This window comes from Bombina bombina, chromosome 2 (genome assembly GCF_027579735.1).
Source record: "Bombina bombina isolate aBomBom1 chromosome 2, aBomBom1.pri, whole genome shotgun sequence".
Taxonomy (NCBI): domain Eukaryota; kingdom Metazoa; phylum Chordata; class Amphibia; order Anura; family Bombinatoridae; genus Bombina; species Bombina bombina.
The window spans coordinates 869,439,354-869,583,532 of NC_069500.1; the positions used below are offsets into that span (position 1 = coordinate 869,439,354).

General features: G+C 36.4%; 1 protein-coding gene across 1 annotated transcript; it reads left to right on the forward strand.

Annotated features, from left to right (window-relative positions):
- The first annotated feature begins 11,513 nt into the window (after window positions 1-11,513).
- Window positions 11,514-108,010, forward strand: FGF5 (fibroblast growth factor 5). The gene is made up of 3 exons (XM_053700131.1): window positions 11,514-11,826; window positions 35,432-35,535; window positions 106,673-108,010. Exons 1-3 carry the CDS (start codon window positions 11,514-11,516, stop codon window positions 107,021-107,023), a joined length of 768 nt encoding a protein of 255 aa, XP_053556106.1. The 3' UTR covers window positions 107,024-108,010.
- The last annotated feature ends 36,169 nt before the right edge of the window (window positions 108,011-144,179 follow it).

Genomic DNA, 144,179 nt, shown 5'->3' on the forward strand with positions numbered 1-144,179 from the left:
TATCATCCTACTTTCTGCACCATGCTCGTCCATGTTTTGGGCAGTCTAGTACTCAATGAATATTTCACTTTGTTGAATACTTTGTTTCGAGGGAAAACTGTGCATGCGCAGTTCAAATTCTCATCGTGAACGCGCTTTCAACCAACGTAGAGAGCGGGTGGGACCGCCCAAGAAGAGAAACAAGGAAGTAGATATATCACCATAAATGTTGCCTGATCATTAAAATAAAGTTAGGGACTGCATTTACATACTATTGATAAGTTCTTTGGGGTATTCGCAACCGCTTAACTTTACCTTTACTTTAAGTCTGTTGTTGTCTTTAGCACGCTCGATTTATCAGATACCCCCCTGTTAGATATTTTTTTCACATGTTTATCTGTTTTAAACAGACACTCTGTCTTACATTCTTGAATTAACTTTGGAAATTGATTTGTTCTAGCCATGTGCAATTCGTTTCGGCCAAATTTAGTTTTCGACCAATTCGGAATGAATCTGAATTTCCAAATCAGCACCATTACTAAAATTCCAAAAATTAATAAATCTGTTTCCGAATTTTTGGATCCACTCTTTATTCATATTCAGAATTTTTCATTGTTCTAATCTAAACCGCAGTTCCCCGACATCGCCAACATTAACTAAAACACTAAATAAAGCTATTAACCCCTAAACCAATGTTCCCCCGACATCGCCGACACTAACTAAACCTATTAACCTCTTAACCGCAGTTCCTAAACATCGGCCAAACACTAACTAAACCTATTAACCTCTAAACTTCAGTTCCCAAACATCGCCGACATGAACTAAACCTATTAACCTCTAAACCGCCAATCCCCGACACTAACTAAAGCTATTAACCCCTAAACCGCCATTCCCCCACATCGCCGACACTAACTAAACATATTAACCTCTAAACCGCCATACACCCACATCGCCAACACTAACTAAAACACTAACTAAACCTATTAACCCCTAAACCGTCGCCCCCACATCGCAACTACCTAATTTAAACTATATTAACCCCTAAACCTAACACCCCCTAACTTTAACAATTAAAATAGACCTAAATTAAAGTTACAATTATTTATTAACTACCTATTTAAAAATAAATACAAACTTACCTGTGAAATAAAAATAAAACTTAAGCTAGCTACAATATAACTATTTACTAACTTCCTAGTTAAAATAAATACTAACTTGCCTGTGAAAAAAAAATAAGACCTAAGCTTAAACGAATAAAACCTTATCATTACAAAAAATAAAAAACCCTAAGATTACTAATAATAAAAAACCTAACATTACAAAAAAATTAAAACTACAATTACAAAAAATAATAAACACTAAAATTACAAAAAATAAAAAAACTAACATTACAAAAAATAACAAACGAAATTATCGAAAATAATAAAAATTATTCCTGCACTCCCCTCGAGGAACTTCACCTCTGCACACATCACTCTTATTCCCAAACCGGGCAAAGACCACTCGCTACCCGAATCATATAGACCAATATTGCTGTTAAACACCGATTACAAGCTCTTCATGAAAGTCCTGGCAAACAGACTGAAAACCATCTTATCAACCTTGTTACACTTAGATCAAACAGGGTTTGTCTTTAAGCGTACTTCGGTGGTAAACCTACGTAGGGTTTTACAGGTCATTGAATATTACTGGTCGCGAGAGGGGAAGGAGGGATTGGGTACTGCATCAGAGGCCTTCCTGTTATCACTAGATGCAGAGAAGGCCTTCGACCGGGTGGAGTGGCCTCACTTGGTACATACCATGCAGAGGTTTAATTTTAAGGGCGCCTTTCTCAATGTTATTTGTAAGGTATATAATTCTCCAGAGGCGCGAGTCCTGATCGACGGCCTCTTCTCCCCCGACTTTCAATTACAAAGAGGCACCAGACAGGGTTGTCCCCTGTCGCCCTTACTATTCAACCTGGCATTGGAGCCTCTGGCATTGAAATTGCAACAGATCTTTCCGGGTATTACATTAGGGGGTGTCCCAATGCATTTAGCATTATACGCGGACAACATGCTGCTGTTTATAGCATATACTACATTTGGGGGGTTCTCGGGCTACAGGATAAATACGGCCAAGTTGGAGGTCCTGTGGTTGAGGAGAGGCCCAAATGCTAGTTATAATTGCCCTTTTGTAGAGGTGACAGGCTCACTCACGTATCTGGGCATAAAATTACATAGAGACCCACACCAAATATATAATATAAATGTCTCTGAGAGGTGCAAGAGCTTGTCCTCACAGTTGAACATTTGGCTCAACCTCCCTTTAGGCCTATCGGGCCGGATAAACTTAGTTAAAATGGCGATACTACCCAAAATACTGTACCCGTTGCTAATGTTGCCTTTTTTTGATGACCAAGACAGATTTAACTTTATTGAACAGGGCCATGATATCCTTCATCTGGCGCGGGAGAAAACCTTGCATAGCTGCTGAGAGATTGCAACTTCCCTTTCTTAATGGAGGCCTTGGCCTCCCAAACCTAAAATTTTATAATTGGGCCGCACTGGCGAGATTGGTCACGGATTGGCAGCTCAACACCTGACACTTTTGTGACGCAAGGTTGGAAGAGACAGTGGTAGCACCTTTGGCATTGGCTTACCTGCCTTATGCAAAAATGAAGGACATACCTCCTCTAGTCACAAATAGTATCCTTTACAGAGATCCCTTACAGGCATGGTCTAAGATCAACAAATATATGAATATTATCCTGCCTAACCCTAGATTTATTCCTATCATGGGAAACCTAAATACACACAGAGAGAAATGCACTCACAGGAACGAACAACCAGCTCAATACCATTGTTAGCCTGTTCTATGGCGATTTACCACCTGGGTGCAACTTCTTTTAGCCCAGCAATGCTTTTCACAGAGTAGAACTTTCCTGTAGTATATCAGTCTGATCCCGCCTATTACAGTCAGTCCAGCACCAAAATACCAGGCAACTCCTCTCTGAACAAGGAACAAAGCAACCCCAGACGATCGTTTCGGCCTTCATTGGGCCTCGTCAGTGAGGTGTAGCAATATTCCTCTAAGCACACTGAGCAAGGAGTCCACGTCTGGTTTCCCCTTTTTCCCATAGGGAGACTAAATACACACAGAGAGAAATGCACTCACAGGAACGAACAACCAGCTCAATACCATTGTTAGCCTGTTCTATGGCGATTTACCACCTGGGTGCAACTTCTTTTAGCCCAGCAATGCTTTTCACAGAGTAGAACTTTCCTGTAGTATATCAGTCTGATCCCGCCTATTACAGTCAGTCCAGCACCGAAATACCAGGCAACTCCTCTCTGAACAAGGAACAAAGCAACCCCAGATGATCGTTTCGGCCTTCATTGGGCCTCGTCAGTGAGGTGTAGCAATATTCCTCTAAGCACACTGAGCAAGGAGTCCACGTCTGGTTTCCCCTTTTTCCCATAGGGAGACTAAATACACACAGAGAGAAATGCACTCACAGGAACGAACAACCAGCTCAATACCATTGTTAGCCTGTTCTATGGCGATTTACCACCTGGGTGCAACTTCTTTTAGCCCAGCAATGCTTTTCACAGAGTAGAACTTTCCTGTAGTATATCAGTCTGATCCCGCCTATTACAGTCAGTCCAGCACCGAAATACCAGGCAACTCCTCTCTGAACAAGGAACAAAGCAACCCCAGACGATCGTTTCGGCCTTCATTGGGCCTCGTCAGTGAGGTGTAGCAATATTCCTCTAAGCACACTGAGCAAGGAGTCCACGTCTGGTTTCCCCTTTTTCCCATAGGGAGACTAAATACACACAGAGAGAAATGCACTCACAGGAACGAACAACCAGCTCAATACCATTGTTAGCCTGTTCTATGGCGATTTACCACCTGGGTGCAACTTCTTTTAGCCCAGCAATGCTTTTCACAGAGTAGAACTTTCCTGTAGTATATCAGTCTGATCCCGCCTATTACAGTCAGTCCAGCACCGAAATACCAGGCAACTCCTCTCTGAACAAGGAACAAAGCAACCCCAGACGATCGTTTCGGCCTTCATTGGGCCTCGTCAGTGAGGTGTAGCAATATTCCTCTAAGCACACTGAGCAAGGAGTCCACGTCTGGTTTCCCCTTTTTCCCATAGGGAGACTAAATACACACAGAGAGAAATGCACTCACAGGAACGAACAACCAGCTCAATACCATTGTTAGCCTGTTCTATGGCGATTTACCACCTGGGTGCAACTTCTTTTAGCCCAGCAATGCTTTTCACAGAGTAGAACTTTCCTGTAGTATATCAGTCTGATCCCGCCTATTACAGTCAGTCCAGCACCGAAATACCAGGCAACTCCTCTCTGAACAAGGAACAAAGCAACCCCAGACGATCGTTTCGGCCTTCATTGGGCCTCGTCAGTGAGGTGTAGCAATATTCCTCTAAGCACACTGAGCAAGGAGTCCACGTCATGGGAAACCTGGCGTTCCCCACGGGAAATGAATACGAACCATTTTGTGTCTGAAAAGAGTGCGGAATCAGAACAGTAGGAGATGTTCTGGACACACTACAACACACAATAAAATCTTTTCAAGAATTGAAACTCAAATTTAACCTTTCCAACCAGCACTTCTATGCTTACCTGCAGTTAAGACACTATGTATCGACTTTACAAACATCATCCCCAGACTTCTGGAACAAATCACCCTTTGTCATATCACTTCACAAACACAGTTTCAACTGGGGGTTTTTTCCTTGTCAAACCTGTATATTCAATTAATAAAACACAGGGAAAACATGATACACTCTAAAATACTAATAAATCTACAAACAGATATTCCTGCAGAAATAGGCATTCAGGATATAAAGGATAGTTTAGAAAACACCAAAAAAGCGACTCTATCGATCTCCTTCAGGGAGGCACAGGTCAGAATGCTTCACAAAGATTATATTACACCACATAGACTCTCAAAATGGAACTCACACATTCCCAACTTATGTGTTAAGTGTAGTGGCGAATCCCCTTCATTCCTGCATTATTTTTACACATGTCGAATCATTAAACACTTCTGGGGACACTTTCAGTACTGGATAAAATCCACTCTCACCATAGACGTGATACTGGATACAAACAAAATATATTTACTCCAATGGGAGGACACACATAAAAAATACCACAGACTTCTCACAATATGTACGTTAATAGCGAGACATTGTATTCTTTCTAGATGGATATCTAGGTGACCACCAACCATAGCTCAATTTAAACACCAACTGATGAAACAACTATTTGTGGAACAGCATGATGTTAAACTAAATACAGGTCAGAGGCTTCAGCCCTTCTTAAAGAAATGGCAACCTCTAATAACTACATTTAGTCCAGACTTGCAAAGACAAATCCTTAAACCCTTCACCCACCTTGAAGTCATGATTCTGGCAACTCTTAGCGGGGAATGGCAGGTCTTAAGAGAGCCTATGGAGAATCAGCGACACACTGCGCGCATCTCTGAAGAGATGCTGTTCTAAAAACACCACATTTGGTAATATCCTTAACATTCAGGACCTTGAGACCTGGGGAGATGTGGGTTTTTTTTTTTTCTTTTTTCTTTTCTTCTTCCAGGCTCCTCCTCCCCCTTGTCCTGTCCCCTCCCTGTCCTACCCCTGTATGTTCCTAGAATATTAGTCTTAAGAGTGAGTTATGTTGTTATTGTTGTTGTTTAAAAAATTTAAATGTTTAGGGGATGAGCTCGTCACATAGGTTACCACCATGATAAATAAATGCTTGCACATTGCTTGGACAATGGGAAAAGCACCAGTATTTTATGTTGACTTAAGCTCTTCAAACAAATCCCACAGTCATTTAACGGAACATTGTAAATGCATGATGGATGATGTTTTCTTTTCTCTTTGTACTCGATATCTCATTCTCTGTATCATGCTTGTCATTTTCTGTAATTGAAAGTTCTGTGTGATAGCTCTGTCCTCAACAATAAAAAGTATTTAAAAAAAATAAAAATATTCCTGCAAAAGCTTTAACATAGAAATACATGTGTGTGTGTGTGTGTATATATATATCAATGATGTGCGGTGAGGTCAGAGGCTGATGAGGCACTTGCTATGATTTGCCCAAGAAACACGTATATGAATCCAACAGAGGTAGCTTAAATTTACGAAACAATTGGCAGGTTGCAGGTCCAATTTACTGCTAATATTAAATTTGCTTCATTCTCTTGGTATCCTTTGTTGGAAAATATGCAGTAATGCACTACTGGTGCTAACTGGACACATTAAATGAGCCAATGACAAGGTATGCTTTTTAAAGGATACCAAAAGAAATAATCAAATTTAATAAAAGAAGTAAAATGTAAAGATGTTTACTATTGTATGTTCTATCTGAAACATGAAAGAAAAATGTTGTGTTTAATTCTCCTTTAATGTTTTATAACAAATAAACATCCTTTTTACGCAGCTATTCTCCAGTAGTCAAACTCCACCCATCACTGCCTTATTTACCAATCTGGGCTTTATCCTTCAGACAACAAGGCTAGTCACTGTCATAAAATAAGTACAGTGTAGTTTTTCAGCCGTTATCCACTAGAACCAATTAGGACATATATGTAGCAGATTTAGCCTAGAGAAGTCAGCAAGGTGCATTCCCTGTTCTGATAATTAGAAATTGCTCAACTTTTAGTGCTAAATCACATGATACATAAATATTAAAAGTATATTTTAAAGTTATTTTATTATTCATAAAAAGAAGGAAGGAATGTTTTTGTGTAGCTCTATCTGAATAATGTCACACATGAAGTAAAGGGCATCTGACTATGTGCTTATATACAGTCTGCTTGCAGATAAAACAGCACATCTGAGTATGACAATAACACTAGGTCTGTATCACTTTAATGATGTCTGCTATACAATAGGCTATAATGAACATATTTCACCAGGCCAGTAGTTTAACCCCACTGCTGATATGAGGACCTAGCAATGAAATATCAAGAAATTAAAAAGATCAATTTAATAGTTGTTTTCCAACCTTAAAAAATCTTATGACAAGTATCTATACAGCTATATGTCAGTTCCTAGCTACACCCCATGCACTATATACTAAGTCATAAAGTTCACACATACTTAGCTCTATGGGGCCGATTTATCAAGGGCCATATGGCCCCTGTTTCCACGCGAGCCTTCAGGCTCAGCAGAAACAGCAGTTATGAATCAGCGGTCTTAAGACCGCTGCTCCTTACCTGGTCCGCTGTCTCTGAGGCTGCATTCTGCAATCCAGCCGATCCTATACGATCGGGTTGATTGACACCCCCCTACTAGCGGCCACGAATCTGCAGGAGGCAGCATTGCACAAGCAGTTCACCAGAACTGCTTGTGCAATGTTAAATAATATGCTGTCGGCATTCAGCGATACCTGTTGATATACTGATTGATATACTGTTAGGGGGTCTTTTGTATTTTTTTTCCAGGTAAAAAAGCTGATTTTTTTAGTGCAAAAGGCCCTATTAAAGGGACAGTATACACTCATTTTCATATAACTGCATGTAATAGACACTACTATAAAGAATAAGATGCACAGATACTGATATAAAAATCCAGTATAAAACCGTTTAAAAACTTACTTAGAAGCTGTCAGTTTGGCTCTGTTGAAAAGGTAGCTGGAAAGCCGACTGCAAGTGGCAAATAAGACACTCCCCCCCCTCCCCCTTCTTTTGCATATGAAAAGACCCTTTACACAAACAGGAGCAAGCTGGAGAAGGTAGCTGACGATATTCACATAAAACTTTGGGGCTTGGTTAGGAGTCTGAAAATCAGAGCAATATTATTTAAAAATAAGCAAAACTATACATTTATTTAAAAATAAAAAACTTTATGGGCTATATAAATAGATCATCTACAAAACATTTATGCAAAGAAAAAATATGTGTATAATGTCCCTTTAAGGGCTATTGGTAGTTTATTGTAGGCTATGGGTTTTTTTTTTATTTTTTGGGGGGGGGCTTTTTTATTTTTATAGGGCTATTAGATTAGGTGTAATTGTTTTTATTTTTGATAATTTTATTTGTTATTTTTTTGTAATTTAGTGTTTGTTATTCTTCGTAATTTAGTATTTTTTATTTTTTTGTAATTTTAGACTTACATTTTTCTAGTAGTGTTAGGTTTATTTTTAATGTGTAATTTAGTTTTTTTAATTAGTAGTTATTTTAATTGGTAGTTATTTTAATTTTAGTATAATAGTTTAGTATAATAGTTATGTTAGGTTAATTGTTAGTTTAAACTTAGTTTTTTTTAATTTCACAGGTAAGCTTTTAGTTTATTTTAAGATAGGGATATTGTAATTTTAATTTACAGTTAGGGGGTGATAGGTTTAGGGGTTAATAGCTCAATTTATTAGTGGCGATGTGGGGGGGCTGGCGGTTTGGGGGTTAATAGGTTTATTTAGTAGTGGCAATGTGGGGGGCTGGCGGTTTAGGTGTTAATAGGTTTAGTTAGTGGAGGCGGTGTTGGGGATGCTGCGGAATAAGGGTTAATAACTTTATTATAATGGCGGGAATGTAGGCAGGCAGCAGATTAGGGGTTAAAGGGACAGTCTACACCAGAATTTTTATTGTTTTAAAAGATAGATAATCTCTTTATTACCCAGTCCCCAGTTTTGCATAACCAACACAGTTATAATAATATACTTTTAACCTCTGTGATTATCTTGTATCTAAGCCTCTGCAAACTGCCCCTTTTTTCAGTTCTTTTGACAGACTTGCAGTCTAGCCAATCAGTGATGGCTCCCAGATTACTTCATGTGCACGAGCACAGTGTTATCTATATGAAATACGTGAACTAACACCCTCTAGTGGTGAAAAACTGTTAAAATGCAATTTGAAAGAGGTGGGCTTCAAGGTCTAAGAAATTAGCATAAGAACCTCCTAGGTTAAGCTTTCAACTAAGAATACCAAGAGAACAAAGCAAAATTGGTGATAAAAGTAAATTGGAAAATTGTTTAAAATTACATGCTCTATCTGAATCATGAAAGTTTATTTTGGCCTAGACTGTCCCTTTAATAAGTTTTGTATGAATGGGGAGAGATTTGGGTATTATATGCATTTGTATTCATTTTATTAGTATCGTATTATGCAATTAAAATGTTATTGAATGCATTATTTTGGTGTGCTGAGAACTATTTTTAATAATATATAAAACAACTTAACAGTTTTGTTTTAAAATAAATACATTTATGTACATTTCTTAAAACACATGGAATAAAGTGAAAATATACTATAAAAAAAACACTGAATAACCATCACTGGTAATGCACTAAATGTGCTGCAGTGAATTAAAGACAACGAGGGGTTTCTTGCGCTGTCTTCCCAGGAGACAAATGTGGATGTTACTGCTCATTTCTGTAGTGTGGGCTACTATAGCAGCTGAGCATTATTTTTGTTCTCTTCCGGCTTCTCTGCTACCTTTTCACTCTGTTTTGACTCGTGACTCTGATTCCTTGTGAGGATTCTTGAAACCTTTAACCCTTCAATTCCCTTCCCCTATAGAAGCATGAGGGTACCAAGATTATTGTTAGCTGTTGCTCTGTGCAGTCTTTAGCAATGCTATAGATTAAGGAAACAAAACAAAGCACATGAATTTAAAAAAAAAACACCTCCTCCTTCTGCCCTTAAAGGGACAGTCTCCAATAGAATTTTTATTGTTTTAAAAGATAGATAATCCCTTTATTACCCATTCCCCAGTTTTCACAACTAATGCAGTTATATTAATATACTTTTTTACCTCTGTGATTGCCTTGTATCTAAGCATCTTCTGAAGCCCCCTGATCACATAACTGTGACTATTATCTATTGACTTGCAAATAGTAATGTGTTGTGCTAAATCTAAAATTACTCCTCGGCGTGAACACAATGTTATCTATATGGCCCACATGAACATTGCTGAGGCTAGTTAAAGGGACATTAAACCCAAAATGTTTCTTTTATGATTTAGAAAGAGCATACAATTTTTAACAACTGTCTAATTTACTTCTATTACCTAATTTGCTTCATTCTCTTGATATACTTGGCTTAAAAGCATATCTAGATAGGCTCAGTAGCTGCTGATTGGTTGCTGCACCCATGTGCATTGTTATGTCTTCAACAAAGGATATCTAAAGAATGAAACAAATTAGATAGAAGTAAATCGGGATGTTGTTTAAAATTGTATTCTCTACTTGGATTATGAAAGAATTTGTTTGGGTTTAGTGTCCCTTTAATAAGACAACCACAAGAAACCTGAAGAAAGTAATTAAAGGGACAGTTCACCCCAAAAAAGTATACACTTTAAATTATTCCCAGTGATCCTTTTAACCTGCTAGAGTGTATTAAACTGGTTACAAGTAGCTCCTTTACTCTGATTTCAGCATTTGAAATAGCTGATTTAGCCTGTAGTATCGCCACCTTCACTGAACAAATTAATACTGGAGTATAGGCTATTGAATAGCCTAATTATACACAGCCAGCAGAAGAGATTACAATCTCAGTGGGATGCAGGATAGTTAAGTAATAAAATGATTATTTTCCATTGTTCTCTCTATGTATTGAGCTTTGGTGTTCCAGCCAAATAAAAACGAAGGAAGCAAGTCTGTTTACACAAACATAGAACATAATGGGATCTGATATCACATTTAAGTTCAACCCATTGTAATAGGCTGTGGTTTGAAAACACAAAATCAGCTATTTCATATACACAAATAAGCATGAAAATGGAATTAGTCAAATATTTTATACTCTGCAGTTGGTATAATAAGTAATTTAAAATACATTAATGGAAAAACAATTTTACAGTGTACTGTCCCTTTAATAACAACTGGATAAAAGTGTTGCTCCTGTAATGTTACACGTTATCTTTTTTAAACTGTGATGCCAGGGGGCATAATGACAGGCAGAAGGTTTTGATTGGCTGGCTGTGTGTGTACAGGAAGCTCCGGTAACAGCTTGTCTCATTTATCTCCAGAGGTAAATTGTATGTGTACAGCCTTTCACAGCAGCAGTGCTCTCCAGGGGGATCATGCAAGAAACCACTCAGGGTTCTATGCTGGGAATCGCTCTTGACATTCTCTATATGGAGAGATGCATTTAATCTATGTCCAGCTGGGGACACACTATCTGTCATCTATGGAGATAGTAGCCTTTGCAGCATTTATGCAGCTTGTGTATGAATGTCCCAGGGGTGGCACTGTACCCACAACAAACCTCACCCCTTTGCAAAGAAATCTAACTAGAGTGAACACTTCTGACCTGTTTGAAGATCTCAGGGAGCAACCACATCAGCACCGGGTGAAGAAGCCCCCTTGATCTGGCTTCAGGCAGTCAGACATCTGTGAGATCACTGGTGTTATAAATATCTCATGCAGTGCCAGTGCTGAAGTTGGGTCTCACTAACACAGAGCTATGCCTGCTAGACACATGACAACATACAGCAATCACTGACCCTGCTGCTGCTGCTGCTGCAAGACCCTCAGCAGCAAAATGAACTGGATATACCCATCATTGAAAGAATGAGATTATCTTTCCACTGCTTCCTTATAATCCATTTATTCTCCTTATTCAAAAACTGGACCACAGCAGCACCCAAAGAGAAGAAATCCAACAGACAGGTTGGATTTATATCCAGTGGCAGAAGCAGAAGTCACCATAAAGCTATTGTGTCCTCTTCCTTACCTACCTCTCAGGGATCAGAGAGCACTAGTTTTCAGTGGAGTGCATCAGGGCGCAGGACCGGCAGCTTGTACTGCAGGGTGGGCATTGGATTCCATCTACAGATTCACCCAGATGGCAAAGTTAATGGCTCCCACGAAGCTAACCATTTAAGTAAGTTTACCTGTTATTGATTATACCTTAGTTTACCCATAGATGGGGACCATAGTAATAGATTATTAATCAACTGATTTCTTTGCAGAAATACAAACACATTAAGAAATACTAAATAGCTAGGAAATGTATACAGCGTGGGGATGTTTCTTGTCAATGTACCTGTCTAGAATGGACTTAATCAAGATGTATTTACTCCGGGGTATTTATTCTACAGCACATATTTTTCATTTGCTTACTGAATAAATTGCAAATGTAGTGTTAAATAAGTATTTAATAAAACAGCTGTGTATAATAAAGATTTATATATAGAAAAATGTATAAGGGAGTTATATAAGAACTACTCTGTATTATTTCTTTATTTTGTTTTGCCTTTCTTCTATCTATCTGTCTCCTATCTATCTATCTATCTATCTATCTATCTATCTATCTATCTATCTATCTCTCTATCTATATCTTTCTATCTGTCTATCTTACTATGAATCTATCTATATATTATCTATCTCTTTCTATCATTCTGTCTATCTATCTATCTATCTATCTATCTATCTATCTATCTATCTATCTATATATCTATCTTTCTCTATATCTATCTAACTTTCTATATATCTATCTATCTATCTCTATCATTCTAACTGTCTGTCTATCTATCTATCTATCTATCTATCTATCTATCTCTCTCTCTCTCTCTCTCTCTCTCTCTCTCTCTCTCTCTCTCTCTCTCTCTCTCTATATATATATATATATATATATATATATATATATATATATATATATATATATATATACAGTATATATATATATATATATATATATATATACTGTATATACATTTATATCTATCTATCTATCTATCTATCTATCTATCTATATATATATATATATATATATATATATATCATTTAGCTATCTATCTCTTGCTATCTATCTATCATCTATCTATATTTTTCTATCTTTCTATTTTTCTTTCTATCTGTCTAACTATTTTTCTATGAATCTATCTATCTATCTATCTATCTATATATCTATCTATCCCTTTCTATCATTCTAACTATCTTTCAATCTATCTTTCTATCTATCTGTCTCTCTATCTATTTATCTTTTTCTATCATTCTATCTATCTTTCTGTCTGTCTTTCTGTATAAACACATATACACATGTATACATATATGTAGGATGAAATATATACTGAATATGGAAAAACATACACTTTTCATAATTATTAGATCTAATACACATTGAATCATATTGTGAATACTTCACACTAATTAGACATTAGCTTGCCAATGTATGTAGGACTCCTTAGTTATGTGGAATTATCAATTCTAATTTCAGAACTGTATAGAACATATAGCAGTATTCCTTTGCCATGTCTGCCAATGCATAAGGTTTAAAAACTTTTTAATTATTAAAGTTGTAATTTGTAATATTCTGATAAAATACTCTAGACATTTCATATTATTTACTTGATTACACTTGGGAAATCTTAGAATATCTTTACAAGGTCTACATTAATAGATAGTGATTTTAAAATAGTATCACATTTTTCATATTTCATACTGCAGGCTGAGGCAAGTACATTTCTTTTATAGCGTGACAAAATATGTTTCTGCTTTGATATTAAATTAAAACAATTAGTATATATTTAATTTTAAATTGATACTTAATAATGTGCTACTGCATTGGATTATTTAGAATAAAAATAATTTGCACAATATTATGCTTCATTGTGAAATGTTTCTGTTAAAATATAAGAAACTCAATATCTCATTGAAATATACATTTTTAATTTCTTCACCCCTAAGTGTTTTATTTTTTACCCTGTGCACACATTTCTTACCCATAACATTTGTTTATGCAAATTAATGTTTTATAGCATTACACTTATTTTTTTAAAATAAAAATACTTTCTATCTAAATTTGGCATGCTATATTAAGTATAAGGTAAAAATAGAAAAAATACAGGAATGCTTAATATTTTTTGGGGGATCACTACTTGTGTAAATACATAACATTCTATATATGTAAATGTGTGTGTATATATATATATATATATATATATATATATATACACTGTAAAAATATGCATAAACACATCTGTATATATGTCTATTTCTACTATTTATCTATAAAAATGTCCCACTCACTGGATTTGTGAAAAATAAATAACCAATTTATGTGTAGTGACGTTTCCCTTTTGCACAAATCCAGTGAGTGCTGTAATTTTGTACTTAAATATTGCTGTACCTGCACCCTGGCTGATGTTGTTTTGTCAGGGCAAGTGCAGATACTTGCAAAACTTTGATACATAAATACATACAGACAGAGAGACAAAAATACTTAAAAAGTGTGTTAAAATCAGTGATCTAGAAGATATAAGTCATATTTATTATAGTATCCATAATGAATATGCTGTACAATTAGAAGAACCAATCTTATGGTAGTAACGTAAAATTGAAAAGCTTTAATTGATTTGAAATGTTCCAGTCAGTCTGCAGACTTAAACATATAAAGTAGTTACCATAAAATACAAGCATCTGATTAAAAATGTATATATTGATAATATATTATATGGGCAAATATAATATAAATATATATATATATATATATATATATATATATATATATATATATATATATATATATATATATATATATATATATATATATATATATAAATAAGTGTATGAATGTAAATATACTAAACAAAAGTACCTCTTATACCGAATTGGGGGGAAATAAATGTCCCAATTAATGTGAGAAAATAATCCAATAACAAGATAATAGCAGTGCCAACAACAGAATTGTTTTACTCATAACTTTATATTCTTACTCATGGTGTGTGTGTGTATGTATGTATATATATATATATATATATATATATATATATATATATATATATATATATATATATATATATACAGTACACATATACACACACAGAGCATGAGTAAGTGTCCCAAAACTGTATCAATAAAGATTTTTTTATTTTTTTTTAACTTGAGGTATAAGTCCAAAAATGGACAGTTTTTTTAGCTTTGTGATTTTTATACTGGGCACCCTGGTATTTATAATAAAGGATATGCGAGTAAACATAAACTAAATATTGAACTTTTAAATGTTTATATATATACATATATATATATATATATATATATATATATATATATATATATATACAAGTATATATATATATATATACTTGTATATATATATACAAGTATATATATATATATAACGTAAAATTGAAAAGCTTTAATTGATTTGAAATGTTCCAGTCAGTCTGCAGACTTAAACATATAAAGTAGTTACCATAAAATACAAGCATCTGATTAAAAATGTATATATTGATAATATATTATATGGGCAAATATAATATAAATATATATATATATATATATATATATATATATAAATAAGTGTATGAATGTAAATATACTAAACAAAAGTACCTCTTATACCGAATTGGGGGAAAATAAATGTCCCAATTAATGTGAGAAAATAATCCAATAACAAGATAATAGCAGTGCCAACAACAGAATTGTTTTACTCATAACTTTATATTCTTACTCATGGTGTGTGTGTGTATGTATATACAGTACACATATACACACACAGAGCATGAGTAAGTGTCCCAAAACTGTATCAATAAAGATTTTTTTATTTTTTTTTAACTTGAGGTATAAGTCCAAAAATGGACAGTTTTTTTAGCTTTGTGATTTTTATACTGGGCACCCTGGTATTTATAATAAAGGATATGCGAGTAAACATAAACTAAATATTGAACTTTTAAATGTTTATATATATACATATATATATATATATATATATATATATATATATATATATATACAAGTATATATATATATATATATATATATATATATATATATATATATATATATATAACTATGAAACAAGCTGTTTGACAGATGTATGATAATATTAGACCAATAGTGTCTTACACAAATCCTTTCAAACCACATGCTGTACCTAGGGTCCTGGGATCCTGAAAAATGGTAATAACTCATCACAACAAATTTAAGGTTTATTGAACTTATCACGTTTAACACATTTATCACATTTTTATTACATATATGAAGCAACTGTATTATTTATTCCTTTCACATTGCTTAATTTGTTTGCTTTCCAACATCAAAGACACTTTGTTTTTGTCTTATTTTCTGAAACACAATACTTCAGTATAAGAAAATGCCAATCAGATGTCTTACAAAGGGATTGTGCTCTTTGGGGGATACCCTTTTTTCCCTGTTATTACCACAACATTAAAGTGAAAACGGGCTTTGTCCAAATATGTTATGTGTTATAGTACATTTCTTACTTTTAAAAGTATGAAAAAAAAAAACCCTAAATACAATAAAGTTTATTTTGTAATTTAAATTTTGCTAATAATGGATCTGATCAGAATTTTTTAGAAAAGTTTATCTAACCATTTTTTTTTTATTTTACAAAATTCATTATTAAAGTCTTTGTGGATTTTAGTAGATAAATAATTTGATAAACTTTTCTAAATTATTATGATCGATCTAAATATATGATATTGATATTATGATTATAGTTATAATTATTAAGTTATAATTAGTTTTGAGGTTAAAGTCGTTAATCTAAAGGCAAGAAAGGGTTTTCTGCAGGCATAAAATGCTGTTAAAAGTTCAAAACTATATTATTAAGAAAGGACCATTCAAATGACAATATTCAATAGTGATTTTGTAATGTCCTTGTTCAAACTTGTGTCAGCCAATAAGCATAGCAGCTTCACTCCTAGGGCCCGATAGTCTAAACTTCGCCAGATCAGACATGGATTTTCTCGCTGACTCTCTGTGGCTACACTGGTGGAATTATTGTAAAAAAAGGGTCAATCCTTGTGAGTCGTGATGTTTCCTTTTAAAATTATTGGAGTTTGCTGGAAATGGACACTTCGCAAAGGGCGAAGTAAGCACTGCAATGAGCAGGAGTCACACTTTAAAAAGTAAATACAGCAGCCAATATAAATCACATTACGCTGCATTCTGTGTATAGCATCTTACAATCGCCTATATATTCCTATGCGTTTTTTTTTTTTTTTCTATTAGGGTTATAAGTGTTTTGAGCAAAGCTTTCCGCGATCTGTAGTGCAAAAATACTTACAGAATTAAGATGGGATTAGAGAGACAATTTCATATACACACTTGGAATGCCCAGTTTCAGCACATTTTATAAAAAAACAACAATTGCGCTTTGTATTTTGTACTTATAAGTACAACTTTCTGTGTGTTATTTGCGCATTCAGTGTACTTAAATTGTGATTTACGCTTTGCATATTAAATTCCAATTTATTCCTGTGTAATTTACATACAAATTTTACATATTTTATAAAATAAGATTTTGATAAACAATTTTGTTACAATTTTTGATGCACCAACAATACATTTTTTTCCTAATTTTTTTTTCATTGGTTCAATTATTCCTTTTTTAAGATTTTAAAAATACAAATTTTATTGTGCACTTTTGTATGCATCTCCTCCCCATACGAAAATGCAGTATAAATTAGCGAGAGATCCTAATTTTTAGGGTAAAAAGTGGCTATAGATAATTCCACCAGGGAAAAGGAATTACTGGTGAACATTCTTTAATAATCTCGCCAGCCCAGAGACCTTTAGATAAGCGGCCCTTAATCTCATTTAAAAAAATTATTTACTTTAACTATAAACTGTTTTGCCATTCCTCCTCTGATACGCTTGAACAGTTGAACGGTTGAACAGTTTTTTTTTTTAACAATTTCTAAAAGCCCTATAAATGGCTATTGGATGAAACTAAAAATTTTTTTTTCCATGATGAATAATTTGTCTGAAACAAATTTTTGTTAATGCACATGTTTTTTGTTACATATTAATTATAGATACGTCGTTTATTAAAATAGTTGATGCAAGGAATAAACTGCCAATACAAGTGGAGGAAACAAATACAGTGAAGGAATTGTAAAATGTTGGTGGTCTGAGGATTAACTAAATGTATTTATTAGACAAAAATATGGCCAGACTATAAAGGTGTCTGGATTAGATCTGTCTTCTCTACTTCTGTTTCTGTTTTATTTTTACAAGTACCAGTTCTCTTAAATGCCTAAAATGTATAATTTAGTTATGCTATGCTAAAAAATAATTAAAAATACACGTGTTACACTATTAGGTATCTGATAGCCATAAATGTTATCGGTTTTATTGTACCTACAAAGTTGTTTTTTTACCGATGTGAAAAAATTTTTTTAGCAGAGTTTTTATATATTTGAAAATATTTCAAATCAGTAATATATAATATTATATAAATTAATATTATATTTCAAATCATTAACGGCTAGATTTAGAGTTTTGTCGGTAAGGACCCGCGTAGCTAACGCCGGCTTTTTTCTGGCCGCACCATAAAAATAACTCTGGTATTGAGAGTCCACATAAAGGCTGCGTTAGGCTCCAAAAAAAGAGCGTAGAGCATATTTAACGCAGCTTCAACTCTCGATACCAGAGTTGCTTACGGACGCGGCCAGCCTCAAAAACGTGCTCGTGCACGATTCCCCCATAGGAAACAATGGGGCTGTTTGAGCTGAAATAAAACCTAACACCTGCAAAAAAGCCGCGTTCAGCTCCTAACGCAGCCCCATTGTTTGCTATGGGGAAACACTTCCTACGCATTCTATTGGCTGATTGGAACAGCCAATAGAATGCAAGCTCAATCTGATTGGCTGATTGGATCAGCCAATCGGATTGAACTTGATTCTGATTGGCTGATTCCATCAGCCAATCAGAATATTCCTACCTTAATTCCGATTGGCTGATAGAATCCTATCAGCCAATCGGAATTTGAGGGACGCCATCTTGGATGACGTCCCTTAAAGGAACCGTCATTCTTCAGTTGGACGTCGCCGGATGAAGATGGGTCCGCGGTGGAGGTCTTCAGGATGGAGCCGGTCCTCATCGGATGAAGATAGAAGATGCCGCTTGGAAGATGATGGTTGCCGGTCCGGATCTACTCTTCTTCCCGGATAGGATGAAGACATTGGAGCCTCTTCTGGACCTCTTCAGCCACCGGATGATGGATCGCCAGCCCCTGCTTGGGTTGGATGAAGATTTTGGAGCCAGGACCGATCGGTGATACCCGGTGAGGTGAAGACAAGGTAGGATGATCTTCAGGGGCTTAGTGTTAGGTTTATTTAAGGGGGGTTTGGGTTAGATTAGGGGTATGTGGGTGGTGGGTTGTAATGTTGGGGGGGGGTATTGTATTTTTTTTTACAGGCAAAAGAGCTGAACTTCTTGGGGCATGCCCCGCAAAGGGCCCTGTTCAGGGCTGGTAAGGTAAAAGAGCTTTGAACTTTAGTAATTTAGAATAGGGTAGGGCATTTTTTATTTTGGGGGTCTTTGTTATTTTAATAGGGGGCTTAGAGTAGGTGTAATTAGTTTAAAATTGTTGTAATATTTTTCTTATGTTTGTAATTATTTTTTTATTTTTTGTAACTTAGTTCTTTTTTATTTTTTGTACTTTAGTTAGTTTATTTCATTGTAGTTATTTGTAGGTATTGTATTTAATTAATGTATTGATAGTGTAGTGTTAGGTTTAATTGTAGGTAATTGTAGGTATTTTATTTAATTAATTTAATGATAGTATAGTGTTAGGTTTAATTGTAATTTAGGTTAGGATTTATTTTACAGGCAATTTTGTAATTATTTTAACTATTTTAGCTATTAAATTGTTCTTAACTATTTAATAGCTATTGTACCTGGTTAAAATAAATACAAAGTTATCTGTAAAATAAATATTAATCCTAAAATAGCTATAATATAATTATAATTTATATTGTAGCTATATTAGGATTTATTTTACAGGTAAGTATTTAGCTTTAAATAGGAATAATTTATTTAATAAGAGTTAATTAATTTCGTTAGATTTAAATTTAATTTTTAATTAGGGGGGTGTTAGTGTTAGGGTTAGACTTAGCTTTAGGGGTTAATACATTTATTAGAATAGCGGTGAGCTCCGGTCGGCAGATTAGGGGTTAATAATTGAAGTTAGGTGTCGGCGATGTTAGGGAGGGCAGATTAGGGGTTAATACTATTTATTATAGGGTTAGTGAGGCGGATTAGGGGTTAATAACTTTATTATGATAGCGGTGCGATCCGCTCGGCAGATTAAGGGTTAATAAGTGTAGGCAGGTGGAGGCGACGTTGAGGGGGGCAGATTAGGGGTTAATAAATATAATATAGGGGTCGGCGGTGTTAGGGGCAGCAGATTAGGGGTACATAAGGATAACGTAGGTGGCGGTCGGCAGATTAGGGGTTAAAAAAATTTAATCGAGTGGCGGCGATGTGGGGGGGCCTCGGTTTAGGGGTACATAGGTAGTTTATGGGTGTTAGTGTACTTTAGAGTACAGTAGTTAAGAGCTTTATGAACCGGCGTTAGCCCAGAAAGCTCTTAACTACTGACTTTTTTCTGCGGCTGGAGTTTTGTCGTTAGAATTCTAACGCTCACTTCAGACACGACTCTAAATACCGGAGTTAGAAAAATCCCATTGAAAAGATAGGATACGCAATTGACGTAAGGGGATATGCGGTATGGAAAAGTCGCGGCTGAAAAGTGAGCGTTAGACCCTTTTTTGAGTGACTCCAAATACCGGAGGTAGCCTAAAACCAGCGTTAGGAGCCTCTAATGCTGGTTTTCACGGCTACCGCCAAACTCTAAATCTAGGCCTTACATATTTAATTGAGCACAAATTTTCTTGACTATTAATTGGAAAGAAAATGTTTGTAATTACATTTAAATTATGTAAAAATCTTACTTTATAACTATATATTTTTTTTAATCATACTAAAATACCCAAGTCATTTTTTTTAAAGGACAGGAAACACCTTATAATTACAAGGCATATCTGATGTCTTGTTATATAATAACATATCAGCCAAGTTTAAACATTTCTAAAACAAATTAACATCTTATTTGCTACAATTGTTTTTCAATTGTTTTTCAATAGCCAAACTCCACCAACCACTTGCCTTATTTGGACGAACCAATCTGTGCTTGAGTCAGCAGACAACAAGACTAGCCCAGGTCATTAGATTTGTATAAAGTGAATTGTTTTGCTGTTGTTATCTTTTAATGACAATTAGGGAAAGATATGTCACAGGGATAGCCTAGAGAAGTCAGTGGTTTGCATTTCCAGTTCTCAGAATTTGAAAATACCCATAATAAAATTACATGATAAATTGGGCAAAATAAATAATGAAATGATATTGCAATGTGGCAAATTTGTACTATATACAGATGACCCTCGTTTTACAACGGTTCAATTTTCACCGTTTCAGAATAACAACCTTTTTTTCCAGTCATGTGACTGCTATTGAAAAGCATTGAGAAGCAGTGCATTTATTAAAATAGCCAGTAGGTGAACCCCAGTAGGTGAAGCTGTCCGCTTGTGTTGCAGCAAAGCCAAGCAAGCTGAAATTAATCAGTTTAACCAGACCTGAGCTATCAAGCCGATTTCAAAGGAACAAGATCTTCCTGTCTATAAATCAGTCCAGAATGGAGTGCATAGAAAGAACTGTTTGCAGAAAAATGCAAGTGAAGTCTGTGTTGTGTGGTTATTTTATTAGGTTTATAATGCTGTTTAGCATTTAAAGTCTTCATTTCAAAGCTTTAAAAATAATGTGTTAGGTGTTACTTATGACAATTTTGAGAGGGGCCTGGAACCTATCTCCCTCACTTCCCATTGACTTACATTGTAAACTGAGTTTCAATTTACAACGGTTTTGATTTACAACCATTCCTTCTGGAACCTAACCCCGGCGTAAACTGAGGGCTACCTGTATATATATATATATATATATATATATATATATATATATATATATATATATATATATATATATATATGTATATATATATATATATATATATATATATATACAGTATACAACAGAAGTGAATACACCCCAGTGCAATATCACTTTAATATCAAATGAATCAAAATTATATAACCTAACAGTAACTGCATTACGTCTAAGTTTTACAGTAGGGTATTTGCCCTTATGTATAATTAAAAAGTAACAGTTTAGATTTACAATATTAACCCCTTAATGACAACTGACGTACCAGGTACGTCATGCATTAACAAGCAGTTAATGACAATGGACGTACCTGGTACGTCAGTTGTCTAACAGAGTGCTGGAAGTGATCACAATCACTTCCAGCAGCTCTGAGGGTATTGCAGTGATGCCTCGATATGGAGGCATCCTGCAATACCCCTTTACAAGCCTCCGATGCAGAGAGAGCCACTCTGTGGCCCTCTCTGCACCGGTAGTGATGGTGCCGATGGTGCCTTTGTCCGGTGGGAGGAGGGAGCGTGTGCGCGCGCGTGCACGATGCGCGTGCACGTGCACGATGCGCTCGCACATGCACAATGCGCATGTGCACGTGCGCGTATTAGCCACACTGACACCAATGAAGGAAGGGGGGAAAAAAAGTTAAAAAAAAAGTTAATTTTTTTTTTTTTTACATATAAAAGGATCTGGGAGGGGGAGGGGTGGGGGTATTGTGGGGGGGCTGCTACACTACAGAAATAATTAAATATACAAATAAAAGTTATAAATAAAATTTAAATAGTTTGGTTTGTGGGGCCAAACTGGGTACTGGCAGACAGCCTGATCTCTAAAATTAACCCTGCAAGCTCCCTACAAGCTACCTAATTTAACCCCTTAACTGCTGGGCATAATTCACGTGTGGTGCGCAGCAGCATTTAGCGGCCTTCTAATTACCAAAAAGCAACGCCAAAGCCATATAAGTCTGCTATTTCTGAACAAAGGGGATCCCAGAGAAGCTTTTAAAACAATTTCTGCCATAATAGCACAAGCTGTCTGTAAATAATTTCAGTGAGAAACCTAAAATTGTGAAAAATGTAAAGTTTTTTTTTTTATTTGCTCGCATTTGGTGGTGAAATGGTGGCATAACATATACCAAAATGGGCCTAGATCAATACTTGGGGTTGTCTACTACACTACACTAAAGCTAAAATTAACCCTACAAGCTCCCTAATTAACCCCTTCACTCCTGGGCATAAAACATGTGTGGTGCACAGCGGCATTTAGCGGCCTTCTAATTACCAAAAAGCAACCACAAAGCCATATGAGTCTGTTATTTCTGAAAAAGGGGATCCCAGAGAAGCATTTACAACCATTTGTGCCATAATTGCAGAAGCTGTTTGTAAATAATTTCAGTGGGAAACCTAAAGTTTTTGACAAAATTTGTGAAAAAGTGAACTTTTTTTTTTTTTTTATTTATCGCATTTGGCGGTGAAATGGTGGCATGAAATATACCAAAATGGGCCTAGATCAATACTTTGGGATGTCTTCTAAAACAAAATATATACATGTCAAGGGATATTCAGGTATTCCTGACAGATATCAGGGTTCCAAAGTAACTAGCGCCCATTTTGAAAAAAAGTGGTTTGGAAATAGCAAAGTGCTACTTGTATTTATTGCCCCATAAATTGCAAAAAAAGCAAAGAACATGTAAACATTGGGTATTTCTAAACTCAGGACAAAATGTATAAACTATTTAGCATGGGTGTTTTTTGGTGATTGTAGATGTGTAACAGATTTTGGGGGTCAAAGTTAGAAAAAGTGTGTTTTTTTCCATTTTTTCATCATATTTTATCATTTTTTTTTTTAGTAAATTATAAGATATGATGAAAATAATGGTATCTTTAGAAAGTCCATTTAATGGCGAGAAAAATGGTATATAATATGTGTGGGTACAGTAAACGAGTAAGAGGAAAATTACAGCTAAACGCAAACACTGCAGAAATGTAAAAATAGCCATTGTCATTAAGGGTAAGAAAATTGAAAAATGGTCCGGTCATTAAGGGTGTAAAAATACCGGCCCCAAAGCAGGAAATCAATGCAGCAAAACTCAGTGCACCTTTCATTACTGAGATTCAAATCATTTATTTTTTTCAATACTTTGCATGTCCACTTTTATTTTCTCTTGTAAGGTGTATCCAGTCCACGGATCATCCATTACTTGTGGGATATTCTCATTCCCAACAGGAAGTTGCAAGAGAACACTCACAGCAGAGCTGTAATATAGCTCCTCCCCTAACTGTCATAGCCAGTCATCCTCTTGCAACTCTCAACAAGCTAGGATGTTGTAGGAGAGAGTGGTTAAATATAGTTTATTTTCTTCAATCAAAAGTTTGTTATTTTTAAATAGTACCGGAGTTGTGCTATTTTATCTCAGGCAGTAAATGGAAGAAGAATCTGCCTGAGGTTTCTATGATCTTAGCAGGTTGTAACTAAGATCCATTGCTATTCTCACATATGTCTGATGGGATTACACAGATGAGGTAACTTCAGCGAGAGAATGGCGTGCAGTTTATTCTGCTATCAGGTATGTGCAGTTATAATTTTTTCTAGAGATGGAAAACACTAGAAAATGCTGCTGATACCGGATTAATGTAAGTTAAGCCTGAATACAGTGATTTAATAACGACTGGTATCATGCTTACTCCCAGGGGTAATACCCTTATGATATTGCAATATAAACGTTTGCTGGCATGTTTAATCGTTTTTATATATGCATTGGTGATAAAACTTTATTGGGGCCTAGTTTTTTCCACATGGCTGGCTTACATTTTGACTAGAAACAGTTTTACTGAGGCTTTCCACTGTTATAGTATAAAAGTTACAGTTGGTGCAGTTAAAATTACAAACTGTGACATCCAGCTTCCCTCAGGAGTCCCCTGTATGCTATAGGACATCTCTAAAGGGCTCAAAGGCTTTCCAAATTCGTTTATTGGGGAAGGTAGGACCACAGCTTGCTGTGGCAGTTGGTTGTGACTGTTAAAAAAAAACAAAAAAAAAACCGTCTATTTCGTTTTTTTGATCCGTTTTTTGAACTAAGGGGTTAATCATCCATTTGCAAGTGGATGCAATGCTCTGCTAGCCTATTACATACACTGTAAAAATTTCATTTGATTTACTGCATTTTTTCACTGTTTTTCAAATTCTGACAAAATTTGTTTCTCTTAAAGGCACAGTACCGTTTTTTATATTTGCTTGTTAACTTGATTTAAAGTGTTTTCCAAGCTTGCTAGTCTCATTGCTAGTCTGTATAAACATGTCTGACATAGAAGAAACTCCTTGTTCATTATGTTTAAAAGCCATAATGGAACCCCCTCTTAGAATGTGTACCAAATGTACTGATTTCATTTTATGCAATAAAGATCATATTCTGTTTTTAAAAAAATTATCACCAGAGGAATCTGACGAGGGGAAAGTTATGCCGACTAACTCTCCCCACGTGTCAGACCCTTTGACTCCCGCCCAAGGGACTCACGCTCAAATGGCGCCAAGTACATCTAGGGCGCCCATAGAGTTTACTTTACAAGACATGGCGGCAGTCATGGATAATACACTGTCCGCGGTATTAGCCAGACTACCTGAACTTAGAGGTTAGCGAGATAGCTCTGGGGTGAGACAAAATGCAGAGCATACTGACGCTTTAAGAACCATGTCTGATACTGCCTCACAATATGCAGAAGCTGAGGAAGGAGAGCTTCAGTCAGTGGGTGATGTTAATGACTCAGGAAAGATACCTGATTCTAATATTTCTACATTTAAATTTAAGCTTGAACACCTCCGCATGTTACTTAGGGAGGTTTTAGCTGCTCTGAATGACTGTGATACCATTGCAGTGCCAGAGAAATTTTGTAGACTGGATAAATGCTTTGCAGTGCCGGTGTGTACTGATGTTTTTCCAATACCTAAAAGGTTTACAGAAATTATTAATAAGGAATGGGATAGACCAGGTGAGCCGTTCTCTTCCCCTCCTATTTTTAGAAAAATGTTTTCCAATAGACGCCACCACACGGGACTTATGGCAGACAGTCCCTAAGGTGGAGGGAGCAGTTTCTACTCTAGCAAAGCGTACTACTATCCCTGTCGAGGACAGTTGTGCTTTTTTAGAGCCAATGGATACAAAATTAGAAGGTTACCTTAAGAAAATATTTATTCAACAAGGTTTTATCCTACAGCCCATTGCATGCATTGCCCCTGTCACTGCTGCTGCGGCGTACTGGTTTGAGTCTCTGGAAGAGGCTTTACAGGTAGAGACTCCATTGGATGACATACTTGGCAAACTTAGAGCACTTAAGCTAGCCAATTATTTTATTTCTGATGCCATTGTTCATTTGAATAAACTAACGGCTAAGAATTCTGGTTTTGCTATACAGGCGCGCAGAGCGCTATGGCTTAAATCATGGTCAGCTGACGTGACTTTAAAATCTAAGCTACTTAACATTCCCTTCAAGGGGCAGACCCTATTCGGGCCTGGTTTGAAGGAGATTATTGCTGATATCACGGGAGGAAAAGGTTGTGCCCTTCCTCAGGACAGGTCCAAATCTAGGGCCAAACAGTCTAATTTTCGTGCCTTTCGAAACTTCATGGCAGGTGCGGCATCAACTTCCTCTAATAATAAACAAGAGGGAACTTTTGCTCAATCCAAGACGGTCTGGAGACCAAACCAGACCTGGAAAAAAGGTAAGCAGGTAAAAAAGCCTGCTGCTGCCTCTAAGACAGCATGAAGGAACGACCCCCTATCCGGTAACGGATCTAGTAGGGGGCAGACTTTCACTCTTCGCCCAGGCGTGGGCAAGAGATGTTCAGGATCCCTGGGCGTTGGAAATTATATCCCAGGGATATCTTCTGGACTTCAAAGCTTCCCCCCCAAAAGGGAGATTTCACCTTTCACAATTATCTGCAAACCAGATAAAGAGTGAGGCATTCTTACACTGTGTACGAGACCTCCTAGTTATGGGAGTGATCCATCCAGTTCCAAAGGAGGAACAGGAACAGGGTTTTTACTCAAATCTGTTTGTGGTTCCCAAAAAAGAGGGAACCTTCAGACCGATTTTGGATCTAAAGATCTTAAACAAATTCCTCAAAGTTCCGTCGTTCAAGATGGAAACTATTCGTACCATCCTACCACTGATCCAGGAGGGTCAATATATGACTACAGTGGATCTAAAGGATGGTTATCTTCACATTCCGATACACAAAGATCATCATCGGTTTCTCAGGTTTGCCTTTCAAGACAGGCATTACCAGTTGTAGCTCTTCCCTTTGGATTAGCTACAGCCCCAAGAATCTTTACAAAGGTTCTAGGGTCGCTTTTGGCGGTCCTAAGGCCGCGGGGCATAGCAGCAGCCCCTTATTTAGATGACATCCTGATACAGGCGTCAAACTTCCAAATTGCCAAGTCTCATACGGACGTAGTACTGGCATTTCTGAGGTCGCATGGGTGGAAAGTGAACGAGGAAAAGTGTTCTCTATCCCCACTCATAAGAGTTTCCTTTCTAGGGACTCTGATAGATTCTGTAGAAATTAAAATTTGCCTTGACGGAGTCCAGGTTATCAAAAGCTTCTAAATTCCTGTTGGGTTCTTCATTCCATTCCGCACCCTTTGGTGGCTCAGTGTATGGAAGTAATCGGCTTAATGGTAGCGGCAATGGACATAGTGCCGTTTGCACGCTTACATCTCAGACTGCTGCAACTATGCAGGCTCAGTCAGTGGAGCGGGGATTACACAGATTTGGCCCCTCAACTGAATCTGGACCAAGAGACCAGGGATCCTCTTCCCTGGTGGCTATCTCGGGTCCATCTGTCCAAAGGTATGACCTTCGCAGGCCAGATTGGACTATTGTAACAACAAATGCCAGCCTTCTAGGTTGGGGTGCAGTCTGGAACTCCCTGAAGGCTCAGGGATCGTGGACTCAGGAGGAGTCTCTCCTTCCAATAAATATTCTGGAACTAAGAGCGATATTCAAGGCTCTTCAGGTTTGGCCTCAGTTAGCAACTCTGAGGTACATCAGATTTCAGTCGGTTAACATCACGACTGTAGCTTACATCAACCATCGAGGGGGAACAAGAAGTTCCCTAGAGATGTTAGAAGTTTCAAAAATAATTCACTGGGCAGAGATTCACTCTTGCCACCTATCAGCTATCCATATCCCAGGTGTAGAGCACTGGGAGGCGGATTTTCTAAGTCGTCAGACTTTTCATCCGGGAGAGTGGGAACTGCATCCGGAGGTATTTGCACAACTGATTCTCTGTTGGGGCAAACCAGAACTGGATCTCATGGCATCTCGCCAGAACGCCAAGCTTCTGTGTTACGGATCCAGGTCCAGGGATCCCAAGGCGACACTGATAGATACTCTAGCAGCGCCCTGGTCTTTCAACCTGGCTTATGTGTTTCCACCGTTTCCTCTGCTCCCTCGACTGATTGCCAAGATCAAGCAGGAGAGAGCATCAGGGATTCTGATAGCACCTGCGTGGCCACGCAGGACCTGGTATGCAGATCTAGTGTACATGTCATCCTTTCCACCATGGTCTCTGCCTCTGAGACAGGACCTTCTACTTCAGGGTCCTTTCAACCATCCAAATCTAATTTCTCTGAGGCTGACTGCCTGGAGATTGAATGCTTGATTTTATCAAAGCGTGGCTTCTCTGAGTCAGTTATTGATACCTTAATACAGGCACGAAAGCCTGTCACCAGGAAAATTTACCATAAGGTATGGTGTAGATATCTTTATTGGTGTGAATCCAAGGGTTACTCATGGAGTAAGGTCAGGATTCCTAGGATTTTATCTTTTCTCCAAGAAGGTTTGGAAAAAGGATTGTCAGCTAGTTTCTTAAAGGGACAGATTTTTGCTCTGTCTATTCTTTTGCACTAGCGTCTGGCAGATGTTCAGATGTTCCAGACGTTCAGGCATTTTGTCAGGCTTTAGTTTGAATCAAGCCTGTGTTTAAACCTGTTGCTCCACCATGGAGCTTAAACTTGGTTCTTAAGGTTCTTCAAGGAGTTCCGTTTGAACCTCTTCATTCCATAGATCTCAAACTTTTATCTTGGAAAGTTCTTTCTTTTTTTTTTTTTGGTAGCTATTTCCTCGGCTCGTAGAGTCTCTGAGCTATCTGCCTTACAATGTGATTCTCCTTATCTGATTTTTCATACGGATAAGGTAGTCCTGCGTACCAAACCTGGATTCTTACCTAAGGTGGTATCTAACAAGAATATCAATCAAGAGATTGTGGTTCCATTCTTGTGTTACACAATCTGGACGTGGTCTGTGCTTTAAAGTTTTACTTACAAGCTACTAAAGATTTTCGTCAAACATCTGCTTTGTTTGTTGTCTACTCTGGACAGAGGAGAGGTCAAAAGGCTTTGGCAACCTCTTTTTCTTTTTGGCTAAGAAGCTTAATCTGCTTAGCCTATGAGACTGCTGGACAGCAGCCTCCTGAAAGGATTACAGCTCATTCCACTAGAGCTGTGGCTTCCACTTGGGCCTTTAAAAATGAGGCTTCTGTTGAACAGATTTGCAAGGCGGCGACTTGGTCTTCGCTTCATACTTTTTCAAAATTTTACAAATTTGATACTTTTGCTTCTTCGGAGGCTATATTTGGGAGAAAGGTTTTAAAGGCAGTGGTTCCTTCCATTTAAGTTCCTGCCTTGTCCCTCCCTTCATCCGTGTACTTTAGCTTTGGTATTGGTATCCCACAAGTAATGGATGATCCGTGGACTGGATACATCTTACAAGAGAAAACACAATTTATGCTTACCTGATAAATTTATTTCTCTTGTGGTGTATCCAGTCCACGGCCCGCCCTGTCATTTTAAGGCAGGTAATTTTTAAATTTAAACTAGAGTAACCACTACACCCTATGGTTCCTCCTTTCTCGGCTTGTTTTCGGTCGAATGACTGGCTATGACAGTTAGGGGAGGAGCTATATTACAGCTCTGCTGTGGGTGTCCTCTTGCAACTTCCTGTTGGGAATGAGAATATCCCACAAGTAATGGATGATCCGTGGACTGGATACACCACAAGAGAAATAAATTTATCAGGTAAGCATAAATTGTGTTTTTGATGACAGACTCAATTCTCCTTGGCATGGAGGAAACCAGTGTCCAGGGTGTTCTGCCCTTCTTCAGAGATAATTTTTTTCAGCTGCTCTTTGCTGGATGGGTTGTGTTGCTCTACCATTCTCTTTATACCCCAAAGGTGTTCTACTGGATTCAAGTGAGGTAACTTACTTGGCCAGATCATAGTTTTCACTTGCTTCTCCTTTAGAAACTCCTTTGTTATTTTGGCAGTGTGCTTTGGATAATTATCATGCTGGAATATTCGTCCTCTGCCAAACTTCTGAAGACTGGGAGTCATCTTGTCAACCAGTATTTTGGTATATTGCAGGCATTCATGGTGTAACCTATAAATGTCATCTCCCCAACATCTTTTGCAGTCATGCAGCCCCATATTGTCACACTCCCACCTCCATGATTCACTGTTGGGATTATGCATTTACTGTAATAATCCTGACCAGATTCACACCAAACATGATGCACTCCATCTGAGCCAAAACATTGTATCTTGGTCTTGGCCATCTTACCAAATAATGTGCTCCCAGTATTCATCAGGCTTTTCATGTTGTTTAGCAAAGTTTAATCTTGCATTTTTGTGCCGAAGAGCAAGCAAGGGTTTTTTCCTTGGATGCTGTCTAAAGAAGTTGACATTATGCAATGTCCCTAGCACTGTCTGAGCTGTCACAGAAACTCCAATTTCTATTGATAATCCCTGAGTCAAATCTGAAGCGAATGCCTGTTGCCTGTTTTTCCGAGCTAAATTGTGCAAAGAGTGCACTGTCCGTGGCGTCATTTTAGGACGACAGCCACTGCGGCTCTGATTTTTGGCACTGTGTATCAATCTATACCTCCTGATTACTGCTGCAGCTGTGTTTTGACTGATTTTTAGTTGGTCACCAATCTTCCTGTATCCTTTTCCATCTTTGTGAAGTTCACAATCAGATTTTTCAATTCCTCTGGCAATTCTTTTCCATGTGGAGACATGATGCAAACTTGCAGATAGACACAGCCTATTGGTCAAAAAATAGACTGTTCTGGTAGCTATGCTCATACAATTAGGTTAATTGGAAATCATAGGTGTACTCAGTTTTGTTTCAGTGATCTAATTTGCGTGTCAGTGACTACAGGTGTATTCACTTTTGTTGCATTAAGTTTCTACTTTGTTGTCTGTATTTTCAATATAATCTTTCTAAAGTATTTGTTCTTGATTGTTTATAATCAGAAAGACTCTACTTGTCAACTTAGAAATAAAACAATTATTGAGAGGGGATACAATTTTAAATAATTTGATATTGCCCAGGGTATACTCACTTCTGTTGCATACTGTATATATATATATAGAACAATCTTATTCCACACATTCCACACATACCCCAGGGTAAAAATAAATGGAAGCGCAAAAAAACATAGCAATAAATACAGTGCTACCATATTAGGGTAAGAATCCCCTATTTAAGTGATTCTTTGTAAAAGGATCAGTTAACTACACTTATAATCAAGAGCAAAGTCTTAATACTTATCAACTGAGAAGTGAAAAATAATCTGATCAACCTAACTTTATTCTAAAAAAGAAACTAAAGAAACTAACTTGGATATTTTAAGAATTCTGTCCAACAGGTGCATTTTCTATCTATCTATCTATCTATCTATCTATCTATCTACAGGGAGTGCAGAATTATTAGGCAAATGAGTATTTTGACCACATCATCCTCTTTATGCATGTTGTCTTACTCCAAGCTGTATAGGCTCGAAAGCCTACTACCAATTAAGCATATTAGGTGATGTGCATCTCTGTATTGAGAAGGGGTGTGGTCTAATGACATCAACACCCTATATCAGGTGTGCATAATTATTAGGCAACTTCCTTTCCTTTGGCAAAATGGGTCAAAAGAAGGACTTGACAGGCTCAGAAAAGTCAAAAATAGTGAGATATCTTGCAGAGGGATGCAGCACTCTTAAAATTGCAAAGCTTCTGAAGCGTGATCATCGAACAATCAAGCGTTTCATTCAAAATAGTCAACAGGGTCGCAAGAAGCGTGTGGAAAAACCAAGGCGCAAAATAACTGCCCATGAACTGAGAAAAGTCAAGCGTGCAGCTGCCAAGATGCCACTTGCCACCAGTTTGGCCATATTTCAGAGCTGCAACATCACTGGAGTGCCCAAAAGCACAAGGTGTGCAATACTCAGAGACATGGCCAAGGTAAGAAAGGCTGAAAGACGACCACCACTGAACAAGACACACAAGCTGAAACGTCAAGACTGGGCCAAGAAATATCTCAAGACTGATTTTTCTAAGGTTTTATGGACTGATGAAATGAGAGTGAGTCTTGATAAGCCAGATGGATGGGCCCGTGGCTGAATTGGTAAAGGGCAGAGAGCTCCAGTCCGACTCAGACGCCAGCAAGGTGGAGGTGGAGTACTGGTTTGGGCTGGTATCATCAAAGATGAGCTTGTGGGGCCTTTTCGGGTTGAGGATGGAGTCAAGCTCAACTCCCAGTCCTACTGCCAGTTTCTGGAAGACACCATCTTCAAACAGTGGTACAGGAAGAAGTCTGCATCCTTCAAGAAAAACATGATTTTCATGCAGGACAATGCTCCATCACACGCGTCCAAGTACTCCACAGCGTGGCTGGCAAGAAAGGGTATAAAAGAAGAAAATCTAATGACATGGCCTCCTTGTTCACCTGATCTGAACCCCATTGAGAACCTGTGGTCCATCATCAAATGTGAGATTTACAAGGAGGGAAAACAGTACACCTCTCTGAACAGTGTCTGGGAGGCTGTGGTTGCTGCTGCACGCAATGTTGATGGTGAACAGATCAAAACACTGACAGAATCCATGGATGGTAGGCTTTTGAGTGTCCTTGCAAAGAAAGGTGGCTATATTGGTCACTGATTTGTTTTTGTTTTGTTTTTGAATGTCAGAAATGTATATTTGTGAATGTTGAGGTGTTATATTGGTTTCACTGGTAAAAATAAATAATTGAAATGGGTATATATTTGTTTTTTGTTAAGTTGCCTAATAATTATGCACAGTAATAGTCACCTGCACACACAGATATCCCCCTAAAATAGCTAAAACTAAAAACAAACTAAAAACTACTTCCAATAATATTCAGCTTTGATATTAATGAGTTTTTTGGGTTCACTGAGAACAGGGTTGTTGTTCAATAATAAAATTAATCCTCAAAAATACAACTTGCCTAATAATTCTGCACTCCCTGTATCTATCTATCTATCATCTATCTATCTATCTATCTATCTATCTATCTATCTGTCTATTTGATTTTCCCAGAATAATTATAGCCATCATACAGTTACTAATCAAATGATTAATGAGTAACAGATATTTTGTTGTTTATAGTGCCTGAGATTATATACCATAGTCTGTCAAGAATATTTATTTATTTAAAAAAAAATATTTGAGAGCTGCTAGCAGAAAGCTGGAGCAAGCAATATGTGAACCTTCTTTTTACATTTCTTTTACCATTTTTATATTGAGAAATTATTTTTTTAAAACTGTACATTCATACTCCTATGTCCTCAATTATTATTAAATGGATAGGAAAGTCAAAATGAAACTTGCATGATTCAGACAGAGCGTGTCATTTTAAGACACTTTTAAATTCACTTCTATTTTCAAATGTGCTTCGTTCTCTTAGTATCCCTTGTTAAAAAATGAATACGCACATATCAGACACTAGTGGGAGCTGCTGCTAATTGGTGCCTGCACACATTTGTCTCTTGTGATTGGCTAAATAGATATTTTCAGCTTCCTGTCAGTAGTGAAACGCTGTCCCTTCAGCAATGCATAACAAGAGAATGAAGAAAATTTGATAATAGAATTAAATTGGAAAGTTGTTTAAAATTGTATGTTCTATCTGAATCATAAAAGAAAATTTGGGGGTTTACTATCCCTTTATTATTATTAGTTTTATTATTATCATTATTATTTTTATTATTAGTTTTATTATTATTAGTTTTACTATTATTATAGTTATTATTATTAGTTTTATTATTATTATTATATTTATTATTATTATTAGTAGTTTTATTATTATTATTATTATTATATTATTATTAGTATTATTAGTATTATTATATTTATTATTAGTAGTAGTTTTATTATTATCATGTGTATGTACCTTTTGAATAAATTATGTGAAACTGTTAATTGAATTTTAAACTACCCCTTCAGTCTGTCTTTAAACTCATGCTATTTTTTATTTTTTTATTTATGCCTCAGATTCCTTGATATATTACTTGCAGAAATTTCTGCACAATAATTATTATACGTACCACAATGTTAGTAAAACCGGTTACTTTCCATTCCATGATACCCATTCACTCACTAAATTTATAACATAATATCTTATTCAGTTCCTTCTTTTTCTTTGAAGTGTGCATTTACTCCATTTTTAAAGTGTCTCCAACCATGTAAATGTGGTAATAATTTGCTGTCTTCATAGCAAATTCCTGATGTCAGTTCATGATGTCAAGAAAAAAAACAAAAACCATTCTCACAGTATTTCCAACATATAAAGTAAAACCCTCCTGTAAAATATATTATGCACTATTTAGAAAAATATTTATGGGAAACCTCCCTTCTGGCTTTCATGTGTAGTAATATTGTTGGCTTCAAATTACATTAAATTCCACTTTAATGCATTCATAGTATCTATAAGAAATTGTAAAACATATGCAAACAAATTAATGTTACAACGCATTTAAAATTGCAATTTTGTTTGCTAAATTTGTTTTGTTTTCCAATCCCAGGGTGGTATTTACCTTTTTCCTGTTTTTGTGGCTAATTAAACACCAGACAGCAATAAAAAAAATTGTTATAATTAAAGGGACACTAAACCCAATTTTTTTTCTTTCGTGATTCAATTTTAAGCAACTTTCTAATTTACTCTTATTATCAAATGTTCTTCCTTCTCTTGGTATCGTTATTTGAAATGCAAGAATGTAAGTTTAGATGCCGGACCATTTTTGGTGAATAAACTGGGTTATTCTTGCTGATTGGTGGAGAAATTAATCCACCAATAAAAAAGTGCTGTCCAGAGTTTTTAAGCAAAAAAGAAGCTTAGATGCCTTCTTTTTAAAATAAAGATAGCAAGTGAACGAAGAAAAATTGATAATAGGAGTAAATTAGAAACTTGTTTAAAATTGCATACTATCTGAATCACAAAAGAAAAAAATTGGGTTCAGTGTCCCTTTAATTACCGGTAAACTGGCCAAATTAAATAATGAATGTGCAGTACATTTCTTACCTTCATATTATAAATAATTTTATGGTGAATCATGTTTGGCTAAAGTTTGAATTGAATGTACCTTTTAAATATTCCTTCCTTACTTTGTAAAAAAAAACACACATTTAATTCCCCCCCCCATTAATGTTAGTCAATATATTAACTTACATGTTAACAGCACAAATAAAACCACTACAAATGATGACAGTGTAGTACTTGGTGCAATCTTTAAACCCAATCCCCAGACGTCTGAGTAGGTTTTACGTTTCAAGTGAATGCTAATAAAATGGTTGATGAGTTCACACGGACTTCATGAAAGATACATAACCACAGCTACTGAAAATGTGAACTGTTATTAGTTTCCCTTATGTTAGCAGACTTTTATTTTGAGATTTCTGTCATTCTAGGTGTTTTGGAAATATTTGCTGTCTCTCAGGGGATTGTAGGCATAAGAGGAGTTTTCAGCAATACCTTCTTAGCCATGTCAAAGAAAGGAAAACTTCATGCAATTGTAAGTAGCAATATTTCATCTGAACTGCAAGCTAATTTCAATTATGTTTTGGTGTAACTGTGATTTTCTATGTCTACACGGACAGACAGACAGATAGATGATAGATAGATAGATAGATAGATAGAGAGATAGATAGGTAGATGATTGATAGACAGAGAGAGAGGTGGCACCTGCTATAAAAGCTTAACATCTTCATATTATGCATTGCTTTTAAAACAAATGGCATGTGCATACAAACAGATATCATTTCAAACACTAATACCTATGCTTGCTTGTTATTGATCATGTAAGCAGAAAATTACAAACAGTAAAAGCAGATTTATAGCCTGCCTGTCCGAAAACCTTGACATACATACTTTGTTTTTTATAACCTTGTGACATGAAACGAGCTCCAATAATGTTATATTATTTTCTAAAAATAAAAATGCAGCAGTTATATTTATAGACAATTGTTCACCATGTGTGACTCTAAAACATTTTCAAGACGTAATGAACATTCTTGTTCTTAACCCCTTATGCATTATTAAGGAGACAAATTGTTAAAGGGATATAAAATCCCAATTTTTTTTCTTTCATGATTTAGAAAGAGCACACCATGATTAAAACAACTTTCCAATTTAATTCTATTATCCAATTTGATCATTCTCTTGATATCCTTTGTTTAAAAGCATATATAAATAGGCAGAGTAGCTGCTGATTGGTGGCTGCACATAGATGCCTCATGTGATTAGGGCATCTATGTGCATTGCTATTTTTCAACAAAGGATATCTAAAGTATGAAGCAAATTAGATAATAGAATTAAATTGGAATGTTGTTTAAAATTGTATTCTCTATCTGAATCATGAATGAAAAACTTTGGGTTTCATGTCCCTTTAAGTTTACATAAATTACTTAGCTCTGCCAAAACAGCTTCCATTCTTTGCAAGTGGGGAAGTCATCTCTGTGTACATTCACTAATATAATAATTCTTGTATTGGCACCTCAAAGGATACAAGTGTGCCCACAGCTAATACAGGAATAAGTCACAAGAGAACGCATTAAAGAGACACTGAAACCAATTTTTTTCTTTTGTGATTCAGATAGAGCATGCAATTTTAAGCAACTTACTAATTTACTCCTATTATCAATTTTTCTTCGTTCTCTTGCTATCTTTATTTGAAATAAAAGCCATCTAAGCTTTTTTGGGTTAAGAACTCTGGACAGCACTTTTTGATTGGTGGATGGATTTTTTCCACCAATCAGCAAGGACAACCCAGGTTGTTTACCAAAATGGGCCGGCATCTAAACTTCTTGCATTTCAAATAAAGATACCAAGAGAATAAAGAAAATTTGATAATAGGAGTAAATTAGAAAGTTGCTTAAAAATTCATGCTCTATCTGAATCACAAAAGAAAAAATTTGGGTTCAGTGTTCCTTTAAGAAGGCAGTTGAAAGCCACCAGTAACACGGTTACCTTTGGAGCTTTCAAACAAAAAGGAGTAGAGGTAAGCACTTTAAGCAATATAATTAGCCTCATTTTACAATTGCTTAAATTGGTAAGTATTGGTATGTTCCCCTAGCATTTTTCTTCCCAAATACCGATTTTTATAAGCAAATTTGGAAATTTAGTTGTGTGGTTTCTATTCTTTGAGGGGTGCAAATCAATAATGTGTCTATATGGAGGTTCTTGGAAAAGCTATAATCAGCATTCCTTATATTTGGGACTATATTGGCATATCCTTTATGCACTATTCACATTGTGTATATTTTATATAGATTAAGAGTGTGCATTCTGATTCTTTGTGAGGGTCCAAATGCGGAAGTGGAGTGCTGCTCGTAACGTTCGGATCTTCTCATAGCCTGATTGATTCTAGTGAAAGATCCCAACACAAACATCAGATTCTCATGAAGGATCCAAATACTAAGGATCCAACAACTCTAATACATATATATATATGTGTATATATATATATATATATATATATATATATAGAGAGAGAGAGAGAGAGAGAGAGAGAGAGAGAGAGAGAGAGAGAGAGAGAGAGAGAGAGAGAGAGAGAGAGAGAGAGAGAGAGAGAGAGAGAGAGAGAGAGAGAGAGAGACATATATACAACCCATTTTTTATTAATGTTCCCAGTTAGGCAACCTATCTGCCCCCTCTCAATTTTTGCACAAGCCCCTTGCCAATCACTAACGATAAATAAAAAATCAGAGTGACAATGCTAATATATAAACCCTTAAAATAAATGGTATTCATTATATATACAGTTGTATCAACCATCTACATTGAAAATATATATATATATCCTCAAAGTACAATGTAAAGCAAAAATATAGGATATACAGTGAAAGATAGGGGGGGGGGAGAATAGAGAATCTGCGCTCAAATCTTAGTCATAGGACTGCTGCTCCTTAACTTGACCACCACCTTTTAGGTGCCGGACTGCAATCATCCTGATCCCATACGATCGGGAAGATTAACACCCCCTGTTAGCGAATGTGTAGGGGGCCGCATTGCACAAGCATTTCACAAGAAATGCTTGTGCAATATTAAATGCAGACAGCGTATGCTGTCGGTAATTAGCGGGGTCGGGCGGAATCATGTCCACTCGACATTTAATAAATTGACCCCAATGCCTGTTTAGAGAACTGGAGGTGCTGTGTATTGCATCAGTGAGGACATCATTTATGTCATGGAAGCTTTTGTTGACTCTATGAGAACGTGTTGGTTTTTAAATGATTGTGCATGTGTCACTCACAGCTTATGTGCATATGCCACTGAAAAACACAGAAAAATGTAAATGCATTAACCTCCCAACATTTCAAAATTCCAAAGAGGGACCCCCCCCTCCCCCGCGGCAAAAAATTGAAATGTGGTGATTAAAAAATCATAAGATTAAAGTAATATAAATAAAATTCTAAGTAAAGTCATATCTTTTAATGCACTTAGGCAGCAAATCAAACACAAGCTCAAACCACTGGTATGGCTATGTGAGCTATGTATTTAATTAGCCTTTGCAAAGACATTGCTAAATATTTTTATCTTAATTGGACATTTAATAATAAATTCTTTAAAACTGCTCTCTGCATTCCCCATTAATATTCTAGATTCTGGCCTTTAAAGTCAGCAAAAATGCACAATAGCACACTACATAGCATACACTTATATAGGTGGATACACACACACTACATAGCATACACTTATACATGCAGATACACACACACTACATAGCATACACTTATACATGCAGATACACACACACTACATTGCATACACTTATACATGCAGATACAAACAAACACACACACTTATACATACAGATACACACACACAAACACACGCTTATACATACAGATACGCACACACTACACAGCATACACTTAAACATGCAGATACACACACACTACATTGCATACACTTATACATGCAGATACACACACACACACTACATAGCATACACTTAAACATGCAGATACACACACACTACATAGCATACACTTATATATGCAGATACACACACACTACATAGCATACACGTATACATGCAGATACACACACACTACATAGCATACACTTATACAGGCAGATACACAGACACTACATAGAATACACTTATGCATGCAGATACACACACACACACACACACACACACATTACTTAGCATACACTTATACATGCAGCATAAACTTATACATGGAGATACACAGACACTACATAGTATACACTTATACATGCAGACACACACACACTACATAGCATAAACTTATACATACAGATACACACACACAGTTATGGATACAGATAGACACACACACTACATCATATATGGGTATCTGTAATTCATTGTATGGGGTCCTGGGGTTGGCAAGCATATTAGCTGGCAGTCTGCGGCTGCCACTGTTCGTTACCCTGGTATTAGCACAGCTCATTGTATAAAACTGAAGGCATGCTAGTATTATCACCAGGGGTTAGACATCATCACTACCAGAGGTAGGTTAGAGAGGTCACCATTACCCGTGGTCAGAGTGTATACAGCCTTCTTACTCCTGTTTAACCCACACACCATTCCTTTTCCACAGGGAATCTAACAGGTATCTAACTATGTGAGAGCAAAGCCAGCTTCTGAGTATGGGCCCAATAGAATTAAATAAATAAAACATTTTTTTTTTTTTAATGCATGGGGCAAGTCGGGACAGATGGATGGCTGGCAACCCGGGACAGGGGGACAGACCCCTAAAATCGTGACTGTCTCGCGAAAATTGGGACAGTTGGGGGGTTTTTAATGCCCATTTCAATTTTGACCTTTCTATCCCTTTAATAGATTTTGTATGCTACTTTGTTTACATGTAAATCTCCTATAATTGTGCAAGCAGTGTTTGTGCAACTGTTATACCCAGAAGGAAGCAGTTAAAGTTTTAATGTGTTGACCTTAAAATAATCATTGTTAGATATAATGCAGTATATAAAGAATCAGCGCTGTCAGCAGTTAGGCTTGTGTGACCCATACTTTTTATTATCTGCTGTGCTTAAAGGAATAGTCTAGTCAAAATTAAACATTCATGATTCAGATAGAGCATACAATTTTAAGCAACTTTCTAATTTACTCCTATTATCCATTGTTCTTTGTTCTCTTGGTATCTTTATTTGAAAAAGCAGGAATGTAAAGCTTAGGAGCCAGCCCATTTTTGGTTCAGAACCTGGGTAGCACTTTCTGATTGGTGTCTATATGTAGCCACCAATCAGCAAGCGCTACCCAGGTGCTGAACCAAAAATTGTCCGGCTCCTAAGCTTACATTCAAATAAAGATACCAAGAGAACGAAGAACAATTGATAATGGGAGTAAATTAGAAAGTTGTTTAAAATTGCATAATAGGAGTAAATTAGAAAGTTGTTTAAAATTGCATGCTCTATCTGAATCATGAAAGTTTAATTTTGACTAGACTATGCCTTTAAAAAGGACACAGAGATCAAATACACAATTTGATAACGCAACATCAATAATACGTATTGTACTAACTAGACATAAGCATTTGGATTTAGACACATTTACAAAAAACAAGAATCTTTCCATATTTTTGTATTTTTTGAAAAACAATATATGAAGAATCTTTTAACAAAAAAAAAAGGAAAGAATGAAATGTATTCATGAAAAAATTAATTAGATTCATTTAAGTGGTTAAAAAATGTTACTCTAAAGGTGGGGAAGATTTTTCTGCAGGCACAAAAGGCTTCAAATTTACACTGTTAAATAACAAACCAGCAACGTCCTTGTTAGCTGAATGATTACTGTGTCAGCCAATAAGCATGTAAACTTCACTTTTGTTCTTGACAATCTTAAAGGGACATAAAACCCAAAAGTATTCTTTCATTATTCAGAAAGAGCATACAATTGTAAACTTTCACATTTACTTCTATTATTTAATTTGCTTTGCTCTCTTGGTATCCTTTATTGAAAATAATATCTAGGTAGGCTCAGGAGCAGAAATGCACTACTGGGAGCTAGCTGCTGATTGGTGGCTGCACATATATGCCTCTTGTAATTGGTTCGCACAATGTGTCAAAGCTAGCTTCTTGTAGTGCAATGCTGATCCTTCAACAAAGAATACCAAAGAAATTGCTAATTGAAGTAAATTAGAAAGCTGTTTTATGCTCTATCTGAATCATGAAAGAAAAAAAATGGGTCTCATATTCCTTTAATCCCATTAAAAAATAAATAAAAATTATAGTTTTATGCTGCTGCTGGCTTGTAGCATTAGCAATACCACTAGCTACTACTACTACTAACTATTTTAAAGTTAAGACATTCCCCATAGCAAATAGCAGACAAACTGATTTTTGTTAACAAACTTAGAATGACTCAATAAACAAATATTGGATCTAAAGAAAGATCTAAAACAATTTTGCCTTTTTTTTCAATTTATACCTAGGTTCAATCACATTAAAATATGTGACGCTGACTGTTGCATCAATTACTTAAATAAACCATTAAGCATATATGAAAGAAGGAGGAGATGCAGTGGCTTGCAACACACACTATAAAACGACTGTGCTTTTTAAAAGAAGTATTTTTTGCTAAATACTCTGCTAAAGGACGCAAGCAATGAAATGAATTTAAAACTATATTGTTATGTTCCTTTGATCTGTCTTCTCTCCTTGTCTAACATGTTTTTATGCAGAGAACTTAGTAAATATTTGAACCAACACATGTAACCTTTGGTGTATTTCCATTCATTGAAATGATGTCACCATTATGTCTCATGCAAGCAAAGAACATTGCAGCTGAGTGGCTTGTAGTGAAATCTATTGTGATGTTATAGTTTTCAAATAGTGCTCCTGATCAAAAGATAAAATGTGTAACAGTGGTAGATAGGTTTGGTAAAGAAAACACAATATTGTTTTGAAATATTATTAAAGTCATGGTGGGAAGAATGAGGAGAAATAGAGATAGCTCAGCATGCTAAGGCACTGTGGATGAGCTCTGTAGCAACCCATGGGTTGCAGGTTTGATCCCTGGCGAGGTCCACTCAGCCTTTCATCCTTCTGATGTCGATAAAATGAGCAGCGCCTTGAGACCCTTACGGGTGATTAGCTGCACTTTACAAGTACCCAATACATACATACATACATACAGATAGATCGATCAGGGCTTAACAAACCCAGGAGTCAGGGAACCACTTTCTTCAAAGATTGTTACCACTGGCTCCTAACTTTCTGGGTTATTCTCCATATATCTATATACAAATACTGTCTGACTCCTAAATATTCCTACTTGGTCCTGTATTTTAAACACATTTGTCAACCATTGAGATAGGTGATAGATAGTTAGACTACAAATTTTAAAAACCTGCCTGGTAACTATAGTGAAATGATTGTATCTCTCTATCTCTCTTTATAGATACTTTAAAATACCCTTTTACATGTCTCTGTATGTATGTATAAACACATACATACAACACACACAACACATTCCACACAAACACACATACACCCCACACACACACATCTATCTATCTATCTATCTATCTATCTATCTATCTATCTATCTATCATATATTAAAGGCATATAAAAAACAGTCTGTTTCATTGTAAAAAAAAAAAAACTAAACAGTGGGACCTAATTTCTAGAAATCATTGAATCATGTATTATTCATTATTTTAAAAGGAGTTTACCTTTTCTTTCCTATTTTACATTTGTAAATGGGTCCATTACTTCCTGTCACAAGGAGGCTGTGGCCTCTTCAGGAAGAAGAAGTAGCAGCTTTTAATTTGCTCTAGCTGTAGATAGTTTATATCCCATCCTCATTAGGTGCCTTTTGCTGTAAACATTATGTGACAGTAGAACTTAAGATATATACTGTATGTATTATTCATCATTTTAAAAGGAGTTTACCTTTAATTTATTTGTTACTTAAAGGAATAGTCTAGTCAAAATTAAACTTTCATGATTCAGATAGAGCATTCAATTTTAAGCAACTTTCTAGTTTACTCCTATTATCATTTTTTCTTCGTTCTCTTGGTAGCTTTATTTTAAAAAGCTGGAATATAAGCTTAGGAGTCGGCCTATTTTTTGTTCAGCACCTGGGTAATGCTTGCTGATTGGATGGCTACATTTAGCTCACTCTCGGTAATTGACAGTCTCTTCACTCGCGCAAATAAAGGGGCGGCATCACACACTTATAGGAGTGTGTAATGATACATATGGGCCAGCGGTCAGCGGATCAACAGATCAGCTGCCCGCATGCAGCGAAGGCTGCCGGACAGCTTCGCAAGTTGAGAGGCTGTCTGCCTACCTTTTAATAGATGGGGCCCTTTAAATAGTTAAATTTCACTCTTTTCATTGTCATTGAAATAAAAGACCCAGCCAATCATCATCATCACCACTGAGATTGCAATTTGCTTTACTGTAATCTTGTGGGATTTCAATAAAATATTGCAGGTTTCATAGTTAACTTCTTTAAATGAGGAGGGAAATAGTCACTGGGGCCTATTTATCAAAGGTCTTGCGGACCTGATCCGACAGTGCGGATCAGGTCCGCAAGACCTCGCTGAATGCGGAGAGCAATACGCTCTCCGCATTTAACATTGCACCAGCAGCTCACAAGAGCTGCTGTTGCAACGCCGCCCCCTGCTGACTCGCGGCCGTCAGCAGGGAGGTGTCAATCAACCCGATCGTACTCGATTGGGTTGATTTCCAGCGATTCCTGTCCACCTCATCAGTTAGAATTTTTTTTTTTTTACAGAATTGCTAAATCACTTTCAAGTGATGCAATATTTGGGTAACATCCCTTTAATTAATGTTACAACTGCAATAATACATTAAAATCAAGGAATAATTAGTAGGGTCAAATCACATGCTAAGATCTTTTGTTTTGACTTGAGATTAAAATGCTTTTAATTTTCACGTCACGAGGAATCCAGCAAGCATTGCCTAGTCTTGCTATACTGTACAGTATTTGTGAAATTCTCTAGGGCAGGATTAAGTTAGAACAGGTGGCTGTGACAACCATATTTGGAAAAGGATTTGAAGACAGATGCCTTTAAAAAAAAAAAAAAAAAAAATGTGATTTACAATGACAAAGCATAATAAAGCGTCTTTGGAGGACATACAGGGTATAAAATTAGAAATTATGTTTATCCTGCTGTTGACTAGCACACTCTGCAAATTCTTAGGCACATTGTTAAATTGCACCATATTTTTGTGCTGTTTCTGTAAGTCTATAATTAGAGATGCCATCCCTTTGGAGAAAATAATTTAACACCTCCAGAAAAGAACTGTTGTATAATCAGCACTTTTAAAAATCTACATGTAACATATAAATAACAAAATGCAGACATGTCATGCAAGAAATGTTTGCAGTAATAATGTTATTTAATGAGTATTTATTTTAAATACCCAGGACTAGACTGAAAAATGGCAAGCAATATGGAGCGCTAACCCCGCTGGTGCACAATCCATATTGCTTGCGTTTTTTTGTGCTTATAATCTACCTTTGACTTTATAAACTAAATAAAAAACCCTTTTTAAAAGTAAATGTAAATATTTATTATGACTGCATTGGTATTTTGTGTGCTATAGGGATTTATGTCAGATAACACCTATGCATTAACACATTTTAGCATGCTCTGTTTCATATGTCTGTTTTTTAACACAATAAAGATAATTGAGAAAAAAATACATTTTGGCACATTAACGGGACATTAAACTGCTGGGTACATTTGTAGTAGTCTGGCTTCTAACAAACACAGTATCCACAGTACTTGCTTCAAAATCCTTCTTTATTTGGGGATAATTTTAGGGTACAAAAAACAGCAGCAACGTTTTGGGTTGTACACCATTAGTCATGCAATGTAAGCTCCTGTCTGCGTTTGCATTTGCACTGCTCTGGTGATACTACTGGTATCTACATATTGGATCAAGTTTGTACTCTGGCTCCTACTCATTATATTGTTTTAGTTTTGGGTTTTTAAAGCTGTTCTCTTATTTTAACCTATTAAAGAGTTGGTTAAGCTCTGTATCTTTATACTGGGTGCAGCCATCTTGTAATATGTGTAAGATTGCATCATGTGACAGAAGCAGGATGATTTCAAAGATCAGTGGCATTACTAGCTTTTTGACAGTTGTATCTTGCACTTTGGATTAAATCGCACTATAAAAAGCAGAAAAATTATATTTTCGGAAATATTTTTCCACAGTTTAAAAGTTACATAGCAAATCTAAAAAAAAGCACTTTGGAATAATAATAGAGAAATTCACTCTAAACTTAAAGGGACACTGAACCCAATTTTTTTTCTTTCGTGATTCAGATGGAGCATGAAATTTTAAGCAACTTTCTAATTTACTCCTATTATCAAATTTTCGTCATTCTCTTGGCATCTTTATTTGAAATGCAAGAATGTAAGTTTAGATGCAGGCCCATTTTTGTGAACAACCTGGGTTCTCCTTACTGATTGGTGGATAAATTAATCCACCAATAAAAACTGCTGTCCAGAGTTCTGAACCAAAAAAAAAAAAGCTTAGATGCCTTCTTTTTCAAATAAAGATAACAAGAGAACGAAGAAAAATTGATAATAGGAGTAAATTAGAAAGTTGCTTAAAATTGCATGCTCTATCTGAATCACGAAAGAAAAAAATTGGGTTTAGTGTCCCTTTAAGTGCATATTGCAGCTTGACAAGAAGATAACAAGCAGACAACTGCTTCTGTTTCTCTGTACAAAAATACCTAAATTCCAAGATGGCAATGCTTAGGGGCTGATTATCTAACAGTCTCTGTGCTGGCGAGATTATTTTAGAATGCTCATCAGTCCTATTTCCTTGGTGGAATTATATAAAGCCACTTTTTACCCTTAAACAGGGTGTCTCACTAAGGGACGTATGCTGCCATTTTTTAATGGTAAGAAGATGCATACATTACGCAAGTGCACAATTAAATTTGTAATTTAAAAATCATACAAAACAAATACACAGGAAAAAATGTATTGTTAAGGTGCATCAAAAATCGGAACAAAATTGTTCTCCACAAATCGTATTTTATCAAAAATGTAAAATTTGTATGTAAATTACACAGGAATAAATTGTATTAAATATGCAAAGTGTAAATCATAATTTAAGGTACATGGGATGTGCGAAAATCATTTCGAAGTTCGCCCTTATAAAGATGATATAGTGTAATTGTTATTTCGTAAAATGGGCTGAACATGTGCGTTCCATGGACGTTTATGAAATTTTCTCTCTAATCCCAGTGTAATTCTTGAAACTTTTCCGTCCTACAGTTCTCACGTTTTTTTTCTCGCAAATGAAAAGGTGGCAAACTTTTATCAAAATAATCAAAACAATTAATACACAAACACATGCATACGAAAATATAGGCGATTGTAAAATGTCATAAACCTTACCCCTATTGCCCTTCCTCAACACCTTAAACCTTTTTCCCCCTTAACTCTCTGTTCACCACCTATTAAGCCTCAATTTACCCTCTATTAATTCATTTCTATATCATGCAATAAAAATGCACTTTATATTAACATAATAATTGTGACAAGCCCTCTAATTGTAGGGTGACCATATTGCCGCTTTAAGAAGGGACAAATATGAAAAATACATATGTCAGGGCTGTTTTCAAGGCTGTTTAAAGAAATGTTTTGTATAAGAACCCTGACATATGTATTTTTCATATGTGTCCCTTTTTAAAGCGGCAATATGGTCACCCTATCTAATTGGCTCCTCTAAATCAGATAAGTACTGGGTGCAATTATCTATTGAAAAACAATTGCAGCTAATAAAATATAAATTTGCTTTACAAATGTTTAGGCTTGGTTGATCTGCTGTTCTATCTGAAGACAAAATAAATGTCTTGTAATTACAAGGTGTTTACTGTCCCTTTTAATGGGATACTAAAGTCAAAATTAAAATTTCATGATTCAGATTGAGTATGTAATTTTAAACAACATTCCAATCTAATTCCATTAACAAATGGCTAGATTTAGAGTTCTGCGGCCAAAGGGGTGCGTTAGCTACGCGTGCTTTTTTTCCCTGCACCTTTTAAATACTGCTGGTATTTAGAGTTCAGAGAAGGGCTGCGTTAGGCTCCAAAAAAAGGTAGCGTAGAGCATATTTACCGCCACTGCAACTCTCGATACCAGCGGTGCTTACGGACGTGGCCAGCTTCAAAAACGTGCTCGTGCACGATTCCCCCATAAAAAACAATTGGGCTGTTTGAGCTGAAAAAAAAAAAAAAAAGCAGCGTTCGGCTCCTAACGCAGCCCCATTGTTTCCTATGGGGAAACACTTCCTATGTCTGCACCTAACACCCTAACATGAACCCCGAGTCTAAACACCCCTAACCTTACACTTATTAACCCATAATCTGCTGCCCCCGCTATCGCTGACCCCTGCATATTATTATTAACCCCTAATCTGCCGCTCTGTACACCGCCGCAACCTACATTATCCCTATGTACCTCTAATCTGCTGCCCTTAACACCGCCGACCCCTATATTATATTTATTAACCCCTAATCTGCCGCCCCCATCGTTGCCTCCACCTACCTACACTTATTAACCCCTAATCTGCCGACCGGAGCTTGCCGCTACTCTAATAAATGTATTAACCCCTAAAGCTAAGTCTAAACCTAACACTAACACCCCCCTAAATTAAATATAATTTAAATCTACTGAAATAAATTAACTCTTATTAAATAAATTATTCCTATTTAAAGCTAAATACTTACCTGTAAAATAAACCCTAATATAGCTACAATATAAATTATAATTATATGTAGCTATTTTAGGATTAATATTTATTTTACAGGCAACTTTGTATTTATTTTAACCAGGTACAATAGCTATTAAATAGTTAATAACTATTTAATAGCTACCTAGTTAAAATAATTACAAAATTACCTGTAAAATAAATCCTAACCTAAGTTACAATTAAACCTAACACTACACTATCAATAAATTAATTAAATACAATACCTACAAATAACTACAATTAAATAAACTAGCTAAAGTACAAAAAATAAAAAAGAACTAAGTTACAAAAAATAAAAAAATATTTACAAACATTAGAAAAATATTACAACAAGCCCCCTAATAAAATAACAAAGACCCCCAAAATAAAAAAAATGCCCTACCCTATTCTAAATTTAAAAAAGTTCAAAGCTCTTTTACCTTACCAGCCCTGAAAAGGGCCATTTGCGGGGCATGCCCCAAATAATTCAGCTCTTTTGCCTGTAAAAAAAAAAAAACATACAATACCCCCCCCCCAACATTACAACCCACCACCCACATACCCCTAATCTAACCCAAACACCCCTTAAATAAACCTAACACTACGCCCCTGAAGATCTTCCTACTTTATCTTCACCATGCCAGGTTCACCGATCCGTCCTCCGAAGTCTTGATCCAAGCCTCCGAAGTCTTCATCCAAGCCCAAGCGGGGGCTGGCGATCCATAATCCGGCTGAAGTCTTCTATCAAGCGGCAGCTGAAGAGGTCCAGAAGAGGCTCTAAAGTCTTCATCCTATCCGGGAAGAAGAGGAGATCCGGACCGGCAACCATCTTGATCCAAGCGGCATCTTCTATCTTCATCCGATGACGAACGGCTCCATCTTGAAGACCTCCAGCGCGGATCCATCTTCTTCCGACGAACAACTGAAGAATGAAGGTTCCTTTAAGGGACGTCATCCAAGATGGCGTCCCTCGAATTCCGATTGGCTGATAGGATTCTATCAGCCAATCGGAATTAAGGTAGGAAAATTCTGATTGGCTGATGGAATCAGCCAATCAGATTCAAGTTCAATCCGATTGGCTGATTGGATCAGCCAATCAGATTGAGCTCGCATTCTATTGGCTGATCGGAACAGCCAATAGAATGCGAGCTCAATCTGATTGGCTGATCCAATCAGCCAATCGGATTCAACTTGAATCTGGCTGATTCCATCAGCCAATCAGAATTTTCCTACCTTAATTCCGATTGGCTGATAGAATCTATCAGCCAATCGGAATTCGAGGGACGCCATCTTGGAGGTCTTCAAGATGGAGCCGTTCGTCATCGGATGAAGATAGAAGATGCCGCTTGGATCAAGATGGTTGCCAGTCTGGATCTCCTCTTCTTCCCGGATAGGATGAAGACTTTAGAGCCTATTCTGGACCTCTTCAGCCGCCGCTTGATAGAAGACTTCAGCCGGATTATGGATCGCCAGCCCCCGCTTGGGCTTGGATGAAGACTTTGGAGGCTTGGATCAAGACTTCGGAGGACATATCGGTGAACCTGGCATGGTGAAGATAAGGTAGGAAGATCTTCAGGGGCTTAGTGTTAGATTTATTTAAGGGGGGTTTGGGTTAGATCGCCAGCCCCTGCTTGGGCTTGGATGAAGACTTCGGAGGACGGATCGGTGAACCTGGCATGGTGAAGATAAGGTAGGAAGATCTTCAGGGGCGTAGTGTTAGGTTTATTTAAGGGGGGTTTGGGTTAGATTAGGGGTATGTGGGTGGTGGGTTGTAATGTTGGGGGGGTATTGTATGTTTTTTTTACAGGCAAAAGAGCTGAATTATTTGGGGCATGCCCCGCAAATTGCCCTTTTCAGGGCTGGTAAGGTAAAAGAGCTTTGAACTTTTTTAATTTAGAATAGGGTAGGGCATTTTTTTATTTTGGGGGTCTTTGTTATTTTATTAGGGGGCTTAGAGTAGGTGTAATTAGTTTAAAATTGTTGTAATATTTTTCTTATGTTTGTAAATATTTTTTTATTTTTTGTACTTTAGTTAGTTTATTTAATTGAAGTTATTTGTAGGTATTGTATTTAATTTATTGATAGTGTAGTGTTAGGTTTAATTGTAACTTAGGTTAGGATTTATTTTACAGGTAATTTTGTAATTATTTTAACTATTTTAGCTATTAAATAGTTCTTAACTATTTAATAGCTATTGTACCTGGTTAAAATAATTACAAAGTTGCCTGTAAAATAAATATTAATCCTAAAATAGCTACAATATAATTATAATTTATATTGTAGCTATATTAGGGTTTATTTTACAGGTAAGTATTTAGCTTTAAATAGGAATAATTTATTTAATAAGAGTTAATTTATTTCGTTAGATTTACATTATATTTAACTTAGGGGGGGTGTTAGTGTTAGGGTTAGACTTAGCTTTAGGGGTTAATACATTTATTATTGTAGCGGTGAGGTCAGGTCGGCAGATTAGGGGTTAATAATTGTAGGTAGGTGGAGGCGACGTTGGGGGCGGCAGATTAGGGGTTAATAAATATAATATAGGGGTAGGCTGTGTTAGGGGCAGCAGATTAGGGGTACATAGGTATAATGTAGGTTGCGGCGGTGTACGGAGCAGCAGATTAGGGGTTAAAAAATTTTAATAGAGTGGCGGCGATGTGGGGGGACCTCAGTTTAGGGGTACATAGGTAGTTTATGGGTGTTAGTGTACTTTAGAGCACAGTTGTTAAGAGCTTTATAAACCGGCGTTAGCCCAGAAAGCTCTTAACTCCTGACTTTTTTCTGCGGCTGGAGTTTTGTCGTTAGATTTCTAACGCTCACTTCAGCCAAGACTCTAAATACCGGCGTTAGAAAGATCCCATTGAAAAGATAGGATACGCAAATGGCATAGGGGGATCTGCGGTATGGAAAAGTTGTGGCTGCAAAGTGAGCGTTAGACCCTTTCCTGACTGACTCCAAATACCAGCGGGCGGTAAAAACCAGCGTTAGGAGCCTCTAACGCTGGTTTTGACGGCTACTGCCAAACTCTAAATCTAGGCCAAAATGTGCACAGTCTTTTTATATTTACACTTTTTGAGTCACCAGCTCCTACTGAGCATGTGCAAGAATACACAGAATAAACGTATATGCATTTGTGATTGGCTGATGGCTGTCACATGAGGAGTGGAAATAGATATAATTTTAAAATGTGTCACTACTCATTTAAAGTTCAGACTAGGTGCTTATGCATTGTATTTTTTTTATCATGCAAGCGTTTATTATGTAAATCTACTGTATTTACTAGTTCTTTAAGGACATATTTTGTTTTTTGCAGACTATCAGTCTCATGCATATTTACCTCACATTTTTACAAACACAATCATAGTTATTTTGTTATTTAGCAGAAATATTAAAATGGTAAACAAATCACAATTTAAAACTTCAAACCCTACTGATAAATAAAATAACATATCAGATTTTTTAACAATGTATGTAATTATGTAAATGTGTGCACAGAATAATAGTGAACAGTTCATTGGAAACATATCATGTAAAATACACAGGGCAGTCCATCTGCAATCATGAATCATTTTGATGGTTCTAAGTTGCCCTAACAGTCAAAGAATAGCTTTACAAAGATTGGAATATAGTTGTAGTGAATACTAAAAATTAGTCAAAGAAAGAACTAGCCTTTTGCAACCCATAAAAAATTATTTTGTCTGAATCTGCCGTCGTTTTGTCCCCGAATATTCGTTAGTTGCGCTATTCGGTATTTGCTTTTTTTTAAAATTAAACGATTACTGAATATTCGTAGCTAGGGATGGGCGAATCTGTTTATATCCAAATTCGAATGTTAGAACGAATGTTATTGTAGAAATTCGATTTACATAATAGAATGTTGATAAGAACGAATATTCTTAAAAATCCGATTTTCGAATGTTATTTACAGTTTTCGAATGTCACATTCGAAATCGAATGTTACATTCGACTATCACATTCAAATTCGAATATTACATTTATAAAACACATTTGTAGACTAGAAACACTATTTCGAATGTCACATTCGAATCGAATGTCACATTCGAATTTGAATATTACATTTATAAAACACAGTATTAGACTAGAAGTACTATTTCGAATTCGAATGTCACATTCGAATCAAATATCACATTCGAATCGAATATCACATTTAAAACACAGTATTAGACTAGAAATACTATTTCAAATTTGAATGTCACATTCAAATTCGAATATTACATTTCGAAATTGAATGAATACATAGCTAAACATTCTATTATTCGAACGAATATTTTCGAATTGTTAGAATGTTATATAAACATTCGAAATACGATTCGAACGAACGGATGTATCAAAATTCGTTTTAAATTTCGAATATTTAGAAACATTCGCCCATCCCTATTCGTAGAGCATTTACATTTGTTTTTATTAAACAAATGTAAATGTTCCTAAGCTACAGGGGGGAAAGTTCACCTGTAGCTTATACTTAAAGGGATATAAAATACAAAAAAAATATTCTACGATTCAGACAGAGCATATCATTTTAAACAAGTTTCCAGTTTACTTGTATTATAAAATTTCCTTTTGTTCCTATGATATTCTGTGTAGAAGACATACCTACATAGGCATCTGGAGCACTAAATGGCAGGAAATAGTGCTGTTATCTAGTGCTCTTGCATATGGATAACATTCTTGTAATACTGCTGCCGTATAGTGCTCCAGAAATGGGTTGGCTCCTAAGCATACGTCTCTGATTTTCAACAAAAGATACCAAGAAAATGAAGAAAAATTGATTATAGAAGTAGATTAGAAAAAGTTGTTTAAAAGCACATGCTTTATCTGTATCATTTTGGGGTTCCATATCCCTTTAATTCCCCAGTGTGCTAACCCACTGCTCTTATTGCGCCTCTCCAGCATGCTAAAGGCTAGTATTTAACCCCTTAAAAGTCATTTAAAGAACGTGAATGAATAATGACGAATTTCATCAGGATTCTTTTAGTTCTTTTTAAAATGACCTTAGTGCATTCATTTGTATATTTGTTTAGTTAAAAAGAAATGAATAACCATTTTTTGTGACGAATTTGCATTCATAACAAAACAAATGCACATCTCTTGTGAAAATTATGATTTCAAAAGGTAAATAATAATTGCCATATATCTTATAAGTATAAACACTAATGTAAAATTCACATGAAGGGCAATAATTAAATTCATACCAAGGATCTTACCGATTATTTTTGTCATGAAAATAATATTTGAAATCTTTACATATTGTGAAAATATAGATCACCAGATGAATTAAAAATGTTATTAAAGGGACAGTCTAGTCAAAATTAAACTTTCATGATTCAGATAGGGCATGCAATTTTAAACAACTTTCCAATTTACTTCTATTATCTAATTTGCTCAATTCTTTAGATATCCTTTGTTGAAGAAATAGCAATGCACATGTGTGAGCCAATCACACAAGGCCTCTATGTGCAGCAACCAATCAGCAGCTACTAAGCAAATCTAGATATGCTTTTCAGCAAGTGATATCAAGAGAATGAAGCAAATTAGATAATAGAAGTAAATTAGAAAGTTGTTTAAAATGACATGCTCTTTCTAAATCATGAAAGAAAAAAAATTGGGTTTCATGTACCTTTAACCCCTTAACGACTGAGGACGTGCAGGGTACGTCCTCAGAAAAAAGGCAGTTAATGCCTGAGAACGTACCCTGCACGTCCTCAGTGTGGAAAGCAGCTGGAAGCGATCCTGCTCGCTTCCAGCTGCTTTCCGGTTATTGCAGTGATGCCTCGATATGGAGGCATCCTGCAATAACCCTGCATGGCCATCCGATGCAGAGAGAGCCACTCTGTGGCCCTCTCTGCACCGGACATCGGTGGCCGGTAACGTTGGTGGGTGGGAGCTGACTTGGGAGGCGGGTGGGCGGCCATCGATGGGCCGTATAAGGTGGAGGGGGGCGGGATCGGGGCCGGAGCTGACGGGGGCGCGCACGGGCGCGCGCGCGTGCACAGAGGGTGGCGGGCGGGCGCGTGCACGGGGCGGGAGCGGGTGGGAACCGCTATACTACAGAAAATTAGATTGTAACTGTGGGGGAAAAGGGACACATTAAAAAACAAATAAACTTTAGTAAAAGGGATCTTGGAGGGGTGGGGGGTTGTTCTTGGGTGTGGGGGGAGCTACACTACAGAAAAAGGGATTTTTGTTAAAAAAAAGCACATTTTTGTTCTAAACTGGGTACTGGCAGACAGCTGCCAGTACCCAAGATGGCGCCCATTAAGGCAGAGGGGGAGGGTTAGAGAGCTGTTTGGTGGGGGATCTGTGAGGTTGGGGGCTAAGGGGGGATCCTACACAGCAGCATATGTAAATATGCTAAAAAAAAAACTAAAAAAAGCCCAAATATACCTTTTATTTTAGTACTGGCAGAGTTTCTGCCAGTACTTAAGATGGCGGGGACAATTGTGGGGTGGGGGAGGGAAGAGAGCTATTTGGGAGGCATCAGGGGGTCTGATGTTTCAGGTGGGAGGCTGAGCTCTACACTAAAGCTAAAATTAACCCTGCAAGTTCCCTACAAGCTACATAATTAACCCCTTCACTGCTAGACATAATACACGCGTGATGCGCAGCAGCATTTAGCGGCCTTCTAATTACCAAAAAGCATCGCCAAAGCCATATATGTCTGCTATTTCTGAACAAAGGGGATCCCAGAGAAACATTTACAACCATTTGTGCCATAATTGCATAAGCTGTTTGTAAATGATTTCAGTGAGAAACCTAAAATTGTGAAAAAGTTAACGTTTTTTTTTTATTTGATTGCATTTGGCGGTGAAATGGTGGCATGAAATATACCAAAATGGGCCTAGATCAATAGTTGGGGTTGTCTACTACACTACACTAAAGCTAAAATTACCCCAAAATGCTCCCTACATGCTCCATAATTAACCCCTTCATTGCTGGGCATAATACACGTGTGGTGCGCAGTGGCATTTAGCGGCCTTCTAATTACCAAAAAGCAATGCTAAAGCCATATATGTCTGCTATTTCTGAACAAAGGGGATCCCAGAGAAGAATTTACAACCATTTATGCCATAATTGCACAAGCGGTTTGCAAATAATTTCAGTGAGAAACCAAAAGTTTGTAAAAAATTTGTAAAAAAGTGAACGATTTTTTGTATTTGATCGCATTTGGCGGTAAAATGGTGGCATGAAATATACCAAAATGGGCCTAGATCAATACTTTGGGTTGTCTACTAAAAAAAAATATATACATGTCAGTGGATATTCAGAGATTCCTGAAAGATATTAGTGTTCTAATGTAACTAGCACTAATTTTGAAAAAAAATGGTTTGGAAATAGCAAAGTGCTACTTGTATTTATGGCCCTATAAGTTACAAAAAAAGCAAAGAACATGTAAACATTTGGTATTTCTAAACTCAGGATAAAATTTTGAAACTATTTAGCATGGGTGTTTTTTGGTGGTTGTAGATATGTAACAGATTTTGGGGGTCAAAGTTAGAAAAAATGTGTTTTTTTCGATTTTTTCCTCATATTTTATATTTTTTTTATAGTAAATGATAAGATATGATGAAAATAATGGTATCTTTAGAAAGTCCATTTAATGGCGAGAAAAACGGTATATAATATGTGTGGGTACAGTAAATGAGTAAGAGGAAAATTACAGCTAAACACAAACACCGCAGAAATGTAAAAATAGCCTTGGTCCCAAACGGACAGAAAATGGAAAAGTGCTGTGGTCATTAAGGGGTTAAGAATAATACTGGGGGGGGGGTGTTGATGCATAATTTGTTAGGAAAAAATGATTTTCACAGCTATTACTTTCATCCCCCTTACAGTATAACAGCAACCTATCTATTATGTCACAAAACGATGCCTTGCTGTTCTACTGATATCCTACAGCGAGTCCATTAAACATTTTAATTATGTCGTTTGCAGAATAATTTATGTCAAGGGCACTAAGTAAAATTAGATTAAACCATCTACCTTCTGGTTAATTAACAAGGAAAGTGCAGTGCTGCAAGTGGATTCCAATTAGACAAGTTATAGTCCAAGGTTAAAATATGTGATTTCTCAGCTCGACAGAAGCAATAAAAATAATGGGGAAACCTGACCCAAAGTTTAACGATTGTTGGTGCAAACAACAAGATAAAGCAAAAATGACATCTGTTCACTTGCGCTTTAGTAGCAAGTTATTTCATGGTCTAATCGTTTTGAAAAATCTAAAGCATAACTACAATTGAATAGAAATCTACATTTTCTTTCTTGTGATTATATTAATTCTTATTCTTTTAAGGGACATACATGCTAATAATACTCTCGCTAGTACTATAAAGCCCCTGTCCTAATTCTCTAAAGCCAGTTTTTAACTTGAGAACAGTGTGTCTCACAAAGGGGTATTGCCTGATTTTAAAGCAACTAAAACCACACATTTTTCTTTCATAATTCACATAGTTTATTAAATTTTACGCAACTTTCCAATTTACTTAAATTATCTAATTTTATTTGTTCTATTGGTATCTTTTGTTGAAAAGAATACCTAGGTAGGTTCAGGAGCTTGGACTTAGTTGCTGATTGGTGGCTGCACATAAATGCCTCTTGTTATTGGCTTACCAATGTGTTCAGCTAGTAAAATTGATCATAGAAGTCAATTTGAATGTTGTAAAAAATGTATGCTCTAACTGAATCATAAAAGAAAAATGTGATTTAATGTCCCTTTAAGTATGTGAAGGTGTTGGTACACTACAATTGGCCTTTCAAAACAAATCATAGTTTAAAAATTGTTTAAATGAATAAATAAAATATTGAATTAAAAATACACAGTAAAAAGTGTATTGTTTATTCGTACTAAAAAAGCGTTAAACATTAGTTCTGCAAAAATAGTATTTTATGGAAATATTAAAATTTGTATTTAATTTATGGTATAAAACAAAAACAATATTAAAAAATGACGGCATTGGTTAAAGGGACAGTAAACACCAGAATTTGTGGAGTTTGAAAAGGTAGATAATCCCTTTATTACCCATTCCCCAATTTTGCATAACCAACACAGTTATAATAATATACTTTTTACCTCTGTGATTACCTTGTATCTATGCCTCTGCAAACTGCCCCCTTATTTCAGTTCTTTTGACAGGCTTGCATTTTTAGCCCATCAGTGCTGACTCTTAGGAGCTTCACGTGCCTGAGCTCAATGTTATCTATATGAAACACATGAACTAACACCCTCTAGTGGTGAAAAACTGTCAAAATGCTTTTAGATTAGAGGCAGTCTTCAAGGTCTAAGAAATTAGCACATGAACCTCCTAGATTTAGCTTTCAACTAAGAATAACAAGAGAACTGTTATATGTACTGTCCCTTACATATGCAAAGAGGCAGTGGGTTAGTGGGTGGGTGGGTAGGATCAAAAGTGGCGAGTAACATTCTCAAGTAGAAAACGCCTGAAGTTGTCACTTGCTATGCCGCATCGCCTGGCAAAATTTACCATTGCACAAGAGCTCTCTTGTGCAATGTCACCTAACTGTTCTAAGATCTTAATACATGTAAATATGATGAAATGTAACTGATGTTCAGACAGCTGACCATATAACTAACTCACACTCACTCAGTGCATTTTAAATAAGAAACAAACTAATAAGATTAAATTAATTTCATGTTGCATAACGTTTTACGTTCAAAAACAACTGCTGTAAGACATGGCATTGTGTTACAATTAAACTAATTTAAAGGGACACTGAACTCAAATTTTTTCTTTTGTGATTCAGATAGAGCATGCAATTTTAAGCAACTTTCTAATTTACACCTGTTATCAATTTTTCTTCGTTCTCTTGCTTTCTTTATTTGAAAAAGAAGGCATCTAAACTATTTTTTTGGTTCAGAACCATGGAAAGCACTTGTTTATTGGTGGGTGAATTTATCCACCAATCAGCAAGAACAACCCAGTTTGTTCACCAAAAATAGGCCGGCATCTAAACTTACATTCTTGCATTTCAAATAAAGATACCAAGAGAATGAAGACAATTTGATAATAGGAGTCAATTACAAAGTTGCTTAAGATTGCATGCTCTATCTGAATCATAAAAAAAAATGTGGGTTCAGTGTCCCTTTAAATATGTAATAACAATCTAACTAATATGTAGCAATACAGAAAAGTAACCCCAAACAACACAGATAGGTAACTGAGCAATACTCAGGGACGCTGTACTAAAATGACATGCCCAAATTAATTAAAACATTTTATTTAACACTACCAACTCTGCAAGTTAAGCAGGATAAAAACATGGTTACATTTCTGCTTTGGAGCTGGTGAGAACTGCTGGTTCAGAACAGACTAAGCCCTTCAGCCAATTAGCAGTGGCAGTTGCACAACCAGGTCATGTGACTGCCACTGCTGATTGTTTTTGCGCCTGCTTGAGACAAGCTGTTCTTTCTTACTCCTAAACAGGATTTAAAGGGACATGAAACCCACATTTTTTCTTTTATGATTTAAAAAAAGAGCATGCAATTTTAAACAACTTTCCAATTTACTTCTATTATCTAATTCGCTTAATTCTCCTGATATCCTTTATTGAAAAGCATATCTAAATAGGCCCAGCAGCTGCTGATTGGTGGCTGCACATAGATGCCTCGTGTTTTTGGCTCACCCATGGGCATTGCTATTTCTTCAACAAAGGATATCTAAAGAATTAAGCAAATTAAATAATAGAAGTTAATTGGAATGTTGCTTAAAATTGTATTCTCTATCTCAGTCATGAAAGAAAACACTTGGGTTTAATGTCCCTTTAAACACCTAGACATGCAGAGTTGGTTGTGCTAATATTATATTCTCTTATTTATTATCGGTTATTTGTAGAGCACCAACAGAACTAAGGCTGTCATTTTTGCACCATAATGTCCACAAAGCTGCAATAAGAAATGCTCTAGGTCTAGAGCTAGCCTATATCTATATGTTGTATCACCTCAATGGAGTTATAAATAAACTTCTACAGTTCAAATATAAATGAACTTCTACAGTGACAGTGTAGAATGTAGCAGGTTAGGTTCTGGAGTCTACAGTATGAACTTCATTCTTGTGAGCAATGCATACAAAAAACACACAATATTCAAGAAAGGGGCAAAAAAGTGTTTTATTCCGCTTTAAGGATATTGACCTTAGTTGTATTTAACAGATTGAGTCATTCAAGTCCTCCCTAGTTTAAAGCAGCTGATAAGAATACATTATATTCTAAGCAGCTGCAGAATAAGCTGTGCTCTCTGTTTTTCACCCCCACCCCAATTTGGAGGTTGATATCTGCTGCTGTCTCCTGTTTACATAGTTTTACTATAGCCAATGCTGCAGTATTGATATTTTCTGTATAGGTAGTGGTTTCAATGGGCAAAAGCAGCTATTTTGAATGACAAAATAAAGGTAAACACGCTATTTGTAAACAATAAAAATGCAGTCCAGAAGGTAAAATTGATCATTGAGTACATATTAAAGGGGAGTAAATACTACAGTAGAGTGACCATTTAAATAATGAGTTTGGCTATAGGAAATTGGATTTGACTTCCTTTAGCTATAAGGCATTACAAAAGAAAGAAGAAGAATGTAGCCACCAATCAGCAAGCGCTACCCAAGGTTATGAACCAAAAATGGGCCGGCTCCTAAGCTACCATTCCTGCTTTTCAAATAAACATACAAAGAGAACAAAGGAAATGTGATAATAGGAGTCAATTAGAAAGTTGTTTAAAATTTCATGCTCTATCTGAATCATGAAATTAAAAAAATTGGGTTTCATATCCCTTTAAGTGATAATAAGCTATCTATTTATCTATCTATCTATCTATCATCTATCTATCTATCTATCTATCTATCTATCTATCTATCACTAATAGGGAATTAATTGATTGTCTTTAATTTATTGCAATCTACCATTTGGTGATCAGGAAGTGGTTGAATTATCTGACCTACTTTAAAATGTGTGGCTAATGGGTAATAAAGTTAAAGGGAAATGAAACCCAAAAATTTTCTTTCATGATTCAGATAAAACATGCAATTTTAAACCACTTTCTAATTTAATTCTGTTATTTTTTTTGTTCTCTTTGTATCTTTTGTTGAGAAGCGGGGACATATGCTTAGGACCATTTCTGGAGCACTATATGGCAGCAATTTTGCAAGAATGTTATTGATTTGCAAGAGCACTATATGGCAGCACTATTTCCTGTCATGTAGTGCTCCAGATGCCTATGTAGGTATCTCTTCAACACAGAATACTATGGGAATGAACCAAATTTGATAACAGAAGTAAATTGGAAGATTTCTTAAAATTGTATGCTCTGTCCGAATCACAAAATATTTTTTTGGGTTTCATATCCCTTTAATGTTCTTTAAAGGGAATGTAAATTTTGATGCTAAAGTGCCCGATTTTTAAAAATTCGATTAAAAACAGGGGCACTTTAATTCATCAAAATTTACATTTCACTCGTTGAAAAAAATTTACCTTTTAATCTTGACAGTCGCTCCAGCTTCCCCCGGTCGTTGCAAGCCATTTCTGACGTCAGAAATGATGGATAGGTCATCCTCCAATCACGGCTTCCTCCCCGGGGGGAATCAGTGTCTGATTGGAGGAAGCCGGATTCCTCATTTTAGACCCAGGAAGAGGCTTTGCGACGGGCGGAGGAAGCTGGAGCTGCTGTGAAGATTAAAAGGTAAGTTTTTTTTCACAATACGAGGGAAATGTAAATTTTGATGAATTAAAGTGCCCCTGTTTTTAATCGAAATTTTTAAAAACCGGGCACTCTAGCATCAAAATTAACATTCACTTTAAAGGGACACTGAACCCAATTTTTTTCTTTTGTGATTTAGATAGAGCATGCAATTTTAATCAACTTTATAATTTACTCCTATCATCAAATGTTCTTCATTCTCTTGGTATTTTTATTTGAAAAGCAAGAATGTAAGTTTAGATGCCGTCCCATTTTTGATGGGACAACCTGGGTTGTTCTTGCTGATTGGTGGATAAAGTCATCCACCAATAAACAAGTGTGGTCCAAGGTGCTGAACTTTCTTTTTCAAATAAAGATAGCAAGAGAACGAAGGAATAATGCTAATAGTAGTAAATTAGAAAGTTGCTTAAAATTGCATGCTTTATCTGAATCACAAAATAAAAAATTTGGGTTCAGTATCCCTTTAAGTGTGCAATACTTGTGCAATACCAAAAAAAATTGGGTTCAGTATCCCTTTAAGTGTGCAATACTTATGATTACAGATTGAAATTCACAGTATTGAAATACATTTTGTTACAGTGAAAGTTTTCACCACGCACCGTTTTATAAAAGGACATTTCAGCTAAAATCAAAATGCACAAGTGCGTTTTATTTTTAGATACAATATTTTTTTGCAGTACAAATGTACTAGCACAAATTATTCCAGTAAATGCTATAGCTGTTTTCAGAGCTTTTACTCTGGACTTTCACTAGAAGCATATCTAGATATGCTTCAGGCACCAGCATTTTAAACAGCTTGTCTTCATGTGTATAGCAAAAATTATACTATTCAAAACTGAAATGCACTAATGTTCCAATAATAATATTTTATGGGGTTTTTATTTTCTGTGTCTCAGTTATATAAATGAAAACCTTTAGTTTTACCAGATAACATAAACAGTCAGTGATTAAATTGCAAGCTCTTCAGACCAGGGTCCTTCTATTCTTAAATATCTTCTTTTTTTTTTTGCTTAAACACACATTTTTGCTTTCATGATTAAGATAGAGCATGCAATTTTAAGCAACTTTCTAATTTACTCCTATTATCAATTTGTCTTCATTCTCTTGCTATCTTTATTTAAAAAGCAGGAATGTGATGCATAGGAGCCAGCCCATTTTTGGTTGAGAACCTGGGTTATGCTTGCTTATTGGTGGGTAAATGTAAGCCTCCAATAAGCAAGCGCTATCCATGGTGCTGAACCTAAAATGGGCTGGCTGCTAAGATTTACATTCCTGCTTCTAAAATAAAGATAGCAAGAGAATGAAGAAAAATTGATAATAGGAGTAAATTAGAAAGTTGCTTAAAATTGCATGCTCTGTCTGAATCACGAAAGAAAACAATTTGGGTTCAGTGTCCCTTTAATCTGTTTTATGTACCTCTATTTGTTTTTATTTTTTACTATAACTCAGTTCTATTGTATACCAATATTTACATAACCAAAGCTAAGGCTTTTTACAAATAGTATTAATAATAAATGATAATAATTATAGTATACTGTGTCTTTTGTAAATGAAAATTTGGCACAAACGTAATTATTTGTTCTACCATTACTGCTACATTTTATTTACAGCATTATTAAGGGTTAAAGTGTTGACATGGATTTAGTTGTGCTTCTGCCTCCCTGGTGGTTTTTGCATGTTGCGGTAAAGCTAATGTCTCCCATGACACAAGTTTAATATTCATCTTTATACCATGGTGATATTAGTCAGCTAAAAACATCTTTGGAAGTTTATTTATACATAGCTCTAATTTTCTGTTTTAAAGAAGAGCAGTTATGGTCCAAGCTGTTTACCCTGAAGCAAGAAAACATATTAATTAATTTCATCTGATCCCTGTTTAGTATTCAAGAACTTAATGGCCTACCGCATAACATTTTCTGTTTTTGCCATAACAAATGTATTAAATCTCCGAAATAGTGAAAAGGCCATTATATATAACCTACATGCACTAATTCTTTAGACCATGCGATTTTAAGACTAGTGACCCCCGCAAAGGGATACTGAACCCAAATGTTGTCTTTCATGATTCAAATAGAGCATGCAATTTTAAGCAACTTTCTTATTTACTTCTATTATCAATTTTTCTTCGTTCTCTTGCTATCTTTATTTGAAAAAGAAGGCTTCAGCAAATTTGTGGTTCCGAACCATGTACAGCACTTGTTTATTGGTGCTGTCCAATCAGCAAGGACAACCCAGGTTGTTCATGAAAAATGGGCCGGCATCTAAACTTACATTCTTGCTTTTCAAATAAACATACCAAGAGAATTAAGAAAATTTGATAATAGGAGTAAATTAGAAAATTGCTTATAATTGCATGCTCTATCAGAATCACGAAAGAAAAAAATTTGGTTTCAGTGTCCCTTTAAACACATAGTAGAAGTACTGCACTGCAGTTCCTGAGTGAATACTGCAGATGATCCAGTCAGCAGCACTAGTTACAAAGCTGGATTTTGTGACTAGTGCTGTTGAATAGATCAACTGCAGTTTCCGTTCAGGATCAGTAGTGCTCTGTCGTCTCAAGTGGTAATTCTACTAGGTGTAGGGTCGCTACTCTTAAAAGGATATGAAATCCAAAAATAATAAATTACAGCATGTCATTTTTAATCTATAATGGCCCTTTATATTTGTTTGCTAAAACCTTAATATCTTAAAAAAAAAACTTACAATAAAGGATGCATAACAAAATGTATATCTCTAACTATAAATCTCACAAAAGTTTGAGCAAAATATAAAAAATGCTTTACATTTATATTTCAGCTCCATACAGGTTAAATTGAAATTGAAAATGACAACATAACCAACATTACATATATAGAAAGCATGGTTAGTGTAATTTACAAATATTAAAATGTTGCAGCTTGTGAAATATTGTGATCTCTAGCAAAGAAAAAGTTCATAAATTAATGTACAAAGTTAAAAAAATCACTATTATTCTTTCATTAAATTTAAAGGGATAGGAAACCCTAAAATTGTCTTTCATAATTTGGATAGAACATACAATTTTAAATAACTTTTTTACATCTATTCTCAAATTTGCTTCATTATTTTGTTATCCTTTATAGAAATAGCATTACACAACAGGCAGCTAGCGGAACACATGTAGTTAGCCAATCACAAGAGACAAATGTGTGCAGGCACCAATCAGCAACTAGCTCCCACTAGTATATGATATATGCATATTCATTTTCAACAAGGGATACCAAGAGAACGAAGCACAGTTGAAAATAGAAGTGAATTTAAAGTGTCTCAAAGGGACAGTAAAGTCAAAATTAAACTTTCAGGATTCAGATAGAGCATGCAATTTTAAGCAACTTAATTATGTTATCAAATTTGCTTTGTTCTCTTGGTATCTTTTATTGAAGAGTAAAACTAGGTAGTGTGCACGTGTCTTTAGTACTCTATGACAGCAGAGTTTTGCAACATTATTTGTAGCTTTGTTATACAATGTTGCAAAACACTTGTGCCATAGAGTATTAAAGACACGTGCACACTCCTGAGCTCTAATGAGCCTACCTAGTTTTACTTTTCAATAAAAGATACCAGAAGAACAAAGCAAATTTGATACCAGAAGTAAATTGGAAAGTTGTTTAAAATTGCATGCTCTATCTGAATCCTGAAAGATTAATTTTGACTTTACTGTCCCTTTAAAATTACATGCTCTATCTGAATCATGCAAGTTTAAAGGGAAAGTAAACACCAAACTTGTTATTGTTTAAAAAGATAGATAATCCCTTTATTTACCGTTCCTCAGTTTTTCATAACTAACACTGTTATAGAAATATACTTTTTACATCTCTAATTAACTTGCATCTAAGCCTCTGCTAACTGCCTTCTTATCTCAGATCTTTTGACAGACTTGCATTTTAGGCAATTAGTGCTGACTCTTAAATAACTTCACGTGCATGAGCACAGTGTTATCTATATGAAACACATGAACTAACACCCTCTAGCTGTGAAAAACTGTCAAATGCATTTAAATAAAAGGTGTTCATCAAGGGCTTAAATTTAGTATATGAGCCTACCTAGGTTTAACTTTCATCTAAGAATACCAAGAGAACAAAGCAAATTTGATGAATAAAGTCAATTAGAAAGTTGTTTAAAATTACATGCCCTATCTGAATCATGAAATTTTAATTTGGACTTTACTATCCCTTTAATTTTCACTTTCCTATGCCTAGAATATTCTGTATTCTTTTTATAGACAATATTGGATTGTTTATTCATCAAACAGTGGTGCCCATACTTTAGTAAGATTTGATCTACTGTTTTGTGACGTTTTCCAGTGCTATCTGCATAGGTACTAAGTAGAAGAATATCTAAGCTTGTAGGTGCTAATTAGAAGAATATGTAAGCTTGTTGGTGAAATAGATTTTTGTTTAATACAAGGACAAATATTCTTGTATCACCCTTTTTAACCAAATCTAAGTAGTGGTGAATAATATACTTGTGCAAAACCCATTTTTACATTTATTTTTTTAAACCTGAGCACCTACAATCACTACCGGATGAATGGAAATAGGTTTATAGGTTAATAGCAGTTTTTTTGTTTGTTTTTTTTTGTGCAGGGGTTGTGGGGATTTAGAGGTTAATATTGGAGGTGTGCTTTAGCTGTTTGGATTTATGTGATTTGGGTTGTGGTAGTTTAGGGGTTAACAGTGGCTAGGGATTTTTTTCCATTGGCGGGGCTTAGGGGTTAATAGTGCAATGGCAGCAGTAGTTAGGGAGGTCATGTTTTATTTTTAATCTTTTATTTATTTGTTTTTTTATTTATTTGTTAAACATTGTGCTAGAGCACACTACATTTTTTTTCTATTGCAATGAGTACCGTTCATGAAATTATTGTAAGGTACAAAAAAAAAAATACTAATTAGTAATTTTAGAGCACCTAGTAGAATTCCATACAAGTTTCATTTTTAGGGGTAGATTTAACATGGGCAGAATGGCCCTTGTTCCCCTTGTTTCCGCGTGAGCCTTCAGGTTAGTCGGAAATAGCAGTTATGAAGCAGCAGTCTAAACACAGCTGCTCCGTAACTTGTCCCCTGCCTCTGAGGCTGCGGTCTTCAATCCGCACAATCCTATACGATCAGACTGATTGACACCCCCTGCTAGCGGCCAATCTGCAGGGGACGGCATTGCACAAGCAGTTCTGGTGAACTGCTTGTGCAATGATAAATGCCAACAGTTTATGCTGTCGGCATTCAGCAATGTCTGACGGACATGATACACTACAGCGTATCATGTTGGACAGACATTGGTGAATCTACCCCATAGGCTTCACTGGTAATCTGGCTGTAGAAGAATGATTTTTCTAAAGCTATCTGGTCTGGCAAAATTATTTGACTTGTCACAAGCTAAATTAAGCTTGTGAATTGTTTTTCTCGCTAAATGGGGTTCCGGTTGTGAACAAGTGAGATGCATTACAAAATAATTCTAAAAAAAACATTTTTTTAGATGATTTATCTCCATGGCGACAATGTTTTGATAATGGGGCTCTAAGTTAACACATATATATTTTGTCATGATATTACCCAGCAACACAGGCAGTTAGTACACCATAGAAACAGGTAGAAAGGGACAGTCAAGTCCAAAAAAATCTTTCATGATTTAAATAGGGAATGTAATTTTAAACAACTTTCCAATTTACTTTTATCACCAATTTTGCTTTGTTCTCTTGGTATTCTTAGTTGAAAGCTAAACCTAGGAGGTTCATATGCTAATTTCTTAGACCGTGAAGACTGCCTCTAATCTGAATGCATTTTGACCACTAGAGGGCATTAGTTCATGTGTTTCATATCGATAACATTGAGCTCATGCACATGGAGTGAGCACTGATTGGCTAAAATGCAAGTCTGTCAAAAGAACTGAAATAAGGGGGCAGTTTGCAGAAGCATAGATACAAGGTAAACACAGAGGCAAAAAGTGTATTTCTATAACAGTGTTGGTTATGCTAAACTGGGGAATGGGTCATAAAGGGATTATCTTTCTTTTTAAACAACAAAAATTCTGGTGTTGACTGTCCCTTTAACATTTTAAGACAGCAGCATACATTACAGATTTATCTACTTTATGTTGGAGCAGATTGTGGTATTAAAATGATTCTTTGCCACCATGTAGGGCAATTGAAACTAAAAGCCAAAGAAATTGAAGATGACACCAAATCCTTGAAACCTAACCTATCTCTCCCTGCATTTTGACACTGCTTAGAGCCCAAAGGCACACTTTATGAGCAGATGAGATGATCTAATTTAAATATATTGTTGAAGAAGAGTATTCAGACTGTTGTTTATAGGGACATTAAACACTTTGAGATAGTGATTTAAATATATATATATATATATATATATATATATATATATATATATATATATATATATATATATATATATATATAAAAAGTCTGCAATATAGGTTCATTATTTATTCTCTCCCCCTTTCCTCAAATTTCACTCCTGTTAGAAATGGATGTGTAGAACACTGTTATATTCCACACAGCCATTGGCTGCACACTCTAATGACCTATTTATAACTGTCCCTAATTGGCCACAGCAGGGAAGATAACCTAAGTTACAACATGGCAGCTCGCATTGTTTCATAGACACTACAACTTTTACACTTATTTTAATATTTAAACAGCGTATGAAACTTTGAAAAATACATCTACTGTACATGTTATTCTCAGACTAATCTTTTCTTTTAATGCATTATTCTATCTGATATTTATTTAGTGTTTGATGTCCCTTGAAGAGACTTGCAAATCCAGGATGCTATTACAGCATTTAGACTGACATAGAGGCCGTGGAACTTTACACACAGGGAAGATTCTAATATACCAACAAAATCCGTGAAGCCTTTAAAATCTTCAGTGGTGCAGATGGTGTCTGTTAATTTTGACCTCTGTTGGTACTAAGGACATTGAACCACTTATGTTTAAAGGGACAGTCTACACCAGAATTGTTATTGTTTTAAAAGATAGATAATCCCTTGTTTACCCATTCCCTAGTTTTGCATAACCAACACAGTTATATTTATATATTTTTTACCTCTGTGATTATCTTGTATCTAAGCCTCTGCAGACTGCCTCATTATTTGTTCTTTTGACAGACTTGCAGTTTAGCCAATCAGTGATGGCTCCCAGGTAACTTCACGTGCACGAGCACAGTGTTATCTATATGAAAAACATGAACTAACACCCTCTAGTGGTGAAAAACTGTTAAAATGCATTCTTAAGAGGCGGCCTTCAAGGTCTAAGAAATTAGCATATGAACCTCCTAAGTTAAGCTTTCAACTAAGAATACCAAGAGAACAAAGCAAAATTGGTGATAAAAGTAAATTGGAAAATTGTTTAAAATTACACGCCCTGTCTGAATCATGAAAGTTTTTTTTGGACTAGACTGTCCTTTTAAGAATACTTCTCTAAGTTTGTACCTGATGATACTATTAAAGTGGATAGAACTGACGTGCTTTTTAGAGTTCCTTGACCAAAGCTTTTGGGATTTTTGTGCTTAGTACTTTATTGTTCCAAGTGACTTTTATTGGCAACTTTCATATCCCTATGATTCTTTACTGCTCTTTCAAGATTTCTGCTATTCTTTGTGTAAAGTTGCTATATGGAGAAGGCACCCTGCGCTCCTCTTGTAATCTAGCGCTAACTGTACAGTATATATAATGTTGATAGACCTCATTAAAGGGACAGTCTACACCAGAATTTGTATTATTTAAAAGGATAGATAATCTATTGTTTACCCATTCCCCAGTTTTGCATAATCAACACTGTTTTATTAAGACACTTTTTACCTCTGTAAGTACCTTGCATCTAGCCTCTGCAGACTCCCCCCTTATTCCAGTTCTTTTGACAGACTTACATTTTAGCCAATCACTGCTGACTCCTAGGTAACTCGGTGAGCACAATGTTATCTATATGGCACGCATGAACTAACACCCTCTAGTTATTGAAAAAAAAAATTCAAAATGCATTCAGATAAGAGGCGGCCTTCAAGGGCTAAGAAATTAGCATATGAGCCTCCTAGCTTTAGCTTTCAACTAAGAATACCAAGAGAACAAAGCAAAATTGATGATAAAAGTACATTGGAAAGTTGTTTAAAATTACATGCCCTATCTGAATCATGAAAGTTTATTTTTGACTATGCTGTTCCTTTAAGACAAATATTGGAAAGTTGTTTAAAATTACATGCCCTATCTGAATCATGAAAGTTTATTTTTGACTATGCTGTTCCTTTAAGACAAATACTGCCTTAGCACTATTTTGTGTGACCTTTTAAGTCAAAAGATGCCTTTATCACCCCTCACCATAGAAAATAGGTATAATATTCCTTATCTTATGCATACTGTATGGGGTTTTGAAAAGCAACAACATATATGAATTTATTATTTTTAATTATTATTGGAAAACAATTACAGAATGCAAAATGTTGATGTTCTGTGGAAAATTCCAATGTGTGAATAAAAAAATGAGGTTGTAATGATTCCGACGCTGTTATTTACAATCAGCTAGTTTTACGTTATGAGTAAAAAAGCAGCGTTATGCTTCATAACGCTGCTTTTTCCTAACACCGCTATTACAAGTATTACCTATACTTGTAGGTATAGGTGTACCGCACACCTTTTTGTCCGTCACGCAACGTTAGTACCGCACTTTTAAAAAAGTCCTTTTTCAATGGGACTCCCATAGCACCGGTATTACGAGTTTGCCTGGGAGGCCAAAAAGTGAGTGGTGCACCCTATACTGACAAGATCCGTACCGCCGTCTAAAGTCAGTAGTTATGAGTTTTACGTTACAAAGCTGCACCATAAAACTCACAACTAAAGTGTTAAAAAGTACTAGTTGGCTGTTGCAATCAGCCAATAGGATTGAGCTTTCATCCTATCGGCTGATCCAATCAGCCAATAGGATTGAGCTCGCATTCTATTGGCTGTTCCAATCAGCCAATAGAATGAGAGCTCAATCCTATTGGCTGATTGGATCAGCCAATAGGATGAAAGCTCACTCCTATTGGCTGATTTCAACAGCCAATAGGATTTTTCCCTTTTAATTCCTATTGGCTGATAGAAATCTTTCAGCCAATAGGAATGTAAGGGACACTATCTTGGATGAAGTCACTTAAAGGGAACCTTCAGTTTACAGCGACGACCGTAAGAAGAGGATGGATGAAGATAGAAGACGCCTTCTGGATGAAGACTTCTTCTCGCTTAGATGAGGACTTCGCCGGCTGGATGAAGACTTCTTCTCGCTTAGATGAGGACTTCGCCGGCTGGATGAAGATCGAAGAGGCCGCATGGATGAAGACTTCTTGCCGCTTGGATGAGGACTTCGCCGGCTGGATTAGGATGGATGTCCGGACTTCGATAACTGTAAGTGGATCGTCGGCGGTTAGTGTTTTTTAAGGGTTTTTTGGGTGGGGTTTTTTTTAGGTTAGGGTTTTGGGCAATGTAAAAGAGCTAAATGCCCTTTTAAGGGCAATGCCCATCCAAATGCCCTTTTCAGGGCAATGTTTATCTTAGGTTTATTTAGATAGGTTTTTATTTGAGGGGTTTGGATGGGTGGGTGGTGGGTTTTACTGTTGGGGGGTGTTTGTATTTTTTATTACAGGTAAAAGAGCTGATTTCTTTGGGGCAATGCCCCGCAAAAAGGCCCTTTTAAGGGCCATTGGCAGTTTAGTGTAGGCTAGGGTTTTTTTATTTTGGGGGAGCTTTTTTATTTTGATAAGGCTATTAGATTAGAAGTAATTTGTTTTAATTTTTGATAATTTCGTTTTTTATTTTTTGTAATTTAGTGTTTTTTTTTTTTTTTGTAAGTTAGAAAATTGTATTTTAATAATTACATTTATTTTATTTTATTGTAATGTTAGTTTTTAGTGTAAGGCAGGTTAGGTTTTATTTTACAGGTAACTTTGTATTTATTTTAACTAGGCAGCTAGTAAATAGTTAATAACTATTTACTAACTAGTCTACCTAGTTAAAATAAATACAAACTTACCTGTGAAATAAAAATAAAACCTAAGAGAGCTACAATATAACTATTAGTTATATTGTAGCTAGCGTAGGTTGTTTTTTTTTACAGGTAAGTATGTATTTAGTTTTAAATAGGAATTATTTAGTTAATAATTGTAAGGTTTATTTAGATTTATTTTAATTATATTTAAGTTAGGGGGTGTTAGGCTTAGGGTTACGTTGGGGTTAGATTTAGGCTTAGGGTTACATTAGGGTTAGGTTTAGGGGGTTAATAACTTTAGTATAGTGGCAGCGACATTGGGGGGTGGCAGATTAGGGGTTAATAACTGTAATGTAGGTGGCGGCGATTTTAGGGGCAGCAGATTAGGGGTTAATAACTGTATGTAGGTGGCGGCGATATCGGGGGCGGCAGATTAGGGGTTAATAACTTTATGTAGGTGTCGGCGATATTTGGGGCAGCAGTTTAGGGGTTAATAACTGTAATGTAGGTGGCGGCGATGTTAGGGGCAGCAGATTAGGGGTGTTTAGACTCAGGGTTTATGTTAGGGTGTTAGGTTTAAACATAACTTTTTATTTTCCCATAGACATCAATGGGGCTGCGTTAGGAAGCTTTTGTTTCTGTGATCGCAGGTGTTGGGCTTTTTTTTTGCCGGCTCTCCCCATTGATGTCTATGGGGAAATTCTGCATGAGCACGTCAAAGCAGCGCTTGATTTTGGTGCGGTATGCAGCTCAACGCAACCATATCGCCCGCACAAGCCTGCTTTTTAAAAACTTGTAATAGCAGCTCTATAGGGAGGTGAAATAACGCTGAATATGTAGTGGTCATTAATTTCCCTATAGTGCTCAAAACTAGTAATCTAGATGTAAGTAAACTATAGGAAAAAGACACAAAGGAATTGCTACTTTTTTTATTCTCTGTGACAGATTTCTTTCTTTTTTTACTATTTTGAGTATTTCTGCAAACTAAAGTTATTTTTCTAATAGTCATAAATAAAAAGAGAGAAGCGCTCAACCTGGGAATGAACAATAGCATAATAGCTTGTTCTATAGCTAGTTACCACCCAAGAAGCAGCCTCTTTTTGCTCAACATGTGCCTTTCACAGAGAAGAACATTCCTGAATCATATCAGTCTGATCCTGACTTAACAGTACAGTCCAACCCCAAAATACCAGGCAATCCCTCTCTGAACAAGAGAAACAACAAAACCCTAGACTTACGTTTTGGCCTATTGTGGGTCTTGTCAGTGAGGTGCAGCTATATCCCTCTAGGCACACTGAGCAACGGGTCCACGTCTGGATTCCCGCATCACACTTAGGGAGACTTCCCTAAGTGTCATAATTTGCATAAATAAAAAAAGAGAAGCGCTGGACTGTACTGTGAAGTCGGGATCAGACTGATATGCTTCAGGAAAGTTCTTCTCTGTGAAAGGCACATGTTGGGCATAAAGAGGCTGCTTCTTGGGTGGTAACTAGCTATAGAACAAGCTATTATGTTATTGTTCATTCCCAGGTTGAGCGCTTCTCTCTATTTATTTATGCAAATTATGACACTTAGGGAAGTCTGCCTAAGTGTGATGTGGGAATCCAGACGTGGACCCGTTGCTCAGTGTGCCTAGAGGCAAATGGCTGCACCTCACTGATGAGGCCCACAATAGGCAGAAACGTACATCTGGGGTTTTGCTGTTTCTCTCGTTCAGAGAGGGATTGCCTGGTATTTCGGGGCTGGACTGTACTGTGAAGTCGGGATCAGACTGATATGCTTCAGGAAAGTTCTTTTCTGTGAAAGGTACATGTTGGGCAAAAAGAGGCTGCTTCTTGGGTGGTAACTAGCTATAGAACAAGCTATTATGTTATTGTTCATTCCCAGGTTGAGCGCTTCTCTCTTTTTATTTATGCATATTTTTCTAATAGTGTCTGCTGACTAATAAATAAAAATGTGCTGACAATACACAAGAAATGCACAAAAAGTAATAAGAACAAAAGAGTAAAATTTCTTTCTACACTGGAGTATGAAAAAGTTTACTATAGGAGGTATCAATTGTGCTATGAATGTGTTTGTTGTTTTTGTTTTGTATAGCTAAAAGTATGGTGTAACAATGCTTTATTTTATATTATAGTGTTGGATCTGTTATAAGGTAATTGGTAAAGTACATTATTCTCTCCTTTTTCCTTTTTTTTTTTTTTTTTTTGGTACAAATAATTGAGTTACAGTTTTTGTCCCCAAATAGACTCAAATTTCTAGACTACAGATTCATGTTCTTTAGTACCATGAAAGGGATATGAGCATGCAATTTTAAGCAACTGTCTAATTTAGCAATTTATCTTCGTTCTCTTGGAATCTTTATTTGAAAAAGCAGGGATGTAAGCTTAGGAGCCGGACCATTTTTGGTTCAGCACCTGGCTAGCTAAATGTAGACACCAATCAGCAAGCACTACCCAGGTGCTGAACGGAAAATCAGCCAGCTGCTTACTTTCCTACTTATTCAACTAAAGATTCCAAGAGAACGAAGATAAATTGCTAAATTAGAAAGTTGCTTAAAATTGCATGCTCTATCTGAATCACGAAAGAAAGAAAATTGGGTTTCATATCCCTTTAAATCCTGTGAGCCCATACTGATTTGTCAGGAAACCTATTCTCCAAAAAAATATATTAAAAAAATAGTTTTATATTTTATATGCTATATTTTTACTAAAGTTTATATTTCTTAAAAATACATATTTGTCTCTGTGTGCCAAGGTATGTTAGTTTGTTTTCAACTGTAGCTGAGTAGTGTAGAATACATAAGTTTGCAAACTAACTGTATTGGTAGCTGCGTTAGCGTAATGACTAAAATAATTTTTTACCAGAGTGGGCAGTATATTAGTGATAGTACATTTTACTGTTAGTCACATCAAATAGAGAATTTATGCAATATTTTATATGTACTTTCATTTATCAACTTCTATGGTAGATACACTATTACATTTTTAGTAGTAATTGTATTCTCCCCCCCCCCCCCTCTGGCCGCCTACTTTAAAACTAATTTTTTTCTTGAGGTGATGTTTCTACTTGTTCTCCAATTGTCGATCTAGCCATACGGCACTCACAAAAAAAAAAAGACACTGAGCTGTGCATGCGCTTTTGTCTCCTGGCCATCCTCTGACTGGGACTTATACAGATCAGGAAGCAAAACGGAGGCGGAGGATTCAAAGAAAAAAGGCATAAGAACAACATTATAATTTTGAGTGTTTTGGTAAAAAAATTAAAATAAATATTTAGCAGTTTGCTTTTAGACAATACAGATTTAAAAATGATGTGTTAGGATTATGCATAATTTAAAATCAATTTAAAGTTGAATTTAATAACAGCAAATAAATATAGAAATAAAAGTACTGTTGTAGTAGCACTTTTTATATGTGGGAGAATCAAACTTAAGATTATCATATAAAATAAGTCATATAAGCATAGGTTTATAATGTATAGAAATATAAATACTTTTCTAATTAGAAAGCTGCAAGAAAGATGCCAACCATATGATGGTAAATCATTGTGTGGCTACTAATGATTAACACACATTGCTGAACAATTGATATTGTCACAAGTTATAACAGCTGGCCCCATTTATCATTTGAAGGACAGACAAGGTTCCTAGCTAGGGTACATGTCCACCTGTGTTCACTGCAAGTGTCTAGTGCCTTTATTTATTATTTCTGTAGAAATTCTTGTGCAGCACTGTCCCCTGCTCTCTTGTGGCCAGTCACATGAGAGCAGAGCAGGGCCTGTCAATCAACCCAAACAAATACATTTGGGGTAATTTAACTCTGCCACCTCTTACAAATACCGCTTCTTAACTTGCAGTAAGCCCGTGAGTCTGCACCACAAGCGCTCCAAATCAACCTCCACTACTTGATAAATGGAGCCCATTGTGCTTATAGAGATGGTATGCGGTTGTCTAGTTTAAAAGAAAAATATTTAGACGGGTTATTGTTTGTTGCCTTCTACATTGTTTTTTTAGAGACTGAAATTGTTTGATACACTGAAATAAATAATTACAGAAATAATAAATTTCTGCCTCTTAGAAATTCTGCTTGAAACATCTGATTTGCTTATGATGTGCACCAAGACCAGATTTGTATATATTGATACTGGATTTGCTTGACAAGTACAAAAAAGGTCATTAAGGTTGATCATTAAAGTACCTCATTGATAAAAAATAAAACTATAGAGTTTGTTTTCATCCAGCCTAAATTAGTTGTCTTTTTTTAACACCAATGATGGAATTCTGGTTTAGATTCATTAGGTATTCAACAAACTCCCATATGATAAAAGTTTCCCGGTTTTTAAATGATGAAACTAATTCCATAAGGTTTGTTGAACTCCTTCGCTCTCTTTTGTGAATCTGTTATTTTGAATAACATAGGATTTAAAGAGATTAGTTCCTTGAGGTCATAGTAATTTTCAGTTACAGTTCTAATTTCAACAACACATGTAATGACAAATGCAGCCTATTAAAATCTATTCATATTTCAAAACTGAAGCCGAAATCAAAATCAAATTATTGTTATGATTTCAAAAATAAAAGACATTTCTTAAATGAAGTCAATGTTTGATGGTCCATTTAGCCCCTGAGTTGCATTAATGTCTTGCTAGCTATTAAAATTTTCATCCGTATCAACTAAGAGTTTTTATGAATAAGGAAAATCCCTTAAGCCAGGTTTGACCTTAGAAATTGGATATTGTGTTTAAAGTTTGCACTCATGATGCGTTAAATATTTTACAGATTGCACATTATTATTTTGTGTTTTCCCAGAAGCAACAGATTTATTTTGTCGTGCTAGATCCAGAAAACTCAAGCTATATTTACACAAGACATTTGGAAACCCTTGATGTGAGAAACTTAAAAAGTTGTCCAGCAAAATGCTCCTTAAGCCTTTTCTGGCATCAAGGATGCTAAATCCTTTAATCACAGAGGTTATTGTGTCTTCCCAAACAACATCCTATATCTAAACTTGTGAAATTCCCCAAGCTTTTCTTCTATCAGATTTCAAAGGCATGATTAAGGGACGTCAAACACAACAACAAAATAAAATCATTAGCTTCTATTAAAGGGATATGGAATTAACTCAGATACACATGTCCAGGTATAGACTGCCATATTTATGAAACATTTTTATAATTTGTAGAAGAGCAGACCATTTACAGTATTGTCCATAGCATTAATTTTTAAATCTCTCCAGGTTTATTGGATTGTGTTCCTAAAATGACATTAGGCACAAAATGTTTCTATTAGCCTTATTAAACATGTTGATTTGAAAAACTATTTAAATTGAAACTAATAAAACAGTATCAGTCAAGTACAGGTGGCCCTTGTTTTACAACGGTTCAATTTACACCGTTTCAGAATAACAACCTTTTTTTCCAGTCATGTGACTGCTATTGAAAAGCATGAGAAGCAGTGCATTTATTAAAATAGCTAGTAGGTGGAGCTGTCCGCTTGTGTTGCAGCAAAGCCAAGCAAGCTGAAAGATTGGAATGCATAGAAAAAGCTGTTTGCAGAAAAATTCAAGTGAAGTCTGTGTTGTGTGATTATTTTATTAGGTTTATAATGCTGTTTAGAAAATGTTTTTGTTCATTTAACTTAGTTTAATTATATATTCTGTGTTGTGTGATTATTTTATTAGGTTTATAATGCTGTTTAGTCTTCATTTCAAAGCTTTAAAAATAATGTATTAGGTGTTACTTATGACAATTTTGAGAGGGGCCTGGAACCTATCACCCTCACTTCCCATTGACTTACATTATAAACTGGGTTTCAATTTACAACGGTTTCGATTTACAACCATTCCTTCTGGAACCTAACTCCGGCGTAAACTGAGGTCTACCTGTACTTCCTATTGCTCACTGGCTGATAGGTACTTTCTATCAACAGTGATTGGCTTATAGATTCATCTCCCACTTTTATTGGAGAAGAGCTTAACCTCTCTGGAAGCCTAAAAAGAAACATTGGTTTAACTACGACAGGAACATACACTAAAAACAAAATATATTGCATTTTGCTCTCTGTAATAAAAAGAAATAACTAAATTTACTGCAACATTCATGCAATGGCTCAGTCCTCTTGCAACAAGTATTTATTTAACATAGAAATGGAGCTAGGAATATTTTGTCATCTCTTTGTAGTGCTGGATCTCATTGTGTTTTTGCTGGTCTACATTTGCTCTGCGCCTGCCTTATGAAGATGGACTTTATTATTAATGCATTATTAAGATGACATTTAAAAGGGTTTCAGGGGAAGAAAAGGAAAATCAACGAAAAATACCCATGGCTTATTTAATGTGCTTCTCAGGTGTGCAGTCATAATTCTACTAGTTACTTAGGCAACTAACAAATGTCAATCCACGTTTGGGACCTTAAAGGGACATTGTACACTAGATTTTTCTTTGCATAAATGTTTTCTAGATAATCCATCAAAAATATATAAAAAATGTATAGTTTAGATTATTTTTTAATAAAATTGTGCTGATTTTTAGTCTCCTAACCAAGCCCAACAGTGCCAGATGTATACGCGCGTTTACAGACTCCTGCAGGCTCCTGTTTATGTAATCTGTCTTTTCATATGCAGGGAGGGGGGTGTCTGCTCTTTTTGTTTACCCAGCCCCTTTCAGTGGGTGTCCCAAACTAACTAATCAACAGTACTAAACTGGAGCTTCTAAGTAAGTTTTTAAAAGGTTTTATACTGGATTTTCAGTATCAGTATCTGTGCATATTCTTCTTTATAATAGTGTCTATTACATGCAGTTATATGAACATTGGTGTATACTGTCCCTTTAAGGATGAGTAATGACACTTATCCAGTGCTTAGGATAAAACTCTGGACATGACTCACAATAGTTGTTTCTTGGTAACATAAGATGTATGCATGAGTGGCAAGCTTGGTAAGGATTTAAAAACCTGAGTGAGGGCACATAAGCTGAGGTCATATCTGGCAACAGCAGTAGGGATGGGCAAATGTTTCTAAAAATTCGAAATTTAAAACGAATTTTGATACATTCGTTCGTTCGAATCGAATTTTGAATGTTTATATAACATTCTAACATTCTATTTTCGAATTTTCGTTTTCGAATTTTTCAATAAAATTCGAAAATATTCGTTCGAATAATAGAATGTTTAGCTATGTATTCATTCAATTTCAAAATGTAATATTCGAATTCGAATGTGACATTCAAATTCGAATTTGATATTCAAATTTTAAATAGTATTTCTAGTCTACAACTGTGTTTAATAAATGTAATATTTGAATTCGAATGCTACATTCGAATTCGAATGTCACATTTGAAATTGAAATAGTATTTCTAGTCTAATACTGTGTTGTAAATGTGATATTCGATTCGAATGTGACATTCGAATTTGAAATATTATTTCTAGTCTAATACAGTGTTTTATAAATGTAATATTCGAATTCGAATGTGACATTCGATTCGAATGTGACATTCAAAATAGTGTTTCTAGTCTACAATTGTGTTTTATAAATGTAATATTTGAATTTGAATGTGATATTCGAATGTAACATTTGAATTCGAATGTGACATTCGAAAACTGTAAATAACATTCGAAAATCGAATTTTTAAGAATATTCGTTCTTATCAACATTCTATTATGTAAATCTAATTTCTACAATAACATTCGAATTTGGATATAAACACATTCGCCCATCCCTAAACAGCAGGCAAGATCCAAATCTTTAAACAGAAAAGAGATCAGGAAAAGGTCAAAAGCAGCAACTAATAGAAACTTGTGTACATAAAAAAACAGAGCGCAAAAAAGAACAGATTCAAGTGTAAATTTATTTAACAGCGTGCATACGCAAAGTATAAAATGTACTTACTAGAAATACATGTTTATTGAGCCCTTTTAAAAACAATCAAGATGTCCACGAAATTTGTCAGATACAAAGCAAATCGGCAGCTGGAGATCACAAAAGCAGGAGAGACCCTGTAGCGGGTATGTCCGGAACTCCCGCACTCAGCTGTCATGCTTGGATCATTGATATCGTCTGCAAAATACGGATATGTCCCTGTGGGGGGAGTCACCATATAAGTAAGGGGTTGCTCAGAGCAGGCGGACAGGTTATGGAGCAGTGGTCTTTAGACCGCTGCTTCATAAATGGTGTTTCTGGCGAGCCTGCAGGATCGCCAGAAACACGGGCCCTCAAGCTCCATCCGGAGTTTGATAAATGGGCCCCTATATATCCACATAAGGACAGTATTTTGTATCATTTTTTTAGTCATATAGTTTATCCTATACTAGATTGATAATTGAATTGGAATAACTACTGGAGTAAGTTTGACTAAGTGCTGAATAGTTGTTTTTTTTTTTTTTTTACTAACAGAAACTGAATCACAATCCAGAGGATAAAGTCATGAGCTGGCTTAAAGTCAGTAGCAACAGTAGCAAACAAGAACAAAATCACAAGCAGGAAGAATGAACAAGGTCAAACCATAATTAGAATCTAGGAACACAATCTTAAAGGGACATTAAACACTAAATACATGCTAGATAGAATGATGCATTCAAAGAAAAGATTAGTCCATGACTAACATGTAGATGTATTTTTTAAAGTTTCATTAGTTGTTTAAAAAGTGACAAAATAAGTGTAAAGTTTTAGTGTCTATAAAACACTGGGAGCTGCCATGTTGTAGCTTGTGTTACCTTCTCTGCTGTGGCCAATTAGGGACAGTTATAAATAGGTCACTAGAGTGTGCAGCCAATGGTTGTGCTGGATTTAACAGTGTTCTGCACTTCCATTTCTAACAGGAACTGAAAAGCTCACAATTTCAGAATGGAATTACAGGCAAAGAGGACAAAATAAATAATGAAAGTATATTGCAGAGTTGTTTTATATCTACAATTTATCATTTTATATTACCATTTCAAAGTGTTTAATGTCCCTTTAAATGTACCTACAGCTGTGGCACAACAAACAGCTGGAACATTCTGAATAACATAAATAGGAACCAGGATGGGAAAAAGTATAAAGTGAAAAACATCATAATCAAGAATGTTGTGTTGAGAATAATGTGCAATATGCGATGGCCCTGAAAAAAAGTAAAAATTCAGACCGCGAAAATGGCAAAAAGGATGTTAATTATGACTGAAATGTAAACATTCCAGTGACTTCTCAAAAGCCTTATCAAGAATCTATTAAGTTTAAAATATACTATTAAATGTACAAATGAGTAATGATTCATCTAAAGGGACAACCCCTCTACTGACTTTAATATGCAGGTAGTGTTTATTCTGTTAATAAGGTAATGAGTCTGCAGAAGCCAAAGGTCCTTGCTTATGGCATTTGTGATTACCTCTTTTGCTGCCAGAGACTTTGAACATTCGAAGCAACAGCAGTAAAAGCAAATTTATTCTCTTACGTGATCAGGACTTGTACTGTATTCAGAACAACTGGAAGATAGAAAGTGCTCTGGAAGTTCTACTGAGGGTTTAGTTTGTACTGGAAGATGTAAGGCAAAATTTGATACCTATACTGGAAAAGATTTCTTGGAAAACACATTTTTCATGGTTAAGCTACACGTTTTGACTGGTATTTCTCTGTGAAATGTATGGATCTAAGTGCATATATTATCATTGATGCTTTGTTACGGAATTTAACACTTTTTTAAAATAAATTAATTAGTAAATAATGTTTCCCATTTTTTGCAAGACAACATATAGTATCTCTGTAATGGTAACAGGGGTGACTGGCCCTCAACTTAGGATGCAGACCTGTCCTGCTACGTGCAAACCCCAGAACAGCAACTGAACTGTAGGCCTGCCACCAGATCAATCGTTACTGAGACCAGGGTCAAGACACTGGCTATCTCTCACTCAGCTAGTCTGGTCTCAGTGGACTCCAAAGCAGGTATCAATCCCTTTGCCTCATTCCTTCCTGGCAAGTAATGATTCATTTGCCTGCACTTCCTTTAAAAAGATACTTGGGGCTCACAGGACCAGCTCTTTGTTTACAGGGCCACAGACTTTGTAACAGGTCTCCCCTACAGGGAAAAGTGTAGTCAGAAAGCAGGTACTAAACCTCTGCCACTGGAATCCCTGAAAAAATCAGGTAAGACCAACCATTCCAAATGGAACTACTAACTATGCTTCTTTTAAAGTGATGGTAAACTTTAGCTAATCAAATGCTCTATATGTAATCTTTTCCATTAAATACGTATATATATATACCTTTTTTAAAATCTAACCATGAAAAGGGTTAAATCCATGCCTATAGTAATGTTTCTATTACAATGCTATGCCGGCCCACTGGGATGAACCTTTTTTTTTTTTTTTAAATCTTTAAACTGAGGTTTTGTGCATGGAAAAAGAGACATACAATAAGCATCTTATGTCATAAATGATGATATTTTCATAAAACACAGTACAATGTTACGTTAAGAGTAAGTAACATGGTTAACAGTATATAAGCTTCAGAAACCTCCTTTTTCTAAGTTTTATACACTTTCATAAATTACTAATTAGCTGGCCATTTAAGGACTCTTTGATATAGGTAATACTGGTGAGGTATGTTAGCCATATTGAGGACCTCGTTGGTCCAATGTCGCCAAATAGTTATGAGAATAGAATTTTGATAGAAACAATGGAGCATAAAAAATATAATAAGGCATATTGGTAATAGTGAAACTATTATATAAACTTGCATAGAAGTTACTTTGTCAGTGGATAAACACTGCTTTGGATTGGGGGGAAACAGGGGGGATGGGATGATGAACGAGTGCTGTGGGAGATAAACTGGCAATACAAAATATAGACAAAATTATAACTAGGAGATCGCACTAGTACTCCAATAAACGATAAACTAATGCCTACTGCATAGAGAGACATCCCATATAACTGCATAATTCTAAAAAACAGAGACTAAGAACTTTTTCATATGGGTATCACACTAACCCACATAGCCATAGTAGTTGAAGAGTGAATGGGTTATGTGCATTATCATGCTAGGCCCCTGAAATAGCGTAGTATTAGCCATCCCTTTGTACGTAAGCCCTATGAATTACTAGTACCCACATCATTGGGGAGTACAAAGTGTAAAAGCTGCACAGTATACAGAGAATAGTACAACATCAAATAGTTGGAGACATGGATCTAAGCACATAGTTGAGAACAGTAATTAAATGTACAGCAACTTACAAAATAGACTCCATGTATATCCAGAGTTTCATCGGGCTATAAGGGTTACAATACTTAATAGGGAATACTCTATAATGGTCTGGAATCATCCTGACCAAGGTGCATGAAAATATATAATAAGATGATATGAGCATATACCATGGGAATAGTATTGGATAATACAGTGCATATGTACCATAGATATAAGTAACATCTTAACCATCAAGCATTATTGTAGTACATCTGGCATCATGGATCTGTTATATTACTCAGTAAATACTGTCAACTATTTGTGCGCTAGGTATCAGTGCTCTTTAAGATTGTTCTCTAAAATTTAACAGGGCTATGATAGTCCTCCATTAAAAATCTCATGTGTACTAGGGTTATATCTCCTCTATAGTTTTGACCGTGTCCTTTACCAAGGTATATAAAGAAGGCTTATATGTGTATATGATACGTAGAGTGGGGACCCTGTCACCATACTACTTACTTAGTTAATGGGACTAAGGGTTGCTTAGGGCCACATGCTATTCATGGTCCCCTAACTCCCTCGCCGGTTGAGGGAGAGAAAGGAATTATGCATCCTAATAATGCACAAGAGTAGGTAACTGCATCTAATAGCAGTATGACCATATTAATCTCAATGTTATTGAATAATATAAAGGATCTAAGCATAAATAGTGAATACTAATGGCTATGGTGAGAGGGAGGAGAGTGTGATATATGCCGTAGGAGCCTTAGTATAGCAGTGGTAAATGCAGAGAAAAGAATGGGAAGTTCTCCCTTAATTATCAACGGGTTACATAAACATAAATCAGGAGTGTCTATGAGCATATATATATGATAGCTCTATTCTTTAGGATAGATTAAGGGCTGGTGATCTATCCCACTCCTACCCTTACACTGTACATTTCCATTAATTGTTGTGGTTTCCTTTCTAAAGAAATGTCCTTCATATGACAAACAGCTCTTTCTATCTGATGGTTAAGTATGGTGTCACAGATCCTAGATACACTCTGGGTTATTTTGCTACTGGCATATGAAAGGTTGAGCCCACATTGTAAGCTGTCCCAGAGTGTTGCCTCCAAGGTTTGCCAAGAGCCCACAGACATAAGACCGCTTTACTGTTCACCTGTTTCGCCACAAACATCTGTGATTATGTCCCCTGTGGGTAAAGTCTCAGTAGATGACTGATTATTAACATCTGGGGTATTTAGACTGCTGTCAAGGATCTCTAAGTCTTCTTCTGGTATTATCTGTGCAGGGTTACAGATAGACCTGATCTCTCGAATCAGCGTGCATTGATGATTGTCAAGTCTGCTGATCAATGTGCGTAGAGCACTAGCAATCTTTGTCTCCATAATGAGCAAGGTAGCGACTACAGATATCTGACCTTAAGCTATACACAGCAATGTGGATTCCAGGTCTAGTCTGGCGTATGTTAGCTGGGAAGATTTCCTCTGCTGGGGATGAGTACAGGCTCTTTGTTACACGGGTTCACAGTGCACCCTACAGCAGGCCACATCTGTAGCTCTCAGATTAGCAAGCTAGCTCCAATATCCTTAAGGAGCTGTATGGGGATAGTGTTGCTGGGCTTACAATCTACGCAGGTACACAGCTACTAGCTTTGCCCGACTTGGCACTTACACTGCGCTCCACTAAAAGAATGCTCCAATCTGCCACTTCAGGTCCTCTCTTCCCCACCGAACCCTATAGCATTGATCTCCATATCATCTGCCGCAATTCTGAAGTATCTTGGGCAATACTGAGCCGTCTAGTTGTTAATTATAGATATCGTATGAGCAGAGCTCTCTCAGTGTGGGACTGCTCAGATGCCTGACTTGCATCGCCACCCCGAACTTTTTTTTTTTTTTATAATGACAATTCCAATGGACATCCAATTAGTGTGTGTGTCCTGTGATGCTCTTGAAGTCCAGTCCTTTGAAAGTTTTTAAGAAGCCTATGTAGAGAGTAGGTGGGACTGCTCTCTTTGTCACAGCCCAGCCAAAAGAGGAACTTTGGCTGATTTGAATAGCCAATAGAATTTCATTAGCTCTCATCCTATTGGCTGATTTGAACAGCCAATAGGATTTCAGTAGCTCTCATCCTATTGGCTGATTTGAATTTCAAAAATCAAATCAGCCAATAGGAATGCAAGGGATGCCATTTTGAAAAGGCTCCCTTGCACTGAAGATTCAATGTACGGCGGTGACCGTATGAAGAGGACGCTCCACGCCAAATGTCTTCAAGGATGGACCCGCTCTGCGCCGCCGGGATGGAGATAGAAGACGCTGCCTGGATGGATGAAGACCGAGTCACCTGGATGTCCGGACTTCAGAAACTGTGAGTGGATCTTCGGGGGTTAGTGTTGAGAGCTGAATGCCCTTTTAAGGATAATGCCCATACAAATGCCCCTTTCAGGGCAATGGGTAGCTTAGGTTTTTGTTAGAGTTAGGTTTTTTATTTTGGTGGGTTGGTTGGGTGGTGGGTTTTACTGTTGGGGGGTCTTTGTATTTTTTTCCAGGTAAAAGAGCTGATTTCTTTAGGGCAATGCCCTACAAAAAGCCATTTTAAGGGCTATTGGTAGTTTATTATAGGCTAGGTTTTTTTATTGGGGGGGGTATTTTTATAGGGCTATTAGATTATGTGTAATTGTTTTTATTTTGGATAATTTAGTTTATTTTTTTCGTAATTTAGTGTTTGTTATTTTTTGTAATTTAGTATTTTTTGTATTTTAAGACTTACATTTTTTTAGTAGTGTTAGTTTTTTTTTTAATGTGTAATTTAGTTTTTTTAATTGGTAGTTATTTGAATTCTAGTATAATAATTATGTTAGCTTAATTGTAAAGTTTAAACTTAGGTTTTTTTTAATTTCACAGGTAAGTTTTTATTTATTTTAAGATAGGAATATTGTAATATTAATTTAAAGTTAGGGGTGATATGTTTAGGGGTTAATAGTTTAATTTATTAGTGGCAATGTGGGGGGGCTGGTGGTTTAGGGGTTAATCAGTTTAGTAGTGGCGATGTGGGGGGCTGGTGGTTTAGGGGTTCTAAGGTTTAGTTAGTGGCGGTGGTGTCGTGGAGCGGCGGAATAGGGGTTAATAACGTTATTATAGTGGCGGGGATGTGGGCGGGTGGCAGATTATGGGTTAATACGTTTTAAATAGTGTTTGTGATGGGTGTTAGTGTACTTTGTAACAGTTTAGGTATGAGTTTTGTGAAACATTTTTGTGGCGCAAAAATCATAACTACTGCTTTCAGATAGCAGAATGAATCATGTCGGTATAGGCTGTAAGGCAAGCATTTTAGCCTCACCGCACAACCTGTAATACCGGCGCTATGGAAATTCCACCCAAAAACGTCATTGACGTTGATTGACGTTGCGTTACAGGCTAAAATGCTTGCGGTATAGCTATACCGACAAGACTCGTAATGGCTGCGTTACTGACTGTTTTTACGCTGAAATTGCCATTTTTTCAGTGTTAAAACTGTAACGCAAAACTCGTAATCTAGGTGAAAGTGATTGCTAGTGGTGGAGGAGGGGTGGCTGCTACAGAACTATCTTCCAATCTGATTTAATTAGAGGGGCAATTCCCCTCTTCCAAATGAGGGGTCACACCTCTAATTCTCAGGTGATCAGCAGGGTAATGGTGATCACCTGCCCCAGATATACACCTGTACTGTGTTTGAAGAGGTGAAGTGGGCACTGTTAGAGACCCATCTCTCCACATAAAACATAAAAGGTTATGAGACCAAGTTTAAAAGGTCTCATACTCCTGTCCTTTATTAGGTAATTTCCATTTTTTTCAATTACCTACCTAATTAATTTACTGTATGGTGATCAGTGTCTTCAAAGGTGCATTTATCCTCTAAAGACAGCAAACAATACACATACACACAATCATACAATTGATTCTTCTAGATCTCACTAATTAAAGGTACCTTCTATGCACACTCAAACAAAATGTTATCCCCTCAGAAACATTCAAGTTTTCTAAAATTAAATACAAGTATAGAGATTTGCGCCCCTAAAAATATCAGGGCTGAAGGTTAAATGTTTTATATTCTATATTCAAAATATAGATTATGGCATATATATAGACTTTTATAGAAACTTATATAAGGCTTATAAAAAACTCATATAAATAATTCATAAGCAACCATATAGTCAATCAGTTGAATACATAAATAAATATTTAATGATACATATAATACAATACACTTCTAAAATTTAGTTGTGGCTACAACTTTAAATACATCCACTAATAGTGGGATATTCCCAGCAGTAAACATAAAATTTAAAAAATATTTTATATAAACTTTAATGAATGTATTTATATAGACGCGTTAAAATCTTCAAAAAGTGCAATCAATCTGTGCAAAGTAGATACTTGCCGATTTCATCTAGAACGTTATTATTATTTGTAGCAGAATTTATAACAACTTCTTTGTAGCAAGAATGCTTCAATATTGCACACTATAGCGATAAATTTCCTTTATACTCTTTCAAAGTCTTTTCATATATTAGTCTCTTATTGGTGCAACTTTCTAACCGCTCATAACATAAGGGGGCTCTTACCTCGTATGCTTTGTTGTATTTAGGAGGCGGCTTCTTAGTTCAAGCCTTACCTGAGCCTTCCACTTTAGTTACCGGGTATCCTGGAAAGTGCCCGTATGATTCCGTTGTTTTAGATGTCAAGCTGCAGCTTTGTATGAAACTCTGGTCCAGGCTGTAAGTGACGCTCACCCGCCTCGTAGTGTCAGGAATCTTTAAATTTCTCCCTGCACAGTTGAACTCGTATCAGCTGTTTTTTTCTGACTGTAAAAAAGTCACAACTTCTTTCAATCTACGCGTTTCAGCATCGCACAGATGTCTTTATCAAGATGACAGGAAGTTGGCTGGATTCCATCTTTTATATCCGTTGATTAAAGGGATGTTTCATTGCAGTCTTAAAGGGATTTTTTGTGTATTTGATGTATGTCTCTTGTGAATGTTTTCAAGTTCGTAAAAATTCATTTCAGCATTCATTACATCTATACTTATAGTCCATTCATTTGAAATAGCACTTTGATTTACAGAAGTTTATCAAAACATGATATTTTAAAAAACAGGAAATCAAAAACAGAAAATTATCTGTATATATCTGAATCTTTTTGATCTTTCAGTTCATATAGATACACAATTACTTAAAAATTCACATATATATATATAGGTATCTAATAAAATTTTAACCTTTTCTAAAAATGGTCATATTGCAAACTTGTCACTTTTCTTTAATTATGGTTTTAACTTCATTACCAACGCATTCTTATATGATAATTAAAAGATCTCATATAGAGGATAATAAATATATGGGTGATAACTTGTGTATTAACCAAAGACAAGATTAATAAATTATTTTTAATATCTCCACAACTTTTAATATTGTTTAAAGTTTTTTTTAAAAAACCTTATAATTTAGTTTAGTTTATTTAAAAACCTTATAATTTAGTTTAGTTTATTTAAAAACCTTATAATTTAGTTTAAAACATTCTCCTAGGAGGTATATTAAAAAGATTTCATTTTACTGTACAAGCTTATTATATAAAAAGTATATATATCTATATACACAGTATTAAAAAATTTATTTTAATGAGAGTGCTATACCTGTTTTTCCTGGCCCGAATTTCATAATATATTTAGTTTGCTTGTTCCACTGTAATGTTTGCATGCTTGTGCAGTGTTAAGTTCTGGAGAGACTCATGGATATAGAGACTGTAGTCTGTCACATTAAATACAGCGCTGCTATTGTGTGCTAGGAAACTGATCTCTCTAAAAATCCTATATCTCATTCTTATCTATTGCTAATTGTATAAACTATACAAGTAAGGCAACTTTTATTAATACATGTATAATGATGTGAATATCTAGCTCTCATTAGACTACTAATGTATGAATAATTAATGACAGGTTGACTATTTCTCTCATTTACATCCAGGCTGACTGAGTTCAAGTCAGTTTGGGACTTATATTCTGATCTTAGGTGTTTGTTAGTTATTTTTTTTCACAACCTAGATCTGTGTTACATAATCTGCATAAATACAGCAGCCTGTTTAAGTGTAGATTAGGCATATTACAAGTGAACACTACATAGGATAACTTTCATACGAATGGTGCCAGCATCTGGCATTTATTAGAGATCACCTTATATGCTAACATCAGCGGTGAGTAGATACCATTATTTAGCATAAAAGTCTCTCATAGTCTATATTATCTCACAGAATTATCCTAGGTTGGTCTTATACATGTTATTAACTAATTTTCATGTACTTGCTGAAGCTTTTTATATGTATGTTCAAATGTCGCCACATCACTCTTATAGTACTAGTACAGCTTACAGCTTGTAAGGTGCCCATACCCCGATTAGTAAGTAGGGTATATTATTTGATGATGATTAGGTCCATTTATAGCTGTAGCTGGGCCGTGTCTACTGGGAAAGCACGGTCCAGCATATAAGTTTCTATCCCTTACTTGTAAAGGCGTCTGGGCTTTGACTGCAAGGCGCTAGACATATGTAGTGCTATAGGCTATAAGATAAAATAACTAATTAGGTTACCTAGTTAGACTCACTCCATTTTACTTTTTCTAGACTGATAGTTCACATGGCGCATATACACTATATCCCACTAGTATATCCATGGTTTATTTTCCCTCATTCCGATATACTCAGTTGTTTGGGTTTCTGTTATTGTCACCTAAATGGTGTGTTGTTCTTATTCTATATGTTATTCACTTTTATTATTAGTGACTGTAAGACTGTCATCACTAGTCTCTTTATAGTTCTGTCCACATTATCAGTATATTTTACTTGTTTATGTTGAGCCTCTCTCCTCCCCTTCCCGCCGGTGCTTGCTGCCTGCGGGTCATATCCCTATTCCTTTTTCCAGCATCGCCTATAGATGGCACTCCCCTAGGAGAGGGGCTCATCCAGAGATTCCCTATGTTCTAAATATCCCAATGTTCCCCTCTCCACATAACGCTGCAGGGAGACTGCTGAATCCTATTATTCCCCATGCTTAAGTTTTAGATCTCTCTTCGCTACATATTCTACATGTTTGTTATAACTTTCTCTTTATATAGACAGAACACCTTATTTAGATAATTACTCTAACCTAATAAAGCTCTGCCCCTCACAATTGGTTATTCAAACAATAGATCCTCCCTGCGAAGCCCACCCTTATAACCGTATAATGAGTCTTTTCATACCTGCCCTCCTGCCCTGTTTGGCTCCGCCCCCCCCATTCCCTTCCCCACTCCACTTTGAGCGGCTTTTGCCCGCTGCGTTCCCTTATCCCTCTCCCCGCTAATTTGGTCCATAAGCGGCCAAACATAAGCCAACCCACATCGATCCTACTTTTACTAGCTTATAAATGCTCTTCATGACGATGTGGAGAATATACTCTTTCTCCCCTCACCCCCATAAAACCAACCCCCCCTTGCTTCTGTATTTTTTTTTTTTGAATAAATATCTTATGGTATGGCTATCTTTTGCAAGGTGGGGTCATTTCTAGTCTACATATCATATAAAATATAAAAATGAGGTCTTAATTTTGATAGTCCAAACTCTTTGCTAATATCTTTAGTAACTGTGATTTACATACCCCCTCTATCTAGCTTTATTGCCTAGTAAACCTTCTTGCTTCTTCATAACATTTACCAGCTATAGCCTCTCCACCTTTTTACTACTCCTTATTGAGCCTTATTTTTTAAACTCATGCATGCATACTATGTTGGCATAATGTGTATTGTTGATTTGGCAATATCTTGGTAATAGCACTGTACTTTTCATCTATGTCACTATTGTTGGATGTGTCACAACTGTTAAATTTACTTATGACTTCAATAAAAAATTATTTAAAAAAAAATAAATATATATTTTATTTAATAGGATAAGAATAAAAAATTAAATAATTAATATGAAAGGCTTTAAATCCAATTCAGCATTCAGGCCATTTGGGGTTAGGGTATTAAATTTAAAAATTAGTTCTGCTTCAATTAAAAGGAGGGTGTTTGTTAAATTACCTCCTCTATGTAGACTCACTTTTTTCAGGCCCCAGTATTTTAACCCATTCGTACTCTGGTTATGGCAGTCTTATTATGTTTTGATAATAGGTGATCTTCGAAGCCCCACTCAATATTTAGTAGATGTTGTCTTATTCTGTCCCTTAATGGGCGGCTCGTTTGACCTAAATATTGCCGTTTGCACGGACATTGGATTATATATATTATATTCCTGTCGGTACACCTTATAACTTCTTTAATGTTGAATTTGAATTGGGAATGACTGGCTTCTACGGTTTTAGTTTTGTTACTAAACTTGCAGGCCTTACAGCCTAAACACGGGAAAAAAAATATTTTTTGTCCTGTTAATGTTATATCTCTTTTATTCCCTTTCTTATGACAGAATTCACTGGGTGACAAAATATTTTTTAAAGATTTTGCTCTTCTATATATTATTTTTGGCTTTTCACTAATTTGATCACATAATAGAGGGTCCTTTTTGACTAAATACCAATGTTTATTAAAAATGTCTTAATTAGCTTATGGTCTGAACTAAAATTTGTAATAAAAGCTGTATCTTTAATAGAGATTTCTTGATCCTTCTTATTGTTTTGTGTATTCCTGGGTTCTAATAATTTCATTCTATCCTTTTGTTCTGCATCTAGCATTGCTCCATTTATAATATTCTCACCATATCCACGTTCAATAAATGTTTCTTTCGGGATTATGGCTTGTTCCCTATAGGTTGATAAATCTGTGCAATTTTTTCTTAATCGTAAAAATTGTCCCTTGGGGATATTAGTTTTCCATAAATCTAAATGACAGCTCTGGAAGTGGATATAATTGTTAGCATCCACTTCCTTAAAAAAGGTTTTTGTTAAAATCTGGTTCATTTCTATATAAATATGGATATCTAAAAAATTAATTTTCTGTGTACTCGATTCGTATGTAAAAGTTAAACCCCAAGTATTTTGGCTTAAATCTTGTATAAACAAATTTAGGAGTTCCTCTCCTCCTTTCCATACAATGAAAATATCATCTATGAACCTTTTAAACATAATTAAATTATTATTCCAATGTGACTGCATAATATTCTCTAATTCAAAAAGACCCATAAAAATATTCGCATAACTCAGTGCGAATTTAGTGCCCATTGCTGTGCCTTTTGTTTGGATAAAAAATTCCCCATTAAAATTAAAATAATTATTGCCTACCAACATATAAAGACCCCTTATTTGAAGGCAGCAATCCTTTCAAATGAGTGGTCCTGTGTCCTCCCCTGCTACCCGCTGATTGCCTAATTAATTACAAATATGTCTCAACTTAAGTTCTATTTTGGGGGTACTTATACTTTTTAAGAGGCCTTTTATTATCCCTTCACCATAATAAATATGTTATTATATCCCTCATTTGAAAGAGTGAGGTTTCAATGTTCAAATAAGGGGTTCCATAACCGTATAGCTATAAATTGATCACCATAGAAAGACTGATATCCTGGCAGTAACCGCTAGCCACATTTTGTTGTTCTGTTAAGGTTAGGGCTCGTAAATTCATGTTTGTCTTAATTAATAAAAAAAGAAAAATAAGAATCTAAATGAATGAGAGAATTGAGAGTATGTACAAATGTGTGAAATTCAATATAGAATGACTTTTGGTACAACTATTTTATGTTTTGTTTTGTTTGTTTAAATATATTTTGCTATGCTAAGTGAGTTTGGATGGGGTAGAACCATGCATATATTGTCAAAATTGGTTAAGCCACCCATTTGGGCAATTAGAATTTTGTGTAATTTAAAATGTAGATAATATTTGTATGGTTAGATATTGTATTTGGATAGGAAAGAGGAAATCAAGAGGGCGCACAGCTTGGCACTAGAATAGATATTAGCTATATGTAGAGTAAGTTTGTTACTTTCTAAACAGTGATGTTATCGTAGTGGAATACAGGAAGAGGGCATAAAAAATAATATATAATAATAATGTCCTTAGTTTGTTATTGTAAAAAAGTTCAGTATTATACTTTAGAATATTCGACACTTCTTTGTCTGAGGTAAGTGATTTTGTGCTTACCAGAGGTAACCTCAATCATATGAGGTAAGTTGTAGACTTGTTTGGGTTAGAGATGTTTCTTTGGCTCTTGTCCGGTCGATTTGGCCTTGTTCTTTACTGAAGGAATCTTTCTTTTGGTGGAACCCTTAGGATCTTTGTTTCCAGGGGACTCCTAGCAGCGGTAAGTTGTTTTGAATGAAAATCCTGGACTCTCTGGTATCGTTTGTTGAAAGGCAATGGAAAATCCTGGACTCTCTTTATCCTCTTGGTGATGAGAATCTGGGTTGTCTCAGGTGTTCATATCGGTTGAGATGGAATGAGAAAAGAAAACAAGAATATAGTGTAATAACGTTTAAAAAAAGAGCTCTTTTTATTAGAACTAAGTAAATGTGCTTACATCAAATGCCCTCAATCAGAGTATGAGGTAAGTAATAGACATGGAATAAGTATTTCGATCTCCTGGTCAGTTCTCTGGTTGGCTGTAGTGCAAAGTTTGCCCAATGCAGTATGTGAATCTTTAATGCAGTTCAGCCTGCTAGTGTGAGACCGATAGCTGACCGCTTTGTGTGGTTCTTTTACACAGCTCAATCTGCTGGCTGTATTATGTGGTCAGTAAAACCAATGTATTTTAATGCTATTAGGCTAAAACGCCTAAGTAGTCAGTTGGTGGATTCAAAATGTGCGTATGTGATACCTGCCGATCTGAGGTATGATACACAGCGGGATATGCTCACAGAGGCATATGAGAAATAGTGGGTACAATAGCTCAAAAGTTCTGTTACCCGTTTGTTTAAGTATGATGCCGTGCCGCAATGTAGCAAAAGGATGTCCGCCCACCTTTAGATAATCCTTACGCGTTTCGAAGTGATCAGTCACTTCTTCATCAGAGGTAAAAAGTGGAATGGACAGAAGTCGGCATAGGTAGAATTTAAAGGTCTGCAATGGGCGTGTTTTTTCCTAATTGTCCAATTGCGGCTAAGTTGTAATGACATCAGACGTGTCAGCGTGTCGGTTGTCATAGTGACCATGCTTAGTAGACTTATGGGAATTGTAGTCAGTGTCTGCTAGGTCCTAAAGTCTCTCCTATTTTCCAGTCAATCTTAGTATTGCTACTTGAGCGTATGCTTAAAGCCCTAGAAAGTAATAAGATCTTTTCTTTTGCTTAGATGTTGATTAGGAGAACGTTAACTAGAAAATAATACATAATAATAACGTGATTTAATGTTTATGGCCCAGTGTTGGAATTAAACAATTTTATTCTGAATTTATTTCTTTGAAGTTTATTGGTAACTAATTTTAGACAAAGGTGGAGGTATGGGAGGTATAAAGTGTATTAGCCTTAGATTTTCAGTTTACTGGTAGTGTTAATGTACGTTTGATACCTATTAATTGTCTTTTTCTATGGCTAAACATAAATTGCTGATTATTGTGGCTGATTTTTAAAAGATTTCTATAAAAATGCTGCCAGATCTATATCTTCATTTAATCCCATAGGGCTCATTGTGCCCATATAGTGAATCCAGAAGGTTTCTCTCTGGCGAAGCTTAAGGAACCTGTCTCCTCCTCTACGTGGTATTTGAATTTGTTCTAAAATTGTGCCTCTGAGTGTTTTTGGATCTTTATTGTGAATTTTTTTGAAATGTCTCGAAACACTATGGCCCTTATAGCCTGCCTCTATGTTTTTCAGATGTTCAAGCAGTCTTTTCTTATATGGGCGTTTGGTACGCCAAATGTATTGTAGATTGCAAGTGCACTCTAGTAGATATACTTCATAGGTGCTTTTACAGTTAGTGAGGGTATTTATTTCACATTTTTTTGAAGGAAAAGTTTTTGATTGAATTATTTTTGTTGCTTTTTTGCTTTCATAAGCATTTTCACAGCTCTTGCAATTGGCCCTGTTGCACTTTAAAAAACCTTTTGTGTTTGTGGATAACCAATTTGTTTTCTTGGTGGTGTCTTTGAGTCTGCTGGGTGCCAATAGTTGTTTTAGGCATCTGTTCTTTCTAAATGTAATCTTTGGTGCAGAGCCTATGCTGTTTTTCAGGAATTTGTCTTGCTCTAGTATTGGCCAATATTTTTTCAGTATTTTTCTAATTTCTGGGGCTGCTTCATTGAAAGTTGTAACCATACCTATTTTTTTTGGTACTTTTGTTTGGTTTCTCTATCTTTTTTTGCAGTCAGAAGTTGTGTTCTATCTAGTCTTTGCACTTTCTTAAGGGAGTTGTCAATTAGTTTTTTAGGGTAATTTTTCTGTATCAGTTTTTCCCTGAGTAGTTCAGCTTCTTGTTTGAAATCGCTGTCTTTTGTGCAATTTCTTTTTAGGCGCTGAAATTGCCCGTAGGGGATGTTGTGGATCCATGGTTTGTAATGTCCACTATCTGCTCTTAGGTACCCATTGCAGTCAGTGCTTTTTCTATAAAGTTTTGTGTAAATATTTGTATTTTCATTGAACAATATTAGATCAAGAAACTCTATTGAGTTTTGTTCTATTTTTGAAGTGAATTGTAAGTTAAAAGCATTATTGTTAATATGTTGTAAAAAATTGGTGGTGGTGGGGGTATCTCCTTCCCATATTAGTAGGATATCATCGATATATCTGCCCCACCAGATAATGTTTTGTTGGAAGGGGTTATTTTGGTGAATATAGGTATCTTCCCACATCCCCATATATAGGTTGGCGTAGCTAGGTGCCATGGTTGTACCCATAGCGGTTCCGCTGATTTGTAAGTAATAAGAGTTATTGAATTCGAAATAATTCTTTTCTAAAACAAATCTGATACATTCAATAATGAAATTTTGGTGTTCATTTGATAGATCTGTATCGTTTAGAATTTGTGTCATTGCAGCAATCCCCTTTTCATGAGGTATACTGGTGTATAGGGAAGACACATCCAGTGTCATCCATTGGTATGTGTCTTTCCATTTGATTTCTGTAATTTTAGCTATAGTGTCTGTAGAATCTCTTAGGTAAGATTTAAGATGTGGTACTAGTGGTTTTAGGTAAAAGTCTGCGTATTCGGAAATTCTGGCCGTCAGGGAGTCTATCCCTGAGACTATTGGCCGTCCCGGGGGATTAGCCTGGTCTTTGTGGATTTTTGGTAAGTGGTAAAAAATGGCTTTATTTGGAAATGCATGTGTTAAGTATTTGTGTTCATTTTTGTTCAGTAAGTTCAAATGATTTGCTGTGTCTATCATCGAATTATACTGTTTTTGAAATATGGTAGTCGGATCCCCTGATAGTTTTTTATATGTCTCAGGGTCATTTAGCAATCTGTTGGCCTCTGTGAGGTAGTCAGTTCTATTTTGTATGACCAGTCCTCCTCCCTTATCTGCTTCCCTCAGAACTATGTCTTTCATGTCTTTGATTGATTCTAAAGCTGCTTTTTCATGTTTCTTTAGATTATCTTTTTTGATTGAATAGTTTTCACAAAGTGATTGTAGATCCTTTTGTACTAACTCACTAAAGGTAGGGATGGCATTACCTTTGGATTGTGTCGGAAAGAATATAGAGGAGGGTTTGAGATTGGAGTGTTTTTTAGTTTGAATTTGTGTTTGAGTTACATTACTATTGTATAATTCCTCCAGCGTATTTAGTAAATCCAGATCTGTGTCTGAGATGTTTTTTAGAAAGTCAATGTTATCTTTTGCATTGAGTTTCTCGAAATGTCTACATAATGTGAGTTTTCTTATAAATTTGTTGAAGTCAATGTATAAATTGAAAGGATTGGGCCCTTTTGTAGGTGCAAAATTTAGTCCTTTTGACAGAATACCTAATTCATTTTCTGTGAAGGAATGGGACGACAGATTGAATATTTTTAGAAGCGGCTCTCCTGTTTGCCCCTTTTTGGGGTTCTGGGTTCTTCCTGTTCTTCCTCTGTTTCCCACCAATCTTCCTCCCCTTCCTCCTCTTCTACACCTTTTCTTTTCTTTGGGTTTCCCATTGACCACTGAGGTCTTAGATTTATGTTTTGATCTTCCCTTTGGTACTCTCTGGGTGGTGCTGTCCCTGTAGAATTTGGTGTAGTATCTGGGGGGTGGTTTCCTACCCATTCCCTTTCTAAAAAATGATGGTGTCCATTTGTTTGTGTTGTTCCTTTCTTGGTCATAGTTTTTCTATTTGTGTTTTGTTGATTGTGTTTTTGTTCTTGGTTTCTGTTTTGTTTATAATTATAGCTATGTGATCCTTTTTGGGAATTAACATGTTGTTTTTGATGATAATTCTGACATTCACATTTTACTGCAGTATTTTTATTGTATTCATAATATGAGGGATTATTTCTCATGTTTATGTTCCCTGTATATGGTGGTTGGTCGTATCTAAAATCTCATATTGTATTGGTTTGTCCCGTTATTTTGCCATGAGACCTTTTTTTGATGGAATTTATTTTTAGGGACTTGTGGATTCTGATAATTGTGTTGCCAATGTGTGCTTTTATTGTATGTGTAGTTCTGATTGGAGTATCTTCTCTGTGTGTTTTCTGAGTTGGAGGATGTATTTCTTGTATGTTGTTCTCTAGTGTTTTTGTTTGATGTGTTGGTGATAATATTTTTTTCATTGTGGTTGACTCTCAAGTGATGAGTGTCATTTGTTTTTGTTTTGGTAGAATTTGGAAAGGTGAATTTACCCTTTGAAGTGGATTGTTCTGGGGTGTTGGTGTTTTCCCATACCTCCATATCTTTATCTGTTTCTAAGTCAAATTTGTTTTCATCAGTGATCTCTTGCATTTCTAAGTAGTCTCTGAGAATTTTTTTCTTTTTTTTAACTTCAATGGTATGTTCAAATTTTTGTATTCTCTCTTTATTTCTTTCATCTAGTTCTTTGAAAGTTATGTCTCCCTTGTGTGATTCTAAAAGTTTTTTCATATCTTGTATTTCTAATGTCAGTTTGTCCACTTTGTGGTTTCTGTATCTGATTGCTATATTCATTAGAACGTAAGATGCTTCCTCCAGAGCGGTGTCCCACTCTGTGAGGTACTCTATATCTTCTGGTTCAAAAACAGCAGATTTATAGAGTTTCAGACCTTTTGGTACTACTTTATATTTTATGTATCTTTCCAAGTTAACACTGTCATGCCAGTGGGTAAGTTGTTTTTTGCTAAATTTTTCTATTTTGTCAAAGACTTCTCTAGGGTCCATGTTGTGTTCAATTACGTTTTTACTGTCTTCGTCTAGATTGATTGAAAGTTTTTTGACCTTGGTTTTGGGATCAAAGTAATTACCAAATTCAAAATTTGTAATCTCCATATTATTGTTAATAGTAGTACTATTTATACTTTATGTGTAGTTTAGGTATGAAAGTGTTGTGTTTGAGCTGCTGGTTGGGGTATAGCACCTATGTAGGTGATATAAAGTATGTTAGAAAAAAGGAGGGGCACCTGCGCTAAAAACTTTAACACTTTGTGAGAAATTGCTGTTTTGCAACAATAGTAGTAGTAGTGATATATATGCGTGCTGCCACTGATACAGTGTACCCGTGTCACTGTTAAGAATGTGGATAGGAAAGAGGAAATCAAGAGGGCGCACAGCTTGGCACTAGAATAGATATTAGCTATATGTAGAGTAAGTTTGTTACTTTCTAAACAGTGATGTTATCGTAGTGGAATACAGGAAGAGGGCATAAAAAATAATATATAATAATAATGTCCTTAGTTTGTTATTGTAAAAAAGTTCAGTATTATACTTTAGAATATTCGACACTTCTTTGTCTGAGGTAAGTCCAGAGGTAACCTCAATCATATGAGGTAAGTTGTAGACTTGTTTGGGTTAGAGATGTTTCTTTGGCTCTTGTCCGGTCGATTTGGCTTTGTTCTTTACTGAAGGAATCTTTCTTTTGGTGGAACCCTTAGGATCTTTGTTTCCAGGGGACTCCTAGCAGCGGTAAGTTGTTTTGAATGAAAATCCTGGACTCTCTGGTATCCTTTGTTGAAAGGCAATGGAAAATCCTGGACTCTCTTTATCCTCTTGGTGATGAGAATCTGGGTTGTCTCAGGTGTTCATATCGGTTGAGATGGAATGAGAAAAGAAAACAAGAATATAGTGTAATAACGTTTAAAAAAAGAGCTCTTTTTATTAGAACTAAGTAAATGTGCTTACATCAAATGCCAAACAAAAGTACCAAAAAAATAGGTATGGTTACAACTTTCAATGAAGCAGCCCCAGAAATTAGAAAAATACTGAAAAAATATTGGCCAATGCTAGAGCAAGACAAATTCCTGAAAAACAGCATAGGCTCTGCACCAAAGAAACTAATTGACAACTCCCTTAAGAAAGCGCAAAGACTAGATAGAACACAACTTCTGACTGCAAAAAAAGATATAGAGAAACCAAACAAAAGTACCAAAAAAATAGGTATGGTTACAACTTTCAATGAAGCAGCCCCAGAAATTAGAAAAATACTGAAAAAATATTGGCCAATACTAGAGCAAGACAAATTCCTGAAAAACAGCATAGGCTCTGCACCAAAGATTACATTTAGAAAGAACAGATGCCTAAAACAACTATTGGCACCCAGCAGACTCAAAGACACCACCAAGAAAACAAATTGGTTATCCACAAACACAAAAGGTTTTTTTAAGTGCAACAGGGCCAATTGCAAGAGCTGTGAACATGCTTATGAAAGCAAAAAAGCAACAAAAATAATTCAATCAAAAACTTTTCCTTCAAAAAAATGTGAAATAAATACCCTCACTAACTGTAAAAGCACCTATGAAGTATATCTACTAGAGTGCACTTGCAATCTACAATACATTTGGCGTACCAAACGCCCATATAAGAAAAGACTGCTTGAACATCTGAAAAACATAGAGGCAGGCTATAAGGGCCATAGTGTTTCGAGACATTTCAAAAAAATTCACAATAAAGATCCAAAAACACTCAGAGGCACAATTTTAGAACAAATTCAAATACCACGTAGAGGAGGAGACAGGTTCCTTAAGCTTCGCCAGAGAGAAACCTTCTGGATTCACTATATGGGCACAATGAGCCCTATGGGATTAAATGAAGATATAGATCTGGCAGCATTTTTATAGAAATCTTTTAAAAATCAGCCACAATAATCAGCAATTTATGTTTAGCCATAGAAAAAGACAATTAATAGGTATCAAACGTACATTAACACTACCAGTAAACTGAAAATCTAAGGCTAATACACTTTATACCTCCCATACCTCCACCTTTGTCTAAAATTAGTTACCAATAAACTTCAAAGAAATAAATTCAGAATAAAATTGTTTAATTCCAACACTGGGCCATAAACATTAAATCACGTTATTATTATGTATTATTTTCTAGTTAACGTTCTCCTAATCAACATCTAAGCAAAAGAAAAGATCTTATTACTTTCTAGGGCTTTAAGCATACGCTCAAGTAGCAATACTAAGATTGACTGGAAAATAGGAGAGACTTTAGGACCTAGCAGACACTGACTACAATTCCCATAAGTCTACTAAGCATGGTCACTATGACAACCGACACGCTGACACGTCTGATGTCATTACAACTTAGCCGCAATTGGACAATTAGGAAAAAACACGCCCATCGCAGACCTTTAAATTCTAACGATGCCGACTTCTGTCCATTCCACTTTTTACCTCTGATGAAGAAGTGACTGATCACTTCGAAACGCGTACGGATTATCTAAAGGTGGGCGGACATCCTTTTGCTACATTGCGGCACGGCATCATACTTAAACAAACGGGTAACAGAACTTTTGAGCTATTGTACCCACTATTTCTCATATGCCTCTGTGAGCATATCCCGCTGTGTATCATACCTCAGATCGGCAGGTATCACATACGCACATTTTGAATCCACCAACTGACTACTTAGGCGTTTTAGCCTAATAGCATTAAAATACATTGGTTTTACTGACCACATAATACAGCCAGCAGATTGAGCTGTGTAAAAGAACCACACAAAGTGGTCAGCTATCGGTCTCACACTAGCAGGCTGAACTGCATAAAAGATTCACATACTGCATTGGGCAAACTTTGCACTACAGCCAACCAGAGAACTGACCAGGAGATCGAAATACTTATTACATGTCTATTACTTACCTCATACTCTGATTGAGGGCATTTGATGTAAGCACATTTACTTAGTTCTAATAAAAAGAGCTCTTTTTTAAAACGTTATTACACTATATTCTTGTTTTCTTTTCTCATTCCATCTCAACCGATATGAACACCTGAGACAACCCAGATTCTCATCACCAAAAGGATAAAGAGAGTCCAGGATTTTCCATTGCCTTTCAACAACCGATACCAGAGAGTCCAGGATTTTCATTCAAAACAACTTACCGCTGCTAGGAGTCCCCTGGAAACAAAGATCCTAAGGGTTCCACCAAAAGAAAGATTCCTTCAGTAAAGAACAAAGCCAAATCGACCGGACAAGAGCCAAAGAAACATCTCTAACCCAAACAAGTCTACAACTTACCTCATATGATTGAGGTTACCTCTGGTAAGCACAAAATCACTTACCTCAGACAAAGAAGTGTCGAATATTCTAAAGTATAATACTGAACTTTTTTACAATAACAAACTAAGGACATTATTGTTATATATTATTTTTTATGCCCTCTTCCTGTATTCCACTACGATAACATCACTGTTTAGAAAGTAACAAACTTACTCTACATATAGCTAATATCTATTCTAGTGCCAAGCTGTGCGCCCTCTTGATTTCCTCTTTCCTATCCACATTCTTAACAGTGACACGGGTACACTGTATCAGTGGCAGCACGCATATATATCACTACTACTACTATTGTTGCAAAACAGCAATTTCTCACAAAGTGTTAAAGTTTTTAGCGCAGGTGCCCCTCCTTTTTTCTAACATTAGATATTGTATTACCTACTAATTTTCTGCATAGATTGCAAGATGCTTGGTCACAGGAAACAGGAACAAGCAATAGTAAACTAAAACAAACTATACAAACTAGTATAGCTGATGTTCAGACAAGAGCCAAGTACTGAAAAGCCCACTTCAGGGGCAAGGACTGTAGTGCCCACTTCTGAGCCAAGCAAAGGGAATGCCCACTACTTGTTGAAGCAAAAGGGATTACCCACTTCTGGGCCAAGCAAAGGGGAGTGCACATTTCTGGGCCAAGCAAAGGAGAGTGCTCTCTTATGGGCCAAACATAGGGAATGCCCAACCCTGGGCCAAGCAAAGGAGAGTGCCCGCTCCTGGGCCAAACAAAGGGAATGGCCACTCCTGGGCAAAGCAAAGGGAAGTGCCCACTTCAAGAAAATGAATACAAGGGTGCTGAATACAAGCTGCAAGCAGCAATAAGCAGAGGCAATGTTGGAGACAGAGCAAAAAGGCACAGCAGGCAATAAGGTACAGCACCTTGGAAACTGCAACAGAGAAAGTCCAAGCAAAAATACTAACTGTGCCAAATGCAGAGTCAAAGCCAGGATAGTCCAATATTCAAAGGCAGGCAGCAAGTATCCAGACAGGCAGGGTCACATGCAGGAAATCCAGACACAAACAGGAACAGACTCTAATGCCAGAGCAAGGAGTAAAGACATAGAGGCCCATTTATCAAGCTCCGTATGGAGTTTGTGGGCCCGTGTTGCTGGCGAGTCTAAAGACCGCTGCTCCATAACCTGTCCACTTGCACTGAGCAGGAGGACAGGAATTGCCACAATTCAACCCGATCGAGTACGATCCGGTTGATTGACACCTCCCTGCTGGCGGCCAATCTGGCCGCAAGTCTGCAGGGGGCGCTGTTGCACCGGCAGCTCTTGTGAGCTGCTGGTGCAATGCTGAATACGGAGAGCGTATTGCTCTCTGCATTCAGCAAGGTCTTGCGGACCTGATCCGCACTGTCGGATTAGGTCAGCAAGACCTTTAATAAATAGGCCTCATAGGCTGCTCAAAACATAGTCAGAGCACTTATCGGATTGGCTAGCATCCAGAGGGGGTGGGGCAGGGAGACACACATGCTGATGATAATATTCTTCCACAAACCCCTGCAAGAAAACATCCACGTAGGACACAGCGGCTTTGGATGGTAACTGTAACTTCCAATAACAAAGTATCTGCTCTTAAGTGCCTACCAGCACGCAAGATACCTTTTGAAGAGTGGTGTGCGGATAGTTTAGCTTTGTCCAATCTCCAAATACAAAGAGTCTATGACCCTGCTGTGCGATGGATTAGTCTGTCCTGTGATACCCTGTTAGACTGTGCTAGCCTTGTTTCCAATTCTGTCAGTCTCTGCCAGCGTGGCCTGCAGTCATTAATTAATCACTCGTGCAAAGGGTGACAGATCCCAACAGTAATTCAAAATAAAGAATATAGCTCCAGCTACAAATGGATATAGAAATATCAAGGGTTGCAACTTACAGTTACCATCCGAAGCCGCTCCGCTAAAGAACGAATCAGGAGGCTGATCCAGGACAGCGCCCATAAAGGTGACGTCACCCCGCTATGGCGGTAACTTTACTTACAGAGACTTCTGAGTACACACAGCCTGGGGGTAAGCCTGCGGTTGCTCGCATTCTGACACTAAGTATTTTCTTTTGGAACTCTCTCCCTTGAAACGTTAAGCTTGGACTGAGTCAAGTTCTAAATGGTTCTACATTAACGGCTTTTACCATATACTCACACAGTTTTTTATGTGGTGGCAACCTAGCTCTATTTTTAACGGAGACGTCCGTTTTTATTAATGTAATTTTATAGATAGGCATTTTTATTATTGTGTTTTATTTTGTTTATTAAATTTGTCATAGCCATATTTATATATTTATTATTGTTTGGTCTTCATTTATTATAAATTATCAGTATAACACGTAGTGATTTAGGCCACTTAGCACATTAATTAAAGGGATACACCTGGCACCTTTACTAGTCCTTGTTCTTATTATCACATTTACAGAATTGTGGCTTTACTTTGAGCTATAATGTTTGCTTCACCTTTAGCTGCAGCGCTCCTGTTTTTGCTATTTTGTATTATATTCTTCTATGTGCACTTGGTTAAACAAGATCTTGTTAGAGCGAGTATGGTTTTTTGCAGTTTGCTCGCTCTATTAAAGGCTATGGGAGAATACATTAACATAGACTTTTTGCACGTGTCAGGTTTTCGCTTACGCGCAAACTTTTTAGTTTCAACTCATAAAACGAGTGCAACCCAACGAGCGCAAAAAGTCTACATCTAGTGAGGTTATCGCATAAGCAGGAGCGAAAAATAGCGCTCCACGCGTAATCTAGCCCTATATATCTGAAGATAGCTAGGTGTATTTAAAAAATTAACCCTTGGTTTAATGAACAAATTATACCATATATGACACATTGTACAAACAATTACTGAAGTATAAAACAATTAGTGCATTTTGAAAACTATATATTAGGAAGTATATAGTTTAGCAATACCAAACAAAGGGGTTGATCAACATATTGTGCTTGTTTTTGGCATACAATGGTTTCTGAGGACCGTGGTGCAAAATATTTTTTGGGGAGTTCCCAACTATACCTCAATATTAAGCAATAGTAATAATATACATTCTGCTCTGTGTAATGATTTTGAGTATAGATGTTAGATAGTTAGATAGATAGATAGATAGATAGATAGATAGATAGGTAGACCTAACCTGCTTTAAGATTGTACACATTCTGCACACTCCTATGTATAGACCAGCTGCTATGTCCCCCTCAGCATTTGGGCCCTGGTGCCACTGCACCTGCTGCACCAATGATAGTTCTGACCCTGATCACAATTAAAAAATGCTTCTGCCAATAATAACCCTGATGCTCTGTTACCTCAGAAATGCAACACAAGAACAATAGCTGCATTTTTGATCGCGATTTGATTTTGTAAACCAAAAATAAATGTGCATGATTATCGATAAACAAAATGGTGATTTTGTTGGTTTAGTTTTTATAACAGAGATTGAAGGGCCTGTATGTTGATCTATCCACTTTAATAGTGTGTAGTGTAGTGATGCTAATAGTTAACATATATGCATTTAACTTGTGCTATGTGTGTGTTTTTAAATGGATATTATACACTTTGAGATGGTAATATAAAATTATATATTTAATATATAAAAAAAAACCTTTCAAAATAAACTTTCATTATTTATTTTGTCACCTTTTCCTGTAATTCCATTCTAAAAAATTGTTCTTTTTTGTTTTGTTAAAAATGGAAGTGTATAACACTGTTATATTCCACAGAGCCATTGGCTGAACACTCTAGTGACCTATTTATAACTGTCCCTAATTGGCCACAGCAGAGAAGGTAACCTAAGTTACAACATGGCAGCTCCCATTGTTTTATAGACACTAACATTTTACACTTTGTCACTATTTAAACAACTAACGAAAGTTTTAAAAAATACAACTACATGTTATTCTCAGACTATTTTTTTTATATGAATGCATCATTCTATCTAGCATTTATTTAGTGTTTAATGTCTCTTTAAGGGATTTGAACACGGGTTACACGTTTAGCAGGCAAGTTTTTTTTTTGGGAGGGGTAGTTATGGATAACTTAAAGTCTTTTTATTCTTATTCTAAAGTTCTTATTAATTCTTTTAAAACTGTGATTTATTTTGCAGGCAGTGTTTGTATATTATTGCTTCCTAAGGTTATCCAGTATGGTAGGGTAATGTCAGCGCATGCACAAAACCAATGTTCCATTATTATTATTTTTTGTAGTACTTGGTAATGAGTGGAGAAATGTCTGGGGGTTTATCAAGTTCTTTTAGCTGTGGTATTTAATAAATGTTGACATTGAGGCCCATTTATCAAGCTCCGTATGGAGCTTGAGGGCCCGTGTTTCTGGTCGAGCCTGCAGGCTCACCAGAAACAGCAGTTATGACGCAGCTCCATAACCCTGTCCGCCTACTCTGAGCAGGCGGACAGGAATCGCCACAATTCAACCCGATTGAGTACGATCGGGTTGATTTACACCCCCTGCTGGTGGCCGATTGGCCACAAATCTGCAGGGGGCGGCATTGCACCAGCAGCTCACAAGAGCTGCTGGTGCAATGCTGAATACGGAGAGCGTATTGCTCTCCGCATTCAGCGAGGTCTGTCGGACCTGATCCGCACTGTCGGATCAGGTCCGACAGACTTTTGATAAATAGGCCTCATTGTATCAATACAAAAAATGGCTCAGCTACAGCTGTTAGCATGCAGATAATTATCATAAAATAGATTAATATCAACCCCAATATTTGTTATTATAATAAGAACAATTCTGTCACATCTGCTTCTAGAGCCCTTGGAATCAGCTCTCCAGTTGTAGGAAGTAATTGTAAATCAAGTCTCCCAAATAAGGGTAAATAAATTAAAGGGCAAATTTAATCACATGATATTGCAGTAATAGTCCTGTGTAATAAAGATTAAATAAACAGTTATGTATAAAGAAATGTATCAATGAGAAAAAGATCCTGTATGTACTTGGTTATCTAAAGTATGACTATATGCTCCTTCCCATTATAGAGTCATCTAATCTTAACCTCTTCTGGAATGGATATTTTTTTCTGCTCACCCCTTGGGGCCTATCTATCAAGTTCGGAATGGAGCTTGAGGCCCTGTGTTTCTGGCAAGCCTGCAGGCTCGACAGAAACAGCAGTTATGAAGCAGCGGTCTTAAGACTCCATTGAGTACGATTGGGTTGATTGACATCCCCTGCTGGCGGCTGATTGGCCACGAGTCTGCAGGGGGCGGCGTTGCACCAGCAACTCACAAGAGCTGCTGGTGCAATGCTGAATACGGAGAGCGTATTGCTCTCCGCATTCAGCGATGTCTGTCGGACCTGATCCGCACTGTTGGATCAGGTCCGACAGACATTTGATAAATTGGCCTCCATGTGTTGTCTGGTCTCACCTTTCAAATATTTGTTTCAGTGATTGGTTTAGCATTCATTATAATACCATACTTATAAATAGGTATTTATCATGAAAACATTTCTCACAATCAGTATATATTCCCTACTGCAAGATGGTGCCATAAATTCCATGAATTGCCATAAATTCTCTTTTATTTTGAATTTATATACTTGAGTGGATCTGGCACTAGAGCAGGGCTTTTCAAAGTCTTAGGTGGTAGGCCTCCCTTCTAAAGAGATTTAGAAGACAGTGCCCCCTTCACAATAGATGTTACAATTTTCTTTAAATAGAAAAAGCAAAGTAATATTTATGTTTTGTTTTAATTTAGGGAATTTGCATCTGATCCAAGGTTCACACACAGCTCTCAATAGTTGATAATGCTCAACCAAAAATGTGCTTCACTCACTTTTCAATTTGAACTTTGTTACGCCTTTGTTAAACGCATTACTGATCAAAACAAAATTCATTAAAATTATGGGGGGAGATAAAAAACTGAAGTTAAAATCCTCCATGTCTCAAAATTAAATCAATGTAAATATTTGCATAGGAAATTAGCACATCTAGGCAAGAATCCCCGCTTGCTTTTTCCCCAGAAATAACTCATATACAATGTAACCAATGCACAAGAGAATTCTGGTAAATTATGCAAAACAACAAACACAACGCAGTCTCTGAGCTATTTCTTCCTCAGTGTCTGTCTTCCACCTGTATCCTGCCCTTTGCTTTATTCCCACCATGACAAGTGTCATTATTGTCTCTTAAAAATCATTCTGTGTTATGCCAAAGTCAGCTGCCGCTTGTGGTTTCCATAGGATAGTGCAAAGCGTCACTGCTCCCGCGCCTCCCCTTACAATCTGAAAACCACTGCGCTAGAGATTACCTTCTTATGCTTGTAACTCTCTTCAATTTCTCAAAGCTAAAGCTTTCATTGGTTTGAGAACAGTATGCAGGTATTTGTTTTGCCTTGTTTGTAAAATGCAGCTGAATTTTCTCCTTGCAGCCACGAAATAGAGATTTCTACACAGTCTTTATCTCTATATTTACTTTGCTGTTCATAGTTTTTACGTATATAATAGGAACAAATTAACAACATTATTTCTTTTCTTTTTTTTCCTCAGCCAAAATTTACAGATGAATGCAAATTCATGGAGAGATATCAAGAGAACAGCTACAATACCTATGCCTCAGCCATTTACAAGACTGAAAAGACAGGACGGAAGTGGTATGTAGCTCTGAATAAAAGAGGCAAAGCAAAACGTGGTTGTAGCCCAAGAGTAAAACCTCAACATATATCCACCCACTTCCTGCCAAGGATCCAGCAATCAGAGTCACCGGAACTTTCATTCACAGTTACAGAACCAGAAAAGAAAAAGACTGTGATTTCAGTTGCCAAACCAAAACCTGTATTGCTTCCACCAAAAAAGAACAGCAGCCCTGTTAGATATAGATTGAAGTTTCGCTTTGGATAATTGAACTTTTTGTATGGACCCTTACAAGCTGCGGGACCTGTGGAAGAATCTATAGTACAACTTACAGCTTTATGGGTAGTTGGCCATGAGTTACAAGACAGTGGACCACTGCTATGTAGTATCCAATAATATTTTAGAGATATTAAAGGGACAGGCAACACTAAGATTGTAATTGTTTAAACAGATAGATAACGCCTTTACTTACCATTTCCACAGCTTTGCACAACCAACATTGTTGTATTAATATACTTTTTAACATTTAAACATCTACATTTCTGTCTGTTTCCACTACAGACAGCCTCTTGTCACATGATTTTTTATTTGCTTTTCACAACAGGAGACTGCTAGTTCATGTGGGCCATATAAATAACATTGTGCTCACCCCCGTGAAGTTATTTGAGTCAGCACAACACAGCATTAATTGGCTAAGATGCAAGTCAATAGATAATAAATAAAAAGTCATGTGATCAGGGGGATGTCAGAAGATGCTTAGATACAAGGTAATCACAGAGGTAAAAAGTATATTAATATAACTGTGTTGTTTATGCAAAACTGGGGAATGGGTAATAAAGGAATTATCTATCTTTTAAAACAATAAAAATTCTGGTGTAGACTGTCCCTTTAAAAACAAACTTAAAAAAAAAAAGTCTATATGGCATCCGGAGTGGGTATATTTCTTTATTACTTAAGTCTTCCACAATTTTATACTGTTTTGAGTTTCAGCTTTATAATATACCAAAAAAATGTCTACACATAAAAAAGTAAGAAATATTTATATCTTGAATATAGAAATATTAATGGCATCTAAAGTGACAAGACCTCAATATAGGCATTGACAGCAAAGATTTTAATTTGAATTGCTGTTACATGTTCTTATTGGGGAAGGGTTAAAGGGATATTGTACTCAAAACAATTATGAAAGAGCAGAAATTAAAAATTGTTCATGCATGAAACAGATTAATTAAAGTGAAGGTGAATTTCGATGAATTAGTGCCCAGTGTTTAATAATCCTTTTAAAAACAAGGGCACTTTAATTCATCAAAATTGACATTTCACTTGTTTTCTTCTAAAACTTACCTTTTAATCCTGACAGCCGCTGCAGCGCTTCCTCCGCCCATCGCAAGCCCTCTTCGCGGGTTCAAAATGACCAATCCGGCTTCCTCCAATCACGACGTTGCCTCAGGCCATGATCCCCCCGGGGGGAAAGTCATGATTGGAGGAAGCCCGATTCGTCATTTCTGACGTAAGAAGAGGCTTCTGATGGCCGGGGGAATCCCTGGAGCTGCTGTAAGGATGAAAAGGTAAGTTTAAGAGGAAAACAAGCGAAATGTCAATTTTGATGAATTAAAGTGCCCTTGTTTTTAATAGGATTATTAAAAATCGGGCACTAATTCATTGAAATTGACCTTCACTTTAAAACTACAATTTTAAAGGAAATCTTGCAGGAAATGAATGGTTGCTCACAACTGATTCTGTTGTATTAATACTCAATGGTTAACATAATCAAAATGCTCTATTGGTAGGGAAGGACACGCCTCCACAGGCCTAGTAATAAAAAAAAAAAAGTATTTTTTTTAAACCCAAAAACATAACTTTTGGAATGCACTCTTTTAAATGCCACAAAGGAAAAAATAAGCACAATGTCTCTTTAGTAATGGTTACATTCATCCATATATGACTCCTACTGAAAGAAATATTCATATTAAAGGGACATTAAACCCAATTTTTCATGATTCAGATGGAGAATACCATTTTAAACAACTTTCTAATTTACTTCTATTATCTAATTTGCTTCATTCTCTTGATATTCTTTCCTGAAAAGCATATCTAGATAGGCTCAGTAGCTTCTGATTGGTAGCTGCACATAGATGCCTCATGTGATTGGCTCACTCATGTGTATTGCTATTTCTTTAGCAAAAGATATCTAAAGAATGAAGCAAAATAGATAATAGAAGTAAATAGGAATGTTGTTTAAAATTGTATTTTCTATCTGAATCATGAAAGAAAAATTTGGAGTTTAATGTCCCTTTAAGGGCTAGATTACATGTGGAATGCAATAGGTACCGCAGGGTACATTATCTTGCACTCAGCCAAGCACAAAGATAAACGCAAAATCTCATATTACAAGCGGATGGTTACAAATTTTAACCAAAGCATCTCAACAGCCAAAACTTTTTTAGGGTATCCTATGCTTTTAATAAATAGCCAAGAAATCGCTTTTAGCACAAGCATTGCAAAATACTGCTTTAAAATGTACTGCTTTTTGAGATATGAAGTAAAGGATTATTGTTAGTTTGCATATCAGAACACATAGAATTCTATAGAAATAAAGGATCTGTTATATTTACACATAATACTTAGGAAACAAAATTTTAATAGCAAAAATAAGGGTTTTGTGGCATTATTAAAGGGATATGGTATTTTACAAGGGTCAAAGGTGTATGTGTGTGTGTATGTGTATATATATATATGCGAGTATTTGTGTGTGTGTGAAGTCTTTTAAGTTAAGTTTTATTGAAATAGTTAAGCACAGAACCACTTCAGCATACTCCTTTACGCTCTATCAGCTTAGCCCCAATAGAAGTCCATCAAGTGATGGAATAAATGCACCCATGCTATCTGAAATGCAAATTTTAGCGAGTACTAGACTATCGCTCAGATAGAAATAACTTTGGACTTGTACTTAGGAATAGGGGACTGCAGTGAATGGGAAATAAGTTTGGAATGTCTGTGGACATTCTTTTTGGACATTTGAATGTTGATAAGAATGAAAATCCCTTAAAATTCGGTAATCGAATGATATTTTCCAGTTTTTGAATGTTCATAATTAGATTGAATATCCACATCTGAAATTTCAATTGTATGTGGTAGGAAATTTTAGTAAATTGATACATAATAGATAAATACATCAATTAGAATTTTTCTGTTTTGAATTTTGCAAAATTAAAATATTACATTTAAAGAGAACATTAGAAATACTATCACAAATATATTGATTCAAATTTTTCAAACTTGAGTATTGCATCATTTGAATATTGCATTTAAAGAGAGCATTAAAAATACTATCACAATATATCGATTCAAATTTTTCTAATTTGAATATTGCATGATTCAATTCAAATTATGCAATATTCAAATTAGAAAAATCTGAATTGAATATTATATTTAAAGATAGCATTAGAATGTTAGAATGTTGTACAAACATTTGAAATTCTAAACGAACAAACAAAACGTTAAAATTTGTTTAATTTTTCGAATGTTGCAAAACATTTGCCCATCCCTACTTGTAATACAAGAGCAAACGAAGCTACATGGATTGAGGTTGAGTGATGTTAATGCACAATAGCACTAATATATGTGTGCTCCACTTGTAATCTAGGCCTGAATCAGAAAACATGTACATAAAATCACAATCTTGTCATTTTCCTGCTTACTTTAATTATCATTTTTAACTTTTATATGTTTTTTGTAGATAACTATTACAATTTATTTCTTTTTAATAAATAAATCTTTTATGTGGTAATTTTATTCATCAATAATAAAAAAAAAATGAATGCTTATTAAATATTGTCTTGTAGTTTTTTTTTATTTAGTTATCCGTTTAAATTAATTTTTTTGCCTGAAAATAAACTAAAAAATATTTTTAAAATTTTCCAGACAAGAAAAAGAAACACGTTTCCATCAGATGATTGTCATTTTAATTTTTCATATGCTCAATCACGTTCTGTTTACTCTGATTTCAAGGAGCTACATATGTCTATCTGTTCCTGCTTTGAAGGTACTTGCCTGGAACTGGGAGGAGTGGCTGGATTGAGGGCATAGCTAACCAATCACAGAGAGCTGGGGGGCTTCCAATATGTGACAGTCCAACTAAATGAGGACAATTGAAGCTCTGTTGTTATTACTATATATTATTCATAACGTGCCAGCATTCTACACAGCGCTATGCAATACATTGTATACATGAAGGAGACGAAAGCTATATTAAGACACTTAGGGCTAGATTACAAGTGAGGCGTTTTGCGCAAGCGATATTGTCTTTTCGGGAGCCTTTTACATTGCGCTATTACAAGTTTAGCAAAATTGTGATTGTGCTAGCACAATCACCATTTACGTTTCAATTATTACCGCAATCTCAGAGCTGTGGTTAACTGTTTTCTGAAACTAAAAAGTTGCACAAAACACATCAAAAATACATTACCAGGTACAGTTACACTTATATTAACACTGTCTAAAAAAAATTATTTAAAAATATTGCTCAAAAAAGTTATAAGGGGGGGGCGGAGCCAACTACCTAAGCGACCAGACGCACACAGCAAGAGCTCCAGCTCTCAATTTCAATAATAGGGGTAAAAACTAAGCCTAATATAAACTTGTATAGTTTTATCAATGACCCTTGCAAGATATCATCATAGAGTATCCTACTAGTCAGATCTGAGCAGCTACATAGCACACCTAATCCTCTTTTAAGCCCATAATGTGGTCACGCAGATACAGACAGCTGGGGCAGCTAACGGATAACCGGAGACAGCTACAACAAGGCTTGTATTGCATAATACCCAAGGGAGGATCTTTATATGTGCCCAGCCTCTCCAACCACATTATCAAAGAAGCCTTGAAGCCTTACCAGAAGCGGCTCTGATTTTTTGATGAGGGCGGTGGTGGTGGTGGAAGATTGGGAATCAGCAGCTTTGGGCCTTTTTGAGGCCTCCTTCTGACTTCTGGAAACACACCTGACTAGGGTCTTTGCTGGGACAACTTATAGCTATTTACCTCCTACACAGTCAGGACGGGGGAGCGGTTTATTTACTGCAGGAGACGACATGCTGGATACAGTCGCTGTAAAGAATACAGTCGATATGGAGGCAATATCCTGCATCGTTAAACCGATCCAGCAAACTCAGGCCCTCGGACGGAAGACAACGGACCGTCAGAAATCTTGCTGCGCTCCGGTTCCTGAAAACCCATATTACCTTGATTTCAGTGGTGGCCCGGGAGCAACATTGGGACTTACTATGCAGAAAGGCATACCAACAGTATTGGGAAGTCCTCGTACCTAACTACACTGTCAGAATTACCGTTTGAGCTACAGATGGCGAGTAGAGATGAGTGTAGCTGGACTATTCCATTGTGTCTTGGCCTCTTACACAAAATACCTATTTCACAGGATGACCTGCCTAGAGGTGCCCAGTATTGTTGACTTTCATTGATTCTAGTACAAGTTGGTGTCAAACTGGGCATTGGCTACATTGCCCATGGCAGCTGGTCTTTACTTGGTGTTCTTTTACAACATGGCACGGGTTTAGACTGGCATACTTATGTTGAGTATGGGTAACAATACAAATTGCTGTTTCTTTTGTTTTTTGTTTTTATTTCTTATTGATGATCCCGCTGCAATACTAAATATATTCAATTGCACTACATTAATCTTGCTTACTACTATAAACTGCCATATATATATATTATGACATTTTTAAACATATACACAACCTACATCAATCCCCAATGTAAGTAACGTGAAGCTGTAATTGTACTGATGCTCTATACATGATAACAGAAAGTTGGATATCCTATTGGCATCTTTTCTTCTTTTGTGGCCACCCCAGCCACACATCCTTAATCAGTACGTTTTCTCCTAGAGTAATATCAATTTGCAAAGGTTCAAGCCCTCTGAAGTAGTTCATAATCCCTCTCTTGCATGTACAACAGGTAGAAAGAGATATGGCTAAGATCAGCCTAAATTCTGCAGCTTATCATAACACTAGATAACTGTTATTTTACTGGAATATAGTCATCCCTGTTTATAGCTTAACCCTGTAAGTAACACATTTTATACCTCCCACTTAACTGTTCCATGTGGCCGCGCTGCCAGCGGCTGAGGCGGTGCACCGCACGTAACACACACAACTTTATTTTTTAGCTCTTCCGTCTACAGACCACAAGCTGTGCTTGCTATGGTTTCTTATGATGTGGCTGCTTAGACCTAACAGAGGGACATCAAGAATGAACAATATAGCCCAATCTAAAGTTCCATATTATCGCTTTATCCCCGGTTATGCCCAGCTACCTTTTGTTTTATCCCCTCCCCCCCACCTTATCCCTAATGTACTCTGGCACTTTTTGTAATCTGGTCCAGAGGCTAACTCTGCGGTTTATCTTGCTAATACCGCAATTGCAATCTGCTTATGCCCCCTCCCACGTCTTCCTTTGGGTAAATAGTAAGGCCCAAGGGTGGCCTATCACATGTCAGAGGGAAGCTTAGGCCCGGCTCACATGTTAAATACATCACCTACCAATAATCCCTGCTTTAACTAACTTGTGAAGTGAACATAGACCTTTATTACACTTTTATGTATCTTACGCTTGGTTAGCACCAAATTTAATCATCTCTTTAACATTGTCTGTCTAGTCTACAGTTAATTTGCCTATCTTACCATACAAGGGCAACGATGTAACCCACAATAATTTTCAGGTGGATATTGTGTTCTAAGAATATTATGTACATAATACATAGCATATTAAGGTACCAATATCCTTCTGGTTTGATATACCTCAACAATTCTATACCGGGAATTATCTGTACTTTGTAGCATGCAATCCTGTTGAGTAGACTGACTGTAACATTTGATATACGGATTAATAACCTATGTATAATTTATGAGTAGTTCTATAGATTCTCCTTCATTCCCAGTTAATAATCCTTCCTGTCCTTTGCTGAAACTCCCATGGGATGTCTAATTGTTGTTAATCCTAAATTCACTGACAAGCACAGAATATAATGTTTAATAATTGTAACAACATATTGAATGTATGGGACATTTTGTGAAAAAGAACAAGTATTATACCACTAAACTCTACTTCTCTGGTACGAATATTTCAAAGCAAGGGAAAAAATAGAAAAAGTGAGGTTAAGATTGTTTTTTACATGTATATTTTTCTGTGATGGAATAGAATAACTATATGTTCTTAATTATGAGCATATTGTGATTCTTTTCTCCTGTATTTATGCATCTTTTTACATCTGTGTTTGTATTGTGACCTTAACCTCAATAAATATTATTTAAAAAAAAAAAAAAAGTTATAAGGGCTCAAAGATATGATATCTCAGGTGTTAGGGAAAAAAAAACCTATCTATATATATATATATATATATATATATATATATATATATATATATAGTTTTCCATTAAAAGGTTACCCTCACTGGAGCTCCATAATAAAAATCTTTTGATAAACAAAGCTTAAAAAATGGAAGTTCCAATAGAAAAAACTAATTGGTTACAAAAGTACAATGATAGAGAAGGCAATATTAGATGCAAAAGATGTTCAGTTTGCACTAATATGCAGTAAGGGAGATTTTTTGTTGATAAATGTGGGAACAGTTTCAAAATCAAAGATAAAATTAGTTGCAGAAGTGAGGGCGTTATATACTTGGTACTATGTAATTTTCCCATGTATTACGTGGGTAAATTCTATAGGGAATTAAAGGAACGGATTAAGGAACATAAAAGGGATATTTCCAATGAAATCAAAAGTAGTAGTGTAGCGAGACATTTTAAAAAATTCCACAACAGCAATGAGGAATCACTACGCTTTTTAGGCTTAGAGAAGGTAGATTTATCTATAAGAGGAGGTAATCTTGATAAATTACTTCTGCAAAAAGAATACAGATGGAACTTTGATTTAAAAGCACTAAAACCCTATGGATTAAATTAACAAATTAATTAAGGTCCATTCCTTTAAATAAAGAAATAAAATTAATTTCATGTATAATGATAAATAATTGTATATAATGAATACGTATAACTCCATGAAATATTCCCAGATCCAATATATTACAAATTGATCAGTCTTAAGAAATTATATTAAAATTTAAAATTGAAAGAAATTGAAATAAAAATGGCCGCACTGTAACTTGGATGAGCTAGTAATTGCACAAACTTATAAATGCCATTTAGTAAGCTTTAGGTTTATTCCAAGTAATAAAAGTTGATACCAGATAAAATAAAAATTGATCTGTTAACTAGAATTTAGTGAGGAACACAATGTATTTATAAACATGAATTGTTTTTGTTATATAAACTGTTGTAACATATGTATAATATAAAAGTACAGAAATCAATCAATGCACTGTAATTTGTGAGATACAGAGTAGTAACTAATGGACATTATGATACAATATCATTTCACCCATAAGAGCAGAGTTATATGACGCTTTAAAAGTCAGGCCTCTGGCAAATTAAACAAGTCGGATGAAGCCTTGAAACCAAGCACCAATGAGGGTGAAACGCGCGTTGCAAGCAAACTTCAATTCAAAAGGTGGTTACAGCTAAACCCTCTGTATGTGCTCACTGGTAATACAGGAGTGGTAGAGATTCAGGCACTCTCACTTCAGGGTGAAGATACTTGACTGCAGAACTGCAGTGACAACTGACCGAGGAGGATAACAGTATTACCCTTTTTACCTGCAAAATACAGAGTTGCGGTATCTTCCCTGTGTGGGAATAGAAGCAAGCCGCTGGTAAGGAGACGAACTACAATCAAGGTAGGCGCAGAAATTCAATGTGTTTTCTGGCGACGATGTGTTATATCTTACCTGGTGAGGTAGTTTAATTTCTTTCTAGCTGTAAAGCCTTGGAGGTGGTATAAGCCGCATCACACAGATATCTGTCTATCTGAAACTATTTCCCTGCAGGAACTGTGAATCACCTGTTATCCACCTGTTATCCATGATATGTGATCTGACTGTGATCTGACTGTCAGAGATTATTATACAATACTTTGGAAATATTTTTTCCTTTACTTTGGGACTTGTCTCCTAGTACCTGATGAACTCAAAATGATAATAGCAATTTACATAAGTGGGCCCATGTTCGTGTTTTGTATTTAAAGGGACAGTCAAGTCCAAAAAAACTTTCATGATTTAAATAGGGAATGTAATTTTAAACAACTTTCCAATTTGCTTTGTTCTCTTGGTATTCTTAGTTGAAAGCTAATTCTAGGAGGTTCATATACTAATTTCTTAGACCTCTAATCTGAATGCATTTTGACCACTAGAGGGCATTAGTTCATGTGTTTCATATAGATAACATTGAGCTCATGCACGTGAAGTTACCCTGGAGTGAGCACTGATTGGCTTTAAAGCAAGTCTGTCAAAAGAACTTAAATAAGGGGGCAGTCTGCAGAGGCTTAGATACAAGATAATCACAGAGGTAAAAAGTGTATTAATATAACTGTCTTGGTTACGCAAAACTGGGAAATGGGTAATAAAGGGATTATCTTTATTTTTAAACAACAACAATTCTGGTGTTGTATGTCCCTTTAAGGTGGCAATAAAGTACCATTAAAGGGACAGTCAAGTCACAAAAAATAGGGAATGTAATTTTAAACAACTTTCCAATTTACTTTTATTACCAATTTTGCTTTGTTCTCTTCATATTCTTAGTTGAAAGCTAATTCTATGAGGTTCATATGCAGATTAGACTGCCTCTAATCTGAATGCATTTTGACCACTAGAGGGCATTAGTTTATGTGTTTCATATAGATAACATTGAGCTCATGCACGTGAAGCTACCCTGGAGCCAGCACTGATTGGCTACAATGCATGTCTGTCAAAAGAACTGAAATAAGGGGGCAGTCTGCAGAGTCTTAGATACAAGGTAATCACAGAGGTAAAATGTGTATTTCTATAACAGTGTTGGTTATGCTAAACTGGAGAATGGGTAATAAAGGGATTATCTTTCTTTTTAAACAACAAAAATTCTGGTGTTGACTGTCCCTTTAATAGGTGTAAGGGGCTCATATATTGAGCACTCATTGTTCTGTCGGACTTGACTCTTAAACCCTGAGACTTTATCTTTTAATTAGGTTGCCACCGGCCGGTGCTACTCTTTTGTGAAACTATCTTTTTAAACACATAGGAGGAATTGGATTACTATTTGGCATTTGTTTTGTGTTTTATGGTTACCTCATTATCATTGAGTTCTATCAATGTAAGTGTGAATTTGGCTGAAACGTTTTTATATGTATTTATATAAATAAAAACAATATTACACTATCTCCTGTCACCTTCTCTCCTTTACATGATATTGGGCAATCCCCTGAGGTGACTATCCGTGTTCCAACTTATCCTCCTGTCTGGAGACGAATTTCTTACTGGAGTTGGGTGAATATCAGTTTGGAGACAACTGGGGCGGAGCTTGAGACCAAAGCTAACTACACAGCATTCACAGCACTTGTTGGGAATCTACCTGATCACGCCTCACACTTACCTCATACGATTGGGGGAGTGTCTAGTAAGTAGTTTATATAAGCCTCAGTGGATATTAACTGTTTTGAAACCCTCGAATTGCTAAGACTCATCATCCCAGCTCGCAACTTTGGACTACTACCGCTGTTACCAGCATTATTTTTCTGCAATTTTGGAACTATTCACATTATTGTCTTTATGTTCTCATTTGATGAGATAAAATCACTACAGCTATTAGCACTGTTATCCTTTAATCTGAGACCACTACCTTTATTATTTAGATGTTCTCATTTGATTAAAGATATAGTTTATTAATTGCTAAATATTACAATATATATTTTTGGTGGGCACACTAACTGGCGCTGAATTCCTTCCAGCACTCTTCTTTTTACCTAATTTATATGTTTGCCCTAAATTGATATTATTTATTAGCATTATCTGATATGAGTAATTTTAGTGTGATCCCTCATAGAAATCTATTAAATACACATCAATGAAGCTATCGCTAACTTTAGTAATGTCAGTTTATCTCGTAACTTTATATATTATTATGGAGTAGTCCCAAATTGTTAAAAAATTCCTTTATTTATACAAAAGTTAAAAAGTCAATCAATGCATTCGTAGCAGTGTTAACCCCAGGTAAAACACGCCGTCTGATGCGTTTTGCAATGCAGCTTTCTCAAAGACCCCATAATTTCCCTTCTAGCACCGAAGTGACGTGCATTGCGGTCCCACCCGCTCTACACAGAAAGCAATCATATAGCCGTCTTAGCTGCCAGATATACACACAAAGCAATCATATAGCCATCTTAGCTGCCAGATATACACACAAAGCAATCATATAGCCATCTTAGCTGCCAGACATACACACAAAGCAATCATATAGCCGTCTTAGCTGCCAGATATACACACAAAGCAATCATATAGCCGTCTTAGCTGCCAGATATACACACAAAGCAATCATATAGCCGTCTTAGCTGCCATACACACAAAGCAATCATATAGCCGTCTTAGTTGCCAGACATACACACAAAGCAATCATATAGCCGTCTTAGCTGCCAGATATACACACAAAGCAATCATATAGCCGTCTTAGCTGCCAGACGTACACACAAAGCAATCATATAGCCATCTTAGCTGCCAGACATACACACAAATCAATCATATAGCCTTCTTAGCTGCCAGACATACACACAAAGCAATCATATAGCCGTCTTAGCTGCCAGACATACACAGAAAGCAATCATATAGCCATCTTAGCTGCCAGACATACACACAAAGCAATCATATAGCCGTCTTAGCTGCCAGATATACACACAAAGCAATCATATAGCCATCTTAGCTGCCAGATATAAACACAAAGCAATCATATAGCCATCTTAGCTGCCAGACATACACACAAAGCAATCATATAGCCGTCTTAGCTGCCAGACATACACACAAAGCAATCATATAGCCGTCTTAGCTGCCAGATATACACACAAAGCAATCATATAGCCGTCTTAGCTGCCATGCACACAAAGCAATCATATAGCCATCTTAGCTGCCAGATATACACACAAAGCAATCATATAGCTATCTTAGCTGCCAGACATACACACAAAGCAATCATATAGCCGTCTTAGCTGCCAGACATACACACAAAGCAATCATATAGCCGTCTTAGCTGCCAGACATACACACAAAGCAATCATATAGCCATCCTAGCTGCCAGACATACACACAAATCAATCATATAGCCTTCTTAGCTGCCAGACGTACACACAAAGCAATCATATAGCCGTCTTAGCTGCCAGACATACACACAAAGCAATCATATAGCCATCTTAGCTGCCAGACATACACACAAAGCAATCATATAGCCGTCTTAGCTGCCAGATATACACACAAAGCAATCATATAGCCATCTTAGCTGCCAGACATACACACAAAGCAATCATATAGCCGTCTTAGCTGCCAGACATACACACAAAGCAATCATATAGCCATCTTAGCTGCCAGACATACAAAGCAATCATATAGCCGTCTTAGCTGCCAGATATACACACAAAGCAATCATATAGCCGTCTTAGCTGCCATACACACAAAGCAATCATATAGCCGTCTTAGCTGCCAGACATACACACAAAGCAATCATATAGCCGTCTTAGCTGCCAGATATACACACAAAGCAATCATATAGCCATCTTAGCTGCCAGACATACACACAAAGCAATCATATAGCCATCTTAGCTGCCAGACATACACACAAATCAATCATATAGCCTTCTTAGCTGCCAGACGTACACACAAAGCAATCATATAGCCGTCTTAGCTGCCAGACATACACACAAAGCAATCATATAGCCGTCTTAGCTGCCAGATATACACACAAAGCAATCATATAGCCATCTTAGCTGCCAGATATACACACAAAGCAATCATATAGCCATCTTAGCTGCCAGACATACACACAAAGCAATCATATAGCCGTCTTAGCTGCCAGACATACACACAAAGCAATCATATAGCCGTCTTAGCTGCCAGATATACACACAAAGCAATCATATAGCCATCTTAGCTGCCAGACATACACACAAAGCAATCATATAGCCGTCTTAGCTGCCAGACATACACACAAAGCAATCATATAGCCGTCTTAGCTGCCGGATATACACACAAAGCAATCATATAGCCTTCTTAGCTGCCAGACGTACACACAAAGCAATCATATAGCCGTCTTAGCTGCCAGACGTACACACAAAGGAATCATATAGCCGTCTTAGCTGCCAGACATACACACAAAACAATCATATAGCCGTCTTAGCTGCCAGACATAATACACAAAGCAATCATATAGACCAGGTTAGTGACAGTATAATACACAGATAAAATTTAATTTTACCTTCCCCAGTTTGATCTTTCCTTGTCCTGTTATTCCTTAATAATTTATCACAGTTCATATACCTAACTATGTCCCTCATCTGAAGTAATGTCTCTCTTTTATAATCTCTTATTATTTGTCTCTCTATTAATTCCACCAAGTGTTCATCATAATCTGCATGTGATGTACATTTTTGTTGTTGTTTTTGTACTTATTTTTTTTTATCAATTTATAATAATCCTATATCACTTATTAGCTCTGCCCTGACATAATTTCAATTCTAGCACTGAAGTGACGTGCATTGTGGTCCTACACGCTCTACACGTCAGAGCCTCTGGGTGGTCCCAGGAGGGTTCTGAAATAGGGTCTCAATGACATATGCCAAGTAGACATTGAATCATAAGAGTCAATGTTTACTTGGTTTTGCAGAGGATGTGTTTGATGAAATCAAATGATCTGGATTGGACCACCATGCAAGAGAAAGTGGGCTGTAAAGCGCATGCGTGTACAGCGCACATAGACATATATATATATGATTGTATTTTGGTACAATATATATCTATACCTAAATATATACATATGTAGAAATAAGTAAAATGTGTCTCCTCAGTGAACTGAGTTGACACAAGTGATACTCTGTAGTGGGCGCTGGTCAAAAGGTGTATAGGAAATAGTGGCAGCTATATAGGACATATACTGGGAGGGTTGTGAAGCCCTAGACAGTAAAAGAGAATATATATTCAAAGGTGGATACAGCGCCTATATGTCCAATATACTGATGTAGTATGTGAGGAATAAAGGATGGGAAAAAGCAAATAAGAACATAGAAAATAAAAGAAAAAATAAAAGAAAAATATATATATATTAAAATAAAATAACAATAAAAAGTCCAGCTAAAAATAGCATATAAAATATATGAACTCTGAAACGATGTTCATATGAGTCCTAGAAGTAATATAAATCGTAGTGAATCTCCAGATGTAGTGGTTGTATAGATATAGTTGGTATATAATACCCTTACCAGATATTACCTCAATCGAATGAGGTAAGTATGCCGCACTGGGGGTATATATAGATGATTGGGTTTCCTCCTTGTATCCTGCTTGTGGTGTTCGTTGACCTCTTGGAGTATGCAGGGATATGCCTCTGATGATGAATAGATCCCTTATACTTCCTATGGATTCGTGATTGGCCTCTTGGAGTGCTCTTTCTGCTCTGGTATTAACTTTCTCCGGCGTGAGGATACCCAGGGAGACACAAAGGAAATATATAGTGTAATACCGTTTATTTTCTTAAAAAAGCATAAAAATACAATTTATATCGCACTCACATTTGACATCCTCAAACAGTATGAGGTATGTATATGGCACATATAATTTAGAGGAATCCTTTCCACAGGTTAGAATGGGATACAAAATCCCCAGTCACAATTACAGACCTCGCAAAGAATTTGCATACAGCTGTGGTGTATTTCAAAGTAAGCAAAGCAGTGCAGCATAAATGGCACACAAAGCACCGCTAGTGAGACTAGCTGCAAGGAGGAGCACAATCGTTTCAAAAGACAACAAAATGGAACATAAATTAAAATGTGTATACAAACAAGTCAATTCCCTAACGCGTTTCAAAGGTTTGAATCCTTCTTCTTCAGAGGGTTAGATGGGTTTATATCCCATTCTAACCTGTGGAAAGGATTCCTCTAAATTATATGTGCCATATACATACCTCATACTGTTTGAGGATGTCAAATGTGAGTGCGATATAAATTGTATTTTTATGCTTTTTTAAGAAAATAAACGGTATTACACTATATATTTCCTTTGTGTCTCCCTGGGTATCCTCACGCCGGAGAAAGTTAATACCAGAGCAGAAAGAGCACTCCAAGAGGCCAATCACGAATCCATAGGAAGTATAAGGGATCTATTCATCATCAGAGGCATATCCCTGCATACTCCAAGAGGTCAACGAACACCACAAGCAGGATACAAGGAGGAAACCCAATCATCTATATATACCCCCAGTGCGGCATACTTACCTCATTCGATTGAGGTAATATCTGGTAAGGGTATTATATACCAACTATATCTATACAACCACTACATCTGGAGATTCACTACGATTTATATTACTTCTAGGACTCATATGAACATCGTTTCAGAGTTCATATATTTTATATGCTATTTTTAGCTGGACTTTTTATTGTTATTTTATTTTAATATATATATATTTTTCTTTTATTTTTTCTTTTATTTTCTATGTTCTTATTTGCTTTTTCCCATCCTTTATTCCTCACATACTACATCAGTATATTGGACATATAGGCGCTGTATCCACCTTTGAATATATATTTGACTAAATATATACATGATTATATATACTGGGGATTATCTATCAAGCCGTCAACCACAAATACGCTGGAATTCCGCAGCGTAATTGTGGCGAGCTTGATTCGACCTAGTTATCAAAGCCTACAGACCGGCAAAAGTTGAAATCGGTGACATAACATACGATCCGCCGGTCTCAATCGGACACAGATCGATGCTTATGTCATTACAGATACACATTCGGCACTATTTGACACTTTTTAAAAGTTATCAAATAGTTAAACGGTACGCTCGCGGCTATTCCGGCCCAGCATACCTGGTTTTCAATCCGCCACCCTGGAGGCCGTGGATGCCATAGGAATCAATGGGAGTCTGAAAGCAGCGAAAGCTTATGTTTGATGCTGCCAGATATCCCATTGATTTCTATGGTAGAAAACCAGTAACGTTTACACCTAACACCCTAACATAAGCCCCGAGTCTAAACACTCCTAATCTGCCGCCCGACATCCCCGACATCGTCGCCACCTACATAATGTTATTAACCCCTATTCCGCCGCTCCCGGACCCCGCTGCAACCTAAATACATTTTTTAACCCCTATCCCGCCGCTCCCGGACCCCGCCGCAACTAAATAAATGTATTAACCCCTATTCTGCCACTCCCGGACCCCGCTGCAACTAAATAAATGTATTAACCCCTAAACCCCTGGCCTCCCACATCACTACCACTAACTAAACCTAATTAACCCCTAAACTGCCAGCCCCCCACATCGCCATAAACTAAATTAAGTTATTAACCCCTAAACCTAACAACTCGCTAACTTTACATTACAACATCCCTATCTTATAATAAATTAAAACTTACCTGTAGAATTAAATTAAACTATATTAAACTATTAATTAACCTACCCTAACTATTATACTAAAATTACATTAACCTACCAATTAAATTAACTATATTACATATTAAAAAACCCTAACCCTATTCAAATTATTTAAATATACTATTAAAAATTACTAAATTAAAAAAAATAAATAAACGCTGTTGCAAAATCCCCCCACTAAGTTACAAAAACAAACAAACCACAGTATCAAAAATAAAAACAAATTACACCTAATCTATTTAAGGATTGAGCTCTCATCCTATTGGCTGATTGGAACAGCCAATAGGATTAGAGCTGCTCAAATCCTATTGGCTGATTGGAACAGCCAATAGGATTTTAGCGGCTCTAATCCTATTGACTGATTGTAAACTTTCAGCCAATAGGAATGCAAGGGATGCCATCTTGGATAACGTCACTTGCATTCAAGACCCAGTTTACGGCGGAGACTATATTGAAGAAGAGCTCCTCGCCGGATGTCTTCAGGATGGACCGCTCCGTGCCGGATGGATGAAGATAGAAGAGGCCGCATAAATGAAGACTTCGCCGGCTGGATGAAGATGGAAGAGGTCGCCCGGATGAAGACTTCTTGCTGGCTGGATGGATCCTTCAAGCGGAACTTCAAAAACTGTAAGTGGATCGTCGGGGGTTAGTGTTAGGTTTATTTAAGGGTTTTTTAGGTGGGTTTTATTCTTAGAGTAGGATCTAGACATGTAAAAGAGCTAAATGCCCTTTTAAGGGCAATGCCCATACAAATGCCCTTTTCAGGGCAATGGGGAGATTAGGTTTTTTAGATAGGGTTTTTATTTGGGGGGGTTGGTTGGTTGGTTGGGTGGTGGGTTTTACTGTTATAAATTTATCAGTGATTGTTTTGAATAGGTCAAAGTCTCTCGCAGGTGAAAAGCACAGGCCCTTATTCAATACTTCTTCTTCCTCCCTCCTAAGTTCGTAACTTGATAGATTAACCACAGATCTTTTTCTCTGTTTCTGATCCCTGTGTTGGACCCCGTAACTTATAGCTTCAGTATTGTTCTTTAGTTTGCCTCTGGGGATTTTCGACTATTGTCTCCTTCTGTTAGTTCTCTAAATTTCTTTTTTGGTTTTCTCTGTCCTTTTTGGGGATTTCCAATTGTGACAATATATCCATCATCTTCTTAGACATTGGGGCCGATTTATCAAGCTCCGTACGGAGCTTGATGCCCCTTGTTTCCGGCGAGCCTTCACGCTCGCCAGAAACAGAAGTTATATAAACAGCGGTCTAAAGACTCCTGCTCAATAACTTGTCTGCCTGCTCTGAGGCCGCGGACAGAAATCAACCCGATCGAATACGATCGGGTTGATTGACACCCCCTGCTAGCGGCCAATCTGCAGGGGGCGGCATTGCAACAGCAGTTCACAAGCGTGTGCTGTCAGCATTTATTGATGTGCAGCGGACATGATGCGCTACATTGTTTTATTTCCGCTCACACTATAATAAATATACCCCATTGTGTTCAAATGATAACAACACTGGTCCAGCAGAAGAGTTTGTATAAAGGATACCAAGAGAATGAATAAAAATTGATAATATAAGTAAACTGGAAAGTCGTTTAAAATTGTATGTTCTATGTGAATGATGAAACAAATATTTTGGGCTTCATGTTCAATTAAAAATAGCTTACAACTAAACTGTATTTAAATCCTTCTAGGTGCTTAAAACCACAAGATTTAATGAAAATTAGCCCAAAAACAAGGGAAAATCCCTCCCCTAACATAAAGCACAGTGACAATTTTGGCCTAAACATTCTTTGTCCCTAGGGCGTGATTGCATTATTTTAAATATATTTAATATTCGTTGTTTAACTCTATAGTTGATCTGTCTTGCTCAACAGGTAAAATAATTAATATATAAAAGCAACTAAATATGATGTAATGGGCTCTAAAATTAGTATATATACATTTTAAAATATAACAAAGTAGTCAAATAACTGCCAGTGAATATTTTCAATAACAATACTTCAGAGGACTTGGTGAGTTGTTAAGATTACACAAGTGGTAAATTATACACAGGAATAATAAAAAAAAAAAAACAATATAAGATGTTATGTAGAAACATAGGACACATAAATTAGTTTGGTCTCTCAGTGGTATTATGTTGATATAAATTAAAGTGAAAGTCAATACTAGCGTTGTACAAACGCTACGATTGACTATTGAAACAAACAAAGGGGACTTTCATTAATTAAGTATAAGATACTTCATGTAGAAAGCTCCTTTATTTGTTTCAAGCGATCGCCGCTCAAAACTGCTACAGCAGCCCACGGCTAAAATATTTTTTGCTAAGAGGTGACATTTTCACCTCTTAGCCAATAGCCATGCGATAAATCCAGCTCCCGTGGGCGCCAAACCGGATTTACCGCACGGCTATTGGCTAAGAGGTAAAAACGTCACCTCTTAGCAAAAAAAATTTTGGTTTTCTCTGTCCTTTTTGGGGATTTCCAATTGTGACAATATATCCATCATCTTCTTAGACATTGGGGCCGATTTATCAAGCTCCGTACGGAGCTTGATGCCCCTTGTTTCCGGCGAGCCTTCACGCTCGCCAGAAACAGAAGTTATATAAACAGCGGTCTAAAGACTCCTGCTCAATAACTTGTCTGCCTGCTCTGAGGCCGCGGACAGAAATCAACCCGATCGAATACGATCGGGTTGATTGACACCCCCTGCTAGCGGCCAATCTGCAGGGGGCGGCATTGCAACAGCAGTTCACAAGCGTGTGCTGTCAGCATTTATTGATGTGCAGCGGACATGATGCGCTACATTGTTTTATTTCCGCTCACACTATAATAAATATACCCCATTGTGTTCAAATGATAACAACACTGGTCCAGCAGAAGAGTTTGTATAAAGGATACCAAGAGAATGAATCAAAATTGATAATATAAGTAAACTGGAAAGTCGTTTAAAATTGTATGTTCTATGTGAATGATGAAACAAATATTTTGGGCTTCATGTTCAATTAAAAATAGCTTACAACTAAACTGTATTTAAATCCTACTAGGTGCTTAAAACCACAAGATTTAATGAAAATTAGCCCAAAAACAAGGGAAAATCCCTCCCCTAACATTAAAGCACAGTGACAATTTTGGCCTAAACATTCTTTGTCCCTAGGGCGTGATTGCATTATTTTAAATATATTTAATAGTCGTTGTTTAACTCTATAGTTGATCTGTCTTGCTCAACAGGTAAAATAATTAATATATAAAAGCAACTAAATATGATGTAATGGGCTCTAAAATTAGTATATATACATTTTAAAATATAACAAAGTAGTCAAATAACTGCCAGTGAATATTTTCAATAACAATACTTCAGAGGACTTGGTGAGTTGTTAAGATTACACAAGTGGTAAATTATACACAGGAATAATAAAAAAAAAAAAACAATATAAGATGTTATGTAGAAACATAGGACACATAAATTAGTTTGGTCTCTCAGTGGTATTATGTTGATATAAATTAAAGTGAAAGTCAATACTAGCGTTGTACAAACGCTACGATTGACTATTGAAACAAACAAAGGGGACTTTCATTAATTAAGTATAAGATACTTCATGTAGAAAGCTCCTTTATTTGTTTCAAGCGATCGCCGCTCAAAACTGCTACAGCAGCCCACGGCTAAAATATTTTTTGCTAAGAGGTGACATTTTCACCTCTTAGCCAATAGCCATGCGATAAATCCGGCTCCCGTGGGCGCCAAACCGGATTTACCGCACGGCTATTGGCTAAGAGGTAAAAACGTCACCTCTTAGCAAAAACATTTTTTAGCTGTGGGCTGCTGTAGCAACTAAGAACAGCGATCGGTTGAAACAAATAAAGGAGCTTTCTACATGAAGTGTCTTATACTTCATAAATGAAAGTCCCCTTTATTTGTTTCAATAGTCAATCCTAGCCTTTGTACAAAGCTAGGATTAACTTTTACTTTAAATTTTAATCTCATTTAAATGTAAACTTTAAATTCATATAGAGTATATAATATTAAACAACTTTCCAATTTACTTCTATTATCATATTTGCTTTGTTCAGTTGGTATCCTTTGTTGAAGGAGAAGTAATGCACTACTGGGAAATAGCTTAACACATCCGATAAGTCAATGGCAAGAGGCACATAAGTGCAGCCACCAATCACCAGCTAGCTCGCAGTAGTGCTTTGCTGATCTTGAACCCACCTAGATATGTTTTTCAACAAATGATACCAAGAAAATAAAGCAAATTACATACTAGATGTAAATTGCAAAGTTGTTTAAAATTGTATGCTCTATCTGAATCATAAAAGTGCCATTTTGACTTTGCTGTTCCTTTAACATCAATGATACACAGAAGGAGTACCTGTATCTCATTCTAGCAGATCATCTGATGAAAGTGAAAAAGATAAACTATTATAAAAGGTATGTCACTTTTTTGGATATAGCACACAATTCCAGTACATGTTTATTTTATAGCTTTTTCATTGGGTTTTTGTATTCAACCTGTATGATAACTATTGTATCTTATGGTTTTCAAATGCATTAATACCACAAAGCACCACTTATAACATATATAAGGACAGTTATATTACGTTCTAGTACATACTCAATAAAAATTAACAAAAGCATTTTTGTGAAGAAAACTTGAACTGGATGTCATCAATACATATGTAAATACATATCTATGCAAACAAATCTTTTCCCTTATGTACAAACTAGCATGTAGTAAATATTCAACCTCAAGCTGACTTCAGTTCTGAATATGTTGTTTGTATAAGTATAACTCTCCTTGTTCCTTGTATTATGTAGGGAAAATGCACAAATTCTGGAACCTATTGGTTTATAATAGATGAGTTATTTGACAGGTGTAAAAACCAGTGCATATGGGCAGCCCTTAGCTGTACACTTTGGTTGCAATTTAAGACATCCTGTTACCCCTTACTAACAAGGTTGCTGAATAAATTGGATGCTGTCACAGCACATTTGGACTTTGGGCTATAATATGTTAAATAAATGAGTAGAAAAGGATCATGGAGGGACTAATGGGGATCTGTGAATTTGAAAAATAAATGAACATTAAAAGCATAGGTCCAGTTCACTTTTTGTTGAAACTACAGATAAAATATGGCATAAATAAATCAAGAATATGGAGTACACCAAAAAACTTATGTTGGCTTCAGACAATTTTGTAGAGAACTGATCTTGGCATAAAAAGTGCAGCAATGCCCAGTTCGACATACGTGGATAAAAGAATGTTGTAGTATGCAAACCATTAGCTGACATATAGAGATGTCAACTGTTGCAGCAAACCAGGATATAAAGTTTTGTTTTATCTTAGTTATGAGACTGATAATTATTTGTCATGTGTTGAATGGTTACTAATCAAACCAAATTTGTGAGAGAATACATTTTAAAAAAAAGTTTCAAATTTACTTTGTTAACAAATTGGCTTTTTTCGTATGAAGAGCATACTGAGGTAGGCAGTGTGCATGTGTCTTCAGCATTATATGAAAAATCACTGCTGCCATATAATGTTGTTGTAAATATACATTGTTAAAAATCAATCTAGAAAAACTTCAAAACTTCTGCCATATAGTGTTCCAAACATGTGCACGTTCCTGAGACTACCTACCTTCTTTTCAACAAAGGATATCAAGGGAACAAAGTACATTTGATAATAGAACACTATCTGATATATATATATATATATATATATAGAGATGGCCCTCGTTTTACAACGGTTCAATTTACACCGTGTCAGAATAACAACCTTTTTTTCCAGTCATGTGACTGCTATTGAAAAGCATTGAGAAGCAGTGCATTTATTAAAATAGCCACTAGGTGGAGCTGTCCGCTTGTGTTGCAGCAAAGCTAAGCAAGCTGAAATTAATCAGTTTAACCAGACCTGAGCTATCAAGCAGCTTGCAAAGGAACAAGATCTTCCTATCTTTAAATCAGTCCAGATTGGAATGCATAGAAAGAACTGTTTGCAGAAAAATGCAAGTTAAGTCTGTGTTGTGCAATTATTTTATTAGGTTTATAATGCTGTTTAGCAAATGTTTTTGTTCATTTAACTTAGTTTAATTATATATTCTGTGTTGTGTGATTATTGTATTAGGTTTACAATGCTATTTAGCATTTAAAGTCTTCATTTCAAAGCTTTAAAAATAATATATTAGGTGTTACTTATGACAATTTTGAGAGGGGACTGGATCTCCCTCACTTCCCATTGACTTACATTATAAACTGGGTTTCAATTTACAACGGTTTCGATTTACAACCATTCCTTCTGGAACCTAACCCCGGCGTAAACTGAGGGCTACCTGTATACATATATACATATATATATATATATATATATATATATATATACAGGGAGTGCAGAATTATTAGGCAAGTTGTATTTTTGAGGATTAATTTTATTATTGAACAACAACCATGTTCTCAATGAACCCAAAAAACTCATTAATATCAAAGCTGAATAGTTTTGGAAGTAGTCTTTAGTTTGTTTTTAGTTTTAGCTATTTTAGGGGGATATCTGTGTGTGCAGGTGACTATTACTGTGCATAATTATTAGGCAACTTAACAAAAAACAAATATATACCCATTTCAATTATTTATTTTTACCAGTGAAACCAATATAACATCTCAGCATTCACAAATATACATTTCTGACATTCAAAAACAAAACAAAAACAAATCAGTGACCAATATAGCCACCTTTCTTTGCAAGGACACTCAAAAGCCTGCCATCCATGGATTCTGTCAGTGTTTTGATCTGTTCACCATCAACATTGCGTGCAGCAGCAACCACAGCCTCCCAGACACTGTTCAGAGAGGTGTACTGTTTTCCCTCCTTGTAAATCTCACATTTGATGATGGACCACAGGTTCTCAATGGGGTTCAGATCAGGTGAACAAGGAGGCCATGTCATTAGATTTTCTTCTTTTATACCCTTTCTTGCCAGCCACGCTGTGGAGTACTTGGACGCGTGTGATGGAGCATTGTCCTGCATGAAAATCATGTTTTTCTTGAAGGATGCAGACTTCTTCCTGTACCACTGCTTGAAGAAGGTGTCTTCCAGAAACTGGCAGTAGGACTGGGAGTTGAGCTTGACTCCATCCTCAACCCGAAAAGGCCCCACAAGCTCATCTTTGATGATACCAGCCCAAACCAGTACTCCACCTCCACCTTGCTGGCGTCTGAGTCGGACTGGAGCTCTCTGCCCTTTACCAATCCAGCCACGGGCCCATCCATCTGGCCCATCAAGACTCACTCTCATTTCATCAGTCCATAAAACATTAGAAAAATCAGTCTTGAGATATTTCTTGGCCCAGTCTTGACGTTTCAGCTTGTGTGTCTTGTTCAGTGGTGGTCGTCTTTCAGCCTTTCTTACCTTGGCCATGTCTCTGAGTATTGCACACCTTGTGCTTTTGGGCACTCCAGTGATGTTGCAGCTCTGAAATATGGCCAAACTGGTGGCAAGTGGCATCTTGGCAGCTGCACGCTTGACTTTTCTCAGTTCATGGGCAGTTATTTTGCGCCTTGGTTTTTCCACACGCTTCTTGCGACCCTGTTGACTATTTTGAGTGAAACACTTGATTGTTCGATAATCACGCTTCAGAAGCTTTGCAATTTTAAGAGTGCTGCATCCCTCTGCAATATATCTCACTATTTTTGACTTTTCTGAGCCTGTCAAGTCCTTCTTTTGACCCATTTTGCCAAAGGAAAGGAAGTTGCCTAATAATTATGCACACCTGATATAGGGTGTTGATGTCATTAGACCACACCCCTTCTCATTACAGAGATGCACATCACCTAATATGCTTAATTGGTAGTAGGCTTTCGAGCCTATACAGCTTGGAGTAAGAAAACATGCATAAAGAGGATGATGTGGTCAAAATACTCATTTGCCTAATAATTCTGCACTCCCTGTATATATATATTGCATAATGTAATTTTTTGCATCCGTTATATATTTATTTTGATATTTGATATTTTTTGTAAATATGTGTTCTAATGAAGAAAAAAAGACACATTTAGGAAAAATTTAATTATTATTAATGGCTAAAGCAATTAATTAAATAAAAGTTTCTTTTGTTTTTTTTCATATGATGGTGAGAGTCCATGAGCTTTGACTTGTGGGATTGAATTCCCGCCACTATGAGGAAGGAAAGAACCCCAAATAACCAAAGCTTAAAGGGCCACTGTAAGTAAATATTTTCTATGCCTGTTACTAACTAACTACCCCAAATACGCTTTTTATCAATAGCATTTCATTAACATATCTCTACTGTATATCAGAAATCTTGCCTGCAAAGTTAATTGTTTTCCAAACCCACTCCGTGGGTATCCTTTGCTCTGTACCAATCCGCTTACAATACCTAGGTTTCAAAATGGCGCTTTAAACACAAAGTTATTGGTTTAAGTATTTTGAACATGCAGTGCTGAAAATAGTGGGCAGGATAACGTGACATCATGGGCGAATAAAAGATATAACTTTTAGAACGTTATGAAACTTCGTTTTGGAGAAAATATAGGTCAGTAGGTTTTAATTAATGTTTATTAACTTTAATATGTTAGTTGTTTAGCTTAAAAATTATAACAGAAAGTAATCCTTTAATTTAAGATGCCAAAAGCACTACTATTAAAGGCAAAATATAAATTGGCCAAATATAAATGAACTGTATTTCTTTTATTTTATTTATATATTTATTTATATTATTAAAAGTTAAAGGGGTACAAAACCCAATGTTTTACTTTCATGATTCAGTGCATGCCATTTTAAGCAGCTTTCTAATTTACTCCTATTGTCAATTTTTCTTCATTCTCTTGCTATCTTTATTTGAAAATGCAAGAATGTAAGGTTAGGAACCAGACCATTTTTGGCTCAGCACCTGGGTAGAGCTTGCTGATAGGTTTGCTACATTTAGCCACCAATCAGCAAGTGCTACCCAGGTTCTGAACCAAAAATGGGACGGCTCTTAAACTTACATTCTTGCTTTTTCAAATAAAGATAGCAGGAGAACAAAGAAAAAAATATAATAGGAGTAAATTAGAAAGTTGCTTTAAATTGCTTGCTCTATCTGAATCACGAAAGAAAAAAAATCTGGGATAAGTATCCCTTTAAGTTTAGAGTACCCCAGTGCAAACTCTTGTATTTGTTACTTTATTTTACTTGCACAAAATACACATATTAATTGACTTAACCCTTTAAGGACAAAGCTTTCAGTTTGCTCAATTGTTTTATGACGGAAAAATTCCGTCATATGTCCTTAAGAGGTTAATTTATTTAAAGTATAAATGTATGCAGCCTGCATACATTTATACTTCAAATAAATTAATATGTGTATTTTGTGAAAGTAAAAGAAAGTAACAAATAAAACAACTTGCCCTGTGGTACTATAAACAACTTTTAATAATATAAATAAAAATTATTTTCTCAGCTCACATAATGCAGCCATGATGCCATTAATATAAATAAAAAGCCCCTTCAGCTTCTTCATTTTTTAATTACCCCTGATATTACTGATTTTAAGTAATGTTTATTCACGGTCACCTTAACAAAACAGTTGAGCAGCACATTTTATTGCAGGACTTGGAGCCTGCCAGTTCAGTTATGGGATGAGTCTCACCTCTGTCTGCTGGTCCACACTGATCGGCTCTAGGCTCTACTTCTGAGTTTAGGGTGTGTGTGACTGAGCGATTCTGTGTCCTCCTGCTGCTGTGTGTGAGAAGACTTCTGCACTGCTCCAGTGAGCGTCAAAGCGTGGTGGGGACATTTAGGGTGCTGACGTCGCTGCCTGACCGTGCAATACAAGATAATGATAAATTCAAGGAGGAGGAGACTCAGGAGTGGCACACACGATTGCGCTAACTAAGCAAAGCTTAAATATAGAAAAAAAAATTCTGTACACAGCGTCGGGGTCAGCTGCAGCCTGCGCCCTAGGTGGCCGTGCGCCCTAGGCGGCTGCTTAGATTGCCTAGTGGGAGCGCCGGCCCTGGGTACAGTATTTCCTTATGGGATTTCAGCCAAAGCCCCCCTCAGGTGTCACAAGGTCTTGTCCCTTAGTCTCCTCCTGTGGGATCATTGTGTACTCCTCTCTTATATCCTCTGCTGTTACTTTCACAGCACTGGATGGGCTCTCTACTAGGGATGGGCGAATGTGTTTATATTCAAATTAGAATGTTAGAACGAATGTTATAGTAGAAATTCTATTTACATAATAGAATGTTGATAAGAACAAATATTCTTAAAAATTCTATAATCCAAAGCTGTTTACAGTTTTCGAATGTCACTTTCGAATTCGAATGTTCATAATTAGATAAAATTTCCACATTTGAAATTTTGCATGCAACATTCGATTTAACAAATACTATTCAGAAGTTTAATAGTTTATGTGGTAGGGAATTTAGACAATTGAAACATAATAGATTTCAAATATATCAATTCGAAGGTTTCTATTTCGAATATTGCATACTTCAAATATTACATTTAAAGGGATACTAAACCCAAAATTTTTCTTTCATGATTCAGATAGAGCATACTTTCTAATTTACTTCTATTATCAATTTTTTCTTTGTTCTCTTTCTTAATTTATTTGACAAAGAAGGCATCTAAGCTAAGGAGCAAGCCAATTTTTGGTTCAGAAATCTGGACAGCATTTATCCACCAATCAGCAAGGATAACCAAGGTGAACCAAAAATGGGCCGGCTTCTAAACTTACATTTTTCCTTTTCAAATAAAGATAGATAAGAGAATGAAGAAAATTTGATAATAGGAGTAAATTAGAAAGTTTACATTTGCATGCTCTATCTGAATCAAGATACAATTTGTGTTCAGTTTCCCTTTAAGAAAGCATTAGAAATACTATTACAAATATATAAATTCAATTTTTTTGAATTAGAATATTGTATAATTTGAATATTACATTTAAAGAAAGCATTAGAAATACTGTTACAAATATATAAATTTGAATTTTTCGAATTTGAATATTGCATAATTCGAATACATTAAATCAGTGCTTTCCAAACTGTGTGTCGGGACACACTAGTGTGTCGGCAGCAGTGTGTAGGTGTGTCCCTGCTTCAGCACAAATTTTTTTTATTTTTATTTTTGGTTTCTGACTTTCCGCCTGCCGGCTACGCATATCACGTGGTTGACACGTGATTGGTACCTAGCGGGTCAAATATTATCTTAAAGTATTGGCGCAGCTCAGTGGGAACTGAAACTATTCCCATTGGCGGCACATTGGCTGCTGACTGCACGTGTAGTCTCCTTAATTGGCTCGTGACTGCATGTGTAGTCAGTGAGTGGGACAGCAGTGTGTTTGCAGCGCGGGCAGTAGTCAGTCGGACTCACCGAGCTCTGAGGGCGGCAGCTTAAATGCTGAGCTGAAGTCAGTGGGGGGTTTTTGCAGCTAGCTCCCAGTAGTGCATTGCTGCTCCTGCTTTTGATATTCCACCAAATATTCTGAAACTGTGTTCATCCTATCAGCCTCATACATCCTATTAAAATAGTAAGTAGCTATTGGTGATATTAAACTTTTTTTAAATTCTTGCACACTCAAACTGTTACTTGTAAATACTTTTCATTATTATATAATTTATGTATGTGTCCTTATCCTTAAAACAAGTTCATTTAACCTCCTTTTTGCTAGTACAACTGAATTACTGTGTCGTGAAATGATGTAGGTCTAAAAAGTGTGTCACCAACATGAAAAGTTTGGAAAGCTCTGCATTAAATGAATGTTAGAATGTTGTACAAACATTCGAAATTCGAATCAAACGAACAAATGTGGTAAAATTTGTTTAATTTTTCGAATGTTGCAAAACATTCGCCCATCCCTACTATCTACTAGTAAGATCAGGGGAGTGGGTGCTTCCTCAGGTAAGTGCACTGCACTCACTTAGCCCACAAGCTATTTGTAGGTAATGTAAAGCCTAACCAGAGGACTATATGTTACCTCACACAATTATGCACTACACAATAGGTTAATGTCTAAACCTTTATTAAGTACATGGGGTTTATGTCCCTCTGACATACACAAGGATTTTTGAGATTATGGACTCTCAGTTAATTTTATTAACACCTTAGAGACCATTTTATGTATTTTTTATCAGGATTCTTTCATTAAGCAGGTTATTATAATTTTATTTCTATTTGTTCTTTCAGCTGCTTGTCACATTTTCAGCAGTGTTACTACAGTTTTTACACAGGGCGCTATTATAAGTAGCACACATACGTTTCGTTTTTTTTCTCTGTGACTAAACTGTTTTGAATGACAATTCTGTGCTACAATTGAGGGATTTTTTCTAGTCACGCCATTTGTATTACACCCTTTTGCCTTTTCAGTAGCATTTTTTTTTCTTTACCTCAGCCTGCATCTGTCTCACAGCCCAGCCCTTCAGATGGGGTGAGTTGCTTTGTTCTATTGGTATTCTTAGTTGAAAGCTAAACCTAGGAAGGCTCATATGCTAATTTTTAAGCCCTTAAAGGCCATCTCTTATCTCAATGTATTTGACAGTTTTCACAGCTAGTGGGCGTTAGTTCATGTTTGCCATATAGAAAACATTGTGCTCATGCCCATGGAGTTAATTATGAGAGGGAACTGATTGGCTAAAATGCAAGTCTGTCAAAAGAACTGAAATAAGGGGTCAGTCTGCAGAGGCTTAGATACAAGGTCATCAAAGAGTTAAAAAAGTATATTCATATACCCGTGTTGGGTATGCAAAACTGGGGAATGGGTAATAAAGGAATTATCTATCTTTTAAATAATAAAAATTCTGGTTTAGACTGTGCCATTAAGTGAATTAATTTATGAAATTCAAGACATGATGGGGACTGAATGCTCCATGGTATATGTGTGTGTATATATATATATATATATATATATATATATGTTACAGGTAAAGTAAGGAATACAGGTAATCCTAGGATGACCTGGGTAAAACGCACATTACCCAAGTGGCTATGGGTAAAGCCCTATGTAATGTATTTCCCCCATCTACACTATTACTTTTGCCTCCACCTGAAGGGTTCAAGGAAGTGAACCTTGTGGAATGAGGTTTACAAAGGGAGCTTCGCCCCCCTTGAAACCCCCAGGTGGAGGAAAAAAAGATAGTGAAAGGGGAATTACAGTGCATTGTATATATGTTTGATGCAGTGAATCAATGCACTCTGAGGAGATTAAGGATGTTAAATCGGTCTTTACCCACAGCTGCTGGTGTATTGTCCGTTTTACCCGGGTAGTCCTAGGATTACCCAATATCTAACTTTACCAGATATATATATATAGTCAGTTCAAAAGGATGTACTCTATTCAAATAGATAACAAATGCCATGGTGCTTCACAATCAATAGGCAGTACCAAAGTCAGCACTCAAATAGCCATATTTAAAAACAGCAAACGTTTCGAAGCCTAACTGGCCTCTATGTCAATGCAAATACAGGTAATATTCAGGTAAGATTTTTGTATTTGCATTGACAAAGAGGCCAGTTAGGCTTCAAAACATTTGCTGTTTTTAAATATGGCTATTAAATGCTAAGTTTTATTACACAAGACCAATAAGTGCTGACTTCTGTACTACTATATATATATATATATACAGTATATACTGTATATATATATATATATATATATATATATATATATAGTATCTCACAAAAGTGAGTACACCCCTCACATTTTTGTAAATATTTTATTATATATTTTCATGTGACAACACTGAACAAATGACACTTTGCTACAATGTAAAGTAGTGAGTGTACAGCCTGTATAACAGTGTAAATTTGCTGTCCTCTCAAAATAACTCAACACATAGGGCTCCATGTTTGAAGCAGCGAAAGCTGCTCCGGAGCCTTTGCGGAGCAGGTTTGCATATGCGAGCCTGCTTCCCGCAATGTAAGAAAGCCTATACCCTACACCACCTCTTAGGTGGCGAAGCAAAATCACAGAGAGCACGCTCACTCTCGGTGATTGACAGCCCCTTCAGTCACGTGATTGGTCGCGCGATTGAAGGGGCGGGCATTACACACTCCGATGAGTGTGTAATGATACATACGGGCAAGCGGATCAACAGATCTGCTGCCCGTGTGTAGCGGAGGCGGGCGGACAGCTTCGCGAGTTAAGAAGCTGTCCGCCCGCCGTTTCTTACATGGCACCCATAGCCATTAATATCTAAACCGTTTGCAACAAAAGTGAGTACATACCTAAGTGGAAATGTCCAAATTGGGCCCAATTAGCCATTTACCCTCCCCGGTGTTATGTGACTCGTTAGTGTTACAAGGTCTCAGGTGTGAATGGGGAGCAGGTGTGTTAAATTTGGTGTTATCGCTCTCACACTCTCTCATACTGGTCACTGAAAGTTCAACATGGCACCTCATGGCAAAGAACTCTCTGAGGATCTGAAAAAAAGAATTGTTGCTCTACATAAAGATGGCCTAGGCTATAAGAAGATTGCCAAGACCCTGAAGCTGAGCTGCAGCATGGTGGGCAAGATCATACAGCGGTTTCACAGGACAGGTTATACTAAGAACAGGCCTCACCATGGTCGACCAAAGAAGTCGATTGCATGTGCTCAACGTCATATCCAAAGGTTGTCTTTGGGAAATATACGTATGAGTGCTTCCAGCATTGCTGCAGAGGATGAAGGGGTGGGGGCCAGTCTGTCAGTGCTCAGACCATACGCCGCACATGGCATCAAATTGGTCCGCATGGCTGTCGTCCCAGAAGGAAGCCTCTTCTAAAGATGTTGCACAAGAAGGACCACAAACAGTTTGCTGAAGACAAGCAGTCTAAGGACATGGATTACTGGAACCATATCTTGTGGTCCGATGAGACCAAGAAAAACTTTTTTGGTTTAGATGGTGTCAAGCATGTGTGGCAGCAACCAGGTGAGGAGTACAAAGACAAGTGTGTCTTGCCTACAGTCAAGCATGGTGGTGGGAGGGTCATGGTCTGGGCTTGCATGAGTGATGCCAGCGCTGGGGAGCTACAGTTAATTGAGGGAACCATGAATGCCAACATGTACTGTGACATACTGAAGCAGAGCATGATCCCCTCCCTTCGGAGACTGAGCCACAGGGCAGTATTCCAACAAACGTCCTCAAAATGACTACTGTCTTGCTAAAGAAGCTGAGGATAAAGGTGATGGACTGGCCAAGCATGTCTCCAGACCTAAACCCTATTGAGCATCTGTGGGGCATCCTCAAATGGACGGTGGGGGAGCGCAAGGTCATCATGGAGGAGTGGAAGAGGACTTCAGTGGCAACCTGTGAAGCTCTGGTGAACTCCATGCCCAAGAGAGTTAAGGCAGTGCTGGAAAATAATGGTTGCCACAAAAAATATTGACACTTTGGGCCCAATTTGGACATTTCCACTTAGGTGTGTACTCACTTTTGTTGCCAACGATTTAGACATTAATGGCTGTGTGTTGAGTCCATTATGTATATTTCTCAACCAATCTATAAGCCATCAGGCTACAAAGCATATAAAGATAGTTGTGTGTGACTGGTATATAGTTACATGTGTGTTCCTGTCTCTTTACGACTTAATTGATGCTACAAACATCTGGGATACATTTCAGCCACACACACAAAAAAAAACCTCCAACATTTTGATACATAAGAAAAAATATAATTTCAGAACAGCGTGATACCCTTAGAAATATATGCATCTTTATTTGCCATTGTACAGTATACATCTGGCCCCTTCCTGTTCAGTACATCTATATTTTCCAAGTATATGGGAATAATTTAAATTGTTCCAGCTATTCTGAAAAGGAAACATGCTTTTATAAGCATTGTTAATAATATTATATCCACTGGGAAACAATCTCTCTCTGTTTTAAGATATCTCTATATTTGTTTGTTTCTTGTAACAAGAAAATAAAAATAAATAATATATGTAATGTAAATGTGATCAAATTAATATTATGTGCATATAAAAAGCGTAACTCTTAAGTCATAAACATACTAAATTATGGTTTAATATTATATTGGAGTTTTTACCAGGTATAGCAATATATATATGTAATATAAATGCAACAATCATATATTAATCTGTATATTATTGGCCAGATTACAAGTGGAGCACTAAATATCACTTTCTTGAAAGTGATATTTGCGCTTCTCTGAGAAATACCAGCACACTCTAGAATGTGTGCAGGTATTCCAAGTTGCTGGAAAGTATTGCGCTCACGAGAGCTCGCTTCCATAGGCTCCAATGGGAGCCTTGTTCTAATGCCGTCATACATTTATTATTATTATACTTTATTTATGAAGCGCCAACATATTCCGCAGCGCTGTCCATGGATACAGATCATTTAAATAAAACAATGTAAGACTTGTAAGAGACAGGACAAAATTTACAAACACATACAGGAGGGATTGAGGGCCGTATTCCCGTGGGAACTTACAATCTAGAAGGGTAGGAGGTTGAGAAACAGGAGGTGAGGACTGCAAGATTGAGAAGGATGTTAATACAGAGTTAGATGAGGAAAATGTTAGGTAAGTGAAATGAATTTATTATTGAGTTGGGTGGTAGGCTTCTCTGAACAGAAAAGTCTTCAGGGAACATTTGAAGGAAGAAAGATTAGGACAAAGCCTGAGAACACGAGGGAGAGTGTTCCAGTGTTACAGAAGTCCTGCAGTCTAGCATAAGAGGAGGTGATAGTTGCGGATGCAAGGAGCAGGTCATTGTTGGATCTTAGTGGGCGGGCTGGAGTATACTTGTGTATTAGGGAGGATAGGTAGAGGGGAGCGGCGTTGGTGAGAGCTTTGTATGTAAGGGTGAGAATTTTGAATTTAATTCTGCTGTGAATGGGGAGCCAATGAAGGGACTCGCAGAGAGGTGCAGCAGATACAGATCGACGGGAAAGGTGGATCAACCTGACAGAGGCATTTAGGATGGATTGAAGGGGGAAGAGGCGGGAAAGAGGAAGGCCAGCGAGTAGGTTATTGCAGTAGTCAAGTCGGGAGATAACAAGGGAGTGGATTATTTGCTTTGTGGTGTCAACGCTCAGAAAAGGGCGAATTTTGGAAATATTGCGTAGATGGTTGCGGCAGGATGTAGAAAGCGATTGGATATGGGGGACGAAGGATAGGTTTGAGTCAAGTGTGACGGACTTGGGGTGATGGGGAAATGGTGATGCCGTCAACAGGGATAGAGAAGTCAGAAGTGGGTGTAGAGCTTGAGGGGGGATAAGAAGGAGCTCAGTCTTGGACATGTTAATGGAGACAGATGGAGAGAGAGCAGGGGTGGAGAGGTAGATCTGGGTGTCATCAGCATAGAGGTGATATTTGAAGCCATAACTGTTGATAAGTTTACCCAGCATAGAAGTATAGATGGAGAAGAGTAGAGGACCCAGAACAGATCCTTGAGGTACTCCAACAGACAGAGGCATAGGAGAGGAGGAGTCGCCGGCAAATGGCACAGAACCAAAGCAGAGCGAGGGGGGTAAGTCGGGCAGCAATGGCAAAAAAATTGTAAATATATATATAGTGCCTTTACATAGCGGTCTATGGGAACTGTGTGTTACCAGTAAATATATATATGTATATGCTTATATACATATATATTTATGTGTTAATGTGTGTATATAAACATATTAACACATACATATATATGTATATCAGTATATACATATATATTTACAAGGAACACACAGTACCCATAGACCCTAATGTAAAGGCCTTTTCAGTGCTGTTTTTTTCCAGACACCCCACTCCCATCAACTTTAAACCCAAAACACTGTCAAGTGGAGTATTTTTTCTTTTTAAATCAAAGTTTTTTATTGAGGTATTTCTTAATAAACCATTCCCGCTATGTTGACATAAATGGAATCTGCAATAACTGCATACATGTTTTCTAAAGAAACACTCAAAAGGTTATAGCAAACGTAAATAATAATATAAAGCAGAACATAGGTTTACACATAAAGGACTCCTGGTTAACAAATCTGAAGGCAACTAATAAAAGGTACAAACAATATTGTCAAACAGGTATTCTCTAATATCCATACATGTCTTAAATGTAGAAAGCGATATAATACCTCTTTTTCTGATATTATAAAATTAAACTTTCCTCCCTGATGAATTAAATCGCCTTGTAAAGTGTTATCTTTCATAAAATTATGAGAAGTGAGGGTCAAGATTATTTGAGTAAGAAGGGAATGTGGACTATTATATATAGGCAAAAATAGTTTCTGAGATAGAAACGTATACACTTGCTGGAATAGTAAACCATAATATAGCTTATAACGTGGTGTTCTCACGAAGTATAAAAAGGAGATTAATACTGGATGGATTCCCCTTTAGTATAGTCTGTTAGTCTGTATTCTTAAAATACCCATGTGACTAGTGTATGCAGGGGAACTAGCATGCCTGAAAAACTGAAAAGCATTTAATATCTTAATGCGTTTGTTAACATTGAACACCTGATGCAACTGTGAGGAGTAATGGGCACTTTTGTGCCTTAGTATGAGTGAAAGACATAGACATTATGTTACTTAGCTTTAAATTATAGTAATAAATTTATGATGATAATGCATATAGTAATAAGTTAGAATGCAAATATATATTTTTACCAGATGAGCTAAATGAGAAAATAAAATAACCAGGACTCCGAAGTACAGATATTGTAACATTACCAATAAAGGAAATGGCTGTTGCGGAAAAAGGTAGCCTGCAGTGAGCAACAAACCCTATATAGGGTAGATTATAGCCTTTTCTTCTTTAATGTATATTATGCAAGGGTAACCTACACAACAATACAAAATTTAACATGGCGTCCTAATGAACAGGTCTCAGGATAGCTCATAATACATGCTGGAAGGCCTCAAGAGGGTTACAAATAAAACAAGTGAGCAGACATTGGAAATGTATCTAGGTTTTATCCTAATACATGTATTCTCATTGTCTTTGTGGCACTCGGGGCATACATAAAGAGCAGAGCTTTCCAAACTTTTCATGTTGGTGACACACTTTTTAGACCTACATCATTTTGCAACACAGTAATTCAGTTGTACTAGCAAACAGGAGGTTAAACTAACTTGTTTAATGAGATACGGACACATATATAAATTATATAATAACAAAATGTATGTAAGTGCAAGAATTTAAAAAAAGTTTAATAACACCAATAGCTACTTACTATTTTAATGGGATGTATGAGGTTGATTGGATGAACACAGTTTCTGAATATTTAGTGGAATATTAGATAAAGGCACTCGCATTTCATCATCAAGCATTTTTAAGCTTCCACTAAAACTTTAAACTTCCTATCCCTATATCAAGAGCAGGAGCAGCAATGCACTACTGGGAGCTAGCTGCAAAAAAAACCCTAAAACACTTTGACTTATGACTTCAGCACAGCGTTTAAGCTGCTGCCCTCAAAGCTCAGTGAGCCCAACTGGCTACTGCCTATGCTGCAAACTCACTGCTATCCCACTCACTGACTACACATGCAGTCACGAGCCGATTGAGAAAACTACATGTGCAGTCAGGAGCCAATGTGCCGCCAAAGCCGCCAATGGCAATAGTTTCAGTTCCCACTGAGCTGTGCCAATAGGTTAAGATGATCTATGACCCACTCAAGGCTGGATTGGCCTACAAGGATACCAGGAGATTTCCCGGTGGGCTGCAGCAGCTGGGGCTGGAAAGCTACAATTTAAAGGGGTTATACATGGATGCAATTGGACTTTAGAGTGCATATAACAACAATCTGGAACTTTTTTTTAATACAAACTAATAAAATATAAACCTAAAACAAAATATTGGGGGAAGGAGAATCACAGTTATTCCCATTTGAGAAAAATGGGTTGTGCGCATTATGAGTCAACAGAAAATAGAGCTGGTCTCCAAACTTTCCAGGGCTGCTTTTTATTCCCAGTCCGGACCTGGACCGACTAGGTATCAATCACGTGTCAACCATGTGATATGCGTAGCAAGTGGAAAGTCGGAAACCAAAAACAAATTTAAAGTAAAAAAAAATTGTGCTGAAGCAGGGACACACCTATACACTGCAGCCAACACACTAATGTGTCACGACACACAGTTTGGAAAGCACTGATGTAGAGATTTGAAAGGTTAGACATATTGTTTCTGATAAAAAGGCTACTTTACCCTAGTAGTAGGTGAAAGTATATGCTATAAACTGAAGCCTGAAAGAGAATCTAGGGGGCATAAATGTATCTCCTTATTATAAGAAGATAGCGATTCTTGTGACATATCGTATTTAGGACTATAACTTCCATTTTGTAAATTAAGTATTTGGTATTTAAGGGAATAGGATAAACTGGCACAACCAGTAAAATTATATATGCTAGAATGTCATGGTCTCGGTAATAGGGGTGTATGAAAATGGGGGCTCTCCGTGTCACTCCACTAAAGCTCTGTGATAATAGGGTTAATGATAGCACTCTTATGACCCACTGCCCCGGCCGCAGGCAGTAGGCCCGAGTTAGAGAAGAAGGACCCTTAATTGCTCTTGATACCTTACAGAGATCATTGCGAAGTGGAGAAAACAAAACCACCCATTGGCCTTATATATTCTATATCCTAATTATTAGCCCTGGACAACCATCGGACCTAGTATTTGTTTCACTTGAGGGAATAGGTAATAAAAACCATCTGAAGCAAACTTGCACAAATAGTGGTGTGCTGCAATATACAAAGGTTTATCTTTTAACTTTAGGGGGGTTTAAATACAACCAGCCTAGTACTAATTATCTGCTGTAATAACATGCTTAAATAAAACAGTGTACAAAAATACATATAGCAAGACCAAACCGTTCCTGGTCTGCAACCTGAAGCAGCTTCAGCGTTATTTGTATAGTTCA

Excerpts from the sequence above, each read along its gene's own strand:
- FGF5 (XM_053700131.1), top strand. The coding sequence starts at position 11,514 with ATGAGATTATCTTTCCACTGCTTCCTTATAATCCATTTATTCTCCTTA. Across the intron at positions 11,827-35,431 it reads CCACGAAGCTAACCATTTAA|GTGTTTTGGAAATATTTGCT; the intron begins GTAAGTTTACCT and ends CTGTCATTCTAG. Across the intron at positions 35,536-106,672 it reads AAGGAAAACTTCATGCAATT|CCAAAATTTACAGATGAATG; the intron begins GTAAGTAGCAAT and ends TTTTTTCCTCAG.